The sequence below is a fragment of the Bombina bombina genome, chromosome 5 (assembly GCF_027579735.1).
Source record: "Bombina bombina isolate aBomBom1 chromosome 5, aBomBom1.pri, whole genome shotgun sequence".
NCBI classification, from domain to species: Eukaryota; Metazoa; Chordata; class Amphibia; order Anura; family Bombinatoridae; genus Bombina; species Bombina bombina.
Window position 1 is genome coordinate 733,669,275 of NC_069503.1, and position 144,179 is coordinate 733,813,453.

At 38.0% G+C, this 144,179-nt stretch overlaps 1 pseudogene; it reads left to right on the forward strand.

Annotated features, from left to right (window-relative positions):
* Positions 1–5,002, forward strand: part of LOC128661606 (uncharacterized) — an 8,419-nt pseudogene extending 3,417 nt beyond the window's left edge.
* Positions 5,003–144,179: the final 139,177 nt, after the last annotated feature.

Here is a 144,179-nt window from a genome sequence, read left to right on the forward strand (position 1 = left end):
TATGAATTAAAAGTTGTTTTTTACTAAAGACCAGTGAGTGCCTTCTTGCAAACGAGGAATATATATATATATATATATATATATATATTTTATTTTTTTTTTCCCACAAAAAAATGGAAAAAAGCCACAAAGGTTGTAACTCATAATTATAGTCCAGACAGCTTTAAATAAGGGGATCCTGCACCGAAAGGAGCAATTTGCTTGGACGCTTGTGTAATGCTTACTAATAAAGGGACTGCTTACATTTTTTGATTATTACTGTTCTTATTTTGTGCTTTACCTCATTATTACTTAAGTATAAGAGCTAATAATATATGATATATGATTCAGTGAGCGTTGACATATATCAGTCAAACCAAACCTCTGAGGAAGTACACAATTAACTTTCTAGGTGATCATTTAGGTTAGAGGGGTGCTATTAGCATATGTACATAGATAAAATGGGTGCTAGAGGTAATGCACAACTTGTTATAAACCTACAGAAACTCATGTCTATGGTCTCTATTTATCAAGCTGGAATTCCGCAGCGTATTTGTGGCGAGCCTGATTTGCCGTAGTTATCAAACCCTACAGACCGGCAAAAGTAGAATTTAGTTACGTAACATACGATCCGCCGGACTCAGTCCGACACAGATCGATGGTTACGTCACTCCAGATGTTCCGAACACAAGTTCGGCACAATCTGACTACTTTTGGAAGTTATCAAAGAACTACCAGGTACGCTCGCCACTTTTTCGGCCCAGCGTACCTGGTTTTCAATCCGCCGTCCTGGAGGCGACGGATGCCATAGGAATCAATGGGAGTCTGACAGCAGCGAAAGCTTATGTTCGCTGCTGCCCGATATCCCATTGATTCCTATGGTAATGTCTACACCTAACACCCTAACATGTATCTCGAGTCTAAACACCCCTAATCTGCCCCCCCTACACCGCCGCCATCTACATTATACTTATTAACCCCTAAACCGCCGCTCCCGGACCCCGCCGCAACTCTAATAAATGAATTAACTGCTACATTATACCTATTAACCCCTAATCTGCCACCCCCTATATCGCCGCCACCTACATAAAGTTATTAACCCCTATCCTGCCGATCCCGGACCCCGCCGCAGCTAAATAAATTGTTTAACCCCTAAACTGCCACCCCTGAAGCCCACCGCCACCTACATTATATTTATTAACCCCTAATCTGCCCCCCCTACACTGCCGCCACTATAATAAACATATTAACCCCTAAACCTAAGTCTAACCTAAGTCTAACCCTAAACCTAACACCCCCCTAACTTAAATATAATTTAAAATAATCAAAATAAAATTACTACAATTAAATAAATTATTCATATTTAAAACTAAATACTTACCTGTAAAATAAACCATAAGATAGCTACAATATAACTAATAGTTACATTGTACCTAGCTTAGGGTTTATTTTTATTTTACAGGCAAGTTTGTATTTATTTTAACTAGGTACAATAGTTATTAAATAGTTATTAACTATTAAATAGTTATTAACTATTAAATAACTACCTAGCTAAAATAAATACAACAGTACCTGCAAAATAAATCCTAACCTAAGTTACAATTACACCTAACACTACACTATCATTAAAATAATTAAATAAATTAACGACAATTAAATAAAACGAATTACAATTAAATAAAATTAACTAAGTACAAAAAACAACAACACTAAATTACAGAAAATAAAAAAATAATTACAAGAATTTTAAACTAATTACACCTAATCTAATCCCCCTAATAAAATAAAAAAGCCCCCCAAAATAATAAAATTTCCTACCCAATACTAAATTACAAATAGCCCTTAAAAGGGCTTTTTGAGGGGCATTACCCAAAGTAATCAGCTCTTTTACTTGTAAAAAAAATACAATACCCCCCCAACATTAAAACCCACCACCCACACACCCAACCCTACTCTAAAACCCACCCAATCCCCCCTTAATAAAACCTAACACTAACCCCTTGAAGATCACCCTACCTTGAGCCGTCTTCACCCAGCCGGGCACAAGTGTACCTCCAGAGGGGCAGAAGTCTTCATCCGATTCGGGCAGAAGAGGACCTCCAGATGGGCAGAAGGCTTCATACAGGCGGCATCTTCTATCTTCATCCATCCGGAGCGGAGCGGTTCCATCTTCAAGCCAGCCGACGTGGTGCATCCTCTTCTTCCGACGACTCCCGACGAATGAAGGCTCCTTTAAATTACGTCATCCAAGATGGCGTCCCTTGAATTCCGATTGGCTGATAGGATTCTATCAGCCAATTAAGGTAGGAAAAATCCTATTGGGTGATGCAATGCAGGGGTTAATATGTATAATGTAGGTGGCGGCAGGGTCCGGGAGCGGCGGTTTAGGGGTTAATAACTTTATTTAGTTGCGGGGGGCTCTGGGAGCAGCGGTTTAGGGGGTAAAACAGTATAGTATAGTGTGGGTGCTTAGTGACAGTATAGCAAGAAAGCTGCAAATAAGCCGAAGAGCAGCGAGATCGATGACTGTTAGTTAACAACAGTCTGCTGCTCATCGCACCGTACTTGGTGCGCGGCTTTTTGACAGCTGTCTTGGTAAATTTGGCGAACGTATTCAGGTCCGCGGCGGCGATGTTAGGCGATCTTAGGCGAGCGTATTGGTGCCGTTGAATGCAAGAAAGTCGACGGCTTGATAACTGGAGGCCTATGTGTTTTATTAATTAAGGTATATCTTTCATCATATATACTAGGATTATATACTTATTCTAGGATACAATGCAAGGGCTTAGTTTAGAAAAGGAAAAAAAAAGAACTCTAGTCAAACTGATCCGATGTGACAGAGCATTCACATACTAACTGCAGATTTGCTTTGGGTTAATAATAGGTCTGTGAATGTTCTGAGGGGGTCAGTAAATAATAATAATGTATCTTATACTATGAGAGGTGGCATAGTAAACATGTTTCTTATAAGATTATCCATATTTAGGCATCCAAAAATGTTTTATTAAAGAGAGGAATGGGCAGTGATCTGTAGGGGAATTTATTGGTATAAAGAAATATATAACAATCAAGATGGAAGGTCCTGTACCTATGCATAAGATTCCTAACCTATGAGAAACAGAGGCCCCCATGGCACTATAGTACTTTAAACAATTACTGCCACAGACCAGAATTGTGTCTGGAAACAACCCCAGGTTTCCCTAACTGGTGTAGTAGTATGGGCTCTGGACTTGTGTGCAAGAAACCTTTAGCTAAGGCAGATGGGTTATTTGTGAAAAATTATGTTGACTTTAACATACCCAGTTATGGTTGGAAGAGCATAATGCAGGGATGAGGCCATGCAGTCTGCACATACCTGGCAAAGTATACATTTCTGTGGGAACAGTACAGTGCAATCAGATGGGTAGTATCTGAGTCAAACATATATCTCCTATAAGGTTGGCAAACATGTATTTAAAATGTGGTGCAGGATGACCAGAATGTGTGGTTAAAGATGCCCCCTCCAATTTGTAAGTAAATTCTGCCACTTCATGTGGTTTTGATGCATTATTTTTAACAGATAAATTAAGGGATGAGTAATTAACACAAACTACAGATAGATGTACATAGTGCAAATTCTCGAGAAAACCCCCCATGGAGAAGCATTGTATAAATTCTGGGTATATTTATTAATTGTATTGCTCATGGGTATGTGAATATATATTTGCATCTTAGGAGATATATGCATATATTGTGAATATGATTCTAATTGAATCCTATTTCAGTGTGTGTGTGTGGGGGGGGGTTTGGTGTGTATATATATATATATATATATATATATATATATATATATATAAATAAAATGATTCTGTTATTGGCCTATTGCTTTCGCATTATATGGGGGCAGAAAATTGAAGGAAATTTTGTAAGTGCTATTGCATTGTCTTTTTATTATGCACTTGTTGAGTATGGTATTCCACTTTATTTAATAATTGTTTAACTCGGTTATGATTTAAGTTCTGTACAAAAAGATTTTTTTTTTAATGTTTTTCAATGTTACTAGTGAGCAGTCAAAAATTGAATTTCTGCCCTGGGTATTTGAGGGTAAACATCACAAATTCTTTGCTTCACTAAAGGATATGAATATTCATTCCTGGAATGAAACGCAAAATCAGTACAAATAGGAATTTGGTAAATATTGCGAATGTTAACATATATAATTAATTATTTAGAGTCTCTAATTGGGAACCAGATAATTAATTAAAATAACTGAAAGAATATTATGTGTGCTTTACTTTTTGGTTTATCCTTGCATCTCATATGTACTAGAGGCAAGCAACCTGAAATATGTGTTTAACAATTTGTCAAATTAATAAATGTATAAATTTGGCTTAAGCTGAAAGAGATGTAATTCATTATTTACAATTAAATGATCCAGTGGTCATTAAACAATCTACCAAGAGAGAAAGTGTAGTTAATTATTATCGGCAACCTAATGTTAATTGAGAGGTGAGGATTACTTTGTCACCCTGCCAAATAACCAACTTAAAACATCCTAAATAAACTAAATGATTTGTTGGACGATAGACTGGGAAGTGGCTTTATTGATAAGAATTCCTTTTATCATGTTATATATGATTGTACTGATATTTCCCTGCCTTCCAAAAGTTTTGAGGATGTGAGAGAGCACCAAGTTGTGTCTGGGATTGGCACACTATTGGAGGCACTCTTGGAACTCTTTTATAGCCCTTTATGGTTTCACTGTTAAGCTATTAGAGGGATACCACTCAAGTTTTGTCACAAATTGAAGATTTTCATTGAATGGTTAGAGGACTTTATTTGGTTTGCCATTGTTGTGGTTTGACTTTATTCCTCCATCCCGTAGAAGCTGGTCCTGGAAATAATCTGTTTCTTTTTGGACTACGATGGTAGTCTCAAAAGAGAGAATATATTGCCAGGGTTACCTCCTCCTCCTGTTTACCTTGAACATAAAAATGTCATGTTTGTGGGAGTTACTATCTCCAGAGATTTGGTACTGCAATGAGAACATAGTTTACACCATAATACACCAACCTTTCCATAGGTTAGTGGTATTGGGCCTTTGTCTGTAGAAATGATATAAAAGCGTCATCTGCTATTACAGAGGGTTTATTAACGACCTCTTGTTTGTGTGGTAATCCGATAAGGGGGAGGCATGTAGATTTGTGGACTTCCTTAACAAGGACACAAAGGCCTTTCCTTCGCTTAAATATTGGACATTGGTAAAATATTGGTCTTTAGATCAAATCTCATTACATATAGTAATTATGATAGCTACAGTTTATAGCTTTAACATTGATTCCACATATTACACAAATAGATTATGTGATTCCTTCATAAAATATAACTACAGGTTTGTAAATAATCAATGATGGAGCAAATATTCTCTTTTTATTCTTATAGAAACACATAGGAGTGTAGGATAAAGTATTTTTCTGTATCCTGTATTGGAGGGAGCAGAGGACGATCATTCTACACCCACAGCCAGTGAGCTGGGACACTGAGAGATTCCAGTCTGCATGATTAAGCACATTGGGTGCTACAACTTTTGTGAGTATGGTCGATAACCACGTTATGTGAAAATCATCTACAATTTTAACGGTGTTACACTAGGAGGCACCCTCTGTTGTGTTTTTCCTACACCGAAAGAGCAATTGTTTGGAGTATATTTGGAGAGGAGCAGCCTACACACAAGACCCATTCAAGGAACTATTTATAGCAAAAGGATCCATTTGATCTTTGAAGGAAGTTCCAATTAAAAGACTGTCTGGCAAAGTTGGACGGTAATAGATTAACTGTGGAGCTCAGTAACAATTGTTACTTACTGGTAACATTTGTGCAATTTATTTATTGTGTGTGTGTATATATATATATATATATATATATATATATATATATATTTATAATATATTTTTTACAACAGCTAAATAGTGCCCCCTATTATCTATAGAGTATATTCCTCTATTAGTATAAAGTGGTGAGATACTTTCCTTTGCTTAAGAATGCCACAAAATTTAGTGTAAACTTTTTTTTATCTAACTTTAAGGATATCTATCAAAGCGGAAAACAATATACAGAGGTGTAAGATGGAAAAAAACACACAATATTCTGTACAAATGAACTAAGAACTGATACTCTCCTTTAGGTCAGACCGCAGCCTTCTTGCAGTCTCTCCCTTGTGACTGTGTAGAGATAGATAGTAGTAGTAGATGGCGCTAGTCTATTGAAAGATTTTCTCTAGTAAGTGAAGAGAAAAAAGGCTTGATGAATATATTGAAGCCAGTTAATATGGGTGCAGTATACTCACTCCATAAGATGAATCTTTATAGCTGAAAGGGAACGTAGCGTCAGATGGCAAGAGTCCACAGGTTCCTGGAGTCAAATACTGAATTTTCAGGTTTATCCAAAAGTGGACTATAAATGGATAGAGACCCAAATGACAAAAGTATCCAGTGTATAATTGAAAAAAATGTAGTAACTTACTCCATAAATAAGGAGATTCCAGCTCAGCACAGCAAAACAAGATCTTGACAATCTTTCAACAAAGGATAAAAGGTTTTATTTGCTCAACGCGTTTCAACGTATTACACGTCTTTATCAAGAGCATACATTAAAATAAGTAAAACAGGTAAGTAAAACCAAGTATTGAGTGTGTTTGCTGTGGCTACAGGGCTTGTTTATATACAGGTGGACAATTAGTTCCAATTTCCTGTTGAGCACAGGAAATTGGACTCACAAAAACTTCATAAAATGTTTAATACTATATATATGCATCAATAGTAAACTATTCCTGAAAATAAAAATGATGAAAAATATATTTTAAAGAAAATCGTTAAAAAAAAATCAAAGTTTAAAAATAGAGGATTAGTTTAGTATTGATACGTTATTTAACCAATCAAAACACTTCTTGGATATTTGGACCAATGAACAGACAGTAGTATAAAGTCCTCAATCGAGTAGTCCGTTGTGTAACAGTTCCTTTTCAGGTCCGATCTGTGGTCATGTGCTTTTCTTGTCCAATCAGAGGACGGCTGTAATCCAAGGGTAAAAGCATCAATCCGGAAGAGTCAAAGTTCTGTGTACTAATAGAGGGAGTGTCCCGAATGACATCAGACATACATCTCAGCCAATAAAACAAGATAAATAATTCTGAAACAAAAGCAGGAAAAAAGTGACCAGTATTTGCTCTTCAGAATGAATCTGAAACATTTGTGACACGCTACATTCACATTTCAAAAAGGGGATCCATACAGCACATTCATATTACAAAAAAGGGGGTTCAATATTCTATTAAACTGTCATGATATTATTACATCTCATGTAGAGATATTCTACGTCTGAATTATGATTATTGTAGGACCATATAAAGTAAAGTGCCTGATTGCAAAAGCCCAATATATACTGACAGTGACGTTAACTGTCGTGGGTTTAAAATAATTATGATCGTTGTCACAATGTCATTACATCTCATATAGAGGTATTATGCTTCTAGATTACATTCATTGTGGGACCATATGAAGATGAATACCTGATTTGGGAAAAACCCGATATATATAGTCAGTGGCACTAACTATAATAATGTGAAAAACTTACAACTTATATGTCTCCTAATTAAAGGGACAATACATAAAAACAAAAAATCAAGATTGAGATGGTTGTGCCTACCCAAACAAATGAAATAGCCATATGTAACTTCCATAGCAGGAAAGAATACATTTATGTGCATTTATATGAATCATGGTGAGAGCCCACAAATCTAGTAGCATGATTATAAATAAATATTTTGTTTAAGGAAATTTCATGGTGAGAGCCCACAAATCTAGTAACATGATTATAAATAAATATTTTATTTAAGGAAATTTCAAATATTGTCTCTAACATAAGAAATAATAAAAATAAATAGATATGTGCAACATTTGAATAGTGAAAATTTAATTGTGCTTATTTACTATAGAAAGTCCCTATACTAATACATTATTATTAATAATGAAATGAATAAAAAGAAATAAAAAGAAATGAATAAAAAAAAATATATGTGTGATATCTTAAATGTGAATGTGATGTCTTAAATATTAATTTAATCCTAAAATATAACATAAGTGTGAATGGTATGTGTGAAGTGTTGATGATATACCTAAATGTACCTAATAGTTTATGTGTAGCATTAATTTAACAATGTGTCAAAAATAGTGTATTAAATTAATAGTGATATAATTGATATATTAGATAAAGGCTGCTATCCTAATGTCCTTGTTTAGACCCCATTGGTTGTAGGTTCTCATAGTGTGAATCCACCAAAGTTCCCTTCTGTCTAGTTTTTTTTTCAGCTTCCCCCCCTGCAGTGGGTTGACACTCTTTCTATACCCAACAAGAGGAAATGATTTTTGTTGAAATCTTGACAGGAATTACAATGTAGGGGTACACCGTGATCTTCATGCTTTTTCTCTATTTTATTGAGATGTTCTAGTATACGTGTTTTTAAAAACCTGGTTGTTTGGCCTAAATATTGGATCTTACAATTGCACTGTAGAAGGTAAATGACGTTAGTGGTTTTGCATGTTATGAAATGTTTAATAATAAATGTTTGTCCTGGCTTCTACACCTGTGGTCGGTGTAAGGGTTGTAACTACACAAAAAGAGTACACAAGTCATTTACTTCATCCACTACAGGACAAACATTTATTATTAAACATTTCATAACATGTAAAACCACTAACGTCATTTACCTTCTACAGTGCAATTGTAAGATCCAATATTTAGGCCAAACAACCAGGTTTTTAAAAACACGAATACTAGAACATCTCAATAAAATAGAGAAAAAGCATGAAGATCACGGTGTACCCCTACATTGTAATTCCTGTCAAGATTTCAACAAAAATAATTTCCTCTGGTTGGGTATAGAAAGAGTGTCTACCCACTGGAGGGGGGGGGGGGGGAGTTGGAAAAAGAACTAGACAGAAGGGAACTTTGATGGATTCACACTATGAGAACCTACAACCAATGGGGTCTAAACAAGGACATTAGGATAACAGCCTTTATCTAATATATCAATTATATAACTATTAATTTAATACACTATTTTTGACACATTATTAAATTAATGCTACACATAAACTATTAGGTACATTTAGGTATCTCATCAACACTTCACACATACCATTCACACTTATGTTATATTTTAGGATTAAATTAATATTTAAGACATCACATTCACATTTAAGATATCACACTTATATATTTTTTTTCATTCATTTCTTTTTATTCATTTCATTATTAATAATAATGTATTAGTATAGGGACTTTCTGTAGTAAATAAGCACAATTAAATTTTCACTATTCAAATGTTGCACATATCTATATATTTTTATTATTTCTTATGTTAGAGACAATATTTGAAATTTCCTTAAACAAAATATTTATTTATTATCATGTTACTAGATTTGTGGGCTCTCACCATGAAATTTCCTTAAACAAAATATTTATTTATAATCATGCTACTAGATTTGTGGGCTCTCACCAGGATTCATATAAATGCACATAAATGTATTCTTTCCTGCTATGGAAGTTACATATGGCTATTTCATTTGTTTGGGTAGGCACAACCATCCCAATCTTGATATTTCGTTTTTATGTATTGTCCCTTTAATTAGGAGACATATAAGTTGTAAGTGTTTCACATTATTATAGTTAGTGCCACTGACTATATATATCGGGTTTTTCCCAAATCAGGTATTCATCTTCATATGGTCCCACAATGAATGTAATCTAGACGCATAATAACTCTATATGAGATGTAATGACATCGTGACAATGATCATAATTATTTTAAACCCACAACAGTTAACGTCACTGTCATTATATATTGGGCTTTTGCAAATCAGGCACTTTACTTTATATGGTCCTACAATAATCATAATTCAGACGTAGAATATCTCTACATGAGATGTAATAATATTGTGACAGTTTAATAGAATATTGAAGCCCCTTTTTTGTAATATAAATGTGCCGTACAGATCCCCTTTTTGAAATGTGAATGTAGCGTGTCACAAATGTTTCAGATTCATTCTGAAGAGCAAATACTGGTCACTTTTTTCCTGCTTTTGTTTCAGAATTATTTATCTGGTTTTATTGGCTGAGATGTATGTCTGATGACATTCGGGACACTCCCTCTATTAGTACACAGGACTTTGACTCTTCCGGATTGATGCTTTCACCCTCGGATTACAGCCGTCCTCTGATTGGACAAGAAAAGCACATGACCACAGATCGGACCTGAAAAGGAACTGTTACACAACGGACTACTCGATTGAGGACTTTATACTACTGTCTGTTCATTGGTCCAAATATCCAAGAAGTGTTTTTATTAGTTAAATAACGTATCAATACTAAACTAATCCTCTATTTTTAAACTTTGATGGTTTTTTTTAACGATTTTCTTTAAAATATATTTTTCTTCATTTTTATTTTCAGGAATAGTTTACTATTGATGCATATATATAGTATTAAACATTTTATGAAGTTTTTGTGAGTCCAATTTCCTGTGCTCAACAGGAAATTGGAACTAATTGTCCAACTGTATATAAACCAGCCCTGTAGCCACAGCAAACACACTCAATACTTGGTTTTACTTACCTGTTTTACTTTTTTTAATGTATGCTCTTGATAAAGATGTGTAATTTGTTGAAACGCGTTGAGCAAATAAAACCTTTTATCCTTTGTTGAAAGATTGTCAAGATCTTGTTTTGCTGTGCTGAGCTGGAATCTCCTTATTTATGGAGTAAGTTACTAAATTTTTTTCAATTATACATTGGATACTTTTGTCATTTGGGTCTCTATTCATTTATAGTCCACTTTTGGATAAACCTGAAAATTCAGTATTTGACTCCAGGAACCTGTGGACTCTTGCCATCTGACGCTACGTTCCCTTTCAGCTGTAAAGATTCATCTTATGGAGTGAGTATACTGCACCCATATTAATTGGCTTCAATATATGCATCAAGCCTTTTTTCTCTTCACTTACTAGAGAAAATCATTCAATAGACCAGAGCCATCTACTACTACTATATATCTATCAAAGCGTCAACTGAAAATACGTTTGAATTCTGCGTCATAATTGTCGCAAGTTTAATCCGCCACAATTATCAAAGTGTCAAGATCGGCAAATGTTGAAATTTGGACGTAACATACGATCCCGCAATCTCAATCCGACGCAGATCGATGTGAGTTGAAAACGTGTGGAATTCAAGCAGAATTGTGTTCATTCGCCTTCCTTTTTGACACTATTTAAAGCTCTTAAGAAGTTATCAAAAATTCAACAGTTACACTTGCGTCTTTTCCGAGGCAACATACCTAGTTTTAAATCCGCCACCCTTGAGGTCGCGGATGCCATAGAACTCAATGGGAGATTCGGAAAACACTGAAATCTTATGTTCGATGCTGCAAGACAATGAAGAATATCCTCTAATGAAAGTTAATTACAAACTGTATTAAATAAGTATACCCTTCAAAAATCAAACAATATTATTGCTACACATTTGGTTTACTATATAGAGATAAAAAAAACAGCTATTTTTTCTTTTAAAATCTATTTCCACCATGTTTAATGTTGTATAGACGCAAAGACAGATGTTACCAGCACAAAGTTTTTTGTTTTGCAATGTTGATACTCTACATTATTCTTTAATTCACTCTGCAAATATTTTTTGAACAAAGGATTGCAAGAGAATGTAAACAGTAGCATTAAAAATAAATTAACATGATTTTAAAATGGCATTTGAATTCACACAAAGGGTAGCAAGAGAATGTAAACAGTGGCATTAAAAACACATTGACATGATTTTAAAATGGCATTTGGATTCACACAAAGGATAGCAAGAGAATGAAAACAGTGGCATTAAAAATACATTGACATGGTTTTAAAATGGCATTCGAATTTGTGCAGGTTCAACAGCTTTAATAAATGCAGGTGTAATAAATGCAGGTGTATTATTTGTGCAATTCAATCATTTACTTATGCACAACACATGAGTATTTAGCTAGGGATGAAATCTTTGATTTTCTGTGTTTGCATTGCAGTGTTGGTGGACAGAAATAGGGGGTATATATATGCAAGTGCTTAACAGATAATATGATTAAGAAGCCATAACGTGTAGTAGCATACAAGGTAAAAAGTTCCGCTTTGCAGAATAAGCTCACCAAATCAACGAGACGGGTTGTTCCACAGCCGCTTCAATCTATGGTGAGCCAGGAAGAATTCACATTCCATTCCAAACCATCCAGTTTGGAAAGCAAATGTTTGGTATCTTTTAGGTAAGAGGGTAGTTGATAAGCAAGAGGTAACAGAAGAGACTCAACCCATGAAGATAAATTCTCCAGAAGGGAGCTTATTCCAGAGACAATAGGTCTTCCCCTCATCTCCTTTAAGGATTTGTGGACCTTGGGCAGGTGATGGAAGATAGGGGTTACCGGACTAGAGACCAAAAGAAAGTTGTACGTGCCAAGATCAATTAAACCCTCATAAAGTCCATCCTCTAAGATATCTAAAAGATGACCCTTGAATCTATCTGTAGGGTTCCCTGACAATCTGGTATATACATCAGTATCACTAAGTTGTATCATAGCTTCTGAGATGTAGAATTCTTTATTTAGGACAATGATAGAGCCGCCTTTATCCGCCTGTTTAATGACGATATCATCTTCAGCCATTAAAGAAGATAATGCATGCTGTAATTCAGGCTTGAGATTCTAATGGCCCTTGTTGTGCTCCCTGGACAGTTTAATAAAATCCTCCTCTACTCTATGGTGGAACGCTTCCAGAAAGGGGCCCCTGTCTCTCACTGGGTAAAATATGGAGCGGGGTTTAAAATTACCATGACTACTCTTAAGTGAAGTAATATCCAGATCTGGTTTTTTACTCAAATCCAGTAGGGATAAGTAATCACAGCTTTCAGGAAAATTAAAGAAGTAATACATTTTAGGGAGGGAATTTGAAATTAAATCATTAGTGCTGGATGATAGATCTATGTCTAGTGCATAATCAGAATTATCTTTCCAAAAGTACTTTTTAAGAGTAAGGTCCCTGACTAACCTATTAACATCCACAATTGTTTCAAACAAATTACATTTCTTAGTAGGAACAAAACCAAGGCCCAAGGTCAAGACTTCTAATTCTGATTTAGACAGCACTTTATTAGATAAATTAATGACTTTTATATCTGATATCTGTTGTGAAATCCCCTTGCCCTTGCCCTTCTTGCAGGGCGCCCTGACATAGGTGGTCTTGTGTTGTATTAATGTGAGTAAGAGCACTTGTACTGGCAAAACCAATATCCTCCTCAGTGTCAGTGAGGATTTCAATTTCTCTAGCTTCATATGAAGTTAAGGTATCCAATTTGCCAACACGACTCTGTAGCCTGGTGATAATTGGCTCTGATCTTGTATTTTTAATGTTGTCTCAAGGTAAATACGTTTTGTATAATTCCCTTAGGTTTAACTACTGGTTCATCTTCACCACTGGAGTCACTTCTAGCTGATTGATTTGCAGGTTCCTCATCAGTATTCTCTGTATCAGAGAAGGTAACCTGTTTCTTTGATGCCTTATATCCTGACCTTGATCTGCCCCTACGCTGCCTGTTGTGTCTGGAGTTGCCTCTATGTTGCCAAGTATATACCTTATTGTTTATATAATAATCATTATCTCTATTAAATTTTCTCAATTTGTAATTATCAAGTTCTATTCTAAATTTAGAGATAGTCTCACTAAGTAATTTGTCATGGTCATCATATTTTGGGTGTTCTTTAAAGGTATTTAATTGTGCCTGTATATGGGCCAGATATGATCTGATGTTGACCAGTTGTGTTTCTTTGAATTTTATAATTAGCAACATTAATATTTTTGAACATTCACTAAGAATATTTTTCCTGGCAGATATAAAGTCCAGGTCTTCCACTTGAAAAGTAGGAAATTTATTGAGCCTTAATCCTCTAGGAATAAGGTCAAGTTGCAAATACTTTACTAAAGCTCTTTTGTCCCACCAGGTCCTGTATTCTTTTAGTAGGGTACGTTCCATGCTTTAAAAAGTTTCACTTATTCCCAAAATCTCATTCTGTCTGACAAAAGTGTCCTCCATAGAGAGTCTGTTAATGTTAAGATCAGTAATGGGTGTTAATGAAAATAATCCTTGGGCATAAATTGTAATAAAATGTCCAGTGATTCTGTCAAGTTTTAGTATATTCAATGACAAAAACGCCTTTATTCACTGAGCCGACTGGATTAAAAATCCAACAAATGTAACAAGCAAACAAATTAATCCAGTCTAGGCTCTAAATGAAAAGTATACATTAGAGGTGATGATGGTCCTACACACAGTGAATAGATTGAATGTAAGTCCCTTCTATACTTCTATACACATCAATATGGTAAACGGAGTTAGGAGGTACATATATATATGCAAGATGTAAGTTCCCTCTACACATCTGTTTGGTGGACAGAAATAGGGGGTATATATATGCAAGTGCTTAACAGATAATATGATTAAGAAGCCATAACGTGTAGTAGCATACAAGGTAAAAAGTTCCGCTTTGCAGAATAAGCTCACCAAATCAACGAGATGGGTTGTTCCACAGCCGCTTCCAGCCTCGTGGTGTTCTCTTCTTCTGGCTTCAGCGCTTTACTGCTGGCTGCTTGTTTCTTGCAATTCAAGCACCTCTCGTGGGCCTTGGTTCCTGAAAATCCTGTCCGCATGGGAGTGACGTCACTTCCGACTACCTCTGCTCCGTTACACTTGGTGCACTGTGTGATCACTGTTTTCATTCTCTTGCTATCCTTTTTTTAAAGTAGAATGCCATTTTAAAGTCATTTCTATGTATTTTGTAAGCCAAAATACATTGAAATAACTTTAAAATGGCATTATCAATCCCACAAAGGATAACAAGACATTTTTAACTGTTTCACAAATTATTGCATATTATTATTATTATTATTATTATTATTATTATCAGGTATTTGTAGAGTGAAGAAAGATCTGAGTCAATTGTGACCCCAAGACATCGGACATGTGAGGTTGGGATAATAATGGAGTTGTCAACAGTTATAGAGACATGGGGGGTGGAGATTTTTGAAGAAGGGGGGAAAATTAGGAGCTCAGTTTTGGAGAGATTTAGCTTGAAGTAATGAGAGGATATCCAAGATGAGATATGAGAGAGATAGTTAGTGACACTGGTTAGCAAGGAAGGAGATAATTCTGGTGCAGGGAGGTAGATTTGGGTATCTGTGTCACAGATGCCGAAGGATTGGAGGGTATAGAGCAAAAGAGGGTGGTCGACAGTATCAAAGGCTGCAGACAGATCAAGGAGGATAAGTAGAGAGAAGTGGCCTTTTGATTTTGCTGTAAGTAGGTCGTTGGTAACCTTAACAATTGCTGTCTCTGTTGAGTGAAGGGGGCGAAATCCAGATTGCAGTGGGTCAAGGAGGGAGTTTAATGTATTGAAATGGGATAGACGTGCATATACTAGCTTTTCAAGAAGCTTTGAGGCAAGAGGTAGTAGGGAAATAGGGCGGTAGTTGGATGGAGAAGTTGAATCGAGAGAAGGTTTTTTGAGGATAGGTATGACTAATGCATGTTTAAGAGATGTGGGAACTATACCAGTGCTGAGGGAGAGGTTGAAGATGTATGTGAGTATAGGGTAAGGGTAGAAGAGAGGGAGGGGAGTAGTTGTGAGGGGATGGGTTCGAGGGGACAAGTAGTGAGGTGAGAGGATAGTATAAGGGCAGAAACTTCATCCTCTGCAACAGGGGCAAAAGAGCTAAATTTATGGCTATGTGGGTTTTGGATGATTGTGAGCTTTTGAGGGGGTGGGAGACCAGTAGTATGTTGAGAGCTGATTTCAGTTCTGATGGAGTCGATTTTGTTGTTGAAGTATCTGGCAAAATCTTGGGCTGAGAGAAAAGTTGTGGTGGGAGGTGGGGTTGGGCGGAGAAGAGTATTGAATGTGGAGAACATGCTACACATAAACTATTAGGTACATTTAGGTATCTCATCAACACTTCACACATACCATTCACACTTATGTTATATTTTAGGATTAAATTAATATTTAAGACATCACATTCACATTTAAGATATCACACTTATATTTTTTTTTCATTCATTTCTTTTTATTTCTTTTTATTCATTTCATTATTAATAATAATGTATTAGTATAGGGACTTTCTATAGTAAATAAGCACAATTAAATTTTCACTATTCAAATGTTGCACATATCTATATATTTTTATTATTTCTTATGTTAGAGACAATATTTGAAATTTCCTTAAACAAAATATTTATTTATTATCATGTTACTAGATTTGTGGGCTCTCACCATGAAATTTCCTTAAACAAAATATTTATTTATAATCATGCTACTAGATTTGTGGGCTCTCACCATGATTCATATAAATGCACATAAATGTATTCTTTCCTGCTATGGAAGTTACATATGGCTATTTCATTTGTTTGGGTAGGCACAACCATCCCAATCTTGATATTTTGTTTTTATGTATTGTCCCTTTAATTAGGAGACATATAAGTTGTAAGTGTTTCACATTATTATAGTTAGTGCCACTGACTATATATATCGGGTTTTTCCCAAATCAGGTATTCATCTTCATATGGTCCCACAATGAATGTAATCTAGACGCATAATAACTCTATATGAGATGTAATGACATCGTGACAATGATCATAATTATTTTAAACCCACAACAGTTAACGTCACTGTCATTATATATTGGGCTTTTGCAAATCAGGCACTTTACTTTATATGGTCCTACAATAATCATAATTCAGACGTAGAATATCTCTACATGAGATGTAATAATATTGTGACAGTTTAATAGAATATTGAACCCCCTTTTTTGTAATATAAATGTGCCGTACAGATCCCCTTTTTGAAATGTGAATAGAGCGTGTCACAAATGTTTCAGATTCATTCTGAAGAGCAAATACTGGTCACTTTTTTCCTGCTTTTGTTTCAGAATTATTTATCTGGTTTTATTGGCTGAGATGTATGTCTGATGACATTCGGGACACTCCCTCTATTAGTACACAGGACTTTGACTCTTGATTGATGCTTTCACCTTCGGATTACAGCCGTCCTCTGATTGGACAAGAAAAGCACATGACCACAGATCGGACCTGAAAAGAACTGTTACACAACGGACTACTCGATTGAGGACTTTATACTACTGTCTGTTCATTGGTCCAAAAATCCAAGAAGTGTTTTGATTGGTTAAATAACGTATCAATACTAAACTAATCCTCTATTTTTAAACTTTGATGGTTTTTTTAACGATTTTCTTTAAAATATATTTTTCTTCATTTTTATTTTCAGGAATAGTTTACTATTGATGCATATATATAGTATTAAACATTTTATGAAGTTTTTGTGAGTCCAATTTCCTGTGCTCAACAGGAAATTGGAACTAATTTTCCAACTGTATATAAACCAGCCCTGTAGCCACAGCAAACACACTCAATACTTGGTTTTACTTACCTGTTTTACTTATTTTAATGTATGCTCTTGATAAAGATGTGTAATACGTTGAAACGCGTTGAGCAAATAAAACCTTTTATCCTTTGTTGAAAGATTGTCAAGATCTTGTTTTGCTGTGCTGAGCTGGAATCTCCTTATTTATGGAGTAAGTTACTAAATTTTTTTTCAGTTATACATTGGATACTTTTGTCATTTGGGTCTCTATTCATTTATAGTCCACTTTTGGATAAACCTGAAAATTCAGTATTTGACTCCAGGAACCTGTGGACTCTTGCCATCTGACGCTACGTTCCCTTTCAGCTGTAAAGATTCATCTTATGGAGTGAGTATACTGCACCCATATTAATTGGCTTCAATATATGCATCAAGCCTTTTTTCTCTTCACTTACTAGAGAAAATCATTCAATAGACCAGAGCCATCTACTACAACTATATATCTATCAAAACGTCAACTGAAAATACGCTTGAATTCTGCGTCATAATTGTCGCAAGTTTAATCCGCCACAATTATCAAAGTGTCAAGATCGGCAAATGTTGAAATTTGTGACGTAACATACGATCCCGCAATCTCAATCCGACGCAGATCGATGTGAGTTGAAAACGCGTGGAATTCAAGCAGAATTGTGTTCATTCGCTTCCTTTTTGACACTATTTAAAGCTCTTAAGAAGTTATCAAAAATTCAACAGTTACACTTGCGTCTTTTCCGAGGCAACATACCTAGTTTTAAATCCGCCACCCTTGAGGTCGCGGATGCCATAGAACTCAATGGGAGATTCGGAAAACACTGAAATCTTATGTTCGATGCTGCAAGACAATGAAGAATATCCTCTAATGAAAGTTAATTACAAACTGTATTAAATAAGTATACCCTTCAAAAATCAAACAATATTATTGCTACACATTTGGTTCACTATATAGAGATAAAAAAAACCCAGCTATTTTTTCTTTTAAAATCTATTTGCACCATGTTTAATGTTGTATAGATGCAAAGACAAATGTTACCAGCACAAAGTTTTTTGTTTTGCAATGTTGATACTCTACATTATTCTTTAATTCACTCTGCAAATATTTTTTGAACAAAGGATTGCAAGAGAATGTAAACAGTAGCATTAAAAATAAATTAACATGATTTTAAAATGGCATTTGAATTCACACAAAGGGTAGCAAGAGAATGTAAACAGTGGCATTAAAAACACATTGACATGATTTTAAAAAGTTGTGTTGTTATGCAATGTGTTGCGCATCTTTTATTCAATGGCTGAAATCATTTACAGTTGTAGAACTTGGCATTATAAAAAGGGCTTTCAATCACTTCATTTTATTATTATTTTGAGCATGGACATACTAAATGCTTTACAGTTTGTCCTGTTCTTAAGGAGATGCAGGGAAAGATGGGTGTTGATGGCTGCAGTTGTGCGACAATGAAGACGCCAGCGGGTGCCGAGGGTTCATGCCTAGGGTTGGTCTCCATGTCCTAAGTGACCGAGAGTTGATCCGTAGATTTCGACTAAATAGGGCCTCTATTGAGAGGCTCTATTTCGAAATCAAGGACTCTCCCGAGCCACTCACTGCAAGGACTAGGGCAATCCCTGGGATGGTGAAATCGGTCCTCTATTTCTTGGCATCTACCATCACTCCCAGCCAGGACAAATGCCAGAGGGAATCCTGATAGGTAAATATCTCTTATATATGTCAACATATGTATATGATATATTTTATTCATTCTGATTGCTAATGTCAATGATCAATTTTGTTTATGCATGTGATTCTAGATATTCGTGTCTTCCGTGGCTGTTCACGCCCATCCACAACCCCAACGGAGTGGAAGAGGTGCTCTACAATGAGGCACACATCGCCACTAGATCGGTGATTGAACGCACCTTTGGCGCATTGAAGAGCCATTTCCAGTGTTTGGACATCTCTGGTGGGGTTCTTAAGTACGCCCTCTCCAAAGTCTCCTTAATTTTTTTGATTTGCTGTATGTTGCACAACATTGGTCTAACAATCTCTGATATAGATCTGGAGAGCTTGGATAACCATGAGTATGGGGAACATCTAGCTCCATTACAGGACAATGATGCTAGGGGAGTCCAAGCTTGAGCAGACTATATTCAGGTGGTTTTTGGGCAATAATGTTGACAGTGCAACATACAGTATTTATTTTATTGATATTTACTTTACAGTATACTTTTTAATCCAAAAGATTATATATTTTGGATTATGTTTTTGCAAAATTTGTCATTTAAATATCGACAAAATGATATTGTATATCATCGTCTTGCCATTGACTGAAAGTGGTTAATTTTGACAATCTTGCAATTGTTCAATGTAAAGTTTATGAAAAACAGATATTTAATAAAATATCTGCAAATAAATCTTTTTTTTTTTGGTGTACACTTGACTCTGTTTTTGATTTTAAAGTTATAGCAATACCACTTTTAAATGTGTTTACCTTCTATCTAGACTTTTGAAAAACTGCCCCCTTATTTCAGTTCTTTAGACAGACTTGCATTTTAGCCAATCACTGTTAACTTCAGGGTAACTTAACGTGCATGAGCTCAATGTTATCTATATGAAACACATTAAATAATTACCTCTAGTGGTCTAAATTATTTCTGAGTAGAGGCAGTCTTCAAGGTCTAATAAATTTGCTTTTGAACCTCCTAGGCTTAGCTTTCAACTAAGAATTCGAAAATAACAAATCACAAATAATTAACCCTTCAATTATTGATTTTCATTTTAGCTGAGAGATTATGAGTGAGTTATGTACTTTCTCTGTGGTTTCTTTAAAAAAGTCTTGATGAATTTTCAATATTGTACTTGCGCACAGGACTGTCCATGCTTAAAGGGATATTCAACACCCGATTTAAAAATAAATAAATATGGGTAAGTCTTTTTATTACACATTCCCCAGTTTAGCATTACCCACAATGTTATATTGATATACTTTTTACCTCTGTGGTTAAATTTTATATAAGCATATTCTGACAGCCCCCTGATAAAATGACATTTAATTTATTAACTATTGACTTTCATTTTATCAAATTAAAATTAATAAAAAATTTATTTTATAAACATTTTTTAAAATATAAATTGTTAATATTTGAAAATTTTATTTTTTCTTACTCTTGCATGCTCGAGTTTTAAAATTATTTGTTGGTGTTCAGTGTCCCTTTATTTTAAAAAAAGGTAATATATTAACGAAATAACTGATATGATACAAGCCCCACTGGTGCTGTGAGAAGCTTGAGCATTGACAATGCTGTTGCGCTGATGATATCTTATTCTGAGCCACATGGATGTGCATGTAAAAACATTAATCATTTTTTTAATTAATATTTAGATTTTAGCATAGATAGATAGATCTATCTACTGTATCTATCTATCTATCTATCTATCTATCTATCTATCTATCTATCTATCTATCTATGCAATAATGCCAATGTTTGTATAGGTTAAAGGAATATTCTATTCAAAATATAAGGGTAATATTGCTATAGAGCATGCAATTTGAAAGAACTTTATAAAGAAATCAATGAACATATTTTTCTTTTCTCTGTTTCGATTGTTTTAAATGTAGGCTTAGATGTTCTGTGTTTTGTTAAGCACATAGGTAGTACTTGATGATTGGTGTTAAAATGTAGGAAACAATCATCAGGCAATACACAGGTGATGATCCAAACCTGCGATTCCTTCTAAGTGTAAAGGGACATGAAACCAAAAAATGTTCTTTCATGATTAAAGCGACAGTCTACCATATAATTGTTATTGTTTTAAAAGATAGATAATCCCTTTATTACTCATTCCCCCGTTTTGCATAACCAACACAGTTATATTAATACACTTTTTACCTCTGTGATTACCTTGTATCTAGGAACCTTCTTCCAGCCTCCTGATCACATGACTGTGACTGTTTATTATCTATTGTCTTAAATTTAGTATTGTTTTGTGCTAAATATTAAATAACCCCCTGTGCCTGAACACAGTGTTATCTATATGGCCCACGTGTACTTTCTGTCTCTTTGTGTTGAAAAGAGATTTTAAAAGCATGTGATAAGAGGCAGCCCTCAAAGGCTTAGAAATTAGCATATGAGCCTACCTATGTTTAGTTTAAACAAAGAATACCAAGAGAAAAAAGCAAATTTGATGATAAAAGTAAATTGGAAAGTTGATTAAAATTAAAAGTCCTATTTAAATAATGAAAGTTTTATTTATACTAGACTGTCCCTTTAAGCTAGAGAATACATTTTTTTTTTATTTAAATTTTTTTTACTTCTATTATCTAATTTGTTTCATTCTCTCTGTATGTTTTGTTGAATGAGCAGCAATGCACTACTGGTTGCTGAGTGAACACATTGGTGAGCCAATGACAATCAGTATATATATATGCAGCAACCAATCAGCAGCTATAACCTAGGTTCATTGCTGCTCCTGAGCTTGCCAAGATAAACCTTTCATCAAAGGATAACAAGAGAATGACGTAAATTAAATAATAGAAGTAAATTAGAAATGTGTTTAAAATAGTATTCTCTATCTGAATCCACAAAGTAAAGGTTTGTGTTTCATGTCCCTTTAAATTATTTTTCAAATAAAGATAATTATAGAAACAAAAATATTTAACATGAGGACAATTTTTTGATGTATATATAAAATGCATAGTCTATGTAAATGAGGAATATCATTTTTTGAATATACTATTCTTAGAAATATCATAAAATGACAGATGATATCAACAATCAATGTAATTTAACATTCATTTTTAAGACTGTGATATTCTTCATTAATACAATTTTAACTTTAAAATTATGGTATTGACTGTTCTGCTAATGTGAGCACACATAACATTAATGTTTGATCTTGTTTTTGTTACCTGAGGAGGAGATCAAAGATGTTGGAGGGTATCCCAAAGCCCTTTTGGACCTTAGCTGAAAAAAACAAATTTGTATATACAGAGTTAAAAAACAATTTAGAATCATACGAGTTAAAAATTAAACAAAATCTAACATTAAAAAACATACCTGTAGAACGGCCAATGCTTGCTCCATCAGGGGTGCTGCACATAATGTCAGGCTGTATGGCGGCTGAGGAGAAGCTGTGGCTGGATTCAGTATGGATACTAATGGGCAATAGGAGTGTGCCATCCCCAGCAGTGGCAGCATCAGCAGCAGCTGTACCTGCAGCAGCACTGGTAGATGCTTGAAAAAAAAACCAAAACATGAGTACTAACATAATTGTACATCCTAATGTCAATCTTAAAAAAGGCCTATACTTTTATTACAACACTTTTGCGACGTAAAAAAACTAATGTAATAACACTTTAATTACCTGCCACCTCGTCAGTATCATGCACAACCAAATGCAGACCAAGCGTCATATTTGACCCCAGCTTCTCCATCAGCTGAGTCTTGTATGAAGACAACTCAGCTGTAAACGGCACGCCACCGCCTGTAGTACGTGCAGACTGCTTCTCCCTGGCCAGCTTGACCTTCAAGATTCTGTTGATGTCTGAGAACCTCTTCTTACAGTGCTCCACCAATTTGGCATGTGCGCCTTCGACGAAAACACTGTTAGCTATATCTCTCCAGATGTGTTGTTTTCTGGAGAGAGAGGTCTGTTGGCTTTGGAACCAATTATAAAAGCATAGTGCTCTAAAATAAGGATAACTAAAATTTGATTCTGCTTAAAAGAATATTGAATATTACGCACAGACTTTCGGCCAGATTACGAGTTTTGCGTTATGAGTCCACCGCTCACCTTTAATAACGCTGCTATTACAGGTTTGCAAAAACCCAGCGTTAGCAGGCAATATGTCAGCGTTGAGCTCCATACTGCACACAAATACCAATGTTGCTTTGAGCTGGTTTTACGTGCTTGTGCACGATTTCCCCATAGACATCAATCAAAAAGCCATCTGAAAAAAAGCCTAACACCTGCAATAAAGGAGTGTAAAGCTCCATAACGCAGCCCCATTGATTCCTATGGGGAAAGAAAATTTACGTTTACACCTAACACCCTAACATAAACCCCGAGTCTAAACACCCCTAATCTGCTGCCCCCAATATCGCCGACACCTACATTACACTTATTAACCCCTAATCTGCCACCCCCAATGTCATCACCACCTACATAAATGTATTAACCCCTTATCTGCCGCCCCCAACGTTGCCGATACCTACATACATTTATTAATCCCTAATCTTCCATCCCCAACGTTGCCGCCGACACTATACTAAAGTTATTAACCCCTAAACCTCTAGCCTCCCACATCACTAACACTAAATAAATATATTAACCCCTAAACCTTTCTAACCCTAACCCTAACACCCCTAACTTTAATATAAAATAAATCTAAATAAAAAATACTATCATTAACTAAATAATTCCTATTTAAGACTAAATACATACCTATAAAATAAACCCTAAGCTTGCTACAATATAACTAATAGATATATTGTATCTAGCTTAGGTTTTATTTTTATTTCACAGCTAAGTTTGTATTTATTTTAACTAGGTAGACTAGTTAGTAAATAGTTATTAACTATTTACTAACTATCTAGTTAAAATAAATGCAAATGTGCCTGCAAAACCTAACCTGCCTCACACTAACACCTAACACTACACTAAAATTAAATAAATTACATTAATTAAACACAATTATCTAAATTACAAAAAAACAAAACAAAAAAATAAACACTAAATTACACAAAATAAAAAAGAAATTATTAAATATTTAAACTAATTACACCTAATCTAATAGCCCTATCAAAATAAAAAAGCCCCCCCAAAATAAAAAAAACCCTAGCCTACACTAAACTGCCAATGGCCCTCAAAAGGGCCTTTCGCAGGGCATTGCCCCAAAGAAATCAGCTCTTTTACCTGTAATAAAAAAATACAACCAAACCCCCCAAATAAAATCCTATCTAAAAAACCTAAGCTCCCCATTGCCCTGAAAAGGGCATTTGGATGGGCATTGCTGTTAAAAGGGCATTTAGCTCTTTTTCTGTGCCCAAACCCTAATCTAAAAATAAAACCCACAAAATAAACCCTAAATAAAACCTAACACTATCCCCCGAAGATCCACTTACAGTTTTTGAAGACCGGATATCCATCCTCAATGAAGCTGGGAGAAGTCTTCATCCAAGTGGCAAGAAGTCCTCAACGAAGCCGTGAGAAGTCTTCATCCAAGCGCCAAGAAGTCGTCCTCCAGACGGGGAGAAGTCTTCATCCAGACGGCATCTTCTATCTTCATCCTTCAGACGCGGAGCAGCTCCATCTTCAAGACATCCGGCGAGGAGCATCCTCTTCTTTCAATACCTCTTGAAGTATGAAGGTTCCTTTAAATGACTGAGACTTTCGGACCTTCGGAGACGTGAAAACAAGCAATACTGGGACTTCTGATTGCTCATTAGAGCCTGTAAGTATCACTTATTATATTGTGTATTGTAATTATAAATTATGTATATTTCAATGATGCAGAATTTTTTTTTTAATTTCCTGATAGAGCATTGAATTTTAATTGACTTTGTAATGTAATTCTATTATTTTTTTTTCATTCTGTGAATATGTTTATTTGAAAATTAAAGAATATAAGTTTTGTTGCAGGCCCATTTTAATTTCAAAACATGGGTTGTTTTTAATGATTGTTAGCTTTATGGCAGCCGCCAATTTTATGTCAGCCCCCAATAAAACAGTTCTGTACAGGGTCATTAAAATAAAACTAGCTACCTCCTTAGCTTATATACATTATTTTTTAAATAAAGACAGCTATAGAAAGAAGAAAAATTGATAATATGAGTAAATATGTTTGATTAAAAATTCATACAGAATCCTTACAAAAATATAAAATAAAGTTTATTAAAAAAAATATATATATACCTGTATATATATATATATATATATATATATATATATACACTGCATTTATATATATATATATATATATATATATATATAGAAAGTCCCAAGAACAGATCAGCACATCAAACGGTTATACAGCAGCCAGGGTGCACTTAAATCAAAGTCCATAAATCCAAAAGCAAAAAAGGCACTCACTGTTCATAATAAAATATAACTTTTAATAAGCCAAGTTTAAAACGACATAACGTTTCGGTGTTCACATAACACCTTTGTCAAATGTCAAAAATAGACAACTTAATGCCCAACCACTCACCTATCATATCTTAACACCCATTACCTTAAATACGGTTTCACTTGGCGCTCCTGTACGCTGTTCTGCCCTGTGCGCAATGACGTCATGACGTTGCTGCGTTACGTAACGTGACCACATGATGTTAGGTCGCCCAATCAGGTTGCCTTAGCAACCGGTAAACAATACCACCGTGGCTATATCGGGCAATTAAATCCCGTTTCCAAAAGTGAATGGGCATAACAGCCCCTCAACAACATATAAGGCACTATACATTGGTCTGTAGTTACCAACCACAGCAACCCATATTGCTCACAGTGAAGATCATGCGACAGGGGCGCAAATCATTAAAAAAATATATAAAAGATATATATTATAATCCCGTGTAATTACAATTTAAAAAATGATCAAACATGAATAGCAGGGACATATGAGCGATGCATTGGTCTAATAACGGCAAAACTGCATGGATTGAATCAGAGCCAATCAATTTAATCTGCCTAAGATACGTATCTTACCCACTACTCTTTCTATATTCTAACCCTATTAATTCTTGCCTCCTGGAGCATGATCAGAAACCCGTAAGGACCCACTAGGATGAAAATCCATGTGAATGGTTCTGGGTGACTTAGTATGCATCCATTATTGGTAGGTACTGTTGAAGATTTATTTGTTGTAGAACGGTCCAAAGTCAAGGACAGTGTTCAGGCCCCTAGGTACCAGAGTGTCCAGCGTATGGATCCATTTTGTTTCCACTTGTAGCAACCGGTTATCCCTATCACCACCCCTTCTTAATGGTGGTACATGGTCGATTAACATTGACCTCAGGCTTGATAGGCTATGGTTACATTCAGCAAAATGCCTGGCGACCGGTTGTTCCGACTCCCCCTTTTTTAGTGCCTCGCGTATTGCACAGCGGTGGTTAGCCATCCTGTCCCTGAAACTTGTTATGGTTTTACCAATATAAACCAGAGAACATGGACAGACTAACATATAGATGACATATGTACTAGTGCATGTTAGTCTGTGACGGATGGTAAATCGCCTATTCGTGTGCGGATGCTGGAATGTCTGGCCCCTCATCATGGTATTGCAAGTAGTACAATTACCACATGTGTAGCATCCATTCTTGGACGTCTTCAGCCAGTTATCCTTCTGGTAGCATCTGACCGGATCAGTCTTCACCAGTACATCACGCAAATTTTCAGCCCTGCGGTACACCATCCTCGGTGGTTGCATCCTGTTAAAGGGGAGAGTTGGATCCGTTTCCAGGATCGGCCAATTTTTCTGAGCCGATTTCTTAAGTATGTCGCTAGTTGGAGTATAAGTGGTCATGAAATTAAGCCTTTCAGTGTCCATTTTAGGCTTATCATGTCCTTTACACTTGGGGTCTTTTAACACCTCCTTCACTTTTCTGACTGTTCCTTTGTCATAGCCTCTTGCTACTAGCTTTTCTTCCATAATGGTTAGTTGATCAATCATAGTGGGTACCTCACTATTATTACGAATGACCCGCATCAGCTGAGAGGTGATAATCCCCATTTTCTGATGTCTGGGATGGAAACTCCTTGCTTCTAACAAAGAATTGCGATCGGTTGGCTTCGTATATAGCGAAGTGCCAAATGAGCAACCATCCTCAGACATGATTTTATATATGTTAAGATCCAGGAAATGTATGGTCTCATTACTAAATTCTAACTTGAACCTTATGGGACTGTCCATGGTGTTCAAACATGTCACCCACTCCTGTAGTTCCTCATTGCTGCCCCCCCATACCAGAAGGACATCATCGATGTACCGTGTATAGTATCTGATATGGGGATGAGCAAATGGTCTCATTAGAGTCTGTTCGTACCAGGCCATATATAGATTGGCATATGTGGGTGCCATGTTTGAACCCATGGCCGTCCCTGACACCTGCAAAAAGTATCCATTCTCGAACTTGAAAAAGTTTTTCTCTAAGCACAAGGTAAGTAGTTCGCACAGGAATTCAATGGGAGGACCCTCATAGAGGGGGTTCCCAGTCACCATGGACCTGACAGCCGCCACACCCCCCCATGGGGAATAGAGGTGTAGAGGCTGTCCACATCCATGGTAACCAGGATATCACCCTCCTGTAATGTGGTATAGTCCCTTAGGACATTCAACAAACTCGGTGAATCCTGCAAATATGCAGGTGTTCCTTTAACCACCGGTTGAAGGTAGAAGTCTATATAGATGGCCAAATTGGATAGCAAGGAGTCCCTGGCAGACACAATTGGTCTGCCAGGGGGATGGTCCAAGGTCTTATGTACTTTTGGCAGAAGATACAGGACTGGTGTTCTAGGGTGATCAGTGATTAGAAACTCAAGTTCCTGTTCTGTCAGGAGCCCTGCTTCATGACCTCTATAAAGGCATTCATCAATGTGTTTCTTAAATGTTCTGCCTGGGTTCCCTGAAAGTTTAACATATACACTATGGTCAGACAACTGTCTGTAAGCTTCTGCCCTATAGTCAACATAATCCTGTAGGACTATTGACCCACCTTTATCCGCTGGGCGGATAATGATGCTATTATCATTGCTAAGTGATTTAATAGCATACCTCTCATCGCTATTTAAATTTGGGTAAGTGGGAAAAGGAAGTTTGTCGGGAATCTCATTACATACCACTCTGGTGAAATTCTTAATGGAGGGATGTGTGTTTACAGGTTCAAATGTTGATGGTTTTTTGAATTTGGTTATCACACCTTGAGTGTCATTTTTAAAGTAGTCTTTTAGCTTGAGCTGTCTTTGAAGCTTGTGGATATCTACAATGGTGTCAAATCTATCACATCTAGGTGTGGGAATAAAAGCTAACCCACGTGGGTTATCTTTTATTCCCACGCCTAGATGTGATAGATTTGACACCATTGTAGATATCCACAAGCTTCAAAGACAGCTCAAGCTAAAAGACTACTTTAAAAATGACACTCAAGGTGTGATAACCAAATTCAAAAAACCATCAACATTTGAACCTGTAAACACACATCCCTCCATTAAGAATTTCACCAGAGTGGTATGTAATGAGATTCCCGACAAACTTCCTTTTCCCACTTACCCAAATTTAAATAGCGATGAGAGGTATGCTATTAAATCACTTAGCAATGATAATAGCATCATTATCCGCCCAGCGGATAAAGGTGGGTCAATAGTCCTACAGGATTATGTTGACTATAGGGCAGAAGCTTACAGACAGTTGTCTGACCATAGTGTATATGTTAAACTTTCAGGGAACCCAGGCAGAACATTTAAGAAACACATTGATGAATGCCTTTATAGAGGTCATGAAGCAGGAATCCTGACAGAACAGGAACTTGAGTTTCTAATCACTGATCACCCTAGAACACCAGTCCTGTATCTTCTGCCAAAAGTACATAAGACCTTGGACCATCCCCCTGGCAGACCAATTGTGTCTGTCAGGGACTCCTTGCTATCCAATTTGGCCATCTATATAGACTTCTACCTTCAACCGGTGGTTAAAGGAACACCTGCATATTTGCAGGATTCACCGAGTTTGTTGAATGTCCTAAGGGACTATACCACATTACAGGAGGGTGATATCCTGGTTACCATGGATGTGGACAGCCTCTACACCTCTATTCCCCATGGGGGGGGTGTGGCGGCTGTCAGGTCCATGGTGACTGGGAACCCCCTCTATGAGGGTCCTCCCATTGAATTCCTGTGCGAACTACTTACCTTGTGCTTAGAGAAAAACTTTTTCAAGTTCAAGAATGGATACTTTTTGCAGGTGTCAGGGACGGCCATGGGTTCAAACATGGCACCCACATATGCCAATCTATATATGGCCTGGTACGAACAGACTCTAATGAGACCATTTGCTCATCCCCATATCAGATACTATACACGGTACATCGATGATGTCCTTCTGGTATGGGGGGGGGCAGCAATGAGGAACTACAGGAGTGGGTGACATGTTTGAACACCATGGACAGTCCCATAAGGTTCAAGTTAGAATTTAGTAATGAGACCATACATTTCCTGGATCTTAACATATATAAAATCATGTCTGAGGATGGTTGCTCATTTGGCACTTTGCTATATACGAAGCCAACCGATCGCAATTCTTTGTTAGAAGCAAGGAGTTTCCATCCCAGACATCAGAAAATGGGGATTATCACCTCTCAGCTGATGCGGGTCATTCGTAATAATAGTGAGGTACCCACTATGATTGATCAACTAACCATTATGGAAGAAAAGCTAGTAGCAAGAGGCTATGACAAAGGAACAGTCAGAAAAGTGAAGGAGGAATTGTTAAAAGACCCCAAGTGTAAAGGACATGATAAGCCTAAAATGGACACTGAAAGGCTTAATTTCGTGACCACTTATACTCCAACTAGCGACATACTTAAGAAATCGGCTCAGAAAAATTGGCCGATCCTGGAAACGGATCCAACTCTCCCCTTTAACAGGATGCAACCACCGAGGATGGTGTACCGCAGGGCTGAAAATTTGCGTGATGTACTGGTGAAGACTGATCCGGTCAGATGCTACCAGAAGGATAACTGGCTGAAGACGTCCAAGAATGGTTGCTACACATGTGGTAATTGTACTACTTGCAATACCATGATGAGGGGCCAGACATTCCAGCATCCGCACACGAATAGGCGATTTACCATCCGTCACAGACTAACATGCACTAGTACATATGTCATCTATATGTTAGTCTGTCCATGTTCTCTGGTTTATATTGGTAAAACCATAACAAGTTTCAGGGACAGGATGGCTAACCACCGCTGTGCAATACGCGAGGCACTAAAAAAGGGGGAGTCGGAACAACCGGTCGCCAGGCATTTTGCTGAATGTAACCATAGCCTATCAAGCCTGAGGTCAATGTTAATCGACCATGTACCACCATTAAGAAGGGGTGGTGATAGGGATAACCGGTTGCTACAAGTGGAAACGAAATGGATCCATACGCTGGACACTCTGGTACCTAGGGGCCTGAACACTGTCCTTGACTTTGGACCGTTCTACAACAAATAAATCTTCAACAGTACCTACCAATAATGGATGCATACTAAGTCACCCAGAACCATTCACATGGATTTTCATCCTAGTGGGTCCTTACGGGTTTCTGATCATGCTCCAGGAGGCAAGAATTAATAGGGTTAGAATATAGAAAGAGTAGTGGGTAAGATACGTATCTTAGGCAGATTAAATTGATTGGCTCTGATTCAATCCATGCAGATTTGCCGTTATTAGACCAATGCATCGCTCATATGTCCCTGCTATTCATGTTTGATCATTTTTTAAATTGTAATTACACGGGATTATAATATATATCTTTTATATATTTTTTTAATGATTTGCGCCCCTGTCGCATGATCTTCACTGTGAGCAATATGGGTTGCTGTGGTTGGTAACTACAGACCAATGTATAGTGCCTTATATGTTGTTGAGGGGCTGTTATGCCCATTCACTTTTGGAAACGGGATTTAATTGCCCGATATAGCCACGGTGGTATTGTTTACCGGTTGCTAAGGCAACCTGATTGGGCGACCTAACATCATGTGGTCACGTTACGTAACGCAGCAACGTCATGACGTCATTGCGCACAGGGCAGAACAGCGTACAGGAGCGCCAAGTGAAACTGTATTTAAGGTAATGGGTGTTAAGATATGATAGGTGAGTGGTTGGGCATTAAGTTGTCTATTTTTGACATTTGACAAAGGTGTTATGTGAACACCGAAACGTTATGTCGTTTTAAACTTGGCTTATTAAAAGTTATATTTTATTATGAACAGTGAGTGCCTTTTTTGCTTTTGGATATATATATATATATATATATATATATATATATATATATATATATATATATAGTATTAGAAGAAAGAAAAACGAGGAACTGCAGACTCTTTTCCAAAGTGGTTAGTTTAATGAGCAGACAAGTGAAAGATACAGTCACAGTGTGCAGGGCTGGATCTGACGCGTTTCCCGCATGCTCACATGCGCTTCATCAGAGATCTATTGGTGTTCACCTGCTGTCAGGTTAAATACTGGTATTAGCCAATAGTGTATAGGTAAAGCCTAATTGGTGTTGTGTGAACGAAAATTGTGTGCAAATGTTGAGTGCAAGCTAAAAAATCCAATGTGTGAAACTTTCAAAGAAATAAGTGTTGTTAAGCAGTGATGTGATAGGCAATACATCTAAGTTAAAAAGGAATTGGCGTGATTATATATTTCTGTGATTAGGTTTGAAAGTAGTGAAATATTACTAAAAGCTAAATGCAAAAATTTAATTGTTATGTTGTGCATGAAAATGAAAGCACAACTAAGTTCAAAATCACCGCAGTGATAAACCAAATAATGAGGTAAAAGTGATGGAAAGGAGGGAATATTATCAAAATTGCAATTATACATGGAAAACATGTATCTAAGCACAAAAATAAAAATAAAGGATAGGAAGTATAAAAATAGCAACATGTTATTTAAGAAATATATATATATATATGTGTGTGTTTTTAAATATATGTATATATATATATATATATATATATATATATATATATATATATATGTTTTTTAAATTGGTTGTTATTTTCATCATAGGAAATAAAGATTACATGCATTACAGATGCAGATATATTACACAAAAGAAAAATATCACATGGATCTAATGTTGACATACAACTTTATATTTTCACAGATCTCAGGTGGCCAAGAGAAAGAATCCCCCGGTACGTAAGGCCAGTGTCAATGGCTACCCCTAGGAGCAACCGCTATTTTCCACTGCTGCCATTGCTACTGCTGGAGGGTCGTCATGAAGATGAGTCAGGGACAGATGTGGACCTCCCTGATATCCAAGGTAATTTTCAAGTAAAATAATATCGGCTAGATTACGAGTTTTGCGTTATGAGTAAAAAAGCAGCGTTAAGCCTCATAACGCTCCTTTTTTACTACCGCTGTCTATAAGTCTTATAGGTACAGCTGTCCCGCACACTTTTTTGGCCTTACCGCAAATCAACTTACACAATTTGCGTATAGTCTATTTTCAATGGGACTTCCATTGCGCCGGTATTACAAGCTTTTTTTTTAGGCCAAAAAATGAGCGGTACAGCCTATCCCGCAAGATTCGTAACGCATTCTAAAGTCAGTAGTTTTGAGTTTTACACTACAAAGCTGTAGCATAAAACTCATAACTAAAGTGCTAAAAAGTACACTAACACCCATAAACTACCTATTAACCCCTAAACCTAGGCCCTCCCACATTGCAAAGAACTTAAATAAAATTATTAACCCCTAATCTGCTACTCCGGACATCGCCACCACTATAATAAATATATTAACCCCTAAACTGCCGCACTCCCGCCTCGCAAACACTAGTTAAATATTATTAACCCCTAATCTGCCGCCCCTTACATTGCCACAACCTACATGACAGTTATTAACCCCTAATCTGCCGCCCCCTACGTCGCGGCCACTATACTAAATGTATTAACCCCTAAACCTAAGTCTAACCCTAACACCCACTAACTTAAATATAATTAAAAAAATCTAAAGAAAACCTAATATTGATAACTAAATTATTCCTATTTAAAACTAGATACTTACCTGTAAAATAAACCCTAAGCAAGCTACAATATAACTAATAGTTACATTGTATCTAGCTTAGGGTTTATTTTTATTTTACAGGCAAGTTTGTATTTATTTTAACTAGGTAGAATAGTTATTAAATAGTTATTAACTATTTAATAACTACCTAGCTAAAATAAATACAAATTTACCTGTAAAATAAAACCTAACCTAAGTTACACTAAAACCTAACACTACACTACAATTAAATCAATTACCTAAATTAAATACAATTACCTAAATTACAAAAAAAACTAATACTAAATTACACAAAATAAAAAACAAATTACACCTAATCTAATAGCACTATCAAAATAAAAAAGGCCCCCAAAAATAAAAAAAACCTAGCCTAAACTAAACTACCAATAGCCCGTAAAAGGGCCTTTTGCAGAGGCATTGCCCCAAAGAAATCAGCTTTTACCTGAAAAAGAAATACAAACAATCATGACAATGGGGAGCTTAGTTTTTTTTTTAGTTAGGGTTTTATTTGGGGGGTGGGTTGTGTGGGTGGTGGGTTTTACTGTTGGGGGGGTTGTTTGTAATTTTTTCAGGTAAAAGAGCTGATTTCTTTGGGGCAATGCCCCGCAAAAGTCCCTTTTAAGGGCTATTGGCAGTTTAGTTTAGGCAAGGAGGTTTTTTTATTTTGGGGGGCTTTTTTATTTTGATAGGGCTATTAGATTAGGTGTAATTAGTTTAAATATCTTGTAATTTTTTTTTTTGTAATTTAGGTAATTGTATTTAATTTAGGTAATTTATTTAATTTTAGTGTAGTGTTAGGTGTTAGTGTAACTTAGGTTAGGTTTTATTTTACAGGTAAATTTGTATTTATTTTAGCTAGGTAGTTATTAAATAGTTAATAACTATTTAGTAACTATTCTACCTAGTTAAAATAAATACAAACTTGCCTGTGAAATAAAAATAAACCCTAGGCTAGATAAAATGTAACTATTAGTTATATTGTAGCTAGCTTAGGGTTTATTTTACAGGTAAGTATTTAGTTTTAAATAGGAATTATTTAGTTATTAATTGTAGGTTTTATTTAGATTTATTTTAATTATATTTAAGTTAGGGGGTGTTAGGGTTAGGGTTAGACTTAGGTTTAGGGGTTAATAAATTTAATATAGTGGTGGCGACGTTGGGGACGTCAGATTATGGGTAGTAATAATAGTTAACTAGTGTTTGCGAGGCAGGAGTGCGGCGGTTTAGGGGTTAATATGTTTATTATAGTGGCGGCGACGTTGGGGGCGGAAGATTAGGGGTTAATAAGTGTAGGTAGGTTGCGGCAACATTGGGGGCGGCAGATTAGGGGTTAAAAAATATAATGTAGGTGTCGGCGATGTCAGGGGCGGCAGATTAGGGGTTAATAAGTGTAAGATTAGGGGTGTTTAGACTCTGGGTTTATGTTAGGGTGTTAGGTGTAAACATAAATTTTGTTTCCCCATAGGAATCAATGGGGCTGCGTTACGGAGCTTTACGCAGCTTTATTGCAGGTGTTAGGCTTTTTTTCAGTCGGCTCTCCCCATTGATATCTATGGGGAAATTGTGCACGAGCACATACAACTAGCTCACCGCTGACTTAAGCAGCGCTGGCATTGGAGTGCGGTATGGAGCTCGATTTTGCTCTATGCTTACTTCTTGCCTTTTAACGCCGGGTTTATAAAAACCTGTAATACCAGCGCTGTAGGTAAGTGAGCAGTGACAATAACGTGCAAGTTAGCACCGCACCCCTGATAACGCAAAAATCGTAATCTAGCCGTATGTTTGCAGTATTTTACATTAAAAATTGTTTTTTTTTTATATTCAGGTTCATTCAGGGTGCAGGTTAATGTAATAGATTGAATTTTAAAAAATTAAATGTTTGAACCAGTTTTTCCACAACAATGTTGTGTATAATATAGGCCTTGTCACAAATTCCTCATACTAACAATGATATGTGTTTGTGCTTCATCTCTGACAGACGACCAAGAAGAAGTGGCTGGAATTGAATGTAAGAAAACTTAATATTAGGTTTTAACAATTATATCTTGATATTGAATTTGTATAACATTTTTTTTCTCTTTTCTTCTTATAGATATGGATCAGGGCACCCAGACAGAGCACTTTCTGTCAGATATATTTTACCAGCTGGCGGTGGGGCTGGATATTGTATTGTATTGGGCCCTGCAGGAGGCCATGACCAATGTTCATTGAATTTTATTTATTTATTTAAAAAGAAAAAAATAGTTTTAAAATAAATATATATTTAATCAAAACTATGGTGTTCCTGTATTCATTTAAATATTACTTTGAAGTGGCATGAAAATATATGTTGAATGTTGTATAAATAGCATGCAATGTGTTAAATTATATATGTTTTATTGTATATTTTTTTTATCTATTTTTCATTTCTCTTCATCTTTTAAATAAACTTTGATGAAGAGCATATGCAGATAAACAATATATGGGTGCTGATTGATGACTGCACATAGATGCCTCATATGATTGGCTTGCACATGTGCATTGCTATTTCTACTAAAAAGGATATCTGAGGATTAAAGTGAAACTGAACCTTGATTTTATCTTTCAAGCTTCAGATAGAGTGTGCAATTTTAAGCAACTTTCTAATTTACCCAAATTTCTTCATTCTATTTGTATCTTTATTTGAAAATCAAGAATGTAAGTTTCTAAGCAGGCCCATTTTTGAAGAACAACCAGGGTTGAACTTGATGAATGAACAGCACCAATAAACAAGTGCTGTTCAGGGTGGTTAAACTGAATTTGTCATGCTCCTTAGCTTAGATGCCTTCTTTTTCAAAGATAACAATAGAACATATAAAAATTGATAATAGGAGTAATTTTGAAAGTTGATTTCAATTGAATGTTCTATCTGAATCTTAAAAGTTAATAATTGTGCTTAGTGTCCCTTTAATAAAAGTTCAAGGGTTGTAATCTTGCTTGAGATGTTCTACTATGATATTGGTGCCCCTTTAACCCCTTAATGACCGGACCATTTTTCAATTTTCTTACCCTTAATGACAATGGCTATTTTTACATTTCTGCAGTGTTTGTGTTTAGCTGTAATTTTCCTCTTACTCATTTACTGTACCCACACATATTATATACCGTTTTTCTCGCCATTAAATGGACTTTCTAAAGATACCATTATTTTCATCATATATTATAATTTACTAAAAAAAAATAATAAAATATGAGGAAAAAATGGAAAAAAACACACTTTTTCTAACTTTGACCCCCAAAATCTGTTACACATCTACAATCACCAAAAAACACCCATGCTAAATAGTTTCTAAATTTTGTCCTGAGTTTAGAAATACCCATTTTTTACATGTTCTTAGCTTTTTTTGCAAGTTATAGGGCCATAAATACAAGTAGCACTTCGCTATTTCCAAACCACTTTTTTTCAAAATTAGCGCTAGTTACATTGGAACCCTGATAGCTGTCAGGAATACCTGAATATCCCTTGACATGTATATATTTTTTGTTAGAAGACAACCCAAAGTATTGATCTAGGCACATTTTGGTATATTTTATTCCACCATTTCACCGCCAAATGCGAGCAAATAAAAAAAAACTTTACATTTTTCACAATTTTAGGTTTCTCACTGAAATTATTTACAAACAGCTTGTGCTATTATGGCACAAATTGTTGTAAAAGCTTCTTTGGGATCCCCTTTGTTCAGAAATAGCAGACTTATATGGCTTTGGCATTGCTTTTTTGTAATTAGAAGGCCGCTAAATGCTGCTGCGCACCACACGTAAATTATGCCCAGCAGTGAAGGGGTTAATTAGGTAGGTTGTAGGGAGCTTGCAGGGTTAATTTTAGCTTTAGGGTAGAGATCAGCCTCCCACCTGACACATCCCACCCCCTGATCCCTCCCAAACAGCTCTCTTCCCTCCCCCACCCCACAAATGTCCCCGCCATCTTAAGTACTGGCAGAAAGTCTGCCAGTACTAAATAAAAGGAGTTTTTTTTTTTTTTTATAAAAAAAATAAAATATTTTAGCTGTGATGGACTCCTGCCTTAGCCCCAACCTCCATGACCCCCCCCCAGCTCTCTAACCCTCTCCCCTATCTAATTGCGGCCATCTTGGGTACTGGCAGCTGTCTGCCAGTACCCAATTTGCACAAAAACATATAAGTATTTTTTTCTTTTTTTCTTTTTTGGGGGGTTTTCTGTAGTGTAGCAGCCCCCCACAATACCCCTCCCCCCCTCCCCCTCCCAGATCCTTTTATATGATTTTAAAAAATATATATTTCCCCCCCCCCCCTCTTCCCTCATTGGTGTCAGTGGCCAGCTAATGCGCGCGCACGCGTGCACGCGCGCCCCCGCGCGCTCCCGGCACCCGGCGTGCACATTGCACTTCTAGGAACCAGATGCCGGGTAGCGATGGGCCGCCCACCCACCTCCCTGTTGCGCTCCCACCCACCAACGAACTACCGGTGCAGAGAGGGCCACAGAGTGGCCCTCTCTGCATCGGAGTCTTCTAAAAAGGTATTGCAGGATGCCTCCATATGGAGGCATCACTGCAATACCCTGAGAGCTGCTGGAAGCGATTGCGATCGCTTCCAGCACTCTCCTAGACAACTGACGTACCAGGTACGTCCATTGTCATTAACTACTTGTTAATGCATGACGTACCTGGTACGTCAGTTGTCATTAAGGGGTTAAAGGAACAGTCTAGGCCAAAATAAACTTTCATGATCCAGATAGAGCATGTAATTTTAAACACTTTTCCAATTTACTTTTATCACCAATTTTGCTTTGTTCTCTTGGTATTCTTAGTTGAAAGCTTAACCTAGGAGGTTCATATGATAATTTCTTAGACCTTGAAGGCCACCTCTTTTCAGAATGCATTTTAACAGTTTTTCACCACTAGAGGGTGTTAGTTCATGTATTTCATATAGATAACACTGTGCTCGTGCACGTGAAGTTATCTGGGAGCAGGCACTGATTGGCTAAACTGCAAGTCTGTCAAAAGAACTGAAATAAAGGGGCAGTTTGCAGAGGTTTAGATACAAGATAATCACAGAGGTTAAAAGTATATTAATATAACTGTGTTGGTTATGCAAAACTGGGGAATGGTTAATAAAGGGATTATCTATCTTTTAAAACAATAAAAATTCTGGTGTAGACTGTCCCTTTAATTTAGGAAATAAAATTATTTTAAAAAATACTACTAATAATAATAAATATATATACAGTACATATATATACATAAATGCATCTATTATATTTACATTTATATAGATATATATGTACAGTATATACATACATATAAATATATCAAGGAATATAAATATATACTAAAATATGTATGCCCAATCTTTAAAAGAATTCTAATAATTGACTGTCCACTTTGTACCAAATATATCGCTACTTGCTATATTGGCAATTAATTCCTGCTCAGAAAAAGAATACATTTCCACTATATACAATAATTTGTTAAAGTGAACTATGCTTGTTCGTGGACAGTAATGAAATGGTATAAATAAAGTTGAGAAAAACCTGAATAGACGCGAGATCGATGACTGTTAGTTAACAACAGTCCGATACTCCTCGCACCGTACTTGACGCGCGTGTTTTTGACATTTCTTTTTTTCATAAATATGGAGATCGTATTGAGATCCGTGGCCGCAATGTTTGCCGATATTTGGCAAGTGTATTGACGCCCGCGAATGCAACATATTTGATGCTTTGATAGATATCCCCCTAAATGTCAATCAAACAACACATAAGATGGCCTGCCTTAAATTTATTTTGTAAACCAATAACAGGGAATAAACTTCTTCATGCCTCAAGTAACCATCCCCAATTGATTAGGGAAGTGGCTAAGAGTCTGTTCATACAGACAAGACATCATTGCTCAAGATAAAAAGTTAATAGAAGAAAAGTTATCCACTTTCAGTTGCAAATATAGCTTTTGCAGAGGTCAGAACATTGAAGAGGAAGGATTTTCTGACCCCCAAAAACCATAAGACTGAGAAAGCAGATTTGAAGTTCATTATGAGATATTCTACTAGGTTAAGAAATAATTGTCAATATCATACAGTGATGAACAATTTAAGGATATAATCTGCAAGGGTTGATATTTCATTATTCTAAGAGTTTGATTTTGGTGAATTTAGTGTATGTTACAAAAAACCCCACTTCATAGACCTTATGGTTTAGATTTATAGGCAATTTGAAATTTGGTAAAGGATGTATTCCTAAGAGTGGATGAATGTTTTTTGTCCCATTTAACTGGAGAAGCCTTTCAATCACAGTGTTCATAAATGTTCTATTAAAGGGACAGCCTAGTCCGAAATAAACTTTCATGATTCAGATAGAAAATGTAATTTTACTTTTATCACCAATTTTGCTTTTTTCTCTTGGTATTCTTAGTGTAAAGCTAAACCTAGCAGGTTCATATGCTAATTTCTAAGCTCTTGAAGGCTGCCTCTTCTCTCAGGGGATTTTGACAGTTTTTCACCACTAGAGGGTGTTAGTTCATGTGTGTCATATAGATAACACTGTGCTCATGCACTTGGAGTTCAGGTGAGCCAGCTCTGATTGGCTAAAATTAATGTCTGTCAAAAGAACTGAACTAAGGGGGCAGTTTGCAAAGGCTTAGATAGAACGTAATCACAGAGGTAAAAAGTGTATTTATATAACTGTGTTGGTTGTGCAAAACTAGGGAATGGGTAATAAAGGGATTATCTATCTTTTTAAACAATAAAAATTCTGGTGTAGACTGTCCCTTTAACTTCAGACTTTAAACACATTATCCCGGATTACAAGTGGAGCATTATTGATAGCGCAGGCTTCGCTATCCATATAACTACCGTGCGCTAAGAATAGAGCACAATCTGATATTGCAAGTCAATGGTAAAAAAGATTTACTGGAGAATGTTAGCGTAACATTTTTAGCACACTCTATACTTTCAATGCTTAACATCGCTCAAATTAGTGGTGAGTAATGTGTTGCTCTCTAGCAAAACACATAACAGCGTTAAAGTTAACATGACTGGAGACCGGAAGTAAAGTGTTAGGGTTATAATAAAACACATGTTAAACATATTAAAAAAGTATTTTGCTCATATATATATAGATATAGATATATACTGTATATATATATATATATATATATATATATATATTACACATGTTTTAGCATATCTTGTTAATACCTGCAGTGAAAAGGTCATTTTATGGTTTTATTTGTTCATAGGTGATAAGGATGCAGTTTCTATTAAAACCTTCCCTTAATAGAGAAATACAATATTTGTATTTACTTTTATTTACCTTGGACCAAACCAAAGACTTTAACCTGCCCTCATTTGTTATGAAAGCTGTTTGTAATAAATCTTAAAAACCAATATATACATAGCTAAATCATTTTTTAGACACAACGTTCAGTGTAAGTGAATTTCAGTACTCTCTTATACAGAATTATACCTGTTTTTTAGCATTCATATCCCTTTCATTTTATGCACCATGTAAATAATTGAAACATTTACAAAAATGTGCTGTATCTTTTTCCATAGCTTTTAGTAATAAAATAAATCTTAAAGAAAAACATACATTTTTATTTATGGACGTTGACTTTTTTCCAATAAAATGTTAAATGCAAAACCATTTTCTTAGCTCTGTAACATTGCAACATGTTATAAAATAGAAAATTCTTTAGAGTACAAAAGAAAACATTAATGGCTGACGTGACCTATTATTTAGTGCATTTCTGATTGTTCAACAAAGAGAGATGAAACCTGGTCTGTGATGAAACCTATTACTCTTTCTTCAATGTACAACCCTGGGGCTGCACAAATTAGGTTATTCCAAACAGTACAATGAGATGTGCATAATAATGGAACATATACAAACAGATGAGAGAAAAAATAACGGCCTCCACTGGGAACTGACCCCAGGCTGCTCAGAATTACGTTCCAAATGAACTACCATCTTATTTGTTCTCCAGTGCACAGTCTGGTATGCTACTGATTATTATATTATAACACAAGGAAGAAAGTGATGTGCATATTAATGGAAAATATTGAAAAGGAAAAGAGAGAAGAAAATAAGCATACCTCAGCTGTGACTTAAACCAGGATGTTCAAAACACAATTATGATGTATTCATGCATTTCTATGTGATATAATACAATTATCTGCTGTGCACTCAAGAGCAACTAATTTAGAGAACCAACATTATATTTCAGCATTATTAAAAGCGATGACCCATTATTTATATATTTTTTAAATATATGCTCTAAATACTTTTTTTTATAATTGCTTACCCAAGAAAAGCAAACTCTAATAAATTGAAATACTATTTAAAATAAAACCTATTTTGTGTGGTGTGTGTGTTGACTGCATTGCCATTTATATTCTTAATATAATTAAATAAACCCAAATACTTTTCTCCTTTTTATTTTCTAAAACTTACTTTTACAATTGTTCTAAGAACAAATTATGGCTGTATCATTAATGAATATTTATTTTAATAAATTATGTGTAGGAACTATGCAAAGCAAAATTGTGATTTTATTTTCTCCTTTAACTATTCTTTATATTTTCCGACAAAAAGCTCTGTATTCAGTTTTACTATGTGCTGTATTTTAAGCTTGGATTGCATTCCTCTAAAATAAATAATTTTATACATATATAAATGATCCTTCTTACCCCATATTATCATGATATGATTCATTGAGCTTCAAGTTCAAACATAAATGCTACCCAACAAATGAGCGCTATTTTAAATTTCTTAAAATATATGCACTCCATGAAAAGGTTATATAAAAACTTTTTAAAAGATAAACAGGAAGTATGTGTATATGCATAATTTACTCGAGTATCACTTCCGTGTTGGATGATAAGGAACACTCCCAAAACTCATTTGGAAGGAAGCGAGGCAATAAAGAAAAAAATATTTTATATGTTCTTGCAAAATAAAACATAAGAAACACTGAAATAAAATAATAGTTTATTTCAAATATTTTATCCAGCCTCTAAGGGCTAGATTACAAGTGGAGTGCTAATTTATTGCATGCCCGTAAACGGGCAAATTCACTGTTTATGGGCGCACAATAAATAACCAGCCATTACAAGTGGCTGGTTATTGCTACCTCAAACGGTGCTTCAAACATTAACTAGAGTTCAGACCTCTGGGTAATTTTTAAAATATCCCCCAATTGTCCCGAAAATTAAATGTGAGGTCCCCTTTTGTTTAAATTAAATTGTAGAATATTTTTTTTTTTAAACTGCATGAAGCAGTTTTTAGGGGCTAAAGTTTAGGGGCTAAAGTTTTTAAATATATGCTCTAAATACTTTTTTTTATAATTGCTTACCCAAGAAAAGCAAACTCTAATAAATTGAAATACTATTTAAAATAAAACCTATTTTGTGTGGTGTGTGTGTTGACTGCATTGCCATTTATATTCTTAATATAATTAAATAAACCCAAATACTTTTCTCCTTTTTATTTTCTAAAACTTACTTTTACAATTGTTCTAAGAACAAATTATGGCTGTATCATTAATGAATATTTATTTTAATAAATTATGTGTAGGAACTATGCAAAGCAAAATTGTGATTTTATTTTCTCCTTTAACTATTCTTTATATTTTCCGACAAAAAGCTCTGTATTCAGTTTTACTATGTGCTGTATTTTAAGCTTGGATTGCATTCCTCTAAAATAAATAATTTTATACATATATAAATGATCCTTCTTACCCCATATTATCATGATATGATTCAATGAGCTTCAAGTTCAAACATAAATGCTACCCAACAAATGAGCGCTATTTTAAATTTCTTAAAATATATGCACTCCATGAAAAGGTTATATAAAAACTTTTTAAAAGATAAACAGGAAGTATGTGTATATGCATAATTTACTCGAGTATCACTTCCGTGTTGGATGATAAGGAACACTCCCAAAACTCATTTGGAAGGAAGCGAGGCAATAAAGAAAAAAATATTTTATATGTTCTTGCAAAATAAAACATAAGAAACACTGAAATAAAATAATAGTTTATTTCAAATATTTTATCCAGCCTCTAAGGGCTAGATTACAAGTGGAGTGCTAATTTATTGCATGCCCGTAAACGGGCAAATTCACTGTTTATGGGCGCACAATAAATAACCAGCCATTACAAGTGGCTGGTTATTGCTACCTCAAACGGTGCTTCAAACATTAACTAGAGTTCAGACCTCTGGGTAATTTTTAAAATATCCCCCAATTGTCCCGAAAATTAAATGTGAGGTCCCCTTTTGTTTAAATTAAATTGTAGAATATTTTTTTTTTTAAACTGCATGAAGCAGTTTTTAGGGGCTAAAGTGAGCCGGTCTGAGGTGTTAGAAAAAAAAAGGCACTGAAAAGTGCCTTTTTATAGTGGTCTATGGGGACTGTATGTATATGCTTTTATACATATATATTTATGTGTTAATATGCGTATATACACATATTAACACATAAATATATAATGCTAGGTCACATTTTGCGTGCGCTGGTATTACTGAGTGGAGCACAACTATCACTCTCGCGCAAGCGATATTTTGCACTTCACTTATAATCTGGCCCTAAAAGTTTAAATATAAATGAAAATAGTTACAGTCAAAACTGATGCCAAATGAATTATTATGGCACACATGGGCCTAGATTTGGAGTTCGGCGGTAGCCGTCAAAACCAGCGTTAGAGGCTCCTAACGCTGGTTTTGGCCGCCCGCTGGTATTTGGAGTCAGTGATTAAAGGGTCTAACGCTCACTTTTCAGCCGCGACTTTTCCATACCGCAGATCCCCCTACGCCATTTGCGTAGCCTATCTTTTCAATGGGATCTTTCTAACGCTGGTATTTAGAGTCGTTTCTGAAGTGAGCGTTAGAGCTCTAACGACAAGATTCCAGCCGCCTGAAAATAGCAGGAGTTAAGAGCTTTCTGGCTAAAGCCGGTTCATAAAGCTCTTAACTACTGTACCCTAAAGTACACTAACACCCATAAACTACCTATGTACCCCTAAACCGAGCTCCCCCCACATCGCCGCCACTCGATTAAAATTTTTAACCCCTAATCTGCCGACCGCCACCTACGTTATACTTATGTACCCCTAATCTGCTACCCCTAACACCGCCGACCCCTATATTATATTTATTAACCCCTAATCTGTCCTCCTCAACGTCGCCGACACCTGCCTACACTTATTAACCCCTAATCTGCCGAGCGGACCTGAGCGCTACTATAATAAAGTTATTAACCCCTAATCCGCATCACTAACCCTATCATAAATAGTATTAACCCCTAATCTGCCCTCCCTAACATCGCCGACAGCTACCTTCAATTATTAACCCCTAATCTGCCGAGCGGACCTCACCGCTATTCTAATAAATGTATTAACCCCTAAAGCTAAGTCTAACCCTAACACTAACACCCCCCTAAGTTAAATATAATTTACATATAACGAAATAAATTAACTCTTATTAAATAAATTATTCCTATTTAAAGCTAAATACTTACCTGTAAAATAAATCCTAATATAGCTACAATATAAATTATAATTATATTATAGCTATTTTAGGATTAATATTTATTTTACAGGCAACTTTGTAATTATTTTAACCAGGTACAATAGCTATTAAATAGTTAAGAACTATTTAATAGTTACCTAGTTAAAATAATAACAAATTTACCTGTAAAATAAATCCTAACCTAAGTTATAATTAAACCTAACACTACCCTATCAATAAAATAATTAAATAAACTACCTACAATTACCTACAATTAACCTAACACTACACTATCAATAAATTAATTAAACACAATTCCTACAAATAAATACAATTAAATAAACTAGCTAAAGTACAAAAAATAAAAAAGAACTAAGTTACAGAAAATAAAAAAATATTTACAAACATAAGAAAAATATTACAACAATTTTAAACTAATTACACCTACTCTAAGCCCCCTAATAAAATAACAAAGCCCCCCAAAATAAAAAATTCCCTACCCTATTCTAAATTAAAAAAGTTACAAGCTCTTTTACCTTACCAGCCCTGAACAGGGCCCTTTGCGGGGCATGCCCCAAGAATTTCAGCTCTTTTGCCTGTAAAAAAAAACATACAATACCCCCCCCCCCCCCAACATTACAACCCACCACCCACATACCCCTAATCTAACCCAAACCCCCCTTAAATAAACCTAACACTAAGCCCCTGAAGATCTTCCTACCTTGTCTTCACCATCCAGGTATCACCGATCCGTCCTGGCTCCAAGATCTTCATCCAACCCAAGCGGGGGTTGGCGATCCATAATCCGGTCCAGAAGAGGCTCCAAAGTCTTCCTCCTATCCGGCAAGAAGAGGACATCCGGACCGGCAAACATCTTCTCCAAGCGGCATCTTCGATCTTCTTCCATCCGGAGCGAAGCGGCAGGATCCTGAAGACATCCAGCGCGGAACATCCATCCGGACCGACGACTGAACGACGAATGACTGTTCCTTTAAGGGACGTCATCCAAGATGGCGTCCCTCGAATTCCGATTGGCTGATAGGATTCTATCAGCCAATCGGAATTAAGGTAGGAATTTTCTGATTGGCTGATGGAATCAGCCAATCAGAATCTAGTTCAATCCGATTGGCCGATCCAATCAGCCAATCAGATTGAGCTTGCATTCTATTGGCTGATCGGAACAGCCAATAGAATGCGAGCTCAATCTGATTGGCTGATTGGCTGATAGAATCCTATCAGCCAATTGGAATTCGAGGGACGCCATCTTGGATGACGTCCCTTAAAGGAACAGTCATTCGTCGTTCAGTCGTCGGTCCGGATGGATGTTCCGCGCTGGATGTCTTCAGGATCCTGCCGCTTCGCTCCGGATGGAAGAAGATCGAAGATGCCGCTTGGAGAAGATGTTTGCCGGTCCGGATGTCCTCTTCTTGCCGGATAGGAGGAAGACTTTGGAGCCTCTTCTGGACCGGATTATGGATCGCCAACCCCCGCTTGGGTTGGATGAAGATCTAGGAGCCAGGACGGATCGGTGATACCTGGATGGTGAAGACAAGGTAGGAAGATCTTCAGGGGCTTAGTGTTAGGTTTATTTAAGGGGGGTTTGGGTTAGATTAGGGGTATGTGGGTTGTAATGTTGGGGGGGGGGTATTGTATGTTTTTTTTTACAGGCAAAAGAGCTGAAATTCTTGGGGCATGCCCCGCAAAGGGCCCTGTTCAGGGCTGGTAAGGTAAAAGAGCTTGTAACTTTTTTAATTTAGAATAGGGTAGGGAATTTTTTATTTTGGGGGGCTTTGTTATTTTATTAGGGGGCTTAGAGTAGGTGTAATTAGTTTAAAATTGTTGTAATATTTTTCTTATGTTTGTAAATATTTTTTTATTTTCTGTAACTTAGTTCTTTTTTATTTTTTGTACTTTAGCTAGTTTATTTAATTGTATTTATTTGTAGGAATTGTGTTTAATTAATTTATTGATAGTGTAGTGTTAGGTTAATTGTAGGTAATTGTAGGTAGTTTATTTAATTATTTTATTGATAGGGTAGTGTTAGGTTTAATTATATCTTAGGTTAGGATTTATTTTACAGGTAAATTTGTTATTATTTTAACTAGGTAACTATTAAATAGTTCTTAACTATTTAATAGCTATTGTACCTGGTTAAAATAATTACAAAGTTGCCTGTAAAATAAATATTAATCCTAAAATAGCTATAATATAATTATAATTTATATTGTAGCTATATTAGGATTTATTTTACAGGTAAGTATTTAGCTTTAAATAGGAATAAGTTATTTAATAAGAGTTAATTTATTTCGTTAGATAAATATTATATTTAACTTAGGGGGGTGTTAGTGTTAGGGTTAGACTTAGCTTTAGGGGTTAATCCATTTATTAGAATAGCGGTGAGCTCCGATCGGAAGATTAGGGGTTAATAATTGAAGGTAGGTGTCGGCGATGTTAGGGAGGGCAGATTAGGGGTTAATACTATTTATGATAGGGTTAGTGAGGCGGATTAGGGGTTAATAACTTTATTATAGTAGCGCTCAGGTCCGCTCGGCAGATTAGGGGTTAATAAGTGTAGGCAGGTGTCGGCGACGTTGTGGGGGGCAGGTTAGGGGTTAATAAATATAATATAGGGGTCGGCGGTGTTAGGGGTAGCAGATTAGGGGTACATAGGGAGAACGTAGGTTGCGGCGGTTTACGGAGCGGCAGATTAGGGGTTAAAAAAAATATGCAGGGGTCAGCGATAGCGGGGGCGGCAGATTAGGGGTTAATAAGTGTAAGGGTAGGGGTGTTTAGACTCGGGGTACATGTTAGGGTGTTAGGTGCAGACGTAGGAAGTGTTTCCCCATAGGAAACAATGGGGCTGCGTTAGGAGCTGAACGCTGCTTTTTTGCAGGTGTTAGGTTTTTTTTCAGCTCAAACAGTCCCATTGTTTCCTATGGGAGAATCGTGCACGAGCACGTTTTTGAGGCCGGCCGCGTCCGTAAGCAACTCTGGTATCGAGAGTTGCATTTGCGGTAAAAATTCTCTACGCTCCTTTTTTGGAGCCTAACGCAGCATTTGTTTGAACTCTCGATACCAGAGTTAAATTTATGGTGCGGCCAGAAAAAAGCCCGCGGAGCGTTAACAGCCCTTTTACCGCCGAACTCCAAATCTAGGCCATGATTCACTAAAAAATATTAATTTGTTGAATTAATTTGTAAATTTGTTTGAGTGTAAACACTTACCCTCACCTTTTAGTATAAATTGCAGAACAACTTTTAATAACAAAATAATAGCACATGATGATTCTGTTTTCATTTTTATTTATTTTTTTGACATGAAAAAAGAGCTTTTGGTTTTATAAATTATATAATTTGATGGAAGTGGCATAGTGTTGCAGATATGATTATCAATTAAAAACAATATTTGAACCAAACTAATTGCACACCATTAGCATTTAGATGATCAATGGTATTTTGAAAAATTGCACCCATAGGGCTTCTCTGACCTATGTCTTTAAAAGGTTGTATAGCTCAAGCAAAGAGATTGTGTAATTTGCTAACACACATGTGGGACCCTATTGCTAGTATTGCCTGTTTATAAATGTGCCAGACTTCTGAAATATCACATATCATTAAAAAAAAAATAATAAAAAAAATATTTTATTTGTAAGTTTTAACCCGGCCTCTACATATTTTTTAGGGCATAATTAACATTCATCAATATTGATGTATACTTTAAATTGCTCTTGTGTAGCATTAGAATTCTGCTTATTATCTATTTTACAAGTGCACAAGTCTAACAACTAGTTTGAACACCATACAAGAAAAAGGAATTAAATAAACACATTAGCTAATTAATTGAATAACCAAAACCTTTGTATATAGGTTTTAGTCTGAACCACTATTTTTACATTCATTCTTTTTTAGCTAATGCAGTAAAAATTCGAAATCCAAGAAATATTTTTTTTATGTATTATTATTCTAATTTTTTTTTTTAACATAATGTAATCAGAAAAACCATTGTGCTATGGTGATCGTTCGGTGTTATTATTTGCAAATCTCTATGTAATTGAACTTTATTCTTTTATGCTTCTTTTTTTTTTCCTTGCATGCCTACGGTTACCTTTTATTTGGACACCAAAGGAGTACGAGAACAGAATGTATTAAGAGAGGCACAGTATGTATAATTACAAGGCAAGTGCACCGAGGTAAAAAAGAATAGGCTCATTTTAACAAGAGGTTGTAGGACTTTGTGTAGCCTGGGGCAGCACTACGATTCAGTGATAAGTTACGTAGGCTTCATATGCCATTAGCTCTGCTATTCATGAAAAATAGGTTGTTTCCCTAGCAACGCAGTTACATATTACACATTATTTTAGCTGTAAAAGTCCATGCAGATTTCAAAAGAAAAATAACTTGCATTTTTTTTCTCTATTATATCACCATTTTGTTCTGCAATTATAATGTACCAAAATCATGATTTCTTTTTATTCTTTTATACTCCTGAACAAAAAAAATTATGAGCAATAGATTTTTTTTTCACTTGTATTGGAAGTTAGCTACAAAATGAAGCAGAAAATTAGAGCTTTTTATGTTAGTACAAATGCTTTTGACTTTTTTTTAAGCGATATAAGGGAACAAGAGTGATTTACCGTTCTGTGAAAGATTATTACTGTAGAAAGAAGCTGGGAAAAAAGCATATTTTGTTTGGATAAATCAATTTTGCAGTATTATTCCATCCAAAAAATAAATACAGTTTCTATGGAAATAAGTAGGGTTTTTTGCACAATAAGTAGACATATATGATGTACTCTAGTGCATATTAATTCTTCTCAACCATGAATCTGGCTGCTACAGAATAATAGACATTTTGCACATGTATCTCTGTATTTAATTCAAACATTTTCAACTATTTGGTGCACAATGTATATATGCTCACATTTTGGTTACCACAAAAACAAATAGATTACATTAATACATTTCATTAATAAATTTCACACAAAAAATAGACCCACTTCACTAAAGTACGGGCGAGGCTTATCTTGGACATAGTCTAAAGCTGTATCATGTACTATAATTTAGTGCATGGAAAATATAGTAATATAACTATAGATTGTAAAATTACTATAGATTTTAAAGGGCCATTATAGTAAAAACTAAAAAAATGACATGGTCTAATTTGTTAGAGCATGTCATTTTAAGACTTGTGACTTGTTTTACATCCAAAAATAGAATAAACACATAGTAGAAGTACTGCTTAGGGCCCGCAGATCTAGAGCAAAAACTTCCTCTGACCCAATCAGCAATGTTAGTCACATGACCTAGCTTTGTAACTAGCCCTGAGTGCTTTAAGGTCCTGAGTGTTACTTCTACTTGTGGGGGTTAAACACATTGAGGTACAGAGTTTGAGCTTGTACCTTTTTAACTATAATGGCCCTTTAAATTTTGTTTCATTTGAAACTGTTGCACAAATAAAATCATGATTTTTAAGACACATTCTTTCTCAGTATCAAGACTTGTATCAAAATCTGTTTACAGTAATAGAAATATTATGAGGTTGGTCTTCTTTTTTTTTTTTACACAAATTAAAAATAAAATGTCACCCAAGACGTTTTTTTTTAATGACTGTTAACCCTGTTCAGTGAAGTGAAAAATGTAAATGTTTGTAGAGATTTTTGTGGCTATTTTCTTTCATTAGGGTAAACCTCATAACTTTGCGCTGTTACGATTTACAGTGTGAGACATTCAAATCCTGTTATAGAAAAGTTTGACAGCGCAAGGAAGTGTGTTCCAGATGGTTGGTGCCACACGAGAGAAGTCCTGGGGGTCCATCCGATAAAAATCGTCGCCCGCAAAAGTCGGCGACGCCAAGAATTGCGCGGGTTTGGTATCCTATATACGGAGTAAGCTAGAAGTTACGCGCGTAGATTTCTGGCGTCGCCCGTAGTTTTTTGGCCCATAGACTGACATACAAAACACGCACAATTTGCTATCCAATATACGGCGTAAGGACTTACGCGCGCAGATTTCACAAAATCTACTCCATTCTCAGCTCGCCACAAATTGAAGGAGCAGGAACCCTTGCACTGACTTAGAAACCAACGTAACTCTCAGAAGGCCTAACAAATGCATGCCTAACAATATACATAGCAGCAGCTTGTTCACAAATAGTTAACTTCTTAAAACCATTTATTATTCCTGCCCCTGCAAGTGTGTCAAACCAATCACAAACAGCACAACTGCAGCCTTAAAACACCTGCAAATGCACACCCTCATTAGCCACCATGTTTCCCTTGCAGTATATTGTATTTAGAGTGAGACAGCGTCGTGGGGCACAAGGGGTGCTGGAACCCCTACAAGCCCCTGTTTTGGATGGTATCCCTTCTGCTGAGGTCCCTGCTCATGGTGCTGTAGCTGTCCCTGCTCCAGCTGCTGCTGCTGCCCTCCCTGCTCCTCCTGCTGTTGTCCCTGTTCCTGGTGCTCCCCATGCTGCTGTTGCTGCAGCTGCCCATAGGCCAGCAGGGCCTATAAGACGAAGGCATCAGCAGAGGGGAAGAGCACCAAGGGTACACAGGGTTAGGGTCACCCTGTTCGGGATGACAGAAGTGGAGGTCAGGGAAAAATATCGCTTGACATCTGCAAGCCTCATTAACCTATATGAGGTCTTGAAGGATGATATTGACCCTCAAGCGTATAGGAACCGAGTTCTGACTGGTATGCAGAAGCTGTTGTGTGTTGTACACTTCCTGGCAACCGGCTCATACCAGTCAACAGAGGGGCTTGTGTCTGGCCTAGCGCAGTCTACCTTCTCCAGGATTCTAGGGGAGGTTCTGACTGCTCTAGATAACCAGACACAACGATACATTCATTTCCCCCATACCCCCCAGGAATGGAACCGTCTTAAACAAGGCTTCTATCGACTGGGGGGTATTCCTAATGTCATGGGGGCAAATGATTGCACACATGTGCGTATTGTGGCCCCACATGAGGAGACAATCCTCTATATTAACAGGAAAGGATTTCACTCATTGAATTGCCAGATGGTCTGCGATACCAATCTGAAATTCTTACATGTGTATGCAGGCTTCCCGGGGAGTGCACATGATTCCTACATCCTGCGCCAGACCTCCTTATTCAATATGTTTGAAAATGGAACACTTTCGGGAGGATGGCTGCTTGGTGAGTACCTTCATTCTGTCTGTATATTTCTAATAAAGGGACACTAAACACATATTTTAATCTCATGTTTCAGATAGAGAATACAATGTTAAACAGCATTACAATTCACTTCTATTATCTCATTGTATTTATTCTTTAGATATCTTATTTTTAAAAAAATAGAAATTCACATATATGAGCCAATCATATGAGGCTTCTATGTGCAGCCACCAATCAGCAGCTATTGAGCATATCTAATATGCTTGTCATCAAAAGTTATCTATAGAATGGAGAAAATGATCTAATCTAAGTAAATTAGCAAGCTGCTAACAATTGCAGGTTCTTATTAAATGGACAGTCTAGTATAAATTGCACTTCCATTATTCAGATAGGCCTTTTAATTTTAATAAACTATCCTAATTACTTCCATTAACAAAATGTGCACATTATTTGTATACTTTATATTTTTGAGTCACCAGCTCCTACTGACCATGTGCAAGAATAAGTGTGTATGCATATGTGAATGGCTGATGGATGTCACATGGTACAGGTGGATTTTCAAAATACATAACACTTTAAATTGTAATAAAAAATAACTTTGATATTAGACTAAGTGCTATTGCATTGTCTTGTTATCTAGCATTTTTGGATAATGAAAATCTACTGTGTTGACTGGTCCTTTAGATTGGTCTAGACTAATACTGGCATAAAAGTAGATTGCTTATAATGCACAAATTTAATGTTTTTATGAAATCTATCTTTTATATGAGATTCATGTTGTGTCCCTTTAAAGCACATGATGTACCTGTAGTAATCCAAACACATATGTTACATGACAGGTGACGCAGGGTACGGCTGCAGACCATGGCTATTAACCCCCTTGGTGCACCCCATTACAGAGCCACAACTCAGGTACCAGGAGGCACACATAAGAACAAGGAATGTCATTGAAAGGAGCTTTGGCCTATTAAAAACCAGGTTCAAGTGTCTGGATGTTACAGGCGGAGCACTACAGTATAACCCCAACAAAGTGTGTAAGGATTTAGTAGAGAGTGAGGATGGATCTCAACTGCAGAGTATGCAAAATAAATGATTTGTATCACTTTTGGCAAATGGACTATTGAACAGCATAGACCAAGCTGCTTTCAGTGAAGTTGTTATTCTCAAGTAATTGAATTGCAGATCAGAAACTTGTCTGGCAACGAATGATGTAAATCACATATGCTGTTGAACGTCACAGCATTAGTATAGACATAAACAAAGGCTGGATCAGAAGAAATAAATAAAAAATAAATCAATTTCTTAGTAGCAATCTTTAGAGTTCAGCTAGCTCCCAGTATGATAAATCTTGATAAAGAAAAGCAGAGTTCCAGAAAGCAGGTAGTGTTGCTATTAGTGCTGGAGTAAGATATAACAGTTCAGTGTGAAGTGTAACTCTCAGTTTTAGACACTGTTAGTTAGTTTGTCACAGAACGGTATACACATGTGCTGATAGTCTTGCGGTCAGTAGTGCAGCAGGGAAAAGCAAAGTTCAAGGTTTATTTGTACAGCACAGCTTAAAGTAACTACAGTGCTTACCCCCAGTCACCGGATGGTGTGTAATAGAAGCGGAATTAATTCTGAGATGTCCTTGTACTTAGTCCGTGGGAGGTTGTTTGTAGAAAAGTTGCACTGTGTTGCAGTGGAAGAGAGGTTGAAGTCCGGTGTGTGAGAAACGCTTCAGTGGCTCAGATGAGATAGCAACTCAGAGGGAGACAGCAGCAAACATACTGCAGTATGAAATAAGTCTCTGTTGTAGCGTGCACGCTAAAAAGAAAAACTCGCCTCTGTAAAACTTTCTGTAGGCAAAATGAGCATATGAACCGGCAGTAAAAAATAAGTAATCCCAAGGTAGTAGCTGGTTCAGTAATTGGAAGAAAAGCAGACTGGTTTGTTTTCAGAAAAAACACACAGCAAGTGGAAAACAGACACGCTTCAGAGCTAGTCTAGAAACTTAATAATTAAGCACCTGTCTGCAGTCAGCTGATGCCTTAAGTACAGGTAAGGCTGAAGTCAGGTGAATGGGAAAGGCATAGGTAAAACATGGAGCGGAATCCATACATAAGGTGAATGGGAAAGGCATAGGTAAAACATGAAGCGGAATCCTTACAAAGTGTGTTCCATTGTCAATGCTTGCTGTATTCTACACAACATTGCTGTGGACACACGTTTGTTGGGGGACATTGACCCAGAGCAGCAGCAGCAGCTGGTTCCTGTACCTGAGGATGTGGACAGGGGGACACTGAGGGGGAATGAAGTGAGGGATTATGTCATCCGGGAATACTTCACCTGTAAGTTACTTATTCATAAGTACAGTAAACCGTAACATTCACATGTATTATGATGTTTGACAGTACCTCACCAACCATTGCATGTGTATATATCATGTCTTGCAGAATTTCAAACTTTGGATTTCCACTGCATGTAAGTGAAACTACTACATCCCAACCCCCTTCCCTTAAAGGGACACTTTACCCAAACATATTCTTTCATGATTAAGGGTAGAGAATATAATTTGTAAAAACCTTAAAATTTAATTCAATTACCTATTTTCATTTATTCTTTAGATATACTTTAATGAAGACATAGCAATGCACACAGTGAAACAATCGCAGGAGGCATCTATATACAGCTACTAATCAGCAGCTACCAAGCATATCTAGATATGCTTTTCAGCAAAGAATATCAATAGAATGAAGCAACATAAATAATAGAAGCAAATTATTAAGTTTTTTATAATTGTCTTCTCTTTCAAAATCATGAAGGAAAAAAAATTGCTTTCATGTCCCTTTAACAACCCTAATTACTGTATATTTCTCATTTGTTTCATTCATGTTTAGTTCACTATCATTAAGAATGAGGATAATGGATATTTATACCTTATGTTCACACCTTCTTTAAATACATTATTAGTTATATATACCAACGTGTAAATTTATATTGGATGTGAGAAACCTTGATGTACATCTTAGAAGTGAATATTACTATATGTACCGTTGAGACACAACTATGTGATGTGGTTTATTGAGCAGGAATATGTCAGAAACATTATAATAATACCTTTTTTGTCCATTTCAACACAGGTATTATTATATGTTTTACCAATATTACTGTACTAAAACACACCTCACATGGATGTGGATGACAATTATATGGTAAATAACAGAGGAGAAGATTTTTGATGAAATAGAATAATATTTATTTTCTTTTAGGCCTCTTAGATGAGGGGCCTGGAGTGGGTCTTCTGCCTCTCCTGGGTTGTGTGGATCCAGTAGGAGTGCTGGTCACAGACGAGATGCTTGAGGCGATGTCCTGCTGGTGGGTGAAATGCTCCACCAACACACCTAACAGTTGGTTCTGTTCCCTCCATCTGTGGTCACTCTGTATTTGCATGTCCGAAATGACTCGCAGCATTTGTGATTGGTTTTGTACCATAGCTGTTACAGATGCTGCCATGTCCCTTTGCAGCTCAATGGATCACTGTTGTAAACGCTGTTGGCTCCTATGGAACCTGCGTTGGTCCCTCTGCATTCTTTCACAGGTTGACGTTAGACTCTCACACGTCAATGTTTGCCTCCTCTGTAGGGATATGTATTCCTCACCCATGACGGAAGTCAGTGGATCCATGGGCTCTTCCCCAGCAGGGACTATAGGCACTGGTTCCATTTCTTGATCCTCAGCTGGAGGTGCAGCCACCGGAATCTCAGCTGGAGGTGCAGCCACCGGAATCTCAGCTGGAGGTGCAGCCACCGGAATCTCAGCTGGAGGTGCAGCCACCGGAATCTCAGCTGGAGGTGCAGGCCCAGGAATATGAGCTGGAGGTGCAGGCCCAGGAATATGAGCTGGAGGTGCAGGCCCAGGAATATGAGCTGGAGGTGCAGACCCAGGAATATGAGCTGGAGGTGCAGGCCCAGGAATATGAGCTGGAGGTGCAGGGCGATGGATTTCAGTTGGTGGAGCTCTACCAACTGCTGCCGATGGTACAGATGTCCGGATGGACTGATAGTCCCATTGGCTGCTGGTGTGCATCCACTCAGCCTGCTGGTATAATCCTTGAGTGGCATGATATTCTTGTGGGGGGTAAAGACATCTACCCTTCGGGGCTGGCGTGGCTCCCCCTCCAAGCCAAAGGAATAATCCTCCGGCCAGGGCTCCTGCCAGGTATCCTCCTGTAATGCAGGCGGCATAATATTGGGATTCTCAATTGAGGCAGTCTAACCCATGTCATGCCTGGCATACTCCTGCTGGATTCTCTGGACCGGTGGTTGAGGTGGAGATATACTTTGATCCGGTGTTGGGGGATTCATGGGCGTAGGCACCCTGGTGACTGGAGGTTCTGTGGAGGAGTCAAATGATGAGAGGGATTAGTACAGTCAGATATCTATCCATGTGGGCATACAATGTACATGCTAGGGCCTATCCACATTCTCATGTCAAACTCTATAACATGCATGTGCACATTGAGATTTGTGATATGATGGGTTTTAATATGCAAAGTATACATGTATGTGCTTCATACAATAGTTCTGTGTACATGTCAGTGATGGAGAAAATGTGTTCTTTACGTGACACTATGGTTGTGATGACTATGGTGTCCATTTACTGAAAAGTCTACATGTGGCTTGTGGCCTGTGTTACTCTGAGACATGTTAGTATTTCACTATTCCACCTCATATCATGATTTTCAATGTGTTAAGTAGCATTAAATGGACATGCAACCCATATTTATTCTTTCATGATTCAGCTAGCCAAGCATGGAATTTTAAACAAACTTGTAATTTACTTCCATTAGCTAATATGCTTCATTATCTTGATATTCTTAGCTGAAATGCATTTCTAGATAGGATCATAAGCTGCTGATTGGTGGCTGCACATCAATGCCTCGTGTGATTGCCTCACCCATGTGCATTGATATTTAATAAACTAAGATTATGAAAATAATGATGAAAAATAGATAATAGAAGTAAATTGGGATGTTGTTTAAAACTGTATTCTCTATCTGAATAATGAAATAAACGTATTTGTGTTTCATGTCCCTTTAATGTTAAATCTCATTGTATATTTTGTTGTTAGTAAGCAAAATACCATGCTCCTCATTGTGTACATGAATGTGTGACAATATAGGATGTTATAACTCAAATACATATAATACTGGTGTGTAGGATGTTACTCACCAGCATGCTGTGCTGATGTTGCAGCCCCTGAGTCGCGAGCCCCTGGAAGTCCACGGACTGCTGTGAGGCTCAGGGACCTACGAATGAGCTCCTGCCACTCATTGTATTCCGCCTCATAGTGAGGCCCACCTCCTGTTGCCCTCTGGGACATTGCTTCCTGGCCCATCTTCTCCTTGACTCTCCTCTTACAATCATTCCACCTCTTCTTTAGGCCATCCACATTCCTCCTCTGTTGGGACACACCATTGACAGCCTCCACCACCTTCTGCCAAGCATCTTTACGCCTACGGGCAACTCCTTTGCCCTTCTCTTGTCCAAAGAGGGCATTATGGTTCTCCAGGACAGCCTGGACTAGAGCGAGGTTTTCTGCAAAACTGAAATTAGGACACCTCATACACTCCTCGTCCTGGGCCACCTGGCTCCCTCCTTGGGATGTCCCTGGTGTGGGTTCCTCCCTATCCTCTCCCTCCTCCCCCCTTCTATCCCCATGTGCACCCTCTATCCCTCTTCTAAGTGTGCCTGGCCTTGGGGCAACCCCACTCCCATCCTCCCTTCTGGCTCTCCCTCTCCCCACTCCGCTCACTCCCTGATGGGGACCCTGCTGCTCCTCCTGTCCATAATCCTCTCCCTGCAACTCCCCTTCCCTCCTCCCCCCAGCCCTAGCTCTCCCTGACATCCTCACACTACACACACTCACACACTCACACTCACTCCCACTTCAATCACACACAATCACAACCAGACACTCAGCCTTTCAAACTGTAAAAGATAAATAAAATGTGTAAGGTGTTATCAAAAAAAAGTGTTGTGTATTTTGTATATGTGTGCATGCAAAATGTGTGCAATATGAAAAAAAGTGTAAGTAAATGTACAGGCTTAACAATCCAACAATCCGACCTAACTAACTTAATGAAATGCTCCTTTCTCACTACTCTTACCACTAATCTCTCTACTCACTGTAGTGTGCTGTAGCTCCAAGAACCAACCAAACACACTAAAGAAATGGCGGCTGCGCAGGTGTTTAAGTATGAATTTTGAATCTCGTCATTACGTGGCGCATCTCTTAGAACTGGCATTATTTTTTACGAGTCGTAGGCTAATTTGCATAAAACTACACTTTATTGAGACTTTACGTGAACAAAATACAGGCGCAAGTACTTGCGACGACTAAAAGGTGTATTTGCGCACATTTTGCCTGCTCGTCGGTTTTTCAGACTTACGCCAGTTTAGCATCTGACGGCGCTGAATATTGGATAGCTTGAGTTGCGAGCTGAAACTGCGGGCGACGCGGGTTACCTCGCTTGCGCCGCAAACTACGATCTATATCGGATCGCGCCCCTGTAGTCTAGCATGGGAGGAGGTGATGGTAGAAGATACAAGGAGCTGGTCATTGTTGGATCTTAGGGGGCAGGCTGGAGTATATTTGTTGATGAGTGAGGACAGGTGGGGGGGCTGCGTTGGTGAGGGCTTTGTATGTCAAGGTGATAATTGTGAATTTAATTCTGCTGTGAATGGGAAGCCAGTGAAGGGACTCGCAGAGATGTGCAGCAGATACAGACCATCGGGAAAGGTGGATTAGCCTAGCAGAGGCATTTAGGATGGATTGAAGAGGGGAGAGGTGGGAGAGAGGGAGGCCAGTTAGTAGGTTATTACAGTAGTCAAGTCGGGAAATTACCAGGGAGTGGATTAGCTTTTTAGTAGTTTCAGCACTCAGAAACAGACGAATTGTGGAGATGTTGCCTAGGTGGTTGCGACAGGATGAAGAGAGCTATTGGATGCTGGGTATGAAGGACATATTGGAGTCAAGTGTAACTCCTAGGCAGCGGACATGGGGTGATGGGGAGATAGTGGTGTCACCAACAGTGATTGAACAGTTAGAAACCGGGGTAGAATTAGAGGGGGATTAGAAGGAGCTCAGTCTTGGACATGTTGATTTTTAGGTGGTGAGAGGCCATCCAAGAAGAAATGCTAGATAAGCAGACACTGATGTGAGAAAGGACAGAAGGAGAGAGTGCAGGGGTGTATAGGTAGATCTGAGTATCATCAGCATAGGGGTGAGAGTTGAAGTCATAATAACTGATACGTTTACCCAGTGAGGAAGTATAAATAGAGAAGAGTAGAGGACCCAGAAAAGAGCCTTGAGGTACTCCAACAGACAGAGGCAATGGAGAGGAGGAGTCACCAGCAAAGGAGACAGAAAATGACCTATTATAGATATAAGAGTGGATCCAAGAGAGGGCAGTGTCAGAGAGCCCAAGGGAGCTGAAAGTCCATAGGAGAAGGGGATGGTCAATGGTGTCAAATGTAGCAGGCCGTTGTTTATAGCAGAAAGAAGATCATTAGTAACCTATACATATAGGAATATCTTTTTAACAATAAATAGAACATGTTCCCCTATGTGAAGAAAATTGGAATGTACAGTGTATACCGTAAATACACAAGATAACATTTTATTAAAAATGAATATTGCATATATATGATTTTTCATGTTCTCAGCTACTTGACTGCAAAGGGCTCCAATGCACACACACACACACACACACACACACACACACATATATATATATATATATATATATATATATATATATATATACATTTATTCTGTGTTTATATGTGTATATATGTCTGTAAATACAAAAATACAAAAATGCATTTACAAATACATAAATCATATGTAAACTTAGATTACTGCTTTTTCAAATAAATATAGCAAAAAATGAAGAAAAATTGATGAGTAAATTAGAAAGTTGTTTAAAATTACTTGCTCTATCTGAATCATGAAAGAAAAAATTTCTGGTTTGGTATCCCTCTAACCAGAGTTTTAAAGTTGCAGTAATCATTCTAGTGTAAATCACTTTTGTGCACACATGTTTTAATTTACTTTTAACTTGTAAGTAATATGAGTGGTATTTAATTTGTGGGAAAATGGGAGCAAAAACCTGATATGTGCATGCAAATAATAGCGCTCCACTCAGAATCTAGCTAAATGTAGGTAGCATATATCGGAAAGATTGTGATTGACCTCTTAGTCATCTAAGGGATGGACTCATAGTAGAATAATGGATATTGGAATAAAGAATATAACCTTGGCAAAAAATGTATAATATGTGGTTTGTCAAAATTTCAATATTTTGAGGACATTTGGGGAAGTTTTAGAAAATTAACCAGAGGTCTAATCTTTGGTTAATCCCACTGAGCGTGCGGACACTTTTTCTCTCATGCTGGACTTGACACGTTTTTACAGAGGACTTAGATTAAAAGCCTTTTTCAATAATCCAAGCAGAGACTGTTTTGTTAAAACTACAGAGGGCAGTAAAGAGACTGTTGCATTTGATATTGGGCCATATGGACTGAACCTTAAAAGCGCATTTAACCAATCAGGGGATAATGCTGTGGTGGAGACATTTATTAAAATTGTGGACTGTGAATATAAAGAAATTGCCTATAAGAATGTCACACAAAATAGACATAATTTAACTTAACAAGAATTTGAGGTTTTAAAAAAGTTTGAAATGGATACATCCATCACGATCAAGTCCGCAGACAAGGGCGGTGCGGTGGTCATGATGGACACTGCTAAATACAAGGCAGAAATCTTACACCAGTTAACTGATGTACAAGTATATGACAAACTGAATAGGAACCCCACTGAGAGTGTACGTAGGGAATTACACAAAAGTTTGGATAAGGGTTTAGAACATAGTTTATTAACACAAAATGTACCAGTTTCTGACACCAACATATCCCCTGATTCCAGTGTTCTATGTTGTACCTAAGGTACATAAACAACTTGTTGATCCACCTGGTAGGCCCATAGTGGCCGGTATAGGCTCTCTCTTACACTGACCAATTTTTGGATACAGTCTTAACACCACTTATTCCACAGGGCAGATTTTACATTAGAGAAACTATACAATTTATTGAAAACATTGACAATATCAATACATAAGAACTGTTTATATGGTTTTGCATTGTTTTAATTAAATAATAAAAAAAATATGTAAATATAAAAAATACTTGAATTATTCACTTTTGTCCCTCTCATATCTATTTAGTTTTAAGAAACAAAGCTATCATCTGTTCAATACTGGTGCCTTTTATGGAAATTGATATAGATCTGAAGTTCTGAGTTTCTTGTCCTAGTCTTTCTTAAAGTAACAGTCTTCTCTTGTGAGCTAGGTCTACCATGATATGGAGTTTATGGAAATTTTAGTACATTTCTCTTTTATCAGAATATATCATCAGACCGCTGCTTCTAACCCTCTTCTTCTTCTCTTTGGTGGAGAATTTCAATCTCCCTGGTCTTGTCAGACCTGGGAGATTGACAGCTTCTGCCCGCGTGTGATTGGTTGAGGTGGGAAGGGGCGGTGTTGCAATGGTAAATTCCGACAGCGGTTTGCTGTCTGCTAGAGGTGAGCTGGGGCAGACGGGGTAAATATGTACGCCCCTATCTGTCCTCGCTTTATAAATCGAGCCCCATGTATTCCACAATGAAAGATATATTTGTTTATAGTTTCTTTTTATCTCCTCATTTTATTTTGATATATGTCATATTGGATATGTAATTTATTGCTTGACACATAACAATTCAAGTTTCCAATATTAAGTTTTGACCTTAGTATAAATATGTTATATACTTATTATATTTGCAACAAACATCACAGTATGGGCCCCAATGCCAGGTAGATTGATGACTTCATGAAAGCACCTGTTATTTTTCTCTGATCTCAGAAATGTGATTCTTTTGAAAATTCCAAACACTTCATGGCTTTGATTTGATGAAGAATACACCATTTGCTTAATTAGTTCATAAGTTGAAAAAGTCTTTGCGAGTAACATCAATCTACAATCACTCTTATCTAATTTTGGATGTGTACACTTACATTCCTTCTTTCCAAGAACACTCATGATGCTCCTAATTTTAGTCTCTCATTTTGCAACCATCAGTTTACTGTATGGTCATGTTGATTTTTCATCAAATCTTTAAAACTGTGTATGTTAGTCATGAGCAAAATAAGATTTCAGGTCTGTAAGTGCATGTTGTCGTATTACTGGGCAAACATATTAATGACAATATCTAATATGAATAAAGTGCCGTAACATTAATATAATTATCTGTGTGATCTGGATTTATCCAAACTAAAGTGCATTGTAAAATAAGATTTCAGGTATACTATTCATACATGGTGGTTTTTAAAAAACCTTAACATAATAATATGAAACACTCTAAACAGTTATTTTTTTAAATTTCATTCAAACACATATCTATGAAATAGCCATTAAACATGTTTTTTTAGATCCTTCACTATAATACGAATGCGGAAGAAGGTAGCAGTTGGTGACGTTCATCTATTCTTAGAGCTGGATTTATTCTTGTGAAAGTGCAACACTAATATTGACATATATCAAGCAGATATGTGTGAGAACAGTATGCCTAGCTCTAAAGATTGGATGCTCACTAGCATCTTTGAAACCATTAGCATTGAAAAATAAATGTTAGTTAAAATGTAGCTAAACAAATGGAAATAAGCTAAATTACAAGAAACAGGGATTTTGGAGGCAGGTACAGGGGACAGAATTTTTGAAAAGCTGCTGGAAAAGTGTTTTCTTATTGATTGAAATGTGCATGTTGAATTACCCACATGCAAGTAATAAGAGATAATGGATAACTGGATTCTTGAATTATTCTAAATGGGTTCCAATTCGACAAACTTGACAATGAAATTCTAATGGTAGTGGAGGGCCCTCTAGTGGGCCTGTAACAAAATTAAGGGTTTACCAACTTGAAGTCTGGAGTAATGCTAAATGTGTTGTTACAATGTTGCAAGTGGGAAGGAGGTGTCTGTTTTCTTACCTTTATAGGGTCCTGCAACAGTGAGATCAGCCTCTTTCGGTTTCCAGACTTCAAGGAGAAGGTTTCTGAAGTTGTCTGAAGGTTCTTGAAGTAAAACATGGAGAGATCCAGGAGAAAATCTGTGCCTCCCAAGCGTTACAGGGAGGTGGTGGAGATGGCTGCAAGAAAGAAAGGATCTGCAAGGCACAGACAGGAGCCGGAGTCAGAAGATGTGGTACCCCCCACACCCCAAAAATCCCCACCTGCTAGGAGTTTTAATAAAGGAAAGGGCAAGGCAGGGGGTAGCTCACGGCCTAAAGGCGCCGGAGGGAAGGCACAGACCAGTGGGGTAAATAGGGTAGCCCCCAATCAAGGCCCGCAGGCAAGCGGGGAGGTGTCAGCGGTGGGGGGAACAGAGTGTGGCCAGGGGAACTTGTCCGGTCCGGTTGCCCCAGCGGATGCTGGGGCCGGCCTGGCCGGGCAGTTTGCGGCCTTGCCGCCGGCGGCCTTAGCGGCAGTTTTGGCCTTGGCCCAGTCCTTTGTCGGGGGGTTGCCCCATGGGGACCAGGGCCTTGGCGTGGCTGTCGCTGGGGCTGGCGGTGGTACAGGAGCAGGCCCACAGCACAGCCACATGGCAGAGTGCGCAGCGGAGTCTGGCCCTCCGATTGGCGGTTCCCGCGAGATCTCCTCAGAGAGTTCTGAGGAGGAGGAGGATCGCGGTCGCCGTTCGGAGGGAGGACGCGGCAGAGTGAGGAGTGCCTCGCGTGACCGGAGCCCCGAAGGTAACTTGGGGGGACTCCGGTTAGCGAGCGGGGTATCAGGAGGACAGGCAGGGAGCAGCGGGGCCCACTTACCTGGCATGGGTATGGCTGGGGGTCTGGATGCTGGTAGGAGAGCATGTGGCGCAGTTGGGTCCCACGTGGGTATGCATGTTGATGGCGCGCATGCGCGCATGGCGGTTGACCGCGGTCCTCAGAGGGGCTCATCTGGTGTGTCAGGCGGAGCGGTGTGTTCAGTTGGGAGGCCTACAGTGCGGCCTAGCACGAGTGATCAGGCCGTGGCTACGGATAGAGGCAGTGACGGGCAGAGGCCCGTGGTTGTGGTGAATGAGAGGGGTGCATCGGTACGGAGTACAGGTATAGGGGCCACATTGGGACAAGATTGCATGAGGGGTGGCATGAACCTGAGGTATGCAGGTGCGGATGCAATATCAGAGGCCGAAGGGCCTGAGGGGTCATATGGTAGATTGGAGACTGGACGGAGATATGAACCACACATGGGGTGGGGACATGCGGGGATAACGCATGCCTATGAGGGAGTTTCTCAGTTTAGGGCTGGGGGATTTGTGAGACCGTGTGAGGCGACAAATGATACGCAGTATGAGAGGGCGCAGATGCATAGAGGGGGCCAGTCTCATGGTGGTGTGGATGAGGATATGATCAGGAGAGCTGTTGAGGCAGCGTTGCATGCGAGAGATGCTGCGAGGCCCCTGCCTGGGTTTAGTGGTCACGCCCGGGAGGGGGCGGCGCAGGAGGTGATTATCAGGGATGCTGTGGCTAATGTTCTGGGTATGTCAGCTGGGGGGAGACAGGGGCAGGGGAGAGAGGGTGTTTCAACTGTTGCCCCTCTCACAGACCGGAGTACCCCCCAAGTTGTTTTGTCTCAACAGGTTCCATCAAGCACAGCAGAGATGGCAGCGAGCTCGAGCAGCGCCCTGGCAGTAGCAGGTACTAGTGGCATCCAGAGCGCTGCGAGTCCAGCGACTCCTTCGCAAGCAGGGATACCAGGCGAGGGTGAGTGCCACGCACCAGACATCATACACACTGACACGGGGTCTTCCACAAGTGGGTCAGGATCCGATAGCGGGGAGGATCTTGGTTTAGTGGGGAAGGGTCAGCGCAGGATGTTTAGGTGGATAAAGAAGATGGCGTCTGCTAGAGCGAAGGACAAGGCGGGCGCTACGTCCCAGACACTTGAGCTACAGGGAACGCAAGCTTTAGGGGGCGCTGTTACGCCAGTGGGACCAGTGCCTCGCAAAGTGGCTGCACAGGGTGACACTTACCCGTGTTTGGTCCACTCGCTGGCCATTTGAAAGCGAAGGTCGTTAAAAAGATTCAAGAGGGAAAATACGTTAACGTATTCGAGCTCTCTCTGAATGCGTTTAGAGCCAAAGAAAGGGCGGCGGATGGCTCGGGCCCAAAGAAAGTACGTAGGCCGGAGACGTACGAGGAATGGCTTAAATGCTTCCGTGTACTGGCTGCGTGCTATGTCGACAGGTGGCCGTTGCAGGGGCATAACCTGTTTAAGTACCAAGATACCATAGAGGATATCCGTACGAGATTCAAGTAAGGCGCATGGCGGGAATACGACATGGCCTTTAGGAGAAAGATGGTAGGTAACCCTCTGCTGCATTTTGGAACACAGGATATGCACTTGTGGTCCAAATTAGGATTGGAAGGCAGTTCTCCCTCCCCAGTGGCGTCACGTCAAGCACCGCAGCGCCTAGGGGCGCGGCTGGGCAGGAAAGGGAGGGAGTGCTGGAAATACCAGGATAAGCAGTGTGACAGGGGGAGCAGCTGCTCCTTTCGTCACATCTGCAAGTTCTGTGCAGGGCCTCACCCAGGCGCCGATTGTGGAAAACGAAAGGACCAGGGACAGCCCAGAATTACGCCTAAGGCGGGAGTTGCAGTCAAGGGCACCAACTCCGCTTAGGTTGCGGGCCATGCTGATATGGCTGGCGAACTACCCCGACACAGGGGCAGCTGAGCTGCTGAGGTCGGGGTTGGAAGGGGGTTTCCGGATACCGGTCATGGGTCGTGTTGAGGGTTCTTCAGTGCACAGGAACTTGAAAACGGCCTATGAATTCCCGCACGTGGTTAGGGAAAAGTTGGCAAAGGAGGTGGCGCTGGGCAGGGTATCGGGGCCATTCTCCACATGCCCGATGGTGGATCTGGTGATCTCCCCATTGGGTGTGGTACCCAAGAAAGAGGAAGGGAAGTTCAGGTTGATACATCACCTTTCTTTCCCAAAAGGGGCGTCAGTCAACGACGCTATTGACCCAGAGTTGAGTTCGGTGCACTATCAATCGTTCGATCGTGCGCTGGACGTGGTCAGGGCATGCGGTCCGGGGGCATTGCTGGCGAAGCTAGACATTGAGTCGGCTTTCCGCCTGCTGCCACTGCACCCTTCGGCTTTCAGACTAATGGGCATGAAGTTCGAAGGGGAATATTATGTGGACAGGTGTTTGCCGATGGGCTGCTCATTGTCCTGTTCCCTGTTTGAGTGTTTTAGTTCTTTCCTGCATTGGGTAGTGTACAAGGCGTCAAGTGGGGGAGCGGTGGCCCACTACTTGGACGATTTCTTGTTGGTAGGGAGATCTGGTTCCACGGAGTGTGAACAGCTCATGGAGGTTATGCAGGATATGATGTCGCGTTTTGGAGTGCCGCTCGCGGACGACAAAACGCAGGGGCCGTGTACATGTCTCACATTTCTAGGTATCGAAATAGATACAGTGCAGGCGGAATGTAGGCTGCCCATGGACAAGGTTGTCCGGATGCGTGGAGCGGTCCGAAGGATTAGAGGGTCGAGCAAGGTTGCGATAAATGAGGTGCAGGCGCTGTTGGGCCTCCTGAATTTTGCGGGTAGGGTCATCCCGATGGGAAGAGCCTTTAACCGTCGATTGGAGGGACTTTTGAAGGGCCCTACCGGTCTAGCAAAATGGACGAGCATTACGGCGGATGTGAGGGAGGACCTGGAGATATGGGAAAAATTCCTAATGAATTTTAATGGTGTGTGCCTATGGAGGGGTAGGAAAGTACCCAACAAGGCAATAAACTTGTACACGGATGCAGCGGGGGGTTTCGGGTACGGAGCGTACCTGGACGGAGAATGGAGCACGGCTCCATGGCCGAGGGGCTGGATAGATGCAGGTTTCACCAAAAACTTGACGCTGTTGGAACTATTCCCGATAGTGGTTGCTGTGGAGATTTGGGGGGATAGACTGGCTAATAAATCGGTGGTGTTCTGGACGGACAACATGAGTGTGGTGTACGCCATTAACAGGCTGTCCGCGTCATCGCCAGCGGTTGTGTGTTGCTTGCGTCACCTGGTGTTGCGATGCCTGCAGTTCAATATACATTTTACCGCCAAACACGTCCCGGGAGTGCAGAACATTATTGCAGATGCACTCTCTCGATTTAAATGGGAGCAGTTTAGGGCAGCGGCACCCATGGCGGCAGAGGAGGGGTTAACATGCCCATCTTCTCTTTGGCAGCTGGTGAAGGTTGGATGAGCATCCTAGCTTTGGTGAAGGCATCCTTGGCGCCAAGGACATGGTCAACATATAAGAGTCACTGGGACTGCTGGGAGGCGTTCTGTCAACGCGAAGGTGTACAGGTACAAAGGGCTTCTAGGGTGCTGGTGTTGGAATGGTTGGCTTTACTACGGAAAGAAGGGGTCAGTAAGGCCGGCGCGAGTAGTAGGCTATCGGCTCTGGCCTTCTTTAACAAGGCGCTTGGCTTTGAGGACCACTCCGGAACCTTCCTAGTAAGGAAGGTGTTGAAGGGGTGGGGCAGGTTGGCCCCCCGTCAGAAAGATCGGAGGGAGCCCATTACACGGGAGAGATTGAAGGCGTTAGCGAATGGTGTTGCAAAGGTTTGCACATCCAAGTACGAGCAGCTTCTTTTCCGAACGGCATTTGCATTGGCGTTTGCGGGAGCCCTCAGGGTGGGGGAGCTTGTGGCGTCTGCAAAGGAGAAAGGTCGAGGAGGAGTGCAGTTGGAGCATGTCCGTTTGACGGACGAGGGGCTCCTGTTGTTCGTACCCAGGTCCAAGACGGACCAGGAGGGGGTGGGGGCATGGCTGCCCCTTGAACGTCAAGAGTTTGAGGATTGCTGCCCAGTGGCATGCTTGGAGCAATACCTGAAGGTGAGGCCGGCGGGAGGGCAACTGCTCCTGATACATGAGGACGGTTTGGCCCTCTCGGTTTTTCAATTCCGCCAGGTATTGGCGAAGACGGCAAAGGAGGCCGGGTTGGATCCGTGCAGGATCGCCCCGCACTCGTTTAGAATAGGCGCGGCGACCAGTGCAGCGCAAAAGGGAGTTACGGTGGCGGAGATTAAGCGCTTGGGTAGATGGAAGTCGTCCCAGTACAAGACTTATATTAGACCAGATAAAGGACACTGCTAGAGCACAGACATGTGGGTGGGTCCATACTTCCAAAAGGGGGTTTTGTTGGGGGGGACCCAGGTTGTGCAAGGGCGGTTTTTTCATGGTGGTGTTCTCTGTTTTATCAGGTGTTGTGAATGCGAAAGCACCTCCGGTTCGTGTATGGATGGTAGGCCATTCATACATCCACTGGGCTCATCTCAGGGCGTTGCGATCGCCGGAAGGTCAGCAACTTGGATTCCCAACGTCCAAGGCAAGCTTTCGGTGGTTAGGGCGCAGGGGACTGTCGTGGGCTGATTTGCCTGCACTTTTACAGGAGGCACACAAAAGGTGGGGGCGGCCTAATGTTTTAGTGCTGCACCTCGGGGGAAATGACTTGGGGGCAATGCCCGCGCTGGATTTGATCAGAAGAATGACAGCGGATGTGCAATGGATGCACACTTGGTTGCAGGGTGTGACTTTGGGGTGGTCAAATGTAGTTGCTCGACTGCAATGGCGGCACATTGTCACACAGAGGGCTGCATATAATGTGCGCAAAAAGGTGAATAGGGAGATGGGAAGAGCGGTCACGGGCATTGGGGGTTTCGTGGTCAGGCACGAAAGCATAACGGCCGACAAAAGGGACCTATTTAGGCCTGATGGAGTCCACCTTACGGACGTAGGGTTGGATATGTTCCTAAGGGACATCAGGGGAGCCTTGTTGGGGATTATTCATTAAAGTTTGAGTTAAATTGTTGTATCTGCAATCTGTTGAAATCGTTATGTTGTTATGGTTATGTTAGTTAAAGTGTGGTTTATTACTGGGTTCCTGTTGGTTGGTTTGGCGGCAAGAGTTCGCCTGGCTCTTGTGGCGGGTGGTCAATGCCCTGGGGAGCGGGCACAAGGAGAGAAGAGTGACGGTCCTGGGAAAAGGGAGGGGTTATGCCTGCCAGGCGCCGGCCTGGGGGTCCTCTCCCTCGCAATTGGACCGAAGACCTCTGAACATCACAGCTCTCTCTGAGTGCCATGGGGCGTGACAGCCGGGTGTCACGCTGCAGGTATCGAAAGGGGCCTTGACCATCTGCTAATAGGGGCTAGGTTAGGGTGAGATGCCGCCAACGTTGAGGATTACGAACTTGTTGCCAAGTTTCGTTGATAGGTTGATCAAGTGCCTAAGGGTAATTGGAATGACTCTTAGGCACAAGTTAAAGCGTTTATTTAATAAACGTGAACCGTGACCGGTTCTTTCTCCCAAACAAATGGTGTTGTGTCTTATTTACTAGATAAGGTATTAGACAGTAAGAAGGACGGAATAGATGGTTTAAACCTTATGGTAGTGGAGGGCCCTCTAGTGGGCCTGTAACAAAATTAAGGGTTTACCAACTTGAAGTCTGGAGTAATGCTAAATGTGTTGTTACAATGTTGCAAGTGGGAAGGAGGTGTCTGTTTTCTTACCTTTATAGGGTCCTGCAACAGTGAGATCAGCCTCTTTCGGTTTCCAGACTTCAAGGAGAAGGTTTCCCCGCCCACCCGTCCCTGGAAGAGGAGATTGGCGGCTACGATGCGGCTGTTAGGGTGAGTTGGCTCGGCAGGGGTGGGTTTAATTGAGCTAGCCTTCAGTAAGACCGAGCCTTTAATGTAGCTAGCCACCCCTGAAGTTGAGTTGTACGATTCGGCTGGCAGGGGGTGCCTTACTGGGCTGGTTGGATATGCCTCAGCAGGCGGGTGGTCAATGCCCTGGGGAGCGGGCACAAGGAGAGAAGAGTGACGGTCCTGGGAAAAGGGAGGGGTTATGCCTGCCAGGCGCCGGCCTGGGGGTCCTCTCCCTCGCAATTGGACCGAAGACCTCTGAACATCACAGCTCTCTCTGAGTGCCATGGGGCGTGACAGCCGGGTGTCACGCTGCAGGTATCGAAAGGGGCCTTGACCATCTGCTAATAGGGGCTAGGTTAGGGTGAGATGCCGCCAACGTTGAGGATTACGAACTTGTTGCCAAGTTTCGTTGATAGGTTGATCAAGTGCCTAAGGGTAATTGGAATGACTCTTAGGCACAAGTTAAAGCGTTTATTTAATAAACGTGAACCGTGACCGGTTCTTTCTCCCAAACAAATGGTGTTGTGTCTTATTTACTAGATAAGGTATTAGACAGTAAGAAGGACGGAATAGATGGTTTAAACCTTATTGACTGGAATGGACTACATTGTGCTAGTGTAGATTAAAATGATTACAGGAACATTATGAACATTATGAAAATCCAAATATGTTTACATGTTGTAAACTAAATCTAAAGTGCGTTATATGCTTTTAACATGAGTGGTTACATATACTATTTTCATAGCTGTATTGTTTTGATGCAGTGTTTAATAGAACATTAGTCATTCTATATACTGTATCATAAATTATGCAATGAATTACAAAAGATCCTACATAGAAAAGAAGGGCTAGATTACAAGTGGAGCGATAAATTATTGCGCGCCTGCAAATGGGCAAATTTGCCCGTTTGTGGAGGCAAGATAATTAAACAAGAATTACAAGTGGCAGGTTATTGCTACTGCGAGCTTGTGGTAAGAATTAGTGCTCAGAAAATTAACCAGAGAAATGATCCATGGTTAATTTTTAAAAGTGACCCAAATGCCCTAAAAATTGAGGGCATTATAGTTTTTTATTAAAAAAAATAAGCTTTTTTTTAAACAAAACAACTGCACTAGGCAGTTTTTGGGGTCTAAAGTTGGTGGCAGTAGGGTGCTAGAAAAAAAACGGCACTGAAAAGTGCCTTTACATTGTGGTCTATGAGAACTGTGTGTTCCCTGAAAAAATGTATGTAAATACTTATATACATATGTATTTATGTGTTAATATGTGTATATGCATATATTAACACACAAATATATATGTATATCAGCATATACATATACAGTGTAAATTTATATTTGCTGACCATTGCTGTGCTACTTACCCCCTTAGCTGTGTGAGGTTCTGATGCTGTCTCTGACAGCATCTGAATGAGGTTCTCATTGGAACCTATGGAAGCATGCTGTCATGAGCACAATGCTTCCTAGCAATTCAATTAAAAGTTAAAATAAATAACTTTTGTAAACATTTCTCTAAATTGTCATGAGCAGAGTAAAAGGACTTTTTCCATTATAAACAACTAGATATATTTTAAACAGACATAATATTTACACGTATTTAACATGATTTTTCATACTTATCCAAACCCACTAATCCAAAATCCATGCCACAATTACCCTTAAGAACACTATACCACAATAACCCTAAACACAAGCCATACACTTATACTTCCTAAGACACAATGAACACCACCTACATCTATCTACAAAACGCCTAAAACACCAAAAGTACAATATGTCTTCTCCAGCCAACCACCGGTTGAAGCTTTTTCTGTGCTTTATTTTGATTTTGGATGAATAATTATGATTGTCCAGCAATTAACAAGCGAGGCTACTCCCTTCATATAATTAATAATTTCATGGTTCTAAGAACTACCTCTGCCCTCTTTCTGCTCTTTGGTGTTGAGGCGATCAAAATGGAAGCAATGTCATAGTATCTGAGATCTCAACAGAAGTTCAATGTACTTCCACCTAAGGATATCATATGTTGTTCACAAAAATGCCTTTATCAAATTACATAGGGCTGAATCAATATAAGAAACTATTTCCAAATAGTGAATGCTTTGAATAATTATAAGAAACCTATTTGTAATTAAAAATGAAACCATCAAAGCATAGCTATGTGTTGTCAAATTATTTTACAGTTATCGTTTAAAGACATTTGTTTTAAATTTTAATAAAGAGGGCATCAGACCTAACATGAAAATGGTCATAATTAAAAAGGGAGAACGCATACAAGCATACACTAACATCATTTTTAGAGTTAATTATAAGCTTGTCCCAAGGGTTGGTACTTTTGATTATGTTAATGTACACTCAACTGTGACATGAGACAAGGAACTTTACAAACCAAAGATGAACATTCTTATGCTACTCTTTGCAACTTCAGGATTTGTGATAAAAGAAGAAATACTTTCCTATATTTTCTTTATACTTTCTCACATTTAACACTTACGGTCATATGTAGTTTTAATTCTGAGTTTTAGACTAAGCAAACCAATAGCAAAGAATGTAAGATACAATTATGCAATAGTTTATAAAAATGATAGAAGATTATAAGGAATGTATACAACATTCTAGAACACAATATAGTTTAACAGTTGTTACCCAACTCCAGTTTCAAGTGTAAGAAAATGTTTTCTTTTTTTTTCTTTTTTTTTAACTTGATTGATCAAACCTGATAATTTAATTGTCTTATTGAAAGATAGTTTTTCCTTTAATTAAAATTGTATTAATTAAGCAGTCAGGGAATGCCTGAACAAGGAAGCAATGTCATCAATCTGTGCTTTAAGGTTACTGCAGGTGGCAATGAGTTATACAGAGGTTGAGTGAAAAGATCAGTTTAAATGGGTTACTCATGCTGCAAAGAGTCAGTTACATTGTGGCCAAGTTCATAGTGGAACCAGTATCTGATGTACAGTATGAGTCTCTTATGGTTGGAGAAGGAACGGTGTGGTACATAGTTGCACATTATGGAAATACTGTGGGGACAATTCTTTTTAGCAGAAGGTTTTGCAGTATTGAGGTAGCAACTTCAACAACATGTTAAAAAAATCTTTTTGAGTTAGTTTGTAAATGATAGACCACTAGCTCAGTCATGTTTATTTCTGGGGCAATGATACCCACTTATTTTCCCAAATGCTTTAAGCAAGATTGAAAAAAGGTATTTTTACAGAATGTGTGACTAAAGTTGTGGGTAAATTACACAGACAAGAGATGAATGCAGAGTTAATAGTAAATAGATTTCAATAATCTTTTCCATTCGCCATTTCATAAATAAGAACATATATCTGGGGTTTGTTGTTTTCTCTCGTTCAGAGAAGAATTGCCTGGTATTTCTGTGCTGGACCCCTGGGCAGGGTCAGACTGATATGCTACAGGATGTTTTTTTCTCTGTGAAAGGCATAGTGTGCTAAAAGAGACTGCACCCTGAGTGGCACTGACCTTGTAAACAAGCACAGACGTTTTCTAGCTTTTGTTCTGTCTCAGTTAAGTGCATCTTTATGTTTGTATGAAAATTACTCTTGGGTCTCCCTAAGAGTAAAAAGGGGAAACCAGGCGTGGACTCCTTGCACACATACCTTGAAGAGATGCAACTGCACCTCACTAATGAGGCCCAAGGGAGGCCGAAATGTACGGTGCATCACTCTATTTTTATGTTTGCATTCCCCGTTTCAGTCATGTTGTTGAAATTCCAGGTTCAATACAGAGTTTTCGCCTGTAACTAATCTCTGGGTATCACTGGATTTTGATACAAAAATGAAGGGACTGCCTAAGCAACTTATTGTAAGTCAAAAACTCAACCTTAAACAAGCTCCAGACTGAAACAAAATATCTTTTACGTCCTTGAATTTTTATGTTGAGAATGGATTGCTGAAAAAGAAAATGGAAAAAAACAAAGAACCGACACATTTTTTATGTCTTTCTTTCCTGCATGCAAGTCTCTATTTTGGAACAACTATAAAAAATTTAAATGTAGCACATGGGGAAGTTACTAAGATGAAGGATTATGTATATTTAATTAACTTAATTTAAGGAGGTAATTGCACTGAAGGGATAGGGCAATAGGGATTAATTTAGTGTAAGACCAGTAAATGCTGTTGGTTAAGGTTATATATATGATTAATTGTTGCCTTGCGTAAACTTCAATTTGTAGGAACCTATAAGATAAAAGTAGGATTAAATGCAGTTTTGGTTGCTGGGTGAGTGGTGGATATGTTTAACTACATTTTGGATGCTTATGGCATTTACTGTTTATTGATGTAGGGGTTAAATGAAGGAGGAGGACATACCCTTTGCAGATAAGTAAAGAAATCAAATTCCATAACATTATTCAAAAACTACCTTGCAGCCGTTAACTGACACGATCTCCCCCTGCACCATTTGAAATAATCTGAGAATTTTGGTTTGCCACCAATCTTCCTTTGCTGCTTTCTCTGCTTTAAACAGCTCTTTTTCTTTCTTTTGGTAAATATCTATATACATTTGTCATGATATTCAGACCATTATCTCTAAGAATTCCCCCCTACTACAAACTCTTCAGGATAGAATTTATAAATGCAATGCCACATCTATCTTGTGGTTGTAACATATTTTCAGCCTTTAGTATGAACTTTTTCCCCACATTAACATATGTTGGTGCTTTCTTGGAGACTCTCCTACTTAGGTTACAAAATGCATGTAAATTCTTTATAGGTAGAAAAAAAATAGTTAAAAAAACAAACAACTTCTCTGCTTCTTCTGTAGACAGGTGGAGTGGTATCACAAACCTTCTTTGGATGCCAAAACACACACATACCCCCATTATGATAATACAGTCGAGATTAGACCAACAACCGGGAAATGTGTCTAACTAGGCCAGGTGCATGTTGGATAAACTTGGAACCTCAAGCTTGAAACATATACCAGAATAAGTCATCGACAGCACCATAGAATCCATAAAACTATCCTTTATTGAAGCATACAAACGGACATGTATGCAACATTTTGGGACTGTGATCCCGAAACGTTGCATACCTGTCCGTTTGTATACTTCAATAAAGGATAGTTTTATGGATTCTAGGGTGCTGTGGAGTACTTATTCCCATTATGATAATGTGATTTAGTTTATGGGATAAAATGTAACATTTATCCGCAGTTGCTTAACGCCCTTCTCCAGTCCATTACATTAGCGGTCTACTGTTTGGACTTAAATACTCTAATCCCTTTTGAAAGTTTATTAAAAAAATAGCTTACATACCACCCTTTCACCCTTTATTCCTCCCCTAGCTCCAATATTTGTATCAGATTCCTAAACTCCTTTATTTTGTTTATATTAATTTCCATAGCTTCAGCTTCACCTGCCATTTCCCTTTGATTCTTCTTAAACCCCTGACCAATTCAGTGTGGGGGGCGGAAACAAACATATGAGTTACATTTGATATTACATTATAGAAAATAGTGGTCACCTTTATTAAAATTACTCAGCTTTATGTCCCCATATATGAGTTATACTTCAAGATCTCATAGCAATGGTACTTCTCCACCTATTTTATATTTTGGCCTTTAATTTCCCCCTCTAGTTGTAAGGCGAATTGCAGAGGTAAGCACATATTAAGTTACTATGGAATCAAGCCCTTTTCTCTTTGCATGTTTCTCAAGATTGAAAATATATATAAATATATGTACACCCTAGAAAGGATTATACAATATTATATGAGATAGGGGTGCTATCTAGATATACAATAATAGCAAAATTGTAGATGGTTTCACAATTCTTAATACATATATTTCCTATACGTAGTATCACTTAGGCATAAACATACAGGTATGTATAATATAATAATAGCTTGAAGCATACAAAATTGTAAATATAAACGTCCAGATAGACAAAAATAAAGTCCAAATAAAGTCCAAACTTATCCCCAAAAGTTATAGAGGTGTAAGGCAGCTCTCCTCGATGTATAAGGCCATCCACAACGAGTTAATCTATAAAAAAATAGAGAAGGCGCCACATAGCATAATTCCGTATAGTGTATCAAGATATAAATTGTAGCTCAAATGCACTCACGTGTAAAAAAGCATCAAGATGTGCTGAATCCTGATGAAACAGTACATGATACTGAGAAACGCGTTGCTGTGTTTTTAATGTGTTGTAATAAACACTTTTAATATATACAATTTGCTACTTTGCTTCTCTTTGGACACTCTCATTTGAAGCCATTTCGATACTGTTGGAGGCGGAACAGTGCCTTCCTGACAACATAGCCTTTTTGGTGAACACCATTTTGGCTTCTGGGAGTCTTTGCTTAAGAGGAGAGTTTACCGTACAACTCTGAGGTTCCGGTTTGCCCAGCCAGCACCACATCTTGGTGCTTTTCTACACGTGAGTGCATTTGAGCTACAATTTATATCTTGATACACTATACGGAATTATGCTATGTGGCGCCTTCTCTATTTCTTTATAGATTTTCTCAAGATTGAGCTGCTTATGTCTCGGAAGGTAATTCTTCATATACTTGTTTTTTGCCTCAAAACAGGGGTTCATTAGAGTTTCATTGTAGCCCTTTATACCCAAATGGGTCCATGTGGTAGAGTATCTGCATAGCATGGAGGAATTTGATTATTATTCTCTGGATAATCTCCTGATTATTGACATCTGGTAACAATAGATTAAGTTAATGTAGAATCACTGAATACTTTCCATTTATATATAAGCAAAAGCAATTTATTGCCATCAATGTGTTTCACAATAGAAATATTTTAGCTTCAGTGAGCTGTAGAAATGTTTGTGAGAGGGATTTATTGTAGCCTGAAACAAGTGTTTTCTCCCTTTCCATTGCCCTTGAAGATCTGTTAACAAGCATTCAATGTTCCAGTTCCTTTGCACTTCCTTTACAATGCCAATAGAGTTATTGTGACGTTATTTTCAGTGTTATTTCTCTATTACTTTCTACTTTCCCCAATATCACAATACTTTGAGCTCACTCTATTCCAAATCTCTTCAGAACATTTGCTTTTGACTGAATATACATTTGCCATTCTGACTCTGATACTGTGACATTTTCATTTGTTGTGTTTTGTTATTATCAATGAATGCTATTTGAGTTCCTTATTCATTATTATGTTACTTTAATGTGACTATATTAGGAATGTTTAATGAGATATCATTTCATTGCTTATTTGTGTCAATTCATCTATCATTTTATTGTAATAACCAAAAGGTTTTGCAAATATTAATGATATACAGTTATGAGATCTGTGGAAGAAGTAGTTTTTCCTACATTACAGCTAAATCATGCTGTTTACCTCTAAAATATAGTTGGTAAGTAAGTATGGTAATATTTTCTTCCTAAAATACAAAATATATTTGTTTACAATAAAAAAATAAAAAAGTATCTAATTTTAAAAACACAAAGAACACTGTTACTTCATCTGATTACAGAACTTATAAAGAGAATTTGTCAAAAAGGGACAAACAGAGCTTTTTAGCTTTCCCTACGGAATGCTACCAGTCCAGAGTGCTGCCTCTTGGTCAAATTGTGCCTTTCACAAAGTACAACTTTTCTGCATTATATCAGTCAAAACCCATTCACAAAGACAATCTAGCCCAGAAATACCAAGCAATTGTTCTCTGAACAAAGCAGGTGAACATCAATACATGGATTCATTTTTTGGCTTATATGTTCCTCATCAGTGGAGGTGCAGCTATATCTTTCATATGCACAGTGGGTGAAGGGTCATGTCTGGATGCCTACTCTTTTTAGTTAAAATATAATTGAAAGGTTTGATTCATATACATTGTATATAATTAGCATATTGATTATTTCTGACTGATGGAACCAAAAAAGAAAAATACCTGATTACAAGTTAAGCACTAAATATCGCTTTTGAAAAGGTGATATTAGCACTTCACTGAGTAATACCAGCATGCGCTAATGTGTGCTGGTATTACAAGTTGAGCGCCATGCAAACGCGACCTCGCATTTGCATTGCTAGGAAGCATTGCACTCACAATAACCTGCTTTCATAAGCTCCAATGGAAGCCTCGTTCTCATGCCATTAGACACAGCATGAGAACTCACGCAATGCAGAGGGTAAGACACACAGCGATGGCAGCAAAGTGTAAATATATATGTATATACTTATATACATTTATACTTATGTGTTAATATGCGTATATTCAGTGCCTCACACCCGCTCCCTTTAGACCCCAAACATTGCTTTTTGCAGTTATTTTATTAAAAAAATAAAGATGCTACTATATTTTTAATAAAATATATCACATTTGATTTTTGGGGCATTTTGTGGACATTTATAAAATGAACCAGAGATCTGATCTCTAGTTAATTTTCTAAGTGCTAATTGCTACCGCGAGCTTGCAGTAGCAATAACAAGCCACTTGCAATGGCTGGTTATTTATTGCGCACCCGCAAACTGTCAAATTTGCCCATTTGCGGGTGGGCGATAAATCAGCGATCCCCTTGTAATCTAGCCCTTAATGTTTTGTAAATAAAATTGTTAATAGTCTCGTTGTTAATTCAACATTCTCAGGGAATCCCCCCTTAGCAATTAAATTCTGACTAATTATATATGAAAATTTGGGCTAGATTTTGCTATTTGGGGGATGTACCAATATCAAGAATTTAATGTGCTGACAGCTTCATAAACTGGGCTATAATTTGTGCCAACATTTAGCAATCTCACATGTTTTCTCTTGTTTTGTTAGCTCCACTTATAATGTCTGGCTTTTTGTACTTTTAAAAAATATATATTTTTCACTCATAGTAGGGCCATAGTTTGGGATCTCATTGTTGTTCATTAGTTTATGGCTTTGGGATCAACTGCTAATTCTTCTAATATTCACTGTCCTCGTGATAGCGATCAACAGGCTTGGTAATCAATAAAGCAAAATGTCTTCGGAAACTTCTAAGGGTCTTAAAAATAGATGTTTAGAAATTGAGACAGCTATTTAAACCAGTGTTTTCTTTTAATCGATAATAAGTGTAGCTGATACACATAGAGTAAAGTCATATGTGTATCTAATCTTTTGTCAAGATAAAAAACAATTAAACAAACTTTCGGCTAGATTATGAGTTTTGCGTTAGAGGCTATGCGGTGCTAACGAGCAGTTTATGCTCACCGCTCACTTACAGACAGCGCTGGTATTACGGTATTTTACAAACCCGGCGTTAACCGCAAAATTTTGCTCCACATCTCACGTCAATACCAGCACTGCTTACGTTAACGGTGAGCTGGCTAAAGGTGCTTGTGCATAATTTCCCCATAGGACTCAATGGGGGAGAGCCGGCTGAAAAAAAACTAACACCTGCAAAAAAGCAGCGTTTAGCTCCTAACGCAGCCCCATTGATTCCTATGGGGAAAATACATTTATGTCTACACCTAACACCCTAACATGAACCCCGAGTCTAAATACCCCTAATCTTACACTTATTAACCCCTAATCTGCTGCCCCTGATATCGCCGACACCTGCATTATATTATTAACCCCTAATCTGCCACTCTGGACACCGCCGCCACCTACATTATATGTATTAACCGCTAATCTGCTGCCCCCAACATCGCCGACACCTACATTATAATTATTATTATTCTTCTTTATTTATAAAGCGCCAACAGATTCCGCAGCGCTGCCCATGGGTACAAGGATAACAGTACATGGAGAAACAATACGATAAGACACAACATTTTACAGACAAATACAGGGGGAATTGAGGGCCCTATTCCCGTGGGAACTTACAATCTAGACGGGTAGGAGGATTGGAAACAGGAGGTGGGGACTGCAGAGGTGAGAATGATATTAGTGAGGAGATAGAGGGCAACTGTTAGTTAAGTGAAGTTAGTTTGTGTATAAGTTGGGTGATAAGCTTCCCTGAACAGAAAGGTCTTTAGGGAACGTTTAAAGGACGAGAGGTTAGGGGCAAGTCTGACATCTCGAGGAAGTGCGTTCCAGAGGGTTGATGCCGCACGAGAGAAGTCCTGTACTCTAGAATGAGAGGAGGTGATGGTAAAGGATGCAAGAAGCAGGTCTTTGTTGGATCTTAGGGGACGGGCAGGAGTATATTTGTTGATGAGTGAGGACAGGTAGGGTGGGGCAGCATTGGTGAGGGCTTTGTAGGTCAGGGTGAGAATTTTGAATTTAACTCTGCTGTGAATGGGGAGCCAGTGAAGGGACTCACAGAGAGGTGTAGCAGAAACAGAGCATCGAGAGAGGTGGATTAGCCTGGCAGATGCATTTAGGATTGGGGAGAGAGGCGGGAGAGAGGGAGGCCAGTTAGTAAGTTGTTCCAGTAGTCAAGTCGGGAAATTACCGAGGAGTGGATGAGCTGTTTGGTAGTTTCAGCACTCATAAACGGATGAATTTTGGAAATTATATTTATCAACCCCTAATCTGCTGCTCCCCAATGTTGCCGCAACCTACCTACACTTATTAACTCCTAATCTGCCGCCCCAAACGTCGCCGCCACTATATTAAAGTTATTAACCCCTAAATCTAAGTCTAACCCTAACTCTAACATCCCCTAACTTAAATATAATTTAAATACATCTAAATAAATATTACTATCATTAACTAAATTATTGCTAATTAAAACTAAATACTTACCTATAAAATAAACCCTAAGCTAGCTACAACATAACTAATAGTTACATTGTAGCTAGCTTAGGGTTTATTTTTATTTTACAGGCAAGTTTGTATTTATTTTAACTAGGTAGAATATTTACTAAATAGTTATTAACTATTTAATAGCTACCTAGTTAAAATAAATACAAAAGTACCTGTAAAATAAAACCTAACCTAAGTTACAATTACACCTAACACTACACTATAATTAAATCATTTCCCTAAATTAAATACAATTAAATACAATTAAATTAAATTATCTAAAGTACAAAAAACAACAACACTAAATTACAAAAAATAATAAACAAATTACAAGAATTTTAAATTAATTACACCTAATCTAACCCCCCTAACACTAACCATTTGAAGATCACCTTACCGGGAGACGTCTTCACCCAACCGGGCCGAAATCCTCAACGAAGCCGGGAGAAGTCTTCATCCAAGCCGGGCGAAGTGGTCCTCCAGACGTGCAGAAGTCTTCATCCAGGCCGCATCTTCTATCTTCATCCATCCGGCGCGGAGCGGGTCCATCTTCAAGACATCCGAGCATCCTCTTCATCCGACGGATCGTCTGGAATGAAGGTTCCTTTAAATGACGTCATCCAAGATGGCGTCCCTTCAATTCCGATTGGCTGATAGAATTCTATCAGCCAATCAGAATTAAGGTAGAAAAAATCCTATTGGCTGATGCAATCAGCCAATAGGATTGAGCTGGTATTCTATTGGCTGATTGGAACAGCCAATAGGTTGAGAGCTCAATCCTATTGGCTGATTGGATCAGCCAATAGGATTGAACTTCAATCCTATTGGCTGATTGCAAAATGCCCTTTTAAGGGCTATTTGTAATTTAGTGTAGGGTAGGGCTTTTTTATTTTGGGGCTTTTTTATTTTGTTAGGGGGATTAGGTGTAATTAGTTTAAAAATCTTGTAATTTGTTTATTATTTTCTGTAATTTAGTGGGTTTTTTGTACTTTAGATAATTTTATTTAATTGTATATAATTGTATTTAATTGTATTTAATTGTATTTAATTATAGAGTAGTGTTAGGTGTAATTGTAACTTAGGTTAGGTTTTATTTTACAGGTACTTTTGTATTTATTTTAGCTAGGTGGTTATTAAATAGTTAATAACTATTTAATAACTATTCTACCTAGTTAAATAAATGCAAACTTGCCTGTAAAATAAAAATAAACCCTAAGGTAGCTACAATGTAACTATTAGTTATATTGCAGCTAGCTTAGGGTTTATTTTATAGGTAAGTATTTCGTTTTAAATAGGAATAATTTAGTTAATTATAGTAATTTTATTTAGATTTATTTAAATTATATTTAAGTTGGGGGGGTTAGGGTTAGTGTTAGACTTAGATTTAGGGGTTAATAACTTTAATATAGTGGCGGCGACATTTGCGGTGGCAGATTAGGAGTTAATAAATGTAGGTAGGTGTCGGCGATGTTAGGGATGGCAGATTAGGGGTTAATAATATTGAACTAGTGTTTGCGAGGCGGGAATATTGTGGTTTAGGGGTTAATATGTTTATTATAGTGGCGGCGATGTCCGGTTCGGCAGATTAGGGGTTAACATTTTTATTTTAGTGTTTGCGATGTGGGGGGGCCTCGGTTTAGGGGTTAATAGGTAGTTTATGGGTGTTAGTGTACTTTTTAGCACTTTAGTTAAGAGTTTTATGCTACGGCGTTGTAGTGTAAAACTCATAACTACTGACATTTAAATGCGGTACCAGTCTTGACAGGAGAGGGTCTACCGCTCACTTTTTGGCAGACTCGTAATACCGGCGCTATGCAAGTCCCATTGAAAATATAGGATACGCAATTGACGTAAGTGGATTTTGCAGTATTTCCGAGTCTGGCCAAAAAAGTGAGCGGTACACCTGTACCTGCAAGACTCGTAATACCAGAGGGCGTTAAAAAGCAGCGTTGGGACCGGCCAACGCTGCTTTTTAAGACTAACGCAAGACTCATAATCTAGCCGAATGAATTTATTCCATCACTAAAAAAACAAGATCCAGTGAGATCACTCCAGTCAAGTCCAAAAAAAACTTTTATGATTTAAATAGGGAATGTAATTTTAAACAACTTCACAATTTACTTTTATCAACAATTTTGCTTTGTTCTCTGGGTATTCTTAGTTGAAAGCTAAACCTAGGAGGTTCATATGCTAATTTCTTAGACCTTGAAGACTGCCTCTAATCTGAATGCATTTTAACAACTAGAGGGCATTAGTTCATGTGTTTCATATAGATAACATAGAGCTCATGCACTTGAAGTGACCAAGGAGTGAGCACTGATTGGCTAAAATGCAAGTCAGTCAAAAGAACTGAAATAAGGAGGCAGTTTGCAGAGGCTTAGATGCAAGGTAATTACAGAGGTAAAACATTTATTAATATAACAGTGTTGGTTATGCAAAACTGGGGAATGGGTAATAAAGGGATTATCTTTCTTTTTTTAACAACAATAATTCTGGTGTTGACTGTCACTTTAATACAACTTCACACTATTATACATACACAAATTTAATATATTTAGTGAGAATACTAGGGAACTAAAGACTGTTGTGAAAGGATAAATATGTGAATAATATCAAACATTATTCATGCAAGAAAAAAATGCTGTGTCTTTAAATGGATAGAGAATCTGTCATGATCATGTCTGATTTTGCCAAACTTGAGGGATCAACTGATTGTGTAATGTTTTGCCGTCATCATGTTTTCACAGTGTTTTGTTTGCTTACCTACCAGTGTTTGACCTCTGGATTGTTGATCATCCTTTTGTATCTTCTTGACTTGGTACTTTCATTGCTTGGCCTGGTTTCTGACTTGGGCTGTCCTGAACTGATCCTGCTTATCAATTTGGCTTATCCATTTCTGACCTACTTGATAAACCTGTTAGTGTTTAAACAGGGTTAGTGTTTATCTTATCGTTACTCAACCACTGGCTTACTTCCTGGACTGACTTTTACATCTCCAATGACTTTACAAACAGGCCAATAAAATGGACTCTTGGGAGGGCTAGATTATGAGTGGCACATTAAAAGTTGTGCATGAGAGATAAAGGGTTTTTTGAGGGTGTTAACATGCATCAGAAGTAGCACGTATTATAAGTTGAAAGTAAACATGTTCACTCGAACACAATTAAATTTAACGTGCGACGAGTTAGCGCAATATGCACAAAATACATAAAAAATACATTAAAAAGAACAGTTACACTCATAATAACACCACCCAATAAAAAGTTGAAAAAGCAAATTGAATTAAAAAGTTATAAGGCTCAAAGATATAAGGTCTCAAGTGTTAGAGAAAAAAAAGAGGCATGCAAGAGCTTTAAAATAGAAATTCAGACATATACATGTATAAATATGTATATGTATGTATATATATATATATATATATATATATACACACAGTATATAGGTATATATATATATATATATATATACATACAGTTCAAAAAGAGCACTCTCACCTTAATAGCAACTGCCAGGGTGCCAACGGATAAGTATATCAAGTAGAAGAAAGCACTCTCTGGTCTTTTCAAGTGAACTTTATTTGAAAAAGCGTGACGTTTCGGTGACACACCATCTGAGGAAGGGGAGTGTGTCCCCAAAACATCATGCTTTTTCAAATATATATATATATATATATATATATATATATATATGGAAAAATATCACTATGGACTATAGTTTACTAGTCAATAGTTAAAAGCTACTAGCCCAGAGGGTAGAAGTTAGTAGTCCACGCAATGTTAAAGATAAGAATAAGTCAAATTTCTCATCCGCTGCAATTTCTTAGTAGTCCGGGACCACTGGAACACTGGAATTTCCAAGCCCTGTTTATATATATATTCCACATTATAATGTTTTTCACATAGATTAATATATCTAAGTATTTTTATTTTTTTAAATTCATTTTTATTAAGGATAAAGAAAAAGGTGTACTAGCATATGAAAAGCAAACGTCACATCAAATATTTGCATCTACATCATACATGATAATCACAAAGAGGCTTGCTTTGTTACATTTTTACCCTCAGAAATACATTTCAATACAGGCCACTTTTGGACCTGCAATGTTGTTATATTGAGGTTATTTCAGAATAGAGGGAATTTAAGGGTGGTAACATTAGGGGAACAAAGAAGGCAAGTTGCATCTGTGTGCCAAGTATTCTTCATCAAAATGTAAGAAAACATATTTTGCTCTCTCTTCTCTTCAAGAGAGCGGATGCAGGGGCCACAACCGAACACACAACCATCCTATAAAATTAACTCCACACAGACATACTGAAATTTTAATATAAACAGTTTCAAGCTCATATATAATAATAACAAATCTTTAAAGATGAAACTTTTTTCTAGAGGCAGTTAGTTATTTCACCGAGATTGTTCCTTCATGCAAATGACATGACTACATGAGAAGCATGTAAAAAGTGACAATATGGAGGCTTTCAAATGCAATATACTGATAAAGACAGTATCTTATGTAGTAAATTGGGTATCATTATAGTTAATAGGTAGTAGTTGAGTTAGCTTGGCCTATGCAGAAGGGTCATATAAGTAGATAAGTGTTAAAGATGACCTATGTATAATAGCTAGATAGTTTTATGCTGTGTCATGCATAACTTAGCACTCAACAGCGGACAAATTAAAGCAAACAAGGAATACTTTGGTTAAAATAAAATCTGAGAGCTCACTAGTTATATAGTATTCTTAAGGGAGCCTTTAGCATCTTTAGGGGAACAATGATGCATTGTGTACATGGTGGTATGATCTATCCCCTATGCGGCTTTGGCCGCTAGCCGCAAATTAGGGGACTGGGTGTATATTTAGCATCTAGTTTGTTTAAAAGGGCTTAAGCTTTATGAGCAGTGTATGTGAGTCTAAAATCGTTTTTGTATAGCTGTTGTTTAAGTATCTATTCCTATTTTAAAAATGTAGGAACTTGAAGGGATGTCTGCAGAAAGCCATTTATCTATAAACTATTTCCTGAAACAAAAGGAAAACAAAACAGGTAGAAAAAACTAAGAGAAAATACATGTTGTTTATAGTGATGTTGCGAATAGTTCGCCGGCGAATAGTTCCCGGCGAACATAGCATGTTCGCGTTCGCCGCGGCGGGTGAACATATGCGATGTTCGATCCGCCCCCTATTCGTCATCATTGAGTAATACTTTGACCCTGTACCTCACAGTCAGAAGACACATTCCAGCCAATCAGCAGCAGACACTCCCTCCCAGACCCTCCTACCTCCTGGACAGCATCCATTTTAGATTCATTTGGAAGCTGCATTCTTAGTGAGAGGAGGGACAGTGTAGCTGCTGCTGATTTAATAGGGAAATTGATAGCTAGGCTAGTGTATTCAGTGTCCACTACAGTCCTGAAGGACTCATCTGATCTCTGCTGTAAGGACAGCACCCCAAAAAAGCCCCTTTTAGGGCTAGAACATCAGTCTTTTCAGGCTTTTTTTTCCCCTTTGTAATCTAATTGCAGTTGCCTGCCTGCCAGCGTGTGTATCAGGTTCACAGCATATACTGTGCCCACTTGCCCAGTGCCACCACTCATATCTGGTGTAACAGTAGTGTAGATTTAAAAAAAAACAAAAAACACTTTTTTGACTGTGTTAAATAATAGCAGTCAGTTTCCTTCACACGTGTGTGTTTCAGAGCCTGCCTGCCAGGGCACAGTGTCACCCCAGTGCAACTCATATCTGGTGAAACAGTAGTGTAGATTTAAAAAAAAACAACACTTTTTTGACTGTGTTAAATAATAGCAGTCATTTTCCTTCACACGTATGCGTTTCAGGGCCTGCCTGCCAGGGCACAGTGTCACCCCAAGTACTAATAATCCAAGCCAGATACGGCAAAAAAGTCAAATTTGTGAGATCTATGTATTAGTGTTTTTCTTGAAGCTTTTAGCCGCTTTTGAATTATAATAAAGTTTAAACCTCCAGATAGTGTAGGTGACAGCTTCCAGATAGCAGAGTGTTGGGCTATCTTCTTGCTAAAAAACGTCCCCAAGATAATCCTGTTGTGAAAAAGAAATACACAATAGTGCAGAGTGTTTTGTCTTCAAATAAATGTTGGAATTGTACTCTCCAGTCAACGCGTTTTGGTCTATCCAAGACCTTTATCAAGATTGCCCTAAGTTAAACAGCTCTTTTACCTGTAAAAGAATACAAAGTCCCCCCAACAGTAAAACCCACCACCCAGCCAACCCCCAAAATAAAAACCTAACTCTAAAAAAAACCTAAGCTACCCATTGCCCCTAAAAGGGCATTTGTATAGGCATTGCACCTAAAAGGGCATTTAGCTCTTTTTCACTGCCCTTAAAAGGGCATTAAGCTCTTTTACAAAAGCCCAAAGCCCTAATCTAAAAAAACCCCACTAACTCCAGAAAATCTACTCATGGTTCCTGAAGTTTTTCTAACACTATCTCTCCATTGATGTCTATGGGGGAAAGGGTGCATGAGCACGTCAAAGCAGCCCTTGGATTTTGTGCGGTATGGAGCTTAATGCCACTATATCGCACGCACAAGGAGGCTTTTTAGTAGCTCGTTATGGAGAGTGAAATAACGCAACTTTTTTGGCGTTAGTTTTGCACCCTGTTTAGCGCAAAACTCGTAATCTAGGTGTCTGATAGAAGTCATAATACCTTGAAACGCGTTAGGACCTATACACCACACACCTAAATATATGGCCCTTTCCATTCAAGCACCTTGTCATATACTATATACATTTTAACCTTTTAACCTTTATTCATTTTTTTTATTTTAACTTGTAATACGCACGGAAGTTAGTGTGGGCACATTATTTCAACATCACGTGCAGTAACGTTAGCACGCCAATTTATAATCTAATCTATGTTCTACATCAACAAATTTCTTACTAGATCACATTCCCTCGTAAGTCCCCAAGCATCGAGCTTTAGATTCAGTCTTTGTATCAACTTACATTTTAAACTTTCTATATTTGAACTTCCTGACTTTTACTTTCAAATTTCTGGAAGAGTTGAGACAAGAGCCGATGCAGGTCACTTTATTGGATCATATGTGGAAAATATATAGCAACATTTCAGCTGTATTTATCATACTAAATATGAATAGCTGTTAAAAGCTAGACACAGTGACTTTACCTTTATTTGTTATTTGAAATAGCTAATTTGGCATGCCGTATACCCACCTACACTGAAAATATTAACAACAAACATTTTCTCTGTAGAATAGCTATGTAAATAGTAGATAATGGCACCGATTAAAGGATTATAAAACTGTTCATTACATTATCAATTGAAAACACATTATTTATTATGTAACAATAAAATTAATAAGATGCTCCTAATTAAAAAAAAAATGAAGTTTTTTAAATACAGCACTGTAAAAAAATTAAGAGACCACTTAAAAATTATCAGTTTCTGTGGTTTTACTATTTATAGTTATGTGTTTGAGTAAAATTAACATTTTTGTTTTATTCTATAACTGACAAATTTCTCCCAAATTCAAAAATGTTAAATATTTTCATTTAAAGTATATATTATATTATATATACCACTGCTGTGGTCATAACTATCCTCTTGCAGTTGGGTGGCAAAAACAGTGCTAGTAGCCCCTCAAAAGTAATTGGAATAAAAAATAACTATTGACCATGCCAAAAGTCTTGAGTGAGGAAAGAAGATTTAAATTCTGTCTTTACTGGCATAGGGATACAGTGAGTGTCAGATGGCTTCCATCCTTAAAATTTCAAAGTTTATACGAAAAAGGCCAAGCCGCAGAGATTGGGGACAACAAAGCTACTTCATTCTCTTCTTCCTGGGATGACCACCAACTCTTTTGAATGTCACTTAACAAACATAGGACAACTTCAAGTGACCTACAAAATTGAGAAGCAAAAAAGAGCCAGGCTGAGGTTTGCAAAGGACCCTAGGTAGAGGACTGGAGTAAGGTCATCTTCATTGATGAGTTCAATTTTTAAGCTTTGCTCAACACCTGTTAATCTTACAGTTATACAGAGACCTATGAAAGGTGTACAAACCACAGTGTCTCTCACCTGTGAAATTTGGTGAGGGGTCGGTGATGATCTGAGGGTACATCAGCAAGGCTGGAACAGGCAGATTTATCTTTGTGATGGATGTATGAATCAAGCCACGGACAAGGGTATCCTGGAACAAACTTGCTTCCTTCTGCTCTTACAATGTTTCCCAACTCTGAGAATAGTTTTTTTAAGCAGGACAATGCTCAATGCCACATAGCCAGGTCAGAGAGCTGGAATAGCACAGGCCCAAATAGAAAGTTAGTGCAGTGCGGCCCTATAGAATATTATTGTGGTTGCTGGTTACTTTTAGTATCCAAGTTTGAGGTAGGAGATATAAATGTGAGAAGAACATATCTTCAATAAACATCCTGGTTTGCCACAGCAGTATTAGTCTTCTTAAAGAGCTGTTTATCTCACCCGTATGTCTCCTGCCTCAGACTTGAATATAGTAAAGGTAATTATAGTGCTAATGATTACTGTGGAAACCTTATAACAAGCAATTTTGCTTTTACACAACCTACTTGGTTTTATTGCTATCCATGCTGTAATTTAATATCATTCTATCTAATGTATACCCAATTCTAGACTACACTATAAATATGTGCATTGTAAAAATATTACATTAATATAAATATAGAAATGACCAAATATTAACCCACAATACATATACATTGTCAAACAAAACTGGTGTTAAAGGCATGAATAATAATGAATTATTTTTTAAAAAATTATGCTTATAAAAAAAAGGATCAAAAACATTATTTAATTAATTTACTGCTAGTTAATCCAGGGGGTATATAGTAACTGCAGCTACTGTTACAGAACTCGCTCACAGATGTTAAGACTCCAGCAGTGATTATTAGATTTGATCTTCTGTGGCCACTGTAGCTCTCTGTGTGACGTTGTATGCTTCTACTATGCGCATTGGGAAGTATGGCACAAAGCTCCTACCTGGGTAGACCACTGTGATAGAACTCATTCTATCAAAAATGTAATTTGAGCTTCATATACCTTTAATCTCCAGTTGGGGTGTATGAGAGAGAGAGAGGGAGAGAGATTTTTATTATGAAATAGCTGCTTGTGTTTATTCAGTCTCCCAGCCATAATTAGCATACCCAACATAAATAGTTGTAGGCTCAGCCTATTCCTATAGTGATGGTTTTAATGAGAATAACAGCTTTTTCAAATACAGAAGTAAACATGAATCAGCAGTGCCCCATACATTTTTTCCTCTGCAGTAGGTATAACAAGTAATATGGAAAAAATTAAAATGATACAAATTCCACTCTATTTTTTCAGGACAAAATTTAGAAACTATTTAGCATGGTTTTTTTTTTGGTGGTTGTAGATGTGCAACAGATTTTGGGGGTCAAAGTTAGAAAAAGTGTGTTTTTTTCCATTTTTTCATAATATTTTACCATTTTTTATATGGCAAATTATAAGATATGATGAAAATAATGGTATCTTTAACCCCTTAAAGACAATGCCATTTTTCAATTTCTTTCCCTTAAGGACCAGGGCTATTTTTACATTTCTGCGGTGTTTGTGTTTAGCTGTAATTTTCTTCTTACTCATTTACTGTACCCACACATATTATATAACATGTTTCTCGCCATTAAATGGACAATCTAAAGATACCATTATTTTCATCATATCTTATAATTTACTATAAAAAAATTATAAAATATGAGGAAAAAATGGAAAAATACACACTTTTTCTAACTTTGACCTCCAAAATCTGTTACACATCTACAACCACCAAAAAACACCCATGCTAAATAGTTTCTAAATTTTGTCCTGAGTTTAGAAATACCCAATGTTTACATGTTCTTTTCTTTTTTTGCAAGTTATAGAGCAATAAGTGCAAGTAGTACTTTGCTATTTCCAAACCACTTTTTTTCAAAATTAGCGCTAGTTACATTGGGACACTGATATCTTTCAGGAATTCCTGAATATCGCTTGACATGTATATTTTTTTTGTTTAGAAGACATCCAAAAGTATTGATATAGGCCCATTTTGGTATATTTCATGCCACCATTTCACCGCCAAATGCGATCAAATAAAAAAAATCGTTCACTTTTTCACAAATTTTTTCACAAACTTTAGGTTTCTCACTAAAATTATTTACAAACAACTTGTGCAATTATGGCATAAATGGTTGTAAATGCTTTTCTGGGATCCCCTTTGTTCAGAAATAGCAGACATATATGGCTTTGGTGTTGTTTTTTGGTAATTAGAAGGCCGCTAAATGCCACTACGCACCACACTTGTATATTGCCCAGCAGTGAAGGGGCTAATTAGGGAGCATGTAGGGAGCTTCTAGGGTTAATTTTAGCTTTAGTGTAGTGTAGTAGACAACCCCAAGTATTGATCTAGGCCCATCTTGGTATATTTCATGCCACCATTTCAACGCCAAATGCGATCAAATTAAAAAAATCATAACATTTTTCACAATTTTAGGTTTCTCATTGAAATTATTTACAAACAGCTTGTGCAATTATGGCACAAATGGTTGTAAATGCTTTTCTGTGATCCCCTTTGTTCAGAAATAGCAGACATATATGGCTTTGGCGTTGCTTTTTGGTAATTACAAGGCTGCTAAATGCCGCTGCGCATCACACGTGTATTATGGCTAGCAGTGAAGGGGTTAATTAGGTAGCTTGTAGGGAGCTTGCAGGGTTAACTTTAGCTTTAGTGTAGAGATCAGCTTCCCACCTGACACATCACACCCCCTGATCCCTCCCAAACAGCTCTCCCCCCCCCCCCCACCCCACAATTGTCCCCGCCATCTTAAGTACTGGCAGAAAGCCTGCCAGTACTAAAATAAAAGCTATCTTTTAATTTTTTAATTTTTTTTAAGCATATTTACATATGTTGTTGTGTAGGATCCCCCTTTAGCACCCAACCTCACTGAGCCCCCCAAACAGTTCTCTAATCCTCCCCCCTTTCACTATTTTGTGCCATTTTGGGTATTGGCAGCTGTCTGCCAGTACCCACTTTTCAAACTTTTGGGCATTTTTTATTTTAATTTTAATTTTTCTGTAGTGTAGCTTGCCCCCCTTCAATACCCCCCTCCCCCTCTCAGAGATCCCTTTTATAAATGAAATTCCCCCCCCACCACCCACTCCTACCACATTACCACCTGCTCCCACCACACATTACCACCCGCTCCCACCACACATTACCACCCGCTCCCACCACAACCGCTTTAAATCACGGAGGACGCGCGCCCGTGCCTGCAGCTCTGCCTCCCTGCGCGCTCCCGCACGCACGGGTGACTAAACCAGCGGAAGATTCCCAGCGATGGGCCGCCCACCCTCCTCCCTGCAGCTGCTCCCCCCCACCAACGATCGGCACCATCGCTGGCCGATGCAGAGAGTGCCACAGACTGGCCCTCTCTGCATCGGTGTGCTAGAAAAGGTATTGCAGTGATGCCTCAATATCGAGGCATCACGGCAATACCTGGAAAGCGTCTGGAAGCTATCAGGATCGCTTCCAGCCGCTTTAAACACCTACGTCGTACAGGGTATGTCGCTGGTCTTTAAAGACCAGTTTGTGTAAGACGTACCCTGTACGACTTGAGTCGTTAAGGGGTTAAAAAGTCCATTTAATGGTGAGAAAAACGGTATATAATATGTGTGGGTACAGTAAATGAGTAAGAGGAAAATTAAAGCTAAACACAAACATAGCAGAAATGTAAAAATAGCCCTGATCCTTAAGGGAAAGAAATTGAAAATGTCCTTGTCCTTAAGGGGTTAAATGCGTTAACACAGGTGTCTAGCTCCTCCCATCTTATTATGACATCATTATTTACAAAAACCATATTAAAGGGAACTTACCCTCTAAAAATATAATGTCATAATCACATCACATATTAAAAATACAATTTTTTCAGAATACAGCCAACATTATTTCTTTACAAAAATGTATTTAAATTATAATCTCTGTTCATCCCCTTGGGGGTTAATGCATCAAGTTTGTGTATCCATAGCATCTCCCTCCTTTTCAAAAGTGATTACCTATTCAGAATTGGTGATGATGCCTTTTTTTATTTAGATTTTTTTTTCTTTATTTGTAATTTTAATATTTGAACACAATTTTCATATTTTTTAATATGGTATTTTGTCATTTTTTTTGTCTAAATCACTTTTTTCTAAAGTCATCATGGAATCAAGTAGAAGCTTGCTTATTTTTTTATTATTGATGTTAATACAATTTACCATTATAAATTATAGGAACATTAAAGGGACAGTCAAGTCCAAAAAAAAGCGTTCATGATTCAAATTGGGCATGTCATTTTAAACAACTTTCCAATTGACTTTTATCACCAATTTTCCTTTGTTCTCTTTGTATTCTTAGTTGAAAGCTAAACCTTGGAAGTTCATATGCTAATTTCTTAGCCCTTGAATGCCGAATCTAATCAAATGCATTTTGACAGTTTTTAACCACTAGTGCTCATGCACGTGAATTTACAGAGGAGTCAGCACTGATTGGCTAAAATGCAAGACTGTTAAAATAACTGAAATAAGGGGGCAGTCTGCAGAGGCTTAGATACAAGGGCCCCTAGTTATCAAGCCGTCAGCCTCAAATACGCTGGAATTCCGCAGCGTATTTGTGGCGAGGCTGATTCGCCTAAGTTATCAAGCCCTACACACCGGCAAAAGTAGAATTTAGTGACGTAAGCTTCGATCCGCCGGACTCAGTCCGACACAGATCGATTCTTACGTCACTCCAGATGTTCCGTACACAAGTTTGGCACAATCTGACTACTTTTGCTAGTTATCAAAAAACTAGCAGGTAGGCTTGGCACTTTTCCGGCCCAGCGTACCTGGTTTTCAAACCGCCGCATTGGAGGCGGCGGATCCCATAGAAATCAATGGGAGCCTGACCATAGCGAAAGTTCATGTTCGCTGCTGCCCGACATCCCATTGATTCCTATGAGAGCTGTCTACACCTAACACCCTAACATGTACCCCGAGTCTAAACACCCCTAATCTGTCCCCCCCTACACCGCCGCAACTAAATAAATGTATTACCCCCTAAACTGCCACTCCCGGACCACGCCGCAACCTACATTATACATATTAACCCCTAATCTGCCGCCCCCTACACTGCCGCAACTAAATAAAGTTATTCCCCCCTAAACCGCCTCTCCCGGAGCCCACCGCAAGCTACATTATACATATTAACCCCTAATCTGTCCCCCCTACACCGCCGCAACTAAATAAAGTTATTAACCCCTAAACCGCCGCTCCCGGACCCCGCCGCCACCTATATTAAACTTATTAACCCCTAATCTGCCCCCCTACACTGTCGCCACCTATAATAAATTTATTAACCCCTATCCTGCCCCCCCTACACCGTCGCCACCTATAATAAATTTATTAACCCCTATCCTTCCCCCCTACACCGCCACAACTATAATAAATTTATTAACCCCTAAACCTAAGTCTAACCCTAACCCTAACACCACCGAACTTAAATATTAATTAAATACATCTAAATATTATAACTCTTATTAACTAAATTAATCCTATTTAAAACTAAATACTTACCTATAAAATAAACCCTAACCTAAATTACAATTACACCTATCACTACACTATCATTAAATAAATGATTCCTATTTAAAACTAAATACTTACCTGTAAAATAAACCCTAAGATAGCTACAATGTAATTAATAATTACATTGTAGCTATTTTAGGATTTATATTTATTTTACAGGTAACTTTGTATTTATTTTAGCTAGTTAGAATAGTTATTAAATAGTTATTAACTATTTAATAACTACCTAGCTAAAAGAAATACAAAATTACCTGTAAAATAAATCCTAACCTAAGTTACAATTAAACCTAACACTACACTATCATTAAATTAATTAAATAAATTAGCTACAAATAACTACAATTAAATTCAAATAAACTAACTAAGTTACAAAAAATAAAAACAATAAGTTACAAACATTTAAAAAATATTACAACAATTTTAAGCTACTTACACTTAATCTAAGCCCCTAATAAAATAACAAATCCCCCCAAAATAAATGCTCCAAAGAAAACAGCTCTTTTGCCTGTAAAATAAAAATACAACCCCCCCCAACATTAAAACCCACCACCCACATACCCCTACTCTAACCCAAACCCCCCTTAAATAAACCTAATACTACCCCCCTGAAGATCATCCTACCTTTAGCCGTCTTCAGCCAGCCGACCACCGATGGAACCGAAGAGGACATCCACAGCGGCCGAAGTCATCATCCAAGGGGCGCTGAAGAAGTCTTCCATCCGATTGAAGTCATCATCCAAGGGGCGCTGAAGAAGTCTTCCATCCGATTGAAGTCATCATCCAGGCAGCGTCTTAAATCTTCATCCATCCGGAGGGGAGCCATCTTCAGATGAGCCTAGGCGGAGCCATCTTCTTTCACCGACGACTGAACGACGAATGACGGTTCCTTTAAGCGACGTCATCCAAGATGGCGTCCCTCGAATTCTGATTGGCTGATAGGATTGTATCAGCCAATCGGAATTAAGGTAGGAAAAATCTGATTGGCTGATCCAATCAGCCAATCAGATTGAGCTCGCATTCTATTGGCTGATCGGTACAGCCAATAGAATGCGAGCTCAATCTGATTGGCTGATTGGATCAGCCAATCAGATTTTTCCTACCTAAATTTCGATTGACTGATAGAATCCTATCAGCCAATTGGAATTCAAGGGATGCCATCTTGGATGATGTCACTTAAAGGAACCGTCATTCGTCGTTCAGTCATCGGTGGAAGAAGATGGCTCCGAGTAGGCTCGCCTGAAGATGGCTCCGCTCCGGATGGATGAAGATTGAAGACTTCTTCAGCGCCCCTTGGATGATGACTTCAATCGGATGGGAGACTTCTTCAGCGCCCCTTGGATGATGATTGATCCAAGCGGGGGCTGAAGAGGTCCATCATCCGGCTGAAGTCTTCTATCAAGCGGCATCTTCAATCTTCTTTCTTCCGGCTCCATCTTCATCCCGCCGATGCGGAACATCCATCCTGGCCGACGACCAATCAGATTGAGCTCGCATTCTATTGGCCTTTCCGATCAGCCAATAGAATGCGAACTCAATCTGATTGGCTGATTGGATCAGCCAATCGGATTGAACTTGAATCTGATTGGCTTATTCCATCAGCCAATCAGAATTTTCCTACCTTAATTCTGATTGGCTGATAGAATCCTATCAGCCAATCGGAATTCGAGGGACGCCATCTTGGATGACATCCCTTAAAGGAACCGTCATTCGTCGGGAAGTCGTCGGCCAGGATGGATGTTCCGCGTCGGCGGGATGAAGATGGAGCAGGATGAAAGAAGATTGAAGATGCCGCTTGATAGAAGACTTCAGCCGGATGATGGACCTCTTCAGCCCCCGCTTGGATCAAGACTTCAGCCAGATGATGGACCTCTTCAGCCCCTGTTTGGGCTTGGATGAAGACTGCGGACCCTCTTCTGGACGGATCGGTGATACCCGGCATGGTGAAGACAAGGTAGGGAGATGTTCAGGGGCTTAGTGTTAGGTTTATTTAAGGGGGGTTTGGGTTAGATTAGGGGTTTGTGGGTGGTGGGTTGTAATGTTGGGGGGGTATTGTATGTTTTTTTTTTACAGGCAAAAGAGCAGAATTCTTTGGGGCCTTCCCCCGCAAAAAGCCCTTTTAAGGGCTGGTAAGGTAAAAGAGCTTTTCAATTTTTATTTTAGAATAGGGTAGGGCATTTTTTTATTTTGGGGGGCTTTGTTATTTTATTAGGGGGCTTAGAGTAGGTGTAATTAGCTTAAAATTGTAATATTTTTATAATGTTTGTAAAAACTTTTTTTATTTTTTGTAACAGATCTTTTTTTATTTTTTGTACTTTAGTTAGTGTATTTATTTGTAGGTATTTGTATTTAATTTATTTATTGATTGTGTAGTGTTAGGTTTAATTGTAGATAATTGTAGGTAGTTTAATTAATTTATTGATAGTGTAGTGTTAGGTTTAATTGTAACTTAGGTTAGGATTTATTTTACAGGTAATTTTGTAATTATTTTAACTAGGTAGCTATTAAATAGTTATTAACTATTTAATAGCTATTGTACCTGGTTAAAATAAATACAAAGTTGCCTGTAAAATAAATATTAATCCTAAAATAGCTACAATATAATGATTATTTATATTGTAGCTATATTAGGGTTTATTTTACAGGTAAGTATTTAGCTTTAAATAGGAATAATTTATTTAATAAGATTTATTTTATTTCGTTAGATAAAAATTATATTTAACTTAGGGGGGTGTTAGGGTTAGACAGCTTTAGGGGTTAATACATTTATTAGAGTAGCGGTGAGGTCCGGTCGGCAGATTAGGAGTTAATAATTGTAGGTAGGTAGCAGCGACGTTGGGGGGGGGCAGATTAGGGGTTAATAAATATAATGTAGGTGTCGGCGGTGTTAGGGGCAGCAGATTAGGGGTACATAGGGATAATGTAGGCTGCAGCGGTGTGCGGTCGGCAGATTAGGGGTTAAAAAAATTTAATAGAGTGGCGGCAATGTGGGGGGACCTCGGTTTAGGGGTACATAGGTAGTTTATGGGTGTTAGTGTACTTTAGAGCACAGGAGTTAAGAGCTTTATGAACCGGCATTAGCCCAGAAAGCTCTTAACTCCTGGCTTTTCCCTGCGGCTGGAGTCTTGTCTTTAGATTTCTAACGCTCACTTCAGCCAAGACTCTAAATACCGGCATTAGGAAGATCCCATTGAAAAGATAGGCTACGCAAATGGCGTAGGGGGATCTGCGGTATGGAAAAGTCGCGGCTGCAAAGTGAGCTTTAGACCCTTTCATGACTGACTCTAAATACCAGCGGTAGCCCAAAACCAGCGTTAGGAGCCCCTAACGCTGGTTTTGCCGACTAAGCAGAACTCTAAATCTAATCGTTAGTTAATAAGAGTTATAATATTTACATGTATTTAATTAATATTTAAGTTAAGGGGGTATTAGGGTTAGGGTTAGACTTAGGTTTAGGGGTTGATAATTTTATTATAGTGGAGGTGGTGTAGGGGGGGCAGGATAGGGGTTAATACATTTTTTATAGGTGGCGGCGGTATAGGGGGGGGGCAGGATAGGGGTTAAAAAATTTATTATAGGTAGCGGCAGGGTCCGGGAGCGGCGGTTTAGGGGTTAAACAATTTATTTAGTTGCGGCGGGGTCTGGGATCGGCAGGATAGGGGTTAATAAATTTATTATAGGTGGTGGCGGTATAGGGGGGGCAGGATAGGGGTTACTAGGTATTATGTAGGTGGCGGTGGGCTCCGGGAGCGGCAGTTTAGAGGTTAATACATTTATTATAGTTGCGGCGGTGTCCGGGAGCGGCGGTTTAGGGGTTAATACATTTATTTAGTTGCTGGGGGCGCCGGTATAGGGGGTAGAACAGTGTAGTTAGTGTGAGTGCTTAGTGACAGCTTATCAATAAAGCTGTAAAAAAGCCGAAGAGCAGCGAGATCGGATGAGTGATAACTATCACAGTCCGCTGATCATCGCCCCGTACTTGGTGCGAGGCTTTATGACAGCTTTTTTGATAACTTTGGCAAGATTTTTTAGGTCCGCGGCAGTGATGGTATGCAAGCTTAGGCGGGCGTATTGGGCCGGCGAAGGCAGGTAAGTAGACACATTGATAACTAGAGGCCAAGGTAATTACAGAGGTAAAAAGTGTATTATTATAACTGTGTTGGTTTTGCAAAGCTGGGGAATGGGTAATTAAGGGATTATCTATCTTTTAAAACAACAAAAATTCTGGTGTTCACTGTCCCTTTAAATCCAAAATATTTATTTCATGATTCAGAAAGAGCATATCATTTTAAACCGTTTTCCAATTTACAGCTGGGAGTTAGCTGAACACATCAGGTAAGCCAATGACAAGAGGCATATTTGTGCAGCCACCAACCCGCTAGCTCCCAGTAGTGCATTGGTGCTACTGAGCCTACCTATGTATGCTTTTAAACAAAGGATACCAAAAGAACAGAGGTAAATTATATAATAGAAGAAAATAATTGAAAAGTTGTTTAAAATTACATGCTCTATCTAAATCATGAAAGTGTTATATTGACTTAACTGTCCTTTTAAGCTATATCATTTAATATAATTAAATGATTTAGTTTGGTTCATTTCTGTACAATTTATCCTGCTACATACTAAAAATAAGAAAGGTCTCTCCAGCCCCTATAGCCACACTGTCCTCTCTTCCAGCTTTATATTGCAGTTTGATGGAAATAGTATTAAAGCGAGTTTCTTTATCTTTGTTATGTGTTTATATAAGTATCATTTAACACTACAAGCATTTTTCGATTAAAAAGCATTTTCTGATGGTTTTCTAATTAGGTAGACCTTTTCATAAATGGGATGTTTTGTATTTAAAGCTGTATTTAACCAGTTACTGCAAGCACTATGAACAGTAAAGAATTGGTAATGGGTATATTTACACGTGAGCTAATGAAACGTAACATGCTATCTGCATCTTTTGTTTATTTTTTTAAAAAGAAGTATATACTGCCTCTTTATTCCCTACTTCAAAAGCACTTCAGTCCAATGTGCTCTCGGGATATTCAAACTTTACCAGTGTGTTTTGCATAAATGTGATTACAAGAATAATTAGCCCTTCATTAACATGCAGTAAAATGCAAATTGTTATATTGTTCACAATTAGTAATTCAATCTATTTTTTTTTAATTTTCTTCCCTTTTTTATATTGTAGAGGAAAATGGATCATATTCAGATGTATGTCTAATACAGTATATGAAAAAATATCCTTTCTGAAATACTTCTTAGTAATAGCAAATGCTTTATGCTGTCACCTGTCAATTATACGTGAGTTTTAATGCCACAGAAGATGTCAGCCTAATTAGAAACACAAGTAATACTATCCCACTGATTAGGTGGTTTCAAGTGAGAGACATTATGCATTCAAGCATTACTTTAAGTATCTTTCAGCATCTAGTGACTGGTTTTTCTAAGAATGATGTTGTAGACAATTCAGGAATGACAAAAGAAGGTTCCAGCTGGAATTTCAATCCTAAAGTTTCCATTGCTAATGATTAAAATACCTTTTAAAGGTTTATAAAAAGAAAAAATACACAATATTTAGGAACAAGAGAAGCAAAGGAATAAATTATATATTTTAGCTGCATGGTAGAGCAGCTAAGGTTTAAGTTCAAACAAGCTGTCAAAAATTTGAAAGTATGCATACATTTGGCTAAAATATTGAAATTTTGGCTGTAATCCAGATCATTAAATTTGAAAATCATAAGCCATATTTGAAATTAAAGGGACAGTAAACACCAGAATTTTTGTTGTTCAAAAAGGTAGATAATCCCTTTATTACCAATTCCCCAATTTTGCATAACCAACACAGTTATAATAATATACTTTTTACCTCTGTGATTACCTTGTATCTATGGCTGTGCAAACTGCCCCCTTATTTCAGTTCTTTTGACAGACTTGCATTTTTAGCCAATCAGCGCTTGCTCTTATGTCCATATATACCCCGAATCGACTCCAGCACAGTGTATTGAAGTCAGATTTTGAATATGTATAGTTCCGGTATCATCATATAAACAATAATTCGGTCAATTGTCCTGATGGGGGTGTCCAAAAATATCCTGGATTAACAGTCACATTGGCTATATTACAAAAGTTGTTGCCATCACATGTGTAATTATCCTGTTTTCAAATTCATGTTTGATTCACCCATCCCCACCTAACAGTTTGAATTTCTTTCTGTACAATCTCTTCTCCTGGTGTTACGGCTTGTGGCCCAAAAAGCTTTCCATGGTGGCCAAAAATAAGAATCCATACACTGAATTTCAGCCATATCTGTAACAGGTAAAACACAATTTTATTCTCGAAGTTAACATTTTTCCTCAGGTATATATTCCCATTGTTCTTTACCTGGTCTCATTACTAATAAAGTTTTATTATTGCCTACAGCAATTACTTCAGCTGCATCTGGCGGTCCTTGAAGATTTTGAATCCATATTTTAGCACCTACATTTTTATTATTTGATGAACCAAAGCCCTTATCCCTTCTTACTGTTAATGTAGTTGGGGGTTCAGCCTCTTTCATAGTTGCCATGAACAATGGAATTATCAATAACTGAGCTAGTCTGTCCCCTTCTTGAATATGTAATATTTGTTTTCCATTGTTCACTAAAATTACTTTAATTTCTCCTTGATAATCAGCATCTATAACTCCTCCTAGTACTGATGTACCCCTCATAGCTAAAGGTAGATCTTGAGACTAATTATCCATAGTGTTCAGGAGGTATCTGGCATCCTATTCCAGTTTTAACTATGCATCTAAGAATGAGCCTCTCCGGCTTTATACACACTTCCAATGCACAATTTATCGATATGCAGCGGACATGATACGCTAAATTGTATTATATCCGATCGCACATTAATAAATATACCCCAAATGCTCAAAGAAGAGAGCTGAAGAACCGAAGAGCGGAGGAATTGGAAGAGGACCCCGAAATCCACCTCCGCTGTGGGGAAGATGAGTTTTGCAAAAGAGCTGTTCACTTTAGGGCTTGAGAAAGGCACTCTGCCGAAATGCGATGCTCTTTTGTCCCTAACCGGCTTCCGTAGCCACAAAGACTGAGTCTAAAAAGATACAGCTGAGTTCTCAGTTTGGAACAGTGTAAGCAGCTACATAGTAGCGATACAAGTTTTAAAGACTGTGCACCTAAACGGCCCCCCACGTTTTCCATCCAGGTCACAGTTTCAACGTGCAGCCGGAGCTTCTTACAAAAGATCCTTACCGACTGAATCAGAGGTCGACACATTACATAGTAACGACATACTTTTAGAGGATCAACTATAAGCAGAATAACCGACATGAGGATACAAGACACCTTTCCGGTGTAAGTAAGCATTTATACCTTTTATTTCAACTTTTATACTTGGTGACAAGGATTTCCTGTCTCATTCCAGGAACCCCAGAATACCTGTGTAGTTTTTTACGATTCCAGCTGCTCCAAATAATCCACCAAACTCACATCTCCAGCAATTAATTATATTGAGCTCACTGTTTACAGAGGACTTTTCTTTTACATATTGTTTTTTTGCTGTTTTTACACGATTGTTTTTATATGATTGTTTTTTATATGATTGTCTATATATTGTTTGAGTATAATTTATATGAAATTATGTACACATTATGATGTTTTTATATATAATTTTTTATTAAGTATATTAGAATAAGCTGGATACTATTCTTATTAAGCTCTTCACAGAGCGCCGTAGCTACACAGTTAGTGTAACTTTGATTACACTAAATCTATTGTTTAAACTTTGTACTTTGGGGAAATAGAGGGAAAATTTCCCTTAGCTGCTGGTTTTAAGTGTGGTGTTTCTTTTAGCGCAGTAAATAGTTACCCTTATTTGTAATAAGTCACTTTAGGGCAGTACCATACAAAAAAAGGCAATTTTTAGGGCTATTGTAATTATTTTTTTGTTTTGCAGGGTTTATTTTATGGTGCATGTAGTTTAGTGTTAGGTACAGTATCTCACTTAGGCCTAGATTTGGAGTTTGGCGGTAGATGGGTTGTTAACGCTACGCGTGCTTTTTTCTGGCCGCACCATAAATTTAACTCTGGTATCGAGAGTCCAAAAAAATGCTGCATTAGGCTCCAAAAAAGGAGCGTAGAGCATTTTTACCGCAAATGCAACTCTCGATACCAGAGTTGCTTACGGACGCGGCCAGCCTCAAAAACGTGCTCGTGCACGATTCTCCCATAGGAAACAATGGGGCTGTTTGAGCTGAAAAAAAACCTAACACCTGCAAAAAAGCAGCGTTCAGCTCCTAACGCAGCCCCATTGTTTCCTATGGGTAAACACTTCCTACGTCTGCACCTAACACTCTAACATGTACCCCGAGTCTAAACACCCCTAGCCTTACACTTATTAACCCCTAATCTTCCGCCCCGCTATCGCTGACCCCTGCATTATATTATTAACCCCTAATCTTCCGCTCCGTAAATCGCCGCAACTTACATTATCCCTATGTACCCCTAATCTGCTGCCCCTAACACCGCCGACCCCTATATTATATTTATTAACCCCTAACCTGCCCCCCACAACGTCGCCGCCAGCTACTTACAATAATTAACCCCTAATCTGCCGACCGCAAAGCGCCGCCACCTACGTTATCCTTATGTACCCCTAATCTGCTGCCCCTAACACCGCCGACCCCTATATTATATTTATTAACCCCTAATCTGCCCCCTCAACGTCGCCGACACCTGCCTACACTTATTAACCCCTAATCTGCCGAGCGGACCTGAGCGCTACTATAATAAAGTTATTAACCCCTAATCCGCCTCACTAACCCTATCATAAATAGTATTAACCCCTAATCTGCCCTCCCTAACATCGCAGACACCTAACTTCAATTATTAACCCCTAATCTGACGACCGGAGCTCACCGCTACTATAATAAATGGATTAACCCCTAAAGCTAAGTCTAACCCTAACACTAACACCCCCTAAGTTAAATATAATTTACATCTAACGAAATTAATTAACTCTTATTAAATAAATTATTCCTATGTAAAGATAAATACTTACCTGTAAAATAAATCCTAATATAGCTACAATATAAATTATAATTATATTGTAGCTATTTTAGGATTAATATTTATTTTACAGGCAACTTTGTAATTATTTTAACCAGGTACAATAGCTATTAAATAGTTAAGAACTATTTAATAGTTACCTAGTTAAAATAATAACAAAATTACCTGTAAAATAAATCCTAACCTAAGTTATAATTAAACCTAACACTACCCTATCAATAAATTAATTAAATAAAATACCTACAATTACCTACAATAAAACCTAACACTACACTATCAATACATTAATTAAATACAATTCCTACAAATAACTACAATTACATAAACTAACTAAAGTACAAAAAATAAAAAAGAACTAAGTTACAAAAAATAAAAAAATATTTACAAACATAAGAAAAATATTACAATTTTAAACTAATTACACCTACTCTAAGCCCCCTAATAAAATAACAAAGACCCCCAAAATAAAAAAATGCCCTACCCTATTCTAAATTAATAGAGTTAAAAGCTCTTTTACCTTACCAGCCCTGAACAGGGCCCTTTGCGGGGCATGCCCCAAGAAAATCAGCTCTTTTGCCTGTAAAAAAAAACATACAATACCCCCCCCAACATTACAACCCACCACCCACATACCCCTAATCTAACCCAAACCCCCCTTAAATAAACCTAACACTAAGCCCCTGAAGATCTTCCTACCTTGTCTTCACCTCAACAGGTATCACCGATCCGTCCTGGCATCCGGTGCTGAAGAGGTCCAGAAGAGGCTCCAAAGTCTTCCTCCTATCCGGCAAGAAGAGGACATCCGGACTGGCAAACATCTTCATCCAAGCGGCATCTTCGATCTTCTTCCATCCGGTGCGGAGCGGGTCCATGTTGAAGCAGCCGACGCGGATCCATCCTCTTCTTTCAATCAGCCAATCAGATTGAGCTCGCATTCTTTTGGCTGATCGGAACAGCCAATAGAATGCGAGCTCAATCCGATTGGCTGATTGGATCAGCCAATCGGATTGAACTTGATTCTGATTGGCTGATTCCATCAGCCAATCAGAATATTCCTACCTTAATTCCGATTGGCTGATAGAATCCTATCAGCCAATCGGAATTCGAGGGACGCCATCTTGGATGACGTCCCTTAAAGGAACCGTCATTCGTCGGGAGACGCAGAAAGAAGAGGATGGATCCGCGTCGGCTGCTTCAACATGGACCCGCTCATCACCGGATGGAAGAAGATCGAAGATGCCGCTTGGATGAAGATGTTTGCCGGTCCGGATGTCCTCTTCTTGCCGGATAGGAGGAAGATTTTGGAGCCTCTTCTGGACCTCTTCAGCACCGGATGCCAGGACGGATCAGTGATACCTGTTGAGGTGAAGACAAGGTAGGAAGATCTTCAGGGGCTTAGTGTTAGGTTTATTTAAGGGGGGTTAGGTTTAGATTAGGGGTATGTGGGTGGTGGGTTGTAATGTTGGGGGGGGGTATTGTATGTTTTTTTTTACAGGCAAAAGAGCTGATTTTCTTGGGGCATGCCCCGCAAAGGGCCCTGTTCAGGGCTGGTAAGGTAAAAGAGCTTTTAACTCTATTAATTTAGAATAGGGTAGGGCATTTTTTTATTTTGGGGGTCTTTGTTATTTTATTAGGGGGCTTAGAGTAGGTGTAATTAGTTTAAAATTGTTGTAATATTTTTCTTATGTTTGTAAATATTTTTTTATTTTTTGTAACTTAGTTCTTTTTTATTTTTTGTACTTTAGTTAGTTTATGTAATTGTAGTTATTTGTAGGAATTGTATTTAATTAATGTATTGATAGTGTAGTGTTAGGTTTTATTGTAGGTAATTGTAGGTATTTTATTTAATTAATTTATTGATAGGGTAGTGTTAGGTTTAATTATAAATTAGGTTAGGATTTATTTTACAGGTAATTTTGTTATTATTTTAACTAGGTAACTATTAAATAGTTCTTAACTATTTAATAGCTATTGTACCTGGTTAAAATAATTACAAAGTTGCCTGTAAAATAAATATTAATCCTAAAATAGCTACAATATAATTATAATTTATATTGTAGCTATATTAGGATTTATTTTACAGGTAAGTATTTATCTTTAAATAGGAATAATTTATTTAATAAGAGTTAATTAATTTCGTTAGATGTAAATTATATTTAGCTTAGGGGGGTGTTAGTGTTAGGGTTAGACTTAGCATTAGGGGTTAATACATTTATTAGAATAGCGGTGAGCTCCGGTCGTCAGATTAGGGGTTAATAATTGAAGTTAGGTGTCGGCGATGTTAGGGAGGGCAGATTAGGGGTTAATACTATTTATGATAGGGTTAGTGAGGCGGGTTAGGGGTTAATAACTTTATTATAGTAGCGCTCAGGTCCGCTCGGCAGATTAGGGGTTAATAAGTGTAGGCAGGTGTCGGCGACGTTGAGGGGGGCAGATTAGGGGTTAATAAATATAATATAGAGGTCGGCGGTGTTAGGGGCAGCAGATTATGGGGTACATAAGGATAACGTAGGTGGCGGCGCTTTGCGGTCGGCAGATTAGGGGTTAATTATTGTAAGTAGCTGGCGGCGACGTTCAGGGGGGCAGGTTAGGGGTTAATAAATATAATACAGGGGTCGGCGGTGTTAGGGGCAGCAGATTAGGGGTACATAAGTATAACGTAGGTGGCGGTCGGCAGATTAGGGGTTAAAAAAATGTAATCGAGTTGTGGCTATGTGGGGGGACCTCAGTTTAGGGGTACATAGGTAGTTTATGGGTGTTAGTGTACTTTAGAGTACAGTAGTTAAGAGCTTTATGAACCGGCGTTAGCCCAGAAAGCTCTTAACTCCTGCTTTTTTTCTGCGGCTGGAGTTTTGTCGTTAGAGTTCTAACGCTCACTTCAGAAACGACTCTAAATACCGGAGTTAGGAAGATCCCATTGAAAAGATAGGATACGCAATTGACGTAAGGGGATCTGCGGTATGGAAAAGTCGCGGCTGAAAAGTGAGCGTTAGACCCTTTTTTAAGTGACTCCAAATACCGGCGGTAGCCTAAAACCAGCGTTAGGAGCCTCTAACGCTGGTTTTCACGGCTACCGCCAATCTCTAAATCTAGGCCAAAGTGAATACACCCCTCACATTTTTGTAAATATTTTATCATATTTTTTTCATGTGACAACACTGAAGAAATTACACTTTGCTACAATGTAAAGTAGTGAGTGTACAGCCTGTATATAAGTTTAGATTTGCTGTCCCCTCAACAATAGTGAGTACACCCCTAAGTGGAAATGTCCAAATTGGGCCCAAAGTATCAATATTTTGTGTGGCTACCAATATTTTACAGCACTGCCTTAACCCTCTTGGGCATGAAATTCACCAGAGCTTCACAGGTTGCCACTGGAGTCCTCTTCCACTCTTCCATGAAGATATCCCCCACCTTCCATTTGAGGATGCCCTACAGATGCTCAATAGGGTTTAGGTCTGGAGACATGCTTGGCCAGTCCATCACCTTTACCCTCAGTTTCCTTAGCAAGACAGTGGTCATTTTGAAGGTGTGTGGGGTCGTTATCATGTTGGAATACTGCCCTGTTGCCCAGTCTCCGAAGGGAGGGGATCATGCTCTGCTTCAGTATGTCACATTACATGTTAGCATTCATGGTTCCCTCAATGAACTAAAGCTCCCCAGTGCCGGCAGCACTCATGCAGGCCCAGACAAAGACACTCCCACCACCATGCTTGACTGTAGGCAAGACACACTTGTCTTTGTACTCCTCACCTGGTTGCCGCCTCACACGTTTGACACTATCTGAACCAAAAAAGTTTATCTTGGTCTCATCGGACCACAGAAAATGGTTCCAGTAATCCATGTCCTTAGTCTGCTTGTCTTCAGCAAATTGTTTGTGGGCTTTCTTGTGCATCATCTTTACAAGAGGCTTTCTTCTGAGACAACAGTTATAATTGTCATCATAAACATGTAACTAGAATTTTAAACAAACATTGGCATCTGATCAAATCTGATCCAATTTTAGGAAACAGCATTTCTGAATACCCCAGTATTGTTTTCAGGAAAGCAACTAACATTAAAAATATCCTTTCACCCAGTGATTTTAAGAAAAAAACCAATCAGATAAAAGAGAAAGATTTGATGGGAAAAAAACTAAGGGGATACTACCCCTGTTACAGCTGTAAAGCTTGTCAACACAGCACTAAATGTAAGGAATACACATCCACAAATACAGGTAAAAAATATAATATTAAAGAGACCATCAGATGCAGTGACAAGGGCATCATATACCTGATTCAATGCACATTGGCAAACAATATTTGGCAGAGACCTCTAGAGTCTTACGCACAAGAATCAGAGAACACCTCAACCTAATCAAGGAAGGGGACCAAGACACTAGGCTATATGAACATTTCAGGACAGTACATCACAACAATATTAATGACCTCAAATATTGGGGCATTTTCAAGATCGCAAAACCCTGGAGAGGAGGAAATTTTGACCAACTACTCCTTAGAAAAGAAGCAGAGTTTATTTTTGAACTTCAAACATTATTTCCACAAGGATTAAATTCGGAGCTAGATTTAAACCCATTCATTCTAGACTGTTGATCTTGTAATCCTTTACAAAATATGGGAACCTGTATACATTTATGTAAGCCAAATTAAATTTGGAGAGTAATACAATATAATATATTAGCACCCATATCGTATTTTTAATATTAAAATAATAAAAAAATATCTTCTCTGGAAATTTATGTTGATTTTTTAACTGATTTTTTTATTCATTTATTAATCACAGATACAAGTTTTTTTAGTGAGGAATGTATTTTAATAAACAGAATTGATATCGGTGAAACTTCACGTATATAACCATAAATATGATGTAATATTTGCATCTATATAACAATATTGAATAATTGAACTAATATGTCATACATGTTTTAGTCATACAGACATTACCATTTTGAATTAGAGGTATAGACTTTAACTATATTTCTCAGTCCTCTTTTAGAAACATACATCATTCTAACAAAAGAAATTCTTTAATTCCATATTTGGGCAATATAGGACCTATTATAAAGTATTGATATATAGGGTTAATAACGGTTTAACAACAATATAGTTGTATAATTTTTAACTCGCACACGCTTCATGTTAGTACTAATGGGAACCTTTAGCGCTCCAACAAAGATAAATATAAGGGACTTAATTTGTCTATATACGATATGTTTGTATAAAATCAGTCTCACCTTAAATGTTTTTAAACAATATATTCATAAACGATGTGTCTATATTATGTGTGTTTAAATAAAGAATTTTTTATAGAAAACATTTTACATATGATTGAGTAGATAAGTTTATAGTTACATACTATAATACATTTTATATATAATATCATCCTTCTAAAAAGTAATTTTTATATACTTTATTATATACAATGAAAGAAGAAAACAGCTCTACAAAGTACAAAGTAAGAACCTGAAGACAAAAAATCCACCTTACATAAAATCCACCTTAAATAAGGGATGTCCTTAAAGAATTAACAAATCTACCTAAACCAATCACAGAGGAACTATACATTTATAAAGGAACTAAGTACAAGTCTAAACCATCTTGATAAAGCCATGGTACATGGCGAAACGCGTTGATGGACTTAGACTGATAATCACAAAGTGATAATATACTACCACTATCAAGGATTGCGAAGGATTCGTTAGAACTACTTTTATCTACTTTTAAATACTCTGCGCAGAGTCTTCATCCTAAACGGATCTACATCTGAGACGCACCAAGTGTCCGTGACATCACCAGCTGTTAGGAGCCACTCTGGACACCTGTGCTGTACCCTGACGGAGGATTCAGCTCGAGAAAGGAGCAGATAGGCACTGTAGAGGTGTAGCAGCCCTACAGCGTGATTGATAGAGGTCACATTTTCATTTAAAAAAGACTAACTAATATAAGACGAACAACAAGAAATTGATTGTATGCACCCCTGTTTTGGATATTTGGATGTATACATGGAACTACACACAAACGGAACTTTTATATTAACCAATACCCATATGAACTGACATAACAGAGGTGGATTTCACTATATTGGTTTAATTAATGGGACAATATTTTCTAGGATTTATTGTCTAAATCGACAACATTGCACAGTCTAATAAGACCATTTTTCAGGTGTAAATACTTTTAAATGAGTTGCCCTAAAACAGTAACAGCTATTTTTATGTAGAAACTTTATGTGTTCATGTACATGACCGGTCATATTATTATTTATATATCTTTTATGTGAGCTTTTTTAATGGAATAAATAATTTTTTATTTGATATTAGGCTGATTTCTGATACCTAGTTACATTTTATGCTATACAATTATAGGAGCATTTGCATTCATTTACATATAATTTGCTGTGGACCACGTACCCATAAAAACTATCTTATAATTATAAATTTGCTTATTTCTCTCATCCCCACAGCTGTTCAGCGCATACACACACATCTTTCTTTTTTTTAACTATTCCCTATATTTTCTGCCTTATGGGAGCAGATTAGTGTGTATTGCAGGGGTTAGATTTGCGCACCTTATACACATTTCCTTTCTTCTGAGACAACAGCCATGCAGTCCAATTTGATGCAATGTGCAGCGTATGGTTTGAGCACTGACAAGCTGACCCTGACAACCTCTGCAGCAATACTGGCAGCACTCATACGTATATTTCCCAAAGACAACCTCTGGATATGACGCTGAGCATGTGCACTCAACTTCTTTGGTCAACCATGGCGAGGCCTGTTATAAGTGGAACCTGTCCTGTGAAACCGCTGTATGGTCTTGCCCACAGGGTCTTGGCAATCTTCTTATAGCCTAGGCCATCTTTATGTAGAGCAACAATTCTTTTTTTCAGATCCTCAGAGAGTTCTTTGCCATGAGTTGCCATGTTGAACTTCCAGTGACCAATATGAGAGAGTACACACCTGCGCCCCATTCACACCTGAGACCTTATAACACTAACGAGTCACATGACACCGGGGAGGGAAAATGGCTAATTGGGCCCAATTTGTACTTTTCCACTTAGGGGTGTACTCACTTTTGTTGCCAACGGTTTAGACATTAATGACTGTGTGTTGAGTTATTTTGAGGGGACAGCAAATTTACACTGTTATACAAGCTGTACACTAAAGTGAATGTAAATTTTTCAATATTGTATTATATATAGTTGTAGAGAATCATACGCTAAAGCATACCGCCACAATCCTTTTTTAATAAAATGTATTATTGCAATGTTATTTTATATTAGTATTATCGGTCATTCACTTACCCGCTCCTCCCACTCTCAGTTTGCTTATTCTCCCCCATCTTACGTAAACAGTGGCCCCACCCGCTGTTTACGTATCAGAACTGCGCGCTCCCGTGTATTCTTTCAATTGCGCATGCGTTACTCCTGTTTCCGGTTTTCATCAACATAGTATTCATTGAATGAGTCTAACTCCATTCAATGAAAACTATTGTTGCGAGTGGTGAAAGACAGGAGCGAAGTCTAACCTATTATCCAGCAATTTCTTAATTTTTTAATTATTGCGATGCCGTGTTTCGGTATAATGCGCATGCGCGAAATGTGCACGAGCTTATATTAAATTAGCTCTACACCGCAAACGAACGCATGCGCAATGAAGACGTATTACGTCATTGTAATGGGGTGGGTCCCCCTGTGGTTAGAGACGTTATTGCCTATCAAGGCGTCAATCAAAAAATTGAGGAACGGAGCGCGAATGCCGGGAGGAGGTTGATTTCAGCGAAAACAAGGCTAAAATTATGAAAATAAAGCTAACGATTGAAAAAGGTAGAATTTCATGAATGAAACTATAGTTTTTTATTGACATATGTTACACAGGTGTTTAGAACAGAGGATGACTTTACATTCACTTAACTACTTTACATTGTTGCAAGGTGTAATTTCTTCAGTGTTTTCACATGAAAATATAAAATAAAATATTTACAAAAATGTGAAGGGTGTACTCACTTTTGTGAGATACTGTATAATGCTGGGTGTTTTATTTTGGATACTGTAGTATTTTTTTTGTAACTTAGCTTTTTTATTTTTTGTAACAGCTATTTTTTTTTTTTTAAATTGGTACTTAAGGGGGTTAGTTTAGAGGGGGGTTAAGAAGAGTAAGGTTAGATTTGTGGTTGTGGCATCTTATATACCGTTTCATCATGTAGTTGACTGCAGATTTATTTGCTATACTGTGCATAATCCATCACTAACAATGCCCCACCTTTGGTATTGATGGATTATACGTATCAGCACTTCTGCTATCTGTTTTGTTACAATGTTTGCTACTTTTGTAACAATGGCAATAGATTCTATATACACGCCCCTCTTTGGGTGTGATCTGACTTTGGAACACAATTTAATCATAGAATATTTGAGTATAGAGTAGATTTTATTAGTTATAGATTACTTTAATCAGTCTTATAATCTAGTCTTTTGCTTTTGCAATATTAGTTCTGATTTACGTCATGTTGACATTTACATTCATTATGAGTGTGGCTAAGAGATGTATTATCTGGACGTGAGAGAGCTGGATATATATACAATATATATATGTATAATACAACCATAGAAGTAAATCTGTCCTCCTGGGTCACAGGCCTGGGTGCAATCATGAAAACAATATCAAGATAGACGAAAGCACTCTCAGGACTCAATCAAAATCATACAATAATACAAACCACATGTGGCAGATCATTAGATCCCTGTGCAGTGCAGTGGAATGCATGCCAAGCGTTTCACCAAAACTGGAAGTAGCTTCATTTCCGGTAATCAGAAAAAATGTTTTGAAACTATAAAATATTACTAACTCACACATATGTCTAACATTCATAATCAATCATAATGTATAATGGCACTCCACTTTTTGTGAAAAGACAAACATATCAACATCGAGAGTTAACTCACACACTCTCTTCAAATGTGTAATCATCAGTGGAACACATACAAGCATTTCAACTAACCGGAAGTGTCTTCACTTCCGGTTATAAGAAAGTCTCGTATAAGTGAATCTAATATAAATCAACAAGCAAAGTTTATATGGATTATAAGCTTGACATTGTCATATACTTAGAGAGCCTCTGTGTAGTGTTTGTTAAGGATCCTTAGATGTTTCTAATATTATGTGTTGGATACGTAGCACCGGAAGTGGTCATAGGTCTTGGATGACGTCATTTAAATAGCCATCGAAAGAAGAGGATGCTCTGTGCCGGATGTTTTAAAGATGGAGCCGCTCCGTGTCAGAAGGATGAAGATAGAAGATGCCGTCTGGATGAAGACTTCTGCCCGCCTGGAGGATGACTTCTTGCCATTTGGATGAAGACTTCTCCCCGCTTCATTGAGGACTTCTTGCTGCTTGGATGAAGACTTCTCCCGGCTGGATGAAGATGGATGTCCAGTCTTCAAAAACTGTAAGTGGATCTTCGGGGGTTAGTGTTAGATTTTTTAAGGGTTTATTGGGTGGGTTTTATTTTTAGATTAGGGACTTTGGGCACCGTAAAAAAGCTAAATGCCCTTTTAAGGGCAATGGCCATCCAAATGCCCTTTTCAGGGCAATGGGGTGCTTAGGTTTTTTTAGGTAGGTTTTTATTTGGGGGGGGGGGTTGGTTGTCTGGGTGGTGGGTTTTACTGTGGGGGGTTGTTTGTATTTTTTTACAGGTAAAAGAGCTGATTTATTTGGGGCAATGCCCTGCAAAAGGCCCTTTTAAGGGGCATTGGCAGTTTAGTGTAGGCTAAGGTTTTTTATTTTGGGGGGCTTTTTATTTTGATTGGGCTATTAGATTAGGTGTAATTAGTTTAAATATTTGATAATTTCTCTTTTATTTTGTGTAATTTAGTGTTTATTTTTTTGTAATTTAGTTAATTGTATTTAATTAATGTAATTTATTTAATTTTAGTGTAATGTTATTTTTAACTGTAAGACAGGTTAGGTTTTATTTCACAGGTAAATGTTTATTTATTTTAACTAGGTAGTTAATAACTATTTACTAACTAATCAATCTAGTTAAAATAAATACAAACTTAGCTGTGAAATAAAAATAAAACCTAAGATAGCTACAATGTAACTATTAGTTATATTGTAGCTAGTGTAGGTTTTATTTTACAGGTAAGAATTTATTTAGTTTTAAATAGGAATAATTTAGGTATTAATTGTTATTTTTGTTTTTTGAATTTTTTTAATTAGGTTCAAGTTAGTGGGTTTTAGGGTTACTTTAGGGGTTAATAACTTTAGTATAGTGGCGACATTGGGGGACAGCAGATTAGGGGTTAATAAGTGTAGTTAGCTGCTGGCAATTTGGGGGGCAGCAGATTAGGGGTTAATAACAGTAATGTAGGTTGCGGCGATGTTAGGGACAGCAGATTAGGGGTTAATAATATTTTAATAGTGTTTGCGATGCGGGAGTGCAGCGGTTTAGGGGTTAATATGTTTATTATAGTAGTGGCGATGTCCGGAGCGGCAAATTAGGGGTTAATCATTTTATTTTCGTGTTTGCGATGCGGGAGGGCCTCGGTTTAGGGGTTAATAGGTAGTTTATGGGTGTTAGTGTACTTTGTAACACTTTAGTTATGAGTTTTATGCTACAGCTTTGTAACGTAAAACCCATAACTACTGACTTTCAGGTGGCGGTACAGATATTGTAGTTATGGGCTGTACCACTCACTTTTTGGCCGGACAGGCAAACTCGTAATACCGGCGCTATGGAAGTCCCATTGAAAAAGGACTTTTTGAAAGGTGTAGTAGTTATGTTGCGTGAAGGCCAAAAAAGTGTGCGGTACAGCTTTACCTACAAGACTCGTAATACCAGCGGAAGTGAAAAAGAGCCATAACGCTGCTTTTTCACTCATAACGCAAAACTCGTAATCTAGCCATTTGTTAATAAAAAAAAAAATCTGTTTTACTGATATTGGAATTAGCCCATATGTATTTAAATTGGTTTTATAATTTTGACTTCATCATACTTCATAAACCCACTGAAAGTTTTCCATAAATAAGAAAAACTAATTAAATGTTAATTCTAACAAATATGAAACAGAAACTTTGATTGCATTGAGATTTACAAATAATATATTTGAGTCAAGTCTTATTTTAACAAAAAAAACAAATAATCATATTATGAAAATCGATGTTGTTAATAATATGTACAATTCAAATGATCATACTTTTCTGTCTTATTTAAATAATTTTGTGTTCAGTAATTGTTCTATTTAAAAAAGTATAATATATAATTTGATATATAATTTGCATCCGTGATTCATAGAGCAATGTTTGGAAAGCTAGTGCTGCATAATGCTCATTTGAGGATTAATTTAGGATTTTTTTTTCTATTTAAGATAATTATTTTTTTCATATGTGTATCTAAAATATGGAAGGAAAGGATGGCACATCATTTGTGAATTCTATTTTTTGATTGACAACCATATTACATTTTATATTTTGTTGCCCTGTGATATCTATAATCTATTGCTAAATTAGTTAATTAACCTCTCCAGAAAGGTCTGTTAAACTTTAATTTATTAAGAAAATACTTTGTCAATCATCTCTCACACTCTAGCAAATCATTTGCTTGTCCACACTCATCAACATTAATAAATACTGTAGCTTCTTACTAATAATAATTTATTACATTTCAACATGTAAAAAGTTCAAGACTATACAAGTTTATGTACATTTGTTGTATCCCATATACTTGTAACTATTCATTTTATTGTATTTTTTTCTTACATACTACATTTTCTTCACATACTGTACATAAGTATTTTTGTGGGTACATTGTAAATTAATCTAATAAAATAGCATATTATAATGTATGGATTGTTTTTATTGTAAACTCATTGTTAAAGAGAAATGCAAAACGCAGGTTTCTTTCATGTAAGTGGCAAGAGTCCATGAGCTAGTGACGTATGGGCTATACATTCCTACCTGGATGGGCAAAGTTTCCCAAACCTCAAAATGCCTATAAATACACCTCCCGCCTCACTCATGCTTTAGTTTTACAAACTTTGCCTTCGTTTAAGGATGATGAAGCAAGTCATGCTTGATTTCATCTGTGAAAGGCGCTTCTAAGCATTTTGAAGCCCAGTTCCTCTCAAAGTACAGTGTTTTGTCTGAGGGATGTGAACTAACGATTGCCATGTTTTCACCTATGGGAAATCTATTCTATTGCCTATTATTGCCTAACGATGCCATGTTTTAACCTATGGGAAATCTATTCTAAGGCTCTCTTGGGGATTCATCTGCCACCTCCCTTTACAGATCGACATTATACGCCTCTACCATTACCTCTGCTGATGTGTTTCAGTACTGGTTTGGCAGTCTGCTATATGTGGATGGGTGTCTTCAGGTAAATATATATCTTTTTTTAAGACACTCTCAGCTATGTTTGGCACTTTATATTTTTAAAGTTTTATATATATATTGCATATATTTGTCATGAGTCAGGTCTATGTTTATTTCCCTTTGCAGTCTAACAGTTTCAGCATAGAAAAATATGTTTGGGAGAAATTTAGTAATTTTTTTTTTCTTACCTGAGGTTCCAGCTAGTTGTAACTTCGGTCTTAATTTTTCAAATTTTCGTGGGCAAATTAGGCTCGCGATGGCGCAAAATGCTTCTATATATTGCGTCATTCTTGGCACAAATTTTTTGGCGCAAAGGTTGCGTTTGTGTTGACGCGAGTCACATCATTTCTTGCGTCTTTGTTGACGCACATTTTTTGGCACAAAGTTGTGCCGGTTATGACGCGAATCGTGTCATTTCCTGTTAACCATGGCTCCAAAAGTTTTTTATCAGCATTTGCGTCATCTGTGTTGGCGTCATTTTTGGAGCCAAAAATGTTGTTATATTAAAGAGACACTCAATCAAAATTAAAGTTTCATTATTCAGATAGAGCATGCCATTTTAAATAACTTTCCAATTTACTTCCATTAACAAAATGTACACAGTCTTTTTATATTTAAACTTTTTGAGTCACCAGCTCCTACTGAGCATGTGCAAGAATAAGTGTGTATGCATTTGTGAATGGCTGATGGCTGTCAAATGGTATATGTATGCATTTGTGATTGGCTGATGGCTGTCACATGGTACAGGGGGAGTGGAAAATACATAACTTTTAAAATTTAAGAAAAAAAAATCTACTACTCATTTGAAGTTCAGACTAAGTTCTATTGCATTGTCTTGTTATCTTGCATTTGTTGATTATGCAAATCTACTGTGTTGACTGGTCCTTTAAGTCTCTCCCACTTTTGATCTCTGCTGTAATTTGTTACAGAGGGCTATGATATTTGCTTTTGTTTTTCATATAAGCATTTTTTCACATTCCTGAAACGGCTATTTTGTGGAAATGTAATATTTTTTTTTAAATGTTATTTTTTCTTTTTTGTTACATTTTTCAAAATGTCTCAAACAGATCCTGCCTCTGATGTTACTGTAGAAACTATGCTGCCTGTACGCAATTTCTACCAAAGCTAAGTGTGTATATTGTTTAATTAGCTGGTTTTATGTCTTCAGCTCAAATATGTGGCACTTGTTATGTTTTATTATTCATACTGATAATGTTTCTATAGTACATATACAGTACATCTACTGTTTTACCTTCACAGTCTAATGTACATGATATTACTGTTGATAGCCCAGGACATACCTGAAAACGAGAGAAATCTCAATGTATCCTTCCTGGTAAAATCCTATACTATAAAAGGCCAAGTGTGTTTGTCTGAAGCTGTCATGCGCAGTAGAGACAGCACAAGGACAAACACACCTGGCCTTACAGTCCCTAAGTCTCTGCAGTGCGACTCGAGCAGAAGTGGGCATGGCCTAGCATGGGGGCGAAGGGGTGGGGCCAGCGGGCCGTGAAAGGCCATGCAGACTTAGACTCTGAGAGCTCAGCTCAAAAGAGGGGAGAGAGGGGGTAGGGAAAAGATAAGAAAGGTGAGAGAGAGAGATCAAGAGGGGAGAGAGAGATCAAGAGGGGAGATAAAGAGAGCACAAGAGAGGGAGCAAAAGAGAGGGAGAGAGACAGCAAAAGAGAGGGGGAGGGAGAGCAAAAGAAAGGGGAGAGAGAGATCAAAAGAGAGGGGGGAAGAGAGAGAGAGGGGGGGAGGGGGAGAGAGGGGGGAGAGAGAGAGGGGGGAGAAGGAGAGAAAGGGGGGGAGGGAGAGAAAGAGGGGGGAGAGAGATGGGGGAGAAAGAGGGGGGAGAGAGAGAGGGGAGAAAGAGGGGGGAGAGAGAGAGGGGAGAGAGAGAGAGGGGAGGGAGGGAGAGAGAGAGAGGGGAGGGAGGGAGGGAGAGAGAGAGAGGGGAGGGAGAGAGGGGAGGGAGAGAGAGAGAGGAGGGAGAGAGAGAGGAGGGAGAGAGAGAGGGGAGGGGGAGAGATAGGGGAGGGGGAGGGAGAGAGAGAGGGGAGAGAGAGATGGGGGAGAAAGAGGGGGGAGAGAGATGGGGGAGAAAGAGGGGGGAGAGAGAGAGGGGAGAGAGAGAGAGGGGAGGGAGGGAGAGAGAGAGAGAGAGGGGAGGGAGAGAGGGGAGGGAGAGAGAGAGAGGAGGGAGAGAGAGAGGAGGGAGAGAGAGAGGGGAGGGGGAGAGATAGGGGAGGGGGAGGGAGAGAGAGAGGGGAGAGAGAGTGGAGAGAGGGGGAAGAGAGAGAGAGGGGGGGAGAGAGAGAGAGGGGAGAGAGAGACGGGAGAGGGGGGGAGAGAGAGGGGGGGGGAGAGAGAGAGGGGGGGAGAGAGAGAGGGGAGAGAGAGAGGGGAGAGAAAGAGATAGAGGGGAGAGAGAGAGAGAGAGAGAGAGAGAGGGGAGAGAGAGAGAGAGAGAGAGAGAGAGAGAGGGGAGAGAGAGAGTGGGGGGGAGAGAGAGGGGGAGAGAGGGGGAGAGAGAGGGGGGGGAAAGAGAGAGGGGGGAGAGAGAGGGGAGAGAGAGAGTGCAAAAGAGAGGGGGGAGAGAGCGCAAAAGAGAGGGGTGAGAGAGCATAAAAGTTAGGGGTGAGAGAGAGCGCAAAAGAGAGGGGGAGAGAGAGCGTAGAAGAGAGGGGTGAGAGAGAGCGCAAAAGAGAGAGGGAGAGAGCGCGCAAAAGAAAGGGGGCGAGAGAGAGAGCGCAAAAGAGGGGGGAGAGAGTGCAAAAGAGGGGGGAGAGAGCACAAAGGAGGGGGGCAGAGAGAGAGCGCAAAAGAGGTGGGGAGAGAAGCGCAAAAGAGGGGGGAGAGAGAGAGCGCAAAAGAGGGGGGAGAGAGAGCGCAAAAGAGGGGGGAGAGAGAGCGCAAAAGAGAGGGGGGAGAGAGAGAGCTCAAAAGAGAGGGGGAGAGAGAGCTCAAAAGAGAGGGGAAGAGAGAGAGCTCAAAAGAGAGGGGGAGAGAGCTCAAAAGAGAGGTGGAGAGAGCTCAAAAGAGAGGGGGAAAGAAAGCGCAAAAGAGAGGGGGAGAGAGAGCAAAATAGAGGAGGAGAGAGAGAGCGCAAAAGAGGGGGGGAGAGAGAGAGCGTAAAAGGGGGGGAGAGAGAGCGCAAAAGAGAGGGGGAGATAAAGTGCAAAAGAGAGGGGGGAGAGAGAGAGAGCAAAAGAGAGGGGGAGGGAGAGAGCACAAGGGGTGGGACCGCTGTACACTGCAAAAAATGGCCCGTGTGAACGGGCTTTAGGACTAGTACTTTATAAATAATTAAAATAAATAATATAAAGGATTATATTGAAAAAGATTTATTGAAGGCTATGACTGCTATTCCGCCTTCAAATTAACGTAAACAATTTCTCCTAACTTCTCATAAACCTTTGAAGTTTGTATTGGTTGACAGCATACTGTAGTATTTCTGTTGATGTGGTTTTCTCCGACTCAGAGGATCCTATTTCAGAGACTTATTTTGATAAATCAAACTTTCAATTGAATGTATTCATTCTTGATTAACGAAGTATTGTTTACTTTGAGTATTGAGGAATCTAGTCCTCTTGATAACAAGAATAGCAAATGTTTGAATTCTATTTTTTTAAGCTTCTGAGGTAGCTCTTGAAGTTTTTCTTATTCCAGATGCTATTATATGTTTAGTAAGGAATCTAAACTTAGTGCTTCTTTTTAGCTTTTTTCTAGGTTTAAAAAGCTATATTGTTTACCTATGGCTAATTTAGTGTTCTTAGGTAAAAGTTCCTTAAGGTGGGGCTATTTCTTCTCTTGCCGAATGTGCATCTATCCTATGGAAGATATTTCTTCTTTTATTCTTCTTTTAAGGATCCTTTAGATAGGAAGTTTGTTTCCTATCTTAAGAGAAGCATATTTACATATTGGCCATATTTTTTAACCTGCCATTTCTATGGCTAGTGTTGCTGCTGTTTCAACTTTTTGGTTGGACAGTTTAGTTATCAGATCTTGATTTGTCTAAGCATTATTCTTTTACTTCAACATGCCTATCATTTCATTTATGATGCTATATTTTATCTGAAAATGAATCATTGTTTTTAGCCATTTTTACTAGAAAAGTGTTATGGCTTAAATCTTTGATATGATGTTTAAATTTAGATTACTATTTTATTATTTTAGGATAGTAATTTTTAAAAGTTTTCTATTGGATTTTATTATCTCCTCTATTACTGGGGGAAAGGGAGTCTTTTCTGCCCCAAGTTAAGAAATCTAAGGATAATTTTTAAATTCCCAATAGTTTTTTCATTCCCCTAAGGCCTCTGGCTCTTATTTTAGATTTTTTTTTTCTGAATTTGAATAAATCAAAGCCTTATAATTAAACTAACTTCAGCCCCAAAGATTGCATGAAGGTGCAGCCTTTTAACCAATTCTACTGGTGGGGGGGCAGATTGAATTTATTTCAACACATTTGGACAGTTTCTGTTCAAATCAGTGGATTCAGAATATTGTTTTCTCAGGGGTATCGAATAGGTTTCAGAATAAAAGCCTCTCATGGGAAAATTATTTTCCATGTTATAACAAACCCTGTGAAAGCTCAGGTTTTTCCGAAATGTGTTTCAGATTTAGAGTTTTCAGAGGTGATGTTTCCAGTTCCTCTGCAGGAATGGAGTTTGGGTTTCTATTAAAATCTATTCATTGTCCTAAAGAAAAAATTTGTTCAGACTAATTCTGGATCTAATTTTTTTTTATATTGTTTTATAAGAGTCCCAACTTTTAAGATGGTGACTATAGGGACTATTCTATCTTTCTGTTTAGCAAGGTTACTTCATGTCCACAATAGACTTACAGGACACTTATTTTCAATTCATTCAGACCACTATTGTTTTCTGAGATTCACTTTTCTAGAAACATTAACAATGTGTCGCTTTTCCTTTTGGGTTAGCGGCAGCTCAGAGATTCTTTTCAAAGATTCTTGGTGCCCTTGTATCTGTATTCAGAGAGCAGGGTATTGCGGTGTTTCCTTATTTGTATGATATTTGGTACTAGCTTTAATATTTTCATTCAGCAGAATCTCACTTGATACAACTAGTGTGGTTTCTTCAAGACATGGTTGGAGGATCAATTTACAATAGTGTTTCTTGATTCCTTTTTAGGTTTCCAGATACATTGTAGTATCTATGGTTCTTTCTCTGATAGACTAGAGACAAATTAAGTTAATTTTAGTTTGTCTAAACCTTCAGTCTCTATTTTTTCCTTCAGTGGTTATGTGCATGGAAGTTTTTGGTCTCATGACTGCAGCTTCAGGTACAACCCTCTTTGCTCGTTTTTGTTTGGGGCCTCTATAGCTTTGCATGTTGCACCATAAGTCCAGGGATTATTTTCAGTTATCACAATTGGTATACTTAAATCCCAACACTTTTTTTCTCACTGATTTGGTTATTGGACTATCACCTTATTGTTCAGGGGGCCTCATTTGTTCGTCCTACCTGGACTGTATTCTCAACAGATGCAAGTTTTTCAGGTGGGGGAGCTGTCTGAGAGTCTCTGACAGCACTTGGGGTTTGGAAACCTCAGGAGGCGAGGTTACCAATCAATATTTTAGAACTTCATGCTATTTTCAGGGCTCTTCAGACGTGGCCTCTATTGAAGAGACAACTTTTACATTTGTTTTTTAAACAGACAATATCACAACAGTGGCGTTTGTCAATCATCAAGGAGGGACTCGCAGTCCTTCAGTTATGGAGGAAGTATCTTGGATACTTTCTTGGATGGAATCCAAGTCTTGTCTAAATTTCTGCAATTCATATCTCAGGTAAAGAAAATTGGGAAGGGGATTATCACAGCCGTCAGACTTTATATCTGGGGGAGTGCTCCATCCAGATGTGGTTTTTTTCATCTTGTTCAGAAATGGGATCTTCCAGAAATAGATCTGATGGTCTCTCATCTAAACAAGAAGCTTTCCAGATACCTTTCCAGGTCCAAGGATCCTCAGGCGGAAATAGTGGATGCTCTAGCAGTTTCTTAGCTTTCACCAACCTGCTTACTTTTTTCTGCCTCTGGTTCTTTTTTCAAGGGTGATCTCCAAGGTCATAATGGAATGATCTTATGTGTTTCTGATAGCACCAGCTTGGTCTCTCAGGTTTTGGTATGCGGACCTTGTCAGGATGTCCAGTTGCCAGCCTTGGTTACTTCCTTTAAAGCCAGACCTTCTGTTTCAGGGGCTGTTTTGTCCATCAGGATCTCAAATGCCTAATTTTGAAGGCATGGAAATTGAATGCTCAAGTGTTTAGTCATAGAGGTTTCTCTGTCTCATAGAAACAAAGAAACATAGATATTGATGGCAGATAAGAGCCATAGGCCCAGCAAGTCTGCCGACCTTACCTAACAGTATAAACTTATCTAGTTCGTAGGATAGCCTTATGCTTGTCCCATGCATTTTTAAAGTCCCACACAGTGTTTGTTGCTATTACCTCTTGAGGAAGTTTATTCCATAAATCAATCACTCTTTCTGTAAAGAAGTGCTTCCTCAAATTACTCCTGAATCTACTATCCTTTAGCTTGAGCTCATGACCCCTTGTTCTTGAAATTTCCATTTTATGTAAAATACCCACAGCCTCAGTTTTACTAAACCCTTTAATGTACTTGAAAGTTGCTGTCATATCACCTATTTCCCTTCTCTCCTCTAAGCTATACATATTTAGGTCATTGAGCCTATCCTGGTAAGTTTTATTTTTTAGACCATGTACCATTTTGGTAGCCCTCCTTTGAACAGATTCAAGTTTGTTAATATCCTTCTGAAGATATGGCCTCCAGAACTGCACACAATACTCAAGATGAGGCCTAATTAATGATCTATAAAGTGGCATAAGAACCTTACTATTTCTGCTGCAAATACCTATACCAATACATCCAAGCATCTGCTAGCCTTACTCGCTGCATTACTACATTGTTTACTAAGTTTTAAATCATCTGAAATAATAATTCCCAAGTCCTGTTCCTCATCTGTAACAGTCAGTAAAGTGTCATTGAGTCTGTAATTAACATTTGGATTTTTATTCCCCAAAAGCATTATTTTACACTTTGCTGTGTTAAACTTTAGATCCCAGTGGTTTGTCCAATCCTCCAATTGTTGTATATCACTTCTCATTTTGTCTACCCCCCCCCTGGAACATCCACTCTGTTACAAATTTTTGTATCATCTGCAAAGAGACATACTTCCCCTGTAGCCCTTTGCTGATATCGCAGATAACTATGTTAAACAAAACAGGCCCCAGAACTGACCCCTGAGGAACACCACTCGTAACAGCCCCCTCTGCTGAATGAACTCCATTTACAAAGACACTTTGTTTTCTGTCCTTAAGCCAGCATTCCACCCAGTCTCAGTTGTTAGCACTATGATACAGGCTCGTAAGTCTGTTTCTAGGAGAATTTATTTTCAGGTTTGGAAAACCTATATTTCATGATGCTCAACTCATGATTATTCTTGGCATTCTTTTAGAATTCCTAGGATTTTACAGTTTCTTCAGGATGGTTTGGATAGATGTTTTGTCTACAAATTCTTTGTAAGGACACATTTCTGCTCTTTCTGTCTTATTTCATAGAAAGATTGCTAAACTTCCTGATATTCACTGTTTTGTTCAGGCTTTGATTCATATTAAACCTGTTTTTAAATCTGTTTCTCCTTCTTGGAGTTTCAATTTTGGATTTAACAATTTTACAGGCTCCTCCTATTCAGTCTATGCATTTTCCAGACATTAAATTACTTTCTTAGAAAGTGTTATTTCTTTTGGCTATCTCTTCTGCTTGAAGAGTTTCTGTATTGTCTGCTCACTCTTGTGAGTCTCTTTATCTCATTTTCCATCAAGATAAAGCTGTTTTGTGGACATCATTTTAATTTTTGCCTAAAGTTGTGAATTCTAACAACATCAATAAGGAAATTGTTGTTCCTTTTTTGTGTCCTAATTTTAAGAATACTCTTCAAGGGTCTTTTCATTCTTTGGATGTGGTAAGAACTTTGACATATTATGTTGAGGCTACTTAAGATTTCAGAAAGACTTCTAGTCTATTTGTTATTTTTTCTGACTCCAGGAAGGGTCAGAAAGCCTGTTATTTATCTGTTTTTTTTGGTTGAGATTTTTATTCACAAAGCTTAGAGAATTCCAGCTCATTCTACTAGATCAGTTGCCACTTCTTGGGTTCTCAAGAATGAAGCTTCAGTTATTCAAATTTGCAAAGCAGCAACTTGGTCTTTTTTGCATATTTTTTCTAATTTTACCTTCTTTACAGTATGTGCTTGCTTCTTCTGAAGCAGCCTTTGGTGGAAAGGTTTTTCAGGCAGTTGTTTTAGCTTGATTCTAATGCCTTTGATTTGAGTTTTTTGAAATTTTTAAGAAAACAATTATTTTTGGGATTTAATTTCTCAGCGGAAATAGCTATTTTAATTTTTTCCCTCCCTCTCTAGTGACTCGTGGACTTCCACATCTTGGGTATTATATACCATACGTCACTAGCTCATGGACTCTTGCAACTTATATGAAAGAAAACATAATTTATTTAGGAACTTACCTGATAAATTAATTTCTTTCATAGTGGCAAGAGTTCATGAGATCCACCCTATTTTTTGTGGTTATGATTTTTTTGTATAAAGCACATTATTTTTTCCAGTTCCTCTTTTTGTATGCTTTTTACTCCTTTTTATACACCTAACTTCTTGGCTATACGTTAAACTGAAGTATGAGTGAGGTGGGAGTTGTATTTATAGGCATTTTGAGGTTTGGGAAACTTTGCCCCCTCCAGGTAGAAATGTATATCCCATATGTCACTAGCTCGTGGACTCTTGCCACTATGAAAGAAATTAATTTATCAGGTAAGTTCTTACATAAATTATGTTTTTTTATCAAAACATCAACAACAACAAAATGCAAATACTTTAAACCTTATTTGTATGTGACTTTTTTTTAACCATAAGGTATCTATTAAAATACTTTTTCCCCCCTACTAATATAAAGACAACCTAAACATTTTTTAATAAACGACATCTAGTGCACCTCCTACCTTATATTTTAAAAATATTATTATGAACACCAGTACACAACCCCTAAGGAAAAGGACAAGTCTAAAAAATAACATGTATTTACATTTTACATTAAACTTTTTGGTTTAATTAAAAATGAATTACCTGATCTTGTAATACCATCTCTTTAAGGTTGATAGTCTGTGTGCACTCTACATTTTCAATAACTATACTATTAAAAAATTGTTTTTAGGATGCATAAGTTTGATAAAGTAAAACCAGTTTCCAAATGCCTAGATTTGTGTCACTTAACAGGAGTCTTAAATTGTCATGATCTGAAGTTGATTTTGTCACTTGGAGCATAGTTATACAACAAACTTTATGGAAAATATTTTATACTTAACAATGTATCATGTAGTGCACACTAAGAGGCCTAGTTATCAACGTGTCTACTTACCTGCCATCGCCGGCCCCAATACGCCCGCCTAAGCTCGCCTACCATCGCCGCTGCGGACCTGAATACGCTCGCCAAAGTTATCAATAAAGCTGTCAAAAAGCCACGCACCAAGTACGTGGCGATGAGCAGCGGACTGTGATAGTTATCACTCATCCGATCTCGCTGCTCTTCGGCTTTTTCCCAGCTTTATTGATACCCCTGTCACTAAGCACTCACCCTAAACTACACTGTTCTACCCCCTATACCGGCACCCCCGGAGCCCCCGCAACTAAATAAAGTTATTAACCCCTAAACCGCCGCTCCTAGACCCCGCCGCAACTATAATAAATATATTAACCCCTAAACCGCCGCTCCCAGACCCCGCCGCAACTATAATAAATTTGTTAACCCCTAAACCGCCGCTCCTGGACCCCGCCGCAACTATAATAAATGTATTAACCCCTAAACCGCCGCTCCCAGAGCCCACCGCCACCTACATTATACCTAGTAACCCCTATCCTGCCCCCCCCCTATACCGCCGCCACCTATAATAAATTTATTAACCCCTATCCTGCCCCCCCCTACACCGCCGCAACTAAATAAAGTTATTCCCCCCTAAACCACCGCTCCCGGACCCTGCCGCAACTATAATAAATATGTTAACCCCTAAACCGCCGCTCCTGGACCCCACCGCCACCTACATAATACCTATTAACCCCTATCCTGCCCCCCCTACACCGCTGCCACCTATAATAAATTTATTAACCCCTATCCTGCCCCCCCTACACCGCCGCCACCTATAATACATTTATTAACCCCTATCCTGCCCTCCCCCCTACACCGCCGCAACTATAATAAATATGTTAACCCCTAAACCTAAGTCTAACCCTAACACCCACCTAACTTAAATATTAATTAAATACATCTAAATATTATAACTCTTATTAACTAAATTAATCCTATTTAAAACTAAATACTTACCTTTAAAATAAAGCCTAATATAGCTACAATATAAATAATAATTATATTGTATCTATCTTAGGATTTATTTTTATTTTACAGGCAAATTTCAATTTATTTTAACTAGGTACAATAGCTATTAAATAGTTAATAACTATTTAATAGCTACCTAGCTAAAATAAAGAGAAATGTACCTGTAAAATAAAAACTAACCTAAGTTACAATTACACCTAACACTACACTATCATTAAATAAATTATTCCTATTTAAAACTAAATACTTACCTGTAAAATAAACCCTAAGATAGCTACAATGTAATTAATAATTACATTGTAGCTATTTTAGGATTTATATTTATTTTACAGGTAACTTGGTATTTATTTTAGCTAGTTAGAATAGTTATTAAATAGTTATTAACTATTTAATAACTACCTAGCTAAAAGAAATACGAAATTACCTGTAAAATATATCCTAACCTAAGTTACAATTAAACCTAACACTACACTATCATTAAATAAATTAGCTACAAATAACTACAATTAAATAAAATTAAATAAACTAACTAAAGTACAAAAAATAAAAAAAAATAAGGCCTAGATTTAGAGTTGGGCGGTAGCCATCAAAACCAACGTTAGAGGCTCCTAACGCTGGTTTTTACCGCCCGCTGGTATTTGGAGTCAGTCAGGAAAGGGTCTAACGCTCACTTTGCAGCCGTGACTTTTCCATACCGCAGATCCCCCTACGCCATTTGCGTATCCTAGCTTTTCAATGGAATCTTTCTAACGCCGGTATTTAGAGTCTTGGCTGAAGTGAGCGTTAGAAATCTAACGACAAAACTCCAGCCGCAGAAAAAAGTCAGTAGTTAAGAGCTTTCTGGGCTAAGGCCGGTTTATAAAGCTCTTAACTACTGTGCTCTAAAGTACACTAACACCCATAAACTACCTATGTACCCCTAAACCGAGGCCCCCCCCACATCGCCGCCACTCTATTAAAATTTTTTAACCCCTAATATGCCGCTCCGTACACCGCCGCCACTTACGTTATCCCTATGTACCCCTAATCTGCTGCCCCTAATACCGCCGACCCCTACATAATATTTATTAACCCCTAATCTGCCGCCCCCGCTATCGCTGACACCTGCATATTTTTTTTAACCCCTAATCTGCTGCTCCGTACACCGCCGCAGCCTACATTATACCTATGTACCCCTAATCTGCTGCCCCTAACACAGCCGACCCCTATATTATATTTATTAACCCCTAATCTGCCCCCCACAACGTCGCCGCCAGCTACCTACAATAATTAACCCCTAATCTGCCGACCGGATCTCACCGCTACTCTAATAAATGGATTAACCCCTAAAGCTAAGTCTAACCCTAACACTAACACCCCCCTAAGTTAAATATAATTTAAATCTAACGAAATAAATTAACTCTTATTATATAAATTATTCCTATTTAAAGCTAAATACTTACCTGTAAAATAAACCCTAATATAGCTACAATATAAATTATAATTATATTGTAGCTATTTTAGGATTAATATTTATTTTACAGGTAACTTTGTAATTATTTTAACCAGGTACAATAGCTATTAAATAGTTAATAACTATTTAATAGCTAAAATAGTTAAAATAATTTCAAAATTACCTGTAAAATAAATCCTAACCTAAGTTACAATTAAACCTAACACTACACTATCAATAAATAAATTAAATAAACTAACTACAATTACCTACAATTAAAACTAACACTACACTATCAATAAATTAATTAAATACAATACCTACAAATAACTACAATTAAATAAACTAACTAAAGTACAAAAATTAAAAAGAACTAAGTTACAAAAAATAAAAAAATATTTACAAACATTAGAAAAATATTACAACAATTTTAAACTAATTACACCTACTCTAAGCCCCCTAAAAAAATAACAAAGACCCCCAAAATAAAAAATGCCCTACCCTATTCTAAATTAAAAAAGTTCAAAGCTCTTTTACCTTACCAGCCCTGAAAAGGGCCATTTGCGGGGCATGCCCCAAAGAATTCAGCTCTTTTGCCTGTAAAAAATAACATACAATACCCCCCCAACATTACAACCCACCACCCACATACCCCTAATCCAACCCAAACCCCCCTTAAATAAACCTAACACTAAGCCCCTGAAGATCTTCCTACCTTATCTTCACCATGCCAGGTATCACCGATCCGTCCTCCGAAGTCTTGATCCAAGCCCAAGCGGGGGCCGGCGATCCATAATCCGGCTGAAGTCTTCTATCAAGCCGTGGCTGAAGAGGTCCAGAAGAGGCTTCAAAGTCTTCATCCTATCCGGGAAGAAGAGGAGATCCGGACCGGCAACCATCTTGATCCAAGCGGCATCTTCTATCTTCATCCGATGACGAACGGCTCCATCTTGAAGACCTTCAGCACGGATCCATCTTCTTCTTCCGACGTCCAACTGAAGAATGATGGTTCCTTTAAGGGACGTCATCCAAGATGGCGTCCCTCGAATTCCGATTGGCTGATAGGATTCTATCAGCCAATCGGAATTAAGGTAGGAAAATTCTGATTGGCTGATGGAATCAGCCAATCAGATTCAAGTTCAATCCGATTGGCTGATTGGATCAGCCAGTCAGATTGAGCTCGCATTCTATTGGCTGTTTTTTATTTTTTGTACTTTAGTTAGTTTATTTCATTGTATTTAATTGTAGTTATTTGTAGCTAATTTATTTATTTAATTAATTTAATGATAGTGTAGTGTTAGGTTTAATTGTAACTTAGGTTAGGATTTATTTTACAGGTAATTTTGTATTTCTTTTAGCTAGGTAGTTATTAAATAGTTAATAACTATTTAATAACTATTCTAACTAGCTAAAATAAATACAAAGTTACCTGTAAAATAAATATAAATCCTAAAATAGCTACAATGTAATTATTAATTACATTGTAGCTATCTTAGTTTTTTTTTTTACAGGTATTTAGTTTAAATAGGAATAATTTATTTAATGATAATGTAGTGTTAGGTGTAATTGTAACTTAGGTTAGTTTTTATTTTACAGGTAAATTTGTCTTTATTTTAACTAGGTAGCTATTAAATAGTTAATAACTATTTAATAGCTATTGTACCTAGTTAAAATAAATTTAAATTTGCCTGTAAAATAAAAATAAATCCTAAGATAGATACAATATAATTATTATTTATATTGTAGCTATATTAGGGTTTATTTTAAAGGTAAGTATTTAGTTTTAAATAGGATTAATTTAGTTAAGAGTTATAATATTTAGATGTATTTAATTAATATTTAAGTTAGGTGGGTGTTCGGGTTAGGGTTAGACTTAGGTTTAGGGGTTAACATATTTATTATAGTTGCGGCAGGGTCCAGGAGCGGTGGTTTAGGGGGGAATAACTTTATTTAGTTGCAGCAGTGTAGGGGGCGGCAGATTAGGGGTTAATATGTATAATGTAGGTTGAGGCGGGGTTCCGGGAGCGGCGGTTTAGGGGGTAATAAATGTATTTAGTTGCTGCGGTGTAGGGGGGGGCAGATTAGGGTGTTAGGTGTACACATTTCCCATAGGAATCAATGGGATGTCGGGCAGCAGCGAATGTGAGCTTTCGCTATGGTCAGACTCCTATTGATTCCTATGGGATCCGCCGCCTCCAGGGCGGCGGATTGAAAACCAGGTACGCTGGGCCGGAAAAGTGCCGAGCGTACCTGCTAGTTTTTTGATAACTAGCAAAAGTAGTCAGATTGTGCCGAACTTGTGTTCGGAACATCTGGAGTGACGTAAGAATCGATCTGTGTCGGACTGAGTCCGGCGGATCGAAGCTTACGTCACTAAATTCTACTTTTGCCGGGCAGCAGGGCTTGATAACGAAGGCGAATCAGCCTCGACACAAATACGCTGCGGAATTCCAGCGTATTTGAGGTTGACGGCTTGATAACTAGGGGCCTATACATGTTATTTACAATGATAGCACACAGGAGACTAGAAAACCATTCACAGACAACAGTTTGAAGAGCTACTCAGACACACACAGCAGGCCTTTACAAGTTGAAAGTAAATTATTGGGTTTGAGCGCAAACAAAATTTGTGCTCAGTGGGTTAGCATGCTTGAAGACCTAGTGTAAAGTGTGAGGGTTAAAAAATAATAATTACCAAACACATCAAAAACACATTAAAATAAACTATTGCACTTATATATACACTTACTGATCAAAATATTTCATATCAATATTAATAAAGATTTTTTTATAAAGGTTAAAAGGGTATGGTATATTGAATATACTGTATATATACATATATATATATATATATATATATATATATATATATATATATATATATATATATATATATGTGTGTGTGTGTGTGTGAATATGTGTATATACACATGTATTTGTGTTCATATGTATAAATATGTATATACATACATATGCATATATACACATAATAAATATATATACAATATACAGATATATATTGTACACTTTTGAGCCCTTTCCAGTTAAATACCTTGAAACGTGATAAATCATTTTGAATCAATTTTAATATTTTTTAGTGTGATTTATTGTGTGCTTTACATTCTAATGTTCTTCACATAGAATACAATGTTCTTTTTATTTTTAAATATATATTAATATCTATATCTATAGCTATATCTATATCTATAGCTATATCTATCCTCATTATATATCTATATATATCTATATCTATATCTATATATATATATATATATATATATATATATATATATATATATATACATATATATATATATATATATATATATATATATATATGTCTGTCTATCTATCCCAATTCTCAAAAAGATAAATACAACACTCACAATGTAAGAGACATCTTGTCAGGGTATCCACCCTAAATGTATACACTCCAATAATCCTTCAGACCCCACACACTGTAGTACCTGAGAGGGAGGCAGTACTCACTGGTAATACCAAAATGCAGAACTTTATTGTGATGTTTCGGGGTAATGAGCCCCATCTTCAGACCTATATATATATATATCCGAATGTATTCCTATAGATATACAGGTATAGATATATATATTTTACCAAAAATATAATCAGATCTATATATAGAAATTTATATTTAAAAAGAAAAAGAAGATTTTCTTATATATGAAGAACATTGAAATATGAAGTATTCATAACTACCCCCGGCTTTAGTGCTGTTTGTTTAATGTGGTGTCGGGTTAGCGCACAAGTGATGTGTCAGATTTTTTTGAACAGCGCACCTTATTGAAAGTCTAAGGCCCTGATGATCAAAAGTGCTGAGATGCGGCGATATATTCAAAAGGGATCCGACACGATGTTAAGAAAGTCGTTAAAATATTCCAAGCGGCTGACATAATTGTTTGAAGGCAGTATCCATGAGTGGTGGCAAAATATTCCAAGCGGCATCTGCTCTGACTTTGGTGATGTAAAATAAAGGATTCCTTTTAAATAGATAACCAAACCTATTAAAAATAATTATGAAACCCTAAACTGTCAATACCCCACCGCAATAAACTCCCTACTCTGCTTAACCCTTAAATGGCCTATACCCAATAACAATAAACTCTCTACTCTGCGTAACCCCTAAACCACCAATACCCCACCACAATAAACTCCCTACTTTTCTTAACCCCCTAACCGCCACAACCCCCACTACAATAAATTGCCTACACTATTAACCCCTAACTGCCACAATGCTCCACCGCAATAAACTGCCTACAGTTTTAACCTCCTAACCACCACAACCCCCAAGAGAAGTAAACTGCCTACACTATTAATCCCCCCACTGCAAACTACCCCCTACAATACTTAATCCCCTAACAGCTACCCCTCCAAGGCCCCTAATCGAATACCCCCTAAATTACAAAAAAATAAAGAAAAAAAATAACATTGCAAAATACACCCCTAAAAAAAACTAAAAAAACCTCCATACAAAATTTTTTTTTTTACAAAAATCCCTATACTAAAACCAAAATAACTCCCCCCCCAAAAATAACTATCTTTAAAAAAAAAACGTACAAATCTTAAGAGAAACCTACACTAAAAAAACTTATTTTATAGGTCTTTTGCCAGAATATAGAACTAAAACCTATGCTAGCAAAAAACTACACTAAAAAAAAGTAATTAAAGATTTTTTTTGCCCTAATATAAAATAAAAAAACTACTCTTACAAAAACCTACACTAAAAAACCTTATCTGGCACAAACCCCGCACACAAACAAATCCCTAACACTAAACCCAAAATGTGGTGCTTACCAAACTTGAATCCAACTCCTTATGGGGAGCAGCTATGGAAGTGCTCCTCTTCTATCTTCATCCATGATGGCGCTCCTCTGGAGATGTACTCTTCTATCCAATATGTTTTCATCAATCTTCTATCCAATATATTTCCATTCAATGGTGGTTCTTCTTTTCTTCTTATCTTTTGTCTGACATCCTCTTCATGCTGTCAACAGCAGCACACTAAAGCTTGAATGCAAGGTTCCACCCTTTTACAGGGGTGCCTTGCATTTCTTTTGGCTGATTTCTTAATCCTTAGTCCAACCAGCCAATAGAATTTTTTTTTATTTATATTGACGGATTAGGGATTTTTAGGGGGATTTTTTATAGAATATTTTTTTTGACGTTGGACGGAAGATCAGAAGAAGCATTTAATGGAAGATGGATGAAGACCGGGTGGAAGAGGGCAGCCCCAGCAGAGTGCCGCGATGGATAAAGATGGATGAAGAACACTGCCATGGATGTAGAGGAGCATTGCCTGAGCTGATCACTTAGGAGCCGGATTCAAGTTAAGAGAGTAGAAACTTTGGGGTTTAGGGTTTTTTTTGGGGGGGGGTTTTAGTTTTTTTTTTAGATTTTTACCATAGGGATTTTTTATTTTTTATTAAAAATTGAGCTGTAATCGCATTAGGGCAAAGCCCTACCATATGCCCTTTTTAGGGCAATCTTTTTTTTTAAAAAAAGGGTTATTATTTTTAGATTAAGGATTTTTTATTTTTTTTTATTGGGCAAACAATCTTAATCACTTTGACAGAAGCGTGATCCTTATTGACCCCTAGTGTTTCCAATGGGAAATCCCTGACTTTGGCCTTGAGTTTACATCGCTTTCTTACCTTACTGCATTGTTCACACCTGACTAAAACTTTTGCACAGTATTTGCACAATATATATATATACTTTATTACACTTAAATATGTAGCATCAGGAGTTAAATGTAACTTATTTTTCTTGCTTTTACTGGTACTAAAAATGTTATCATTACAAAATAATTTAGAATTTTACTCCGATTTTGTATTTCTCATGTGAGAATGATGTGGTACTGGTTGTCCACGTTTAGAATTTTGCTTTGTAAGTTCCTAGCTAGTGCTACGGAATTTTGCAGGGCTATACAAGTAAATCATAATTTTAATAATTATAATAATCAATTTATGATGGCTCATCTTGAATGCTTTATTACTTTATTACTTTAGTTCTAACTATGCCAATATGTTTTTAAGGGGAACCTATTACCTCCTAGTTTTAATGCTATTGTGAGTTCAAACTAAGCAGATGATTATATATATATGTCTTCTTTGTTTTACTCAGCACTCTTAAATTATGCAACCTTCACATCCATATCCCAGGTGTAATGATAGAGACCTTTGATAACATTTTCTCCCTCCAGTTTAAGAAGATTTCTCCAGGAGAACCATATATATTGTAATATGTTACTAAAGGCCCTTTGTTTTCTTAACATCAGTTTTACAATAATAAAACCTGTGTTTTACATATTTTGTGGATTTAGTTTTAGTTGCCACTTTATACAACAGATCTTATCTGCGCTGTTTTTGCATTGATAACTCTGGTAATAAATCTGGTGCTCCAATAAAAATGTTGAGCGTTTTATATATGAAAATAAATCTATTAGGCATATGTTTTTTTAACCTGACTTTGTAGAGGCTGCAGCTCCAGCACTGGCTCCTCGTCTTTTATTCAGACTTTTCAATAAATAGATTTTTTTTTATCCACTTTTCTTTTCCTCATCACAAACCTTTGATTCACTTCCCTTTTACCCTCCCTCACCCTCTGTTTCTCCCTTTATCCTTTTCTCTGTCAATTCCCCCTACTCTCATACCCTCTAATTTGTTCTAACCCTCATCTTGTCACTTTTCTTTTCTTCTCCTTACTTATAACCTCACTCTCACTACTTTGTGTTTTTTTTTGTTTTTAAATGTTTGAGTAGGTGATATTTTATGTAATGCTGTACTTGTTCTGTATGTTTTTATAATATAAACAGTATTATTATTACTATTATTCATTTAATAATTATTATTTATTTGTATAGTGCTTCAAAATTCCATAGCACTGGGTACAGAGATAGGGGTATACAATGACAAGGGTTTGTGAAAAGATACAAAGACATACAAAAACATAACAGAATACAGAGGGCCTGTCCCTCGAACAATTCTAGAAATACCATAAATATGCTATATATATTTTTAAATCTATGTAAAAATCAAGCAAACACACTTCTAAAAGAAGATGCCCTTCTTGTTTGAGCTCTAGCTAGTTGATTGTAATTATACAGCTAAAAGCAATTTCAATAACAGGATCTTTCATAGGGTACTATATATTATATATTTGTTTCATGATGTAGTAATTTACAGTTGGTTTGTCATAACTTCTGCCTATAAAATATATTATTTTTTTTTAATTCTGTGTTTTAGCTGAATTCTGAAAGAAAACAAAAATGGATTTCATATCCCTTTAAATACTGTATGTCAAATTCAGGAGCTAATTCAAATTGTGACTATTCTAATTGATTCCATAAGCATTGAAAATTAAATAAAAAATCATCTGAGTTGCACACAAGGTTTTCATGTGGAAACTTGTAATTAATTCAAATGGAGACATTGGGCTCCATGTACTAAGCTATCAGCGAGGTGTTTGTGAGATTTTCAGTCTTAAGTATTGAGCGAACTTGTCCGCAACTCTTATATTCTAGCATTTTTTGTAGCATAAAATTCTTCGCTTAACATAATTCTCGCAATACAAGAGAAAGAGAGTTTGGAGTGATATGTAGATAAGACTCAACTGGCTTCCCCAAATCTGATATGCTCCCAATATCAGATATGTTGAAATGTGCAAAAGTGGGTGTAGGGAGCACTCTAAAAGAGCTGTGAGTATAAACTGTGATTAGAATATGTATAAACTGTGATTAGAATATGTATAAATATTCCAAAATTATAATATCTCACAAATTTTCTTTATATAATTTTCTTTAAAGCGTGTTGGGAATGTATTGATTCAGATGCAATTTTACAATGTGTCAGTTTATTGAAAAAAAGTGCGTGACTCGTGGTGTTAATAAGTGTCTGTTCAAAATTCTTAAGTGTATAAAATAAATAAATAAACAAAGGCTAACTTGCAGAAATCTTCTATTTTATGGAGATATGTATTGGTAACAGGTGTGTATCCACCGTGTATTATCAACTATACTTCTAAATGGATTAATCAACAAAATCGTACTTCTAAATGAATAAATAAATAAAATCGTTATAGGTTTAAAAGACGTTTACTTAGATATTTAAAAAGACAATATTAAAAAACGTATCTACTGTCATATATGATAGTACCATACAGTCAAGTGTATCTGTTTAGAGCATATAGGGGTATATCCTTATCATAAAAAATTGCTGAGAGTTCGGATTTGTAATCCTTGTGATTCCCTTAAGTTGTGGCCACAACTAATTCTGAAGCAGTTAAAATCCAAATGCAGTACTGTGCTGGTGGAAGTTTACAGTTTATTCTCCCCCTAACCGGACCTCTGATATTCCTTATCTCCGTGTTTGTATTCTTTGTTTTACCTTGGGTTCTGGGAAGAGTGCTTGCGTAAATAGGTCGAGTTCTCCAAGCGGCTTTACCGCTGTTTGAATTTCCTCCGCAGCTACTTCCTACCCTGGTGTGCGTGTGATGTTGACGTTGTACACGGAGGACCTATCAGGCAACCGGATCGTGGGGGGAGTGTTTCTTGTACTGGAGCCAATCTTTCCACACTCGATGTCAGGTTTTCTACGCGTTTCAGCGCCGTAACTTGCGCCTTTATCAAGTATGTAATATGTACTATCATATATGACAGTAGATACGTTTTTTAATATTGTCTTTTTAAATATCTAAGTAAACGTCTTTTAAACCTATAACGATTTTGTTTATTTATTCATTTAGAAGTACGATTTTGTTGATTAATCCATTTAGAAGTATAGTTGATGATACACGGTGGATACACACCTGTTACCAATACATATCTCCAAGAAATAGAAGATTTTTGCAAGTTAGCCTTTGAAGATTTTTGCAAGTTAGCCTTTGTTTATTTATTTATTTTATACACTTAAGAATTTTGAACAGACACTTATTAACACCACGAGTCATGCACTTTTTTTCAATAAACTGACACATTGTAAAATTGCATCTGAATCAATACATTCCCAACACGCTTTAAAGAAAATTATATAAAGAAAATTTGTGAGATATTATAATTTTGGAATATTTATACATATTCTAATCACAGTTTATACATATTCTAATCACAGTTTATACTCACAGCTCTTTTAGAGCGCTCCCCACACCCACTTTTGCATAATTCTCGCAATAAACAATAATTACAATCTATTTCTCTGCCCGCTACATTTTCCACATCTATCTCGTGAATTATCCCTCACCAGCATTTTGGTGGCAAGCACAATATTAAACAATAGGGTATATAAGATATATGCCGACAAGTCATATAAAAGAAGGTCAATAGACTTGAATCTTTACTCACTGTCAATTGTGCTAGCCATGGAGACACTTCTTCATTTTTTGGATAAAAAAAAATGCTTTAATGCAAAAATGTCCATAAATTTACATATGTGTCCGGTCAGAATAATAAAAAAAAAAAATAATAATAAATGATAAATCAAAAGTGGAATGTGTGATAGAGGTACTTTCTATAAAGTAAGGATTACATTTTTAACTTTTTAATATTGTTTGAATGATAAAAATAGAAAATGCGTCATTAAATATGAGCAGGATAGACCTATATGTGGGATGACCCAAAATGTCTCCACATAACATAGATTTTCCGACATGTTGACCTAAGACAAAATTGGCTATACTAACAGTACTAGATAATTTTAATAGGATTAACATTTAAATAAATGATTTATAATTAAAGAAAATAGATTTATAAAAAAATTATACATCTTAGGTCGCTATCACAGTTGTCTGTAATCCCGTTGATAACCTTGGTGCCTAAACGCTGCACCAGTCTCTGCTCCTAATCAGTCAAATTGGCGGCATAAGCTGTTCCTCCTTCGGTAGCACAGGAAGAATTTTTTTTCTTTCGCCAATTTCGCTTTTGTCGTTATACCTCTTCTTTATCTGGTCAACGTCTTTTTTTCTGGGTCCCTGGGTACTGACAGCATCACTTATATGAATCCAGATACTCTTTTTCCGATAACTCGAAGATTGCTTTGTACGACAACTGAATAAGTAACCATATCAACAAGAACCAGGTTCTGCTGCTGTGAGAAGTGTGGATTTTTGGATTTGGTTGTGTACGAATCTGATCTTAAAGTTTCAATACTTAATTTAAGAATAATAAATATATAAGCTAGAAATGCTTCGGGTATAATACATTTTCTGTATGCAAAATTACATAAAGTAAGCTTTATATACATAGTAACATAGTAGATAAGTTTGAAAAAATACTGAAGTCCATCGAGTACAACCTATACAAATCTAAAATACTTACAAAAGGCTCCGGTTAAGCTTAAATAACCACACTTAAAGGTGACTCATTTAATACTACCAATCATATCCATTAATTTTGTTTATATACAGAAATGTATCCAGACTATTTTTAAATGTATCTAGGGTATTGGCATTCACTACCTCCTTTGGTAATGAGTTCCACAATTTTATTGCTCTTACAGTGAAAAAACGTTTCCATTGCAGGAGATTAAATCTCCTTTCCTCCAACCTTAAATTGTGACCTCTTGTTAAACAGAGCTTCTGCCATCTCTGAATATGGGCCTTGAATATATTTATATAAAGTAATCATGTCACCTCTCAAGCACCTTTTTTCTAAAGAAAACAGACCCAGTTTGGCTAGCTCTCTTCATAGGTTAATTTCTCCAATCCCCTTATTAGCTTTGTGGCCCTTCTCTGAACTTTTTCTAGTTCTGCAATATCTTTTTTTGTGATCGGTCCCCAGAACTGCACTCCAGTTTCTCCTGGGAGAAAAGGGAGGGGGTGGAGGGGAGGGGGAGGAATATGGGGTCAGGCAAGGGAGGTGAGATGGTGGAAATTGCGTCTATGCACTGGAGAATTACAGTCCCCTACCCTCCCATGTTAGTACCATCATTTCATTCGTAGCTAATTTGCCAGTTTTTAGGAAGTGATAGTGTTTAAGTCTTAGCAGGTCCCCCACTCTTGCCCTCCACTCTTGGGCACTAGGTACCAGCGGGCTCTTCCAATGGGCCGGAATGAGCGCTTTTGCTCCATTTAGCATCAGAATGAGCAGGAGGTATTTGTCTTCCCCCCTTATCTTAGGTAGCTCATGGTAAATTAAGTATGTTGGTTTTGGGGGGATTATGGTATTCAAGATTTTGCTCATTAGTCCCAGCACCTCCTCCCAGAAAGGTCGTATAAGCGGCATGTCCACCAAATGTGGAGGAGAGATCCCTCGTCTCCACAGCACCTCCAGCACCCCCCTCCTGAGTGAGGGCAAATTTTGCGTAATCTTAGAGGTGTTAGGTACCACCTATTTAAGAACTTGTAATGCATCTCTTGCATTCTTGCCGAGATCGAGGCCTTTTTGGCTCTTATAAAGATTTTTGTCCACTCTTTAGGTGATATCTCCATCCCTAGTTCCGTCTGCCAGGCAGCGGAGTACGTTGGGAGCGCTGATCCCCCTTTTGTTAGTAAGGTCTTATATAGCTGCGAGATAAGGTGTGTCGGTGTGTGTGGTAAAGTACACAACACTTCAAATAATGTCTTATTTCTGGTCAGTGCTCCTCATTCCTTATGGGAATCGAGGTAATGAGTCACTTGTGCGACTCTGAACCATGATTTAAAGATGGCCCGGTCGCACTCCTCCAGTTCTACCTGCGGTTTGAGTTTGCCTTGTTGTAGAATGTTAGAGATTGCTGCCTCTGCCAGGCTGTAAGTGCCCCCCTGAGTGTGTAATTTAATTTCCATTCCCAGGTCTGGGTTTTCTCTTATTGGGATATTTAGTGATACAGGAGTAGATACATACGCGCCTTCTGCCATTAATTTGTCCCATGATTTAAAAGTTTCAGCTATCATAGGATACCTTATGGCGGCATCCGGCCGATTCCCCGCCGAGACCCAGGCCAGTGCCCCTACGTTCCCTCGTTTGACAATCTCATTATCTATCTGTATCCACCTCTTGCTATTAGTATTCCTGCTCCATTTCACAATCCTCTGGAGAGAGATAGCTCTTTGGTATTCTCTCAGAAGTGGAACTCCCAGACCTCCTCTGTCTCTGGGTAAATATATTGTTTGTTTTTTTATTCTTGGTCTGATCCCGTTCCAGATATATGCCTCTATGGCTATTTGGATTTGTTGGATATAGTGGGAGGCCACCGCCGCTGGGACCGTTTGCATAATGTTTAACACCCTTGGTAAGATGTTCATCTTCACCACCCCTATGCGGCCCATCCATGAGATAGTTTTTTTTTTCCAATTTAATAGGTCCTTACGGATCTCGTTGCAGATATTTTTATAATTAAGGTCTACTATCTCCGATATGTTGGACGTGAGGGTGATTCCTAAGTATTTGATTTTATGTGTAGCAATCTTTATTGGACAGTTAGAACTGAGGGCAAAGAAGGTCTCCGCTGATTCTGATATATTTAGAATATCAGATTTTAGGGGATTAAGGAGGAAGTTCGAAACCCTCCTGTATGCCTCAAACTCCATCAGAGCTGCTCTTAGAGAGTTAGAAAAGTCCGAGATTGTGAGGAGGACGTCGTCGGCATACATAGATAACTTATGCTCAGTGTTGCCCACAGTATACCCCCTCACCGCCGGGTTGGCTCTGATTTTACTTGCCAGTACTTCAATTGTAAGGGCAAACAGGAGCGGCGAGAGGGGGCACCCCTGTCTCGTTCCATTTTTAATCAGAAACGTATCTGAGAGAATGCCGTTTACTCTCACCCTTGCATTTGGGGTTGAGTATAGGGACATAGCTTTATTTGTAAAGCTAGGCCCAAAGCCAAATTTTTGGAGTGTTAACCGGATGAACGACCAGTTGACCCGGTCGAACGCTTTCTCTGCGTCAGTAGTGACCAGAGAGAGCGGTACATCGTGTATATGAGATTGAGTTATTAGCTGGAGGACTTTGAGGGTGTTGTCCCTTGCCTCCCGGGAGGGTATGAACCCTACTTGTGCAGTGGAAATTAGGTCTGGGAGGTGTCTGTTTAGGCGGGTAGCTAAGACCTTTGCAAGTATCTTTACATCTGAATTAAGTAAGGATATAGGTTTGTAGATCTCTGGTCTATCCATGGGCTTCCCAGGTTTGGGAAGGACTGTAATGTAGACCTCCAACATGGAACTGGGGAGGTCCGGTCTGTCCGCCAAAGAGTTAAGCATATTGGTTAGTTTCGGAACGACAATGTCCACATAGTGTTTATAATATTTGAGGTCAAAGCCATCGGGTCCCAGGGCCTTACCCGAAGGGAGGTCTTTAATGGCTTTTTGCACTTCCTCTTCTGTAAACGGAGACTCCAAGGAGTCTGCGTCGTCAACTGAGAGTTTGGGGAGATCAATTCCCTCAAGATATTTGATTATGTCTGGGTTTTCCTGATCCCTGGCGGGAGGATCCCCTCCTGGCCGGTCTGGGTTATGTAGGTTATAGAGGGACTCATAGTAGACCCTGAATACTTCTGCAATGGCCTCTCCATCCGCTCTTTCCCGTCCGTCCATGTCCTTCACAAGGCGCACGTATGCTTTAAATTTTTTTCTCGCAATTGCTCTGGCTAGGAGATTTCCAGGTTTGTCACCCTGTTTAAAGAACAGCTGTCTTAAAATGAGGGCCTGTTTTTGATACTCTTCCTGCAGGAACTGCAGTAGTTTTTTCCTGGCTAGGGTCAAATGAGCCAATTCAGCCTCACTATGCGGGTTTGCTTTGTGGACCTGTTCTGAGCTTTCGACTTGAGATAGTAAAGCATTATAATGTTCTATTCTTATTCTTTTGAGCCTCGCTCTCTGTTTTATCAGCAGGCCTCTTATAGTGCACTTATGTGCCTCCCAAATGGTGGTATCTTCCATCTGGTCATTGGCATTAATAAGAAAGAACTCAGTCAGGGATTTCCGGATATCAGAATTGAACACCGGATCGTCCAATAGCGTATCATCCAGCCTCCACATGAGAGATGTGAGCGGGACACTAGGCCACTGTATAGTACATCCTACTGGGGCATGGTCGGACCAGGTGATTGCGGAGATGTTGCTGCTTTTAGTGATTATTAGGCCCATTGAATCAGTGAATAAGTAATCAATCCTAGAATATTTTCTATGAGGGTGTGAATAGAAAGTAAAAAATTTTTCTAGGGGATGATGCGTGCGCCATATGTCATGCACTGCAATCTCAGTTAGTGAAGCTGACATTCGTTTCAATATTTTCTGAGGGGCACTAGAGAGGCCGTTGGAGGTGTCGAGAGAGGGATCGAGGGAAGCATTGAGGTCCCCTCCCAGGAAAAGGAATTTATGGTTGACTCTTTGCAGAAAGAGATGCTGGGACATGTTGGAGCAGTAGACATTTGCAAGAGTTATCGGCCTTCCAAACAAAGAGCCAGTGAGTATTATAAATCTGCCTTCAGGGTCGCTATGAACCTGAGACAGTTGGAAGGGCATTCTCTCGCTGAAGAGAATTCCAACCACGTTTTTTTTTTCGGGACCGGACGCAAAGTATGCTGTTGGAAAGTGGCCGTTAAACCATTTTGGTTCGCGTGTAGCTGTGAAATGAGTCTCTTGTAAAAAAATGATGTCTCCACCCATGCGTTGCATGTCTTTTAACACTATGGAGTGTTTATTAGGGCTGTTGAGTCCCTCGTGTTATAGTGATAAGCTCAACCAGGTGGGACCTACGTTTCAATCGCTGGGATGCCATACTGGCCTTGGGGCTTTAAGGATGGCTAATAGGTGACAGAGTCAGGGGATGCTTGCGAGGGGAATGAGCGGAAGGAGGGGGAAGGAAGGAGAAGGGAGAGGGAAGAAAATTAAAAAAAAAAAAAAAAAAAAGCGCCCCAGGGGTAGGAGGGATCAACTAAGCAACAAAAAGAGGAGTCTTGTGAGGGATAGGAAAGAGGTCGAGTAGATAGAGGAGGGGGGAGATGAGTGTACAGGGAGTAAGGAGAAAAGAGAGTAAAAGAGCGTCCTCTTGAGAGAGGATCGGGTTTTGCAATGATATGTGTTGTACACAAAAAATTCAAACCAAGTAAACTAGAATAACAGTAATAAACAATAAGTTCTGTTTGAATAGAAAACTGTATCAACTACTTAATCAGTCCGGGGTAGTTATCCCTGTGTGTATTGCATTTCTTATAAATTGAAAATAATTTCTTTGTAACTCAGAGTAATCTGTGATAACTAAGTGAGGTACTAGAGCAATTCCCCGAAAAACTTTAAGGCTGGGGCAGTGAGCCTATGGGGTCAATATGTCCTATCTCTTTGAAAGATAGAAAGATATGCATTGTGCTATGAATATAGTGGAGCAGGTTCCCTTCCCCCTTGCTCTAATGCAGTGTGGTCTGACTCTGAGATGATGACTAGAGCTAGAGCAATAGGAGTATGACCCCCTCTTCTATCTGAGTGCTATATGAGTCAGTCCCGCCTTACTTTGTGGGTTGGGGTTCCTTCTCTGACAATGTTTGACTACTTGCCTAATTGGGCGCAAACATTGCTTTATGTGTGCCATTGAGGTGATGAAAAAATGCACAATTACCTTAATCTACACTACTTTCTACTAGGCCATATAACATTTTAGGAGGTCGGTATATGTAGAATGCAATGCAGTCTAGCCTTGAAACGGCATTTAGACCCAGCGCCAAGTGTGTAACCCCCTTTCTGTCTATGTCCTTTATGGGTTAGTCTCTCCCTGTGTTGTATGTAGGGGTTCCCTTTTTGAGTGTGCCTGATTATTTGCCTAATGGAGTGTAAGTTTAATATCGTTTGTACCATCATTGCAGTAAGAAGCATACATGAATAGTAGTTTACGCCACTCTCCGCTGGGTCATATAACGTCTTCAGAGAATTAATACATTCAGAATCAGCAATTAGGGGTGGGACAAATAAACATTTGCATGGATATAACATCAACATATATACATTTATACTAATCTATGACATTCATGTGAACATACGACCTGAAAGCTCATCTTGGATGTCCTGTGCACTGCCCCAGTAACAACTGGAATATGGCCCAGAAAGGGCAGCTGCTTGGGTCCCAAATTACTAGAGGGTCAGGGAGGCAAAAGCCCTCCTCAAGTGCACAAAAGAGAGTCAGTCTCAAGGTTACTGATTCCCTCCCTGACCTCTGCCCTGGATAGCCTGCGGGGCTGCTTCTTCATCCTGATGAAGGCCAAGTTCTATACCAAGTGCCTGAGTGAAGCCTGGGAGGTCCTCTGGGGATCTGAGAATATGAGTGGTGTTATCTTTGGTGGCTATAAGACAGGTGGGAAACCCCCACCGATAAGGGATTCTCCTCTCCCTCAACGCCATTGTGATATGTCTCAGGTCTCTCCTCTTTTGCAACGTTGCGGGACACAGGTCAGAATATACTTGGATCTCTGATCCCCTAAATGTGATGGGATGCTTTGTTCTGCCCATTTTTAAGACCTCTTCCTTGTCCTTGAATGAAAGGAATTTCAGTATAACGTCTCTTGGTGGAGCTCTATTTGGTGGTTTGGGGCGCAGGGCCCTGTGGGCTCTTTCTATCTGCAGGTCCTGCGCAGAGGCGCTGTTTTTGAGGTATCTTATGAATTCTTGGATAAACTGTAAGAGAGCAGGAGGGTCTATGGTCTCGGGTATGCCCCTCAGCCGCAGGTTATTCCTCCTGCTCCGGTTTTCAAGAACCTCCACACGATCCATTAAAGGATGCACAGTGCCCTCCTGAGCCTGTAAGAGACTAGACTGTTGTTGCACGTCCGTAGTCAGAGTTTCCTGTTTTTCCTCCACCTGAGTGACCCGTCTATCCACAGCCATAATATTTTTTCTTTAGTTCCCCGAACATATTCTTAAAGTCCTGCATGGCGTTCTTTATGTCCTCTTTAGAGGAAAGATGAGTGATATCACTTTTTGTGAGGTAGTTATGCAT